This window comes from Hibiscus syriacus, unplaced genomic scaffold, assembly GCF_006381635.1.
Source record: "Hibiscus syriacus cultivar Baekdansim isolate YM2019G1 unplaced genomic scaffold, ASM638163v2 tig00110597_pilon, whole genome shotgun sequence".
Taxonomy (NCBI): domain Eukaryota; kingdom Viridiplantae; phylum Streptophyta; class Magnoliopsida; order Malvales; family Malvaceae; genus Hibiscus; species Hibiscus syriacus.
The window spans coordinates 2,270,540-2,414,718 of record NW_024062795.1 but is presented as its reverse complement, the minus strand read 5'-3'; the positions used below and the strand labels follow the sequence as shown (position 1 = coordinate 2,414,718).

The 144,179-nt window shown below is 34.3% G+C and overlaps 10 protein-coding genes, 1 non-coding gene and 3 pseudogenes across 21 annotated transcripts; 8 read left to right on the top strand and 6 right to left on the bottom strand.

The window, feature by feature from the left end:
- The first annotated feature begins 18,114 nt into the window (after positions 1-18,114).
- On the top strand, positions 18,115-18,186 carry TRNAP-UGG. Its single transcript has one exon. It is a non-coding gene; the product is annotated as a tRNA-Pro (tRNA).
- A 28,211-nt stretch (positions 18,187-46,397) lies between these two features.
- LOC120133825 lies at positions 46,398-49,132 on the bottom strand (annotated as a pseudogene).
- A 757-nt stretch (positions 49,133-49,889) lies between these two features.
- On the top strand, positions 49,890-51,821 carry LOC120134336 (protein SHORT HYPOCOTYL IN WHITE LIGHT 1-like). The gene is made up of 3 exons (XM_039150769.1): positions 49,890-50,266; positions 50,384-50,449; positions 51,505-51,821. The coding sequence occupies exons 1-3, from the start codon at positions 49,913-49,915 to the stop codon at positions 51,658-51,660; spliced, it is 576 nt and encodes a 191-aa protein (XP_039006700.1). The 5' UTR covers positions 49,890-49,912; the 3' UTR covers positions 51,661-51,821.
- A 905-nt stretch (positions 51,822-52,726) lies between these two features.
- Positions 52,727-54,944, bottom strand: LOC120133855 (annotated as a pseudogene).
- Positions 54,945-61,793: 6,849 nt separating this feature from the next.
- Positions 61,794-64,828, top strand: LOC120134722 (4-hydroxy-3-methylbut-2-enyl diphosphate reductase, chloroplastic-like). Of its 2 annotated transcripts, none has more exons than XM_039151163.1 (10): positions 61,794-62,166; positions 62,521-62,720; positions 62,885-63,064; positions 63,192-63,323; positions 63,427-63,501; positions 63,591-63,696; positions 63,787-63,881; positions 64,054-64,239; positions 64,334-64,420; positions 64,633-64,828. In XM_039151163.1, the coding sequence occupies exons 1-10, from the start codon at positions 61,902-61,904 to the stop codon at positions 64,708-64,710; spliced, it is 1,404 nt and encodes a 467-aa protein (XP_039007094.1). In that variant the 5' UTR covers positions 61,794-61,901; the 3' UTR covers positions 64,711-64,828. The 2 variants fall into 2 exon arrangements, with proteins under 2 accessions (XP_039007094.1, XP_039007093.1); XM_039151162.1 differs by having other exon boundaries at positions 61,795-62,172; positions 62,524-62,720.
- A 2,520-nt stretch (positions 64,829-67,348) lies between these two features.
- On the top strand, positions 67,349-70,669 carry LOC120134454 (probable 1-acyl-sn-glycerol-3-phosphate acyltransferase 5). 2 transcript variants are annotated; one of them, XM_039150892.1, is made up of 4 exons: positions 67,349-67,432; positions 68,165-68,889; positions 69,111-69,241; positions 69,921-70,669. In XM_039150892.1, exons 2-4 carry the CDS (start codon positions 68,327-68,329, stop codon positions 70,343-70,345), a joined length of 1,119 nt encoding a protein of 372 aa, XP_039006823.1. In that variant the 5' UTR covers positions 67,349-67,432; positions 68,165-68,326; the 3' UTR covers positions 70,346-70,669. The 2 variants fall into 2 exon arrangements, with proteins under 2 accessions (XP_039006823.1, XP_039006824.1); XM_039150893.1 differs by lacking the exon at positions 67,349-67,432 and adding an exon at positions 67,658-67,675.
- Positions 70,670-70,899: 230 nt separating this feature from the next.
- Positions 70,900-72,114, bottom strand: LOC120133853 (annotated as a pseudogene).
- Positions 72,115-77,279: 5,165 nt separating this feature from the next.
- On the bottom strand, positions 77,280-81,012 carry LOC120134453 (dolichyl-diphosphooligosaccharide--protein glycosyltransferase 48 kDa subunit-like). The gene is made up of 13 exons (XM_039150891.1): positions 80,640-81,012; positions 80,380-80,516; positions 80,168-80,293; positions 79,773-79,826; positions 79,557-79,670; positions 79,408-79,463; positions 79,255-79,296; positions 78,873-78,948; positions 78,682-78,753; positions 78,471-78,596; positions 78,267-78,371; positions 77,886-77,969; positions 77,280-77,481 (listed from the first exon to the last, which is right to left on the bottom strand). The coding sequence occupies exons 1-13, from the start codon at positions 80,911-80,913 to the stop codon at positions 77,434-77,436; spliced, it is 1,314 nt and encodes a 437-aa protein (XP_039006822.1). The 5' UTR covers positions 80,914-81,012; the 3' UTR covers positions 77,280-77,433.
- A 2,571-nt stretch (positions 81,013-83,583) lies between these two features.
- On the top strand, positions 83,584-86,051 carry LOC120134456 (NEDD8-conjugating enzyme Ubc12-like). 3 transcript variants are annotated; one of them, XM_039150897.1, is made up of 6 exons: positions 83,584-83,601; positions 84,513-84,623; positions 84,858-84,966; positions 85,320-85,398; positions 85,509-85,625; positions 85,710-86,051. In XM_039150897.1, the coding sequence occupies exons 2-6, from the start codon at positions 84,515-84,517 to the stop codon at positions 85,845-85,847; spliced, it is 552 nt and encodes a 183-aa protein (XP_039006828.1). In that variant the 5' UTR covers positions 83,584-83,601; positions 84,513-84,514; the 3' UTR covers positions 85,848-86,051. The 3 variants fall into 3 exon arrangements, with proteins under 3 accessions (XP_039006828.1, XP_039006826.1, XP_039006827.1); XM_039150895.1 differs by lacking the exon at positions 83,584-83,601 and adding an exon at positions 83,606-83,655 and having other exon boundaries at positions 84,510-84,623; XM_039150896.1 differs by lacking the exon at positions 83,584-83,601 and adding an exon at positions 83,621-83,658.
- Positions 86,052-86,407: 356 nt separating this feature from the next.
- On the bottom strand, positions 86,408-87,884 carry LOC120134455 (deSI-like protein At4g17486). Its single transcript, XM_039150894.1, has 3 exons — positions 87,622-87,884; positions 86,864-87,151; positions 86,408-86,775 (listed from the first exon to the last, which is right to left on the bottom strand). The coding sequence occupies exons 1-3, from the start codon at positions 87,818-87,820 to the stop codon at positions 86,525-86,527; spliced, it is 738 nt and encodes a 245-aa protein (XP_039006825.1). The 5' UTR covers positions 87,821-87,884; the 3' UTR covers positions 86,408-86,524.
- Positions 87,885-104,249: 16,365 nt separating this feature from the next.
- LOC120134451 lies at positions 104,250-108,607 on the top strand. 3 transcript variants are annotated; one of them, XM_039150889.1, is made up of 7 exons: positions 104,250-104,425; positions 104,539-104,592; positions 104,933-105,203; positions 105,294-105,355; positions 105,835-106,033; positions 108,008-108,094; positions 108,497-108,607. In XM_039150889.1, exons 2-6 carry the CDS (start codon positions 104,545-104,547, stop codon positions 108,022-108,024), a joined length of 597 nt encoding a protein of 198 aa, XP_039006820.1. In that variant the 5' UTR covers positions 104,250-104,425; positions 104,539-104,544; the 3' UTR covers positions 108,025-108,094; positions 108,497-108,607. The 3 variants fall into 3 exon arrangements, with proteins under 3 accessions (XP_039006820.1, XP_039006819.1, XP_039006818.1); XM_039150888.1 differs by lacking the exon at positions 108,497-108,607 and adding an exon at positions 106,127-106,229 and having other exon boundaries at positions 104,252-104,425; positions 108,008-108,093; XM_039150887.1 differs by lacking the exon at positions 108,497-108,607 and adding an exon at positions 106,127-106,225 and having other exon boundaries at positions 104,261-104,425; positions 108,008-108,079.
- Positions 108,608-109,657: 1,050 nt separating this feature from the next.
- Positions 109,658-110,628, top strand: LOC120134452. Of its 2 annotated transcripts, XR_005517169.1 has the most exons (3): positions 109,658-109,778; positions 109,874-110,430; positions 110,565-110,628. XR_005517169.1 is itself a non-coding variant. In XM_039150890.1 (2 exons), exons 1-2 carry the CDS (start codon positions 109,725-109,727, stop codon positions 110,243-110,245), a joined length of 426 nt encoding a protein of 141 aa, XP_039006821.1. In that variant the 5' UTR covers positions 109,658-109,724; the 3' UTR covers positions 110,246-110,519. The 2 variants fall into 2 exon arrangements, 1 of the variants encoding a protein (XP_039006821.1); XM_039150890.1 differs by lacking the exon at positions 110,565-110,628 and having other exon boundaries at positions 109,874-110,519.
- Positions 110,629-112,147: 1,519 nt separating this feature from the next.
- Positions 112,148-117,532, top strand: LOC120134450 (phosphoglycerate mutase-like protein 1). Of its 4 annotated transcripts, none has more exons than XM_039150883.1 (10): positions 112,148-112,317; positions 113,333-113,394; positions 113,547-113,654; positions 113,791-113,870; positions 114,828-114,990; positions 115,489-115,563; positions 115,696-115,784; positions 116,221-116,340; positions 117,022-117,066; positions 117,173-117,532. In XM_039150883.1, exons 1-10 carry the CDS (start codon positions 112,167-112,169, stop codon positions 117,276-117,278), a joined length of 999 nt encoding a protein of 332 aa, XP_039006814.1. In that variant the 5' UTR covers positions 112,148-112,166; the 3' UTR covers positions 117,279-117,532. The 4 variants fall into 4 exon arrangements, with proteins under 4 accessions (XP_039006814.1, XP_039006815.1, XP_039006816.1 ...); XM_039150885.1 differs by lacking the exon at positions 112,148-112,317 and adding an exon at positions 112,696-112,886; XM_039150884.1 differs by lacking the exons at positions 117,022-117,066; positions 117,173-117,532 and adding an exon at positions 116,388-116,693 and having other exon boundaries at positions 112,149-112,329; positions 116,221-116,357.
- Positions 117,533-117,621: 89 nt separating this feature from the next.
- On the bottom strand, positions 117,622-123,525 carry LOC120134449 (fatty acid amide hydrolase-like). The gene is made up of 20 exons (XM_039150882.1): positions 123,381-123,525; positions 123,155-123,264; positions 122,964-123,024; positions 122,533-122,723; positions 122,327-122,456; positions 122,140-122,217; positions 121,897-122,044; positions 121,672-121,784; positions 121,508-121,583; positions 121,273-121,344; positions 120,837-120,888; positions 120,208-120,288; positions 120,028-120,111; positions 119,820-119,923; positions 119,534-119,626; positions 118,702-118,770; positions 118,359-118,423; positions 118,205-118,266; positions 117,995-118,090; positions 117,622-117,894 (listed from the first exon to the last, which is right to left on the bottom strand). Exons 1-20 carry the CDS (start codon positions 123,457-123,459, stop codon positions 117,832-117,834), a joined length of 1,827 nt encoding a protein of 608 aa, XP_039006813.1. The 5' UTR covers positions 123,460-123,525; the 3' UTR covers positions 117,622-117,831.
- Between the last annotated feature and the right edge of the window lie 20,654 nt (positions 123,526-144,179).

The following is a 144,179-nucleotide window of genomic DNA, read 5'->3' as shown; positions in this document are numbered from 1 at the left end:
TTCTCTCCTTAATTCTTGCTTGACATGTTGCCGTGTGAATTCAAACAATTAAAGAAAAATCTTTGCCGACATATGCATGTGTGGTTTAGTGTACTGCCAAGCATTTCCACTTTGTTTTGTTTACTTGTGAATCTATCTTCATTTGCCACGTTGAACTTCTACACAATTCCAAGAGTTTGACTTCTAACAGGGCTTAGGTTACAGTCAGTGGGCAGACATCCCGAGATAGTGAAGTACGCATTCAGCCTCTGAATCAGACTAGCCCACAGCCACTTGCATTCATCCTGAGAGTTCTATTCCGGTAAAGTGCTATTAACTCTTCTAAACAGCGGATTCCCTTGCCGTTAGACCTGCGCTTGAAGGCGAAGTCTTTAATCTTGGCTTGAAAACAACCTATTTGGATTCAAAAGCTGCCGACCCGACTCTACATGAATAGGTTACCCAGAGCCAACCTACTCTGAATCAGCCGTTATCCGATCACGTTAGCAAATCCAGAATAACTGGATGCGAGAAAAGTCCGAGATGATGAGTTGCAGTGACCAAGACCCGCGCGGTGGCTTTGTATCCCAGACTGAGGGTTCGGTTCTCGATACGAGATTGACGTGAGGATTCTAAACCAGGTCTCGCATTGGCATAGGGTTCTCTCTCCTCTTCGGGGTTACTAGTACAGACAAAAAAAAAGGGGTCAAATCATGCGGAAACTACTTGTCGAAACGATTTTTTTTCTTTATAGGTGAGATTTTGAAAACCACATTAATTTTTAATTTACCTCTTTCAATTGATTTAATTTAAAAATAAATGCGAGTTAAAAAACCTTTCGTTTCGAGAAGAAAAAAAATTGGATTTCCTTTACGATCGAAAAAAATAAGGTTTAAAGAGTCGCCACCAATCTTTGATTAGGGTGTGATTGGGCACCCAAAAATGTTTGTTATTTTAAATAAAAAATAATTTTAATTAAAACAACAAATTAAGGTCTGCGTTACCAAAATCCGAGTTCGGGAGTCGGTTACGTGCAGGGAAGGATTAGCACCCCCACAACGCCCTAAAACGGTACCTAGTCGATTAATTAATGTCTTTGCAATGAGCTTTACAAATTCTAATTTAATTTGATTTTTGATCCCATAAAACAAAGATGTAAATTTAAAAATATTCAAAAGCACTCAAATGAATTAAATTAAAATTACCAAGTCGTTTTAGAAAGATAAAGAATGTTCGATTGTTTACAAATATCGAGATTAGATCTTAAAAGCTATAACAACCTTTTCTCGATAAATTTAAATAAACGAACATTTCCTTTTCTTTCGTTCCAAAATTTTAGGTAACAAATCAATTTTTGGTTTTACTTTTCGGGATACACTTTTAACTTAAAATTGTCATAACGGCCCTCTAATCAGTTAAGACAGGACACTCAAGACAATTTTAAATTAAAAGGGTATTACCCTTAGTCCGATTATGTAATAGGTCGAGTTATGCACGTGAGGGTATCATACAAGTTGTGCAGAAAATAATGTCATGTAATCTTGGAAGTGAGACAATTGCATACTCAAACGTACATAAACATGCAAATATGCAAGAACAAATATTACAGCTAGTTTGAAAAATCCCTATACATATCTCAGAAATTATAAATGAGTTAGCAATAAATCTACATAATTTTATACTAATTAAAATAATAAAAAGATTTGAAAAAGGGAGAAAATGCATTATATACGAACTACCATAATAAAATAATTAAATAAAGTTTTAAAAAAGGTCTAGTACGTATATACATGTAACTATACATTAAAAATTATGCACAAGATATATGCTAATATACTAATGCACACACACACACACACACACATATATATATATATATATACACTAATGCACGTATAAAAACAGCCTAATATGTATGCTAATACACTGATGGATTAAAATACAATTTAACCCAACTTCAAGTACTGTAACCAGAATAAACCCCAAACATGTATAGGATTAAAATGGAAATAATTCAAAATAGCAAACCAAATATATAAACAAACAAAAAATTAATTAGAGTACAACCAGGGACTAAAGTAAAACGCGCGTAAAATATGAAGATAAAATTAAAAGTTCAAGAAACATGGATTTTGAGGACTAAAATGAACTAAATCGGAAACATGCGTGACTACCTAGAAAATAAACTCAATCTCATAAAAATGAAATACACTGTACCCCAATTAAACTATGTCGTTTCATAAAAAAAAAACTAAATATTAAATTAAGCTCTAACCTAATAACTAAACCCCCACCTCTGCTAACTTTAACCCCCAGCGCCGTTTACCTCTTTCTCTCCTCTCTACTTCTCTTCTATTCGACAGAACAACTGCCATGGCCACCTTCACCGCTCTCTAATGACCACAAAAATTCTACAAACCCAAACACTCCTAATCGAGGAATTATAAGAGCGTTACCTTTGACTGTTGAAGACGTTCCCTCCTTCCCACGAAAGCACGAAAGCTGTTACTGCAAAGACAGGTGAGGTTTCCTTCGGATTCTTCTTTTCTGTTTGAATCTCCTTTTAAATTCTTATCTTTTTATTCGGAACTTTGCTATTACTGTTTGGGATTGTTTATTTTCGTTGACGATTTCTATTGGGATAATAGGTTTTTTATTTTTTTCATTTTGAATGGATGTAAAAACGAAAGAAACATGCTTATGGAAGCATTGGGAAAAAAAACTTAAGATTTCAAATTCTAGCCTTGTATATTCCGTGTAAAAATGAGAACGATTACACTATTTTTTTGTTACAATGAATCCCCTCAAAAATGCAATGCCCCCCTGTTCTGTGCTCTTGTCTTTTTTTTGGTTAATCCCTGGTAGCCCCCCCTCTTGATGGTGATAACTCCCCTCTTTTATTTTCTGCATGTAACCCCTTTAAACTGACCCTTTTCAGTTTTTTTAATTCCCCCAGTCATGCTCCTCTTTGTTAACTGCCTTTTCACCCTTGTTAACTCCTTCTAACCATTTTTGTTTTCCAGGCTTCAAGTAGGCTGGTTTGCTCTGCTGAGGAACATTGGACTTGAATTGGGCCTTTAACGGATTTGGGGTCGGGTTTAGCGATCTAACCCCGGACAAAAACGAGCATCTACAGCTGCCCCTCTTTGCTCGTTGTCGTGTAACGAGAATAGAGCAAAGATCAAAAGATAATTGAGTTTGTCCGGTCTTGAGAACTTCAAAAGATTAAAGCACTCTACTGTTACTTCAGGATAAATGAAACTTGAAAAATCTTCAAATGACGGGTCCGCTCCCTCTTGTTCCGGGATTAAGGAACTCGAACAATCTTCTAAAAATGGGTTCGCTCCCTATTTCTTCAGGGAGTAGAACTCGAATAATCTTCTTCTTACGGGTTCGCTCCCTCTTGCTTCAGGGGGTAGAACTCGAATAATCTTCTACTTACAGGTTCGCTCCCTCTTGTTTCAGGGAGTAGAACTCGAACAATCTTCTGCCTACGGGTTCACTCCCTCTTGCTTCAGGGGGTATAACTCGAATAATCTTCTACTTACAGGTTCGCTCCCTCTTGTTTCAGGGAGTAGAACTCGAACAATCTTCTGCCTACGGGTTCACTCCCTCTTGCTTCAGGGGGTAGAACTCGAACAATCTTCTGGTGTAATTCTGCTTCACTATTCTTCCATGAAGGCTCAACTTCGAAGGTTAATCCTGAAAATCAAACGTTTTCACCTATTAATGTATGCTTACAGATTTGAAAAACATTATACTCGAAAAATTTAAAATTTAAGAGAATCTTTGATAATTCATTTCTCTTGCGGGAGCTTGTCTCGCAACAGCTAGATATGAGAATCTTCTTAGACTCGGCTGCCATCTGAACCTCTATCTTCCTAGGACCTTGAATTGGTTAATGACTCATCGTGTGCATTTCCTTTTAATCAATTGATTCATTTCTTTGTACTCGAGAACCTTCGCTTTCCTCCCACATCTGATGATCTGATGGTTTGCTCCAACACTATTCCGAGAAGGCTTAAAATGGCCCAGAGGACTTATCATCTCACTCGAAAGACTTACAAATGACCCGAAGGATTTAATCATCATGCTCGAAAGACTTACTGATGACCCGAAAGATTTCAACATCCTGCTCGAAAGACTTACTGATGAATTTGCTTCACTACTCTTCCGTGAAGGCTTACCAGTTACCCGAAGGATTTAATCATCATGCTCGAAAGACTTACTGATGGGTTTGCTTCACTACTCTTCGGTGAAGGCTTAAAAATTACCCGAAGGATTTAATTACCATGCTCGAAAGACTTACTGATGAATTTACTTCACTACTCTTCCGTGAAGGCTTACCAGTTACCCGAAGGATTTAATCATCATGCTCGAAAGACTTACTGATGGCCCAAAGGACTTATAAATTGTGAAATTTTGAAAATCGCATTCTTTGTTTTTAAAAGTTTCATCTTCTCAAAACATCGTTTTTTCATTTTTAAATTCATGTGAAAACATCCTACCCGAAGGTTTTACAGATGGCCCGAAGGACTTATCATCTTGCTCTAAAGGCTTACAGATGACCCGAAGGATTTAAACATCAAGCTCGAAAGACTTACTGATAGCCCGACGAACTTATAAATTATGAAATTTTGAAAATCGCATTCTTCGTTTTCAAAAATTTCATCTTCTTAAAACATAATTTTCATTTTCAAATTCATGTAAAAACATCCTACCCGAAGGTTTTATGGATGGCCCGAAGGACTTATCATCTTGCTCTAAAGGCTTACAGATGGATTTGCTTCACTACTCTTCCGTGAAGGCTTAAGATGGTGCTTCACTACTCTTTGGTGAAGGCTTACAAAATGGATTTGCTTTACTACTCTTTGGTGAAGACTTGACTTTGCCCCAATCTCATGTGTACAAGTCACTTTAATCGAGTGACTCATCTCTTCATACACGAACATTTATGTTTTTCTTCTATATCTGATGGTCATCACTTCAGAGTAATACCTCTTCTGTGGATTAGACCTCTCTGTTCTTCAGGTTCTGCCACTCTAAACATGATTCACTGCGATTAAAGTTTGAATTCTCTCTTTCAACTTGTCGGGTTTTTGACAACATTGATCTTCTCTCTTCATTTGAAAATCTATCAAAGCCATGTGTTTAACTGCAAATGCAATTAAATGTAATGCATTTTCTTTTATGCAGATGATGTTCTCTTGAATGCATGAATGTCGATTTCATCTTCATTTGACTTTAAAGTGGCGAACTTAGTCTTCTTCTACTTGATCATTCCTCTCTGGGGTTTGCTTTAGATATTCGTATAACAACTCATAATTTCCAAATTGTATTTCTGAAGAGCCTTCTGATCTTCTTCTATCTTCTTATTGTCTTCATTTTTTATCTTTATTTCGGAGAAATTACTTTCTCTTTCAACTTCTTGCTATGATCAGAAATACCATTGTGTTGCCCCATTCCCGTCATTGGCTCAATTACACTTTCTGAATTGTTCTTTCAGGACTCTACCTTTGATTGATGCTTGGTTGGTTTGCTTTACAAGGTAAGCTCTGCTCAAATTCACGGTCTGTCCCTGACATTTCAAGTTGTGAGACTCATTCTCAATATCTTCTTGGTCTGAATCTTGTCATCCCAACATGATCTGGATTTCTGGTCATGCCTCAAAGTGGGTACTCTTGGGTCTCTTCGTGCCCAACATATCCTAACTTGAATGTTCTCATTCTGGTGTCACTACACAATAATGTTGAATAGCTCGAGGGCGTCTCTTTGCATTGTCACAAACACTTAAGAAGTGGTCAATTCTTCTAACAAAATGTCTTGCATTTTATGCAAGCTGTAATATGTGCCCCTTCTGAATAATGAGATCATCTTCTTCTTGATGGGTAACTGACAACGTCACAAGGAAATGTTATAAGTTTCATTATTCATTCTTCATTCATTTTGTTCTCTTGGACCATCTACTTCAAGATCGTGGAATGCTTCATGTTCTGGCATTGCTTATTCCTTTTCTCCAATAGAGACATAATGAGTCTCATAAGCTTCAAGGACCTTTCACACTTGAAACTGTCATGTTTGAAAATGTTTTTCCCTTTTCTCTTATTATAGGGATCAAAGAATGAAAGAATTTTATAAAACATTGCCTCTTAATTCAGGCTTACAATCAAATCAAATCATAAACATGAGTTCAAAGAATATCAAAAGAATCAATAACTATTTAATTTTTCAGAGTTATAACTCTTTGACAAGTGTCAAAATTGATGGGTTGGCTTGAGGTTGGCTTCCTATTTTTTAAGGTTTCGGCCAACAAACTTACATTTCTTTCTCGGTCCTTGCGAACATCACAACATGCCCCTCCTTCTGGCTTGGTATTTTAATCGGATACGGACAAAATGAAGCAACTTGTATAATCAATTACTATACTTTATAGAACACTTCTATTTCAGTTCTCTGAAATCTTCCATTTGTTCAAGCCTCGTAGACTCCTCTAACAAAGGCAGTATAGAAATATCGGTCTAAAAATGAAATTCCTGAGTGCTCGTGTGAAGTTGACTATAACAGGTTTTCCTTAACTCCCTTAGTCCATCTTTACCGAAACTCCTTATTCATAAAATTGATTTAATTTACCATTATCTGGCTAGCTGAAATCAGCTTTATTGTAATTTGCCTCTATCGGGCTAGCTGAAGGGTTCATCTCATCACAAAGTCTTTGACTTGACAATCACAGTGGAGCATACACCAAATTGCCAGGTACCCGATCATGGACATGGTTTGAATATAATCTATTCATAAAGCCAGGGCTTTCGAGTTTCCTCTATAACCAATTGCTTTAGCAGAATAGCTCAGCTTTATTGTATATATATAATATCATCACCTTTATTAGGCTAGCTAAATTATGTCCATAAAGCCGGGGCGTTTAACCAATTGCTCTAGAGGGACAGCTCAAGCTTTATTGTATACATATAATATTAAAATTTGGGTATACGGGTCCAATTTCTTAAGCTTGTCAAGAAGAACCTGTCATAGTCTAGGTGTTGTTGAAAGTCAGAAAATCTCATCGTTAGAGTTCAATTTCCAAGCAACTGACCTAAACTAGATTCACCTACTCGACTATTCCATCTGTAAAGATCATAATCATCTTTGAACGTCATCAACAGAAGTGTAATCTAGTCGGTTTTATAACATCATACACAAAAGATGCCCCATGTTGTCCGCTCCTATACATACCTGAATACCAAACCTATTGTTCATCTCCTTATGATAGAAGAAGGCTATATCGGTCCCTGCAATAGAAGGGTATAGTGTTCGATTGTATCTTCTGGATATAAGGTAAAGGTCTTTGTTTTATCAGGTTTCAACCTTGTCATCTTGTCAAAGATTTATAACTCTAATCATTTACAGAGTTTTTAATTCAGTAGGTATTCAAAGAATTTCAATTTACAAATTCGATTCAATGTTCACCATCCTCAAAGTAACATGAATTTATTTAAACATCATTATAAAAAAAACTGAGAAAGGATGAAAAACAAGTTCAAACATGATGTTGAAAATGAAATAAAGCTCAATAATGAATGAAATGATCTCTTCCTAATTAGGATGCCCCATTACCCATCTAATGTCGTGGTACTTAACTCAAACGGATGTTACATATTGTTCTTTGATGCCCCACTCAAGCTCGTCATCCACTGTTCCACCAATTCCTCTGTTAACGTCCCATTTGCCACAAGCATCTCTATCTCCTTTAATAGCGGCCTACAGTTTCCCGTAGAATGTCCCAATGTCCCCAAGTGGAAATCACAGACATTATCTTGATCATAGCTATGAGCAGAAGGGTCTGGTTGCACCTTCACTGGCCTCGGTGTGAGGTATTGACCTTCAATCAAATGGGGATACAGATCTGAGATAGGAGTTTGGAACACTTTTAAAGCATTTTTCGATCTTGAGACTTTCTTTGGACGTCTCGAGTAACCCACAACCCCTTTTCTTTTACGATTTTGAGAGATCTGGACGTAACATTCATTCACCTCACCAGTTTGTTCCTTTTGATCGGTTGGTTTTTTAGAAGTGTCTTTCAAGTTTCCTTTGCTGATTGCATCCTCAATTAACTCTCCAGCTTTCATAAGATCCTTGAAGTTATTCGTCGACTTTCCCAACATTAACTCAAAGAAAGGAGCTGGAAGAGAATCGTGAAACATATATGATATTTCTTCTTCTAACAAAGGAGGCTGAACTTGTGCTGCCACTCCTCTCCATCTTAGGGCATATTCTTTAAAGCTCTCAGTAGCTTTCATTCTTATCCTTTGAAGGTCATGACGTTTTGGGGCTAAGCCTTTAACATATTGATATTGTCCCAGAAAAGCATCAGCTAGATTGACCCATGTCTTGATCTGTTCTTTGTTCAAACGGTTATACCATACTATAGCTGGCCCAACAAGACTATCATGAAAGTAATGAATCAACATACTGTCATTATTTAGGTACCCTTGCATCTTTCTACAAAACATCTTCATATGAATTATGGGACAACTAGTGCCATCATATTTTTCAAAATTGGGCACCCTAAATTCATGTGGGATGACCAAATCAGGGACCAAACTAAGTTCTCTAGCTTCTAACTCCTTGTGAGGGGCATTAACAATCTTCATATCTTCAATGGCTTTATTCAACCACCTGAATTTATCTTCAAATTGCTCAAAATTGACGAGGCTCATCCCTAGGTCTGAGTTAGACGCTCCAGGGCAAATTATCACTCTTGATGTACCAGTCTGATGAGATTGATTTCCTTTATCCTCTATTTTCTCTTTACTAGCAGCCTGTGGTACCAGTACCTGTATCATTTGATTCGATACGCCTTGCAAAGAACCTGATGCTTGATTCCCCGTATCTTGTTGTGACCCGACTAACTGCTCTTGCAACTGATCTTGTAATCCCTTATGAGATTGTTCCATTGTTTCTATTTGCTTATTCATGACGATGAGGAAGTAGTATGAATGGATGATCTTGTTATAACTGTCACATAACCTTCCATAAATTATTTATGTGTTTTTATAATTAATGCATGTAAAATGCTTAAATAAATACATGTAATGCAAATGCAAATGCCAAATGCAAATACAAAAGGTGTCATTCCAGAGTGACCATCTTAAAATAACTTTCATTGAACACAAAGGTCTCGGTACATCAAACAAACTTTACATATAATGGACAACTTTCACTCCGAACTTTTCTATCTCCTTCAAAAGCCAATTTAATTTCCACTCATGCTCGGGGGTCGAGTTGTTAATCTGCTTTAATTCTCTTGCAAAGCCAGCTAAATCAACCCATTTTTGAGCCACATTGCTTGCTTGGGTCATAGTTTCTTTCATGACATTGTCTCTTTTCTCTATCTTGAGTGCCGATTCTCAGAGCTGTAGACACTGCTGTTGAATCTTCCTTGTAAGAAATTCATTGTGGTTATGAAGCTCTTGTATAAGATCACTGCAATCATCCACCATCTTCATCAACTTCTCGTTCTTGGCTCTAACGGCTTCAAGCTCAGCGTCATTCTCCCGCTTGTGGCGTTGATATGAAATTTCCATATTGGCAATAGACTTATTCAACATCTGATTCTCGGTCTGATATCTTCCCAAATTATCAACAACTATATTGCGTCTTTTTCTGCAATTTGTAAATCATGAGAAAACTTCTCAACTTGACCTTCGTGCATCTTGCAATTCTTTCCCAACTGTTCAACATCATTTTTAAGTTTAGTGACCCCTATTATCCACTCATCTGGGACATTTCCTATACCAACAAATTTAAAAGTTTGACTGATCCTTCGAAAATCATCTCGCATGGCTTCCATCTCTCTGCTCAATTTATTATTTTCACTTCTTAAATGACGAATCAGAGCTTCGTATTTTGGCAAACAATTTTCTTCATGGATGTCCTCACTAATACTCTTACCCTTGGTCAATTTTGGTTCAAACTCAACAGGATAATTTGTTTTCAAACTGGGTTGTCTTTTCAATTCAAATTCCAATACTCCATGATCTAGAAGAAGTTGGACTCGACGTTTGAAGGTGGAACAATTCTCAATAGAATGTCCTTGAATCCCAGCATGATATTCACAACGAACGTGGACGTCATACCAACTTGGATATGGAGGTTGCAAAGGTTTCACATAATGCGGTGCCACTTCTCGGGCTTCTAACAGTTCATCATACAATTCCTTATATGATATTGGGATGGAATCACAACGAGATCCACCTCTCAACTTGGGTTGAATTGGAGTTTCCAGATTTATTTCCCCTGATGTTGGGAATAGACTATCAAACACCAACGAGTTTGGACTGCATGTCTTCTTTTCATCCTTCTGAACTTCTATAGTTGCCACTATTTCCTTGGCATTTCCAAACAACTTGTTGATACGAATAATGATTGTGCGTGGTTTCTCATTTTGGCTAGAATCAGCAGGTTCTAAAGTAGTCCCTTGCGTATCTGACACCTCGAGATTGTTTTCATTGAATTCTTTCTTTTCTTTGTTAGAAGTCTCTCTTCCTTTAGACAAAACATCTATTCTATCCATCATCTTGGACATTTGCTCTTTTATCTCTCTTATCTCATTGTGCTCTTCGGCAGATATATGATCTTTATGTGCACAAATCTCCACTATTTTCGAAGCTTTCTCAGGATGCCATTTCTTGACTGTGTTATAGTCTGTTTGATCATGAAACCCCTTGTCCGTCATGAAAACCTTTTACTATGATGACCACTCACAAATCAACACCTTTTGAATATGTCATGATCATGCAATGTAGACAAAGAAAAAAAACAATATAGAAATAAGTTAGTACAAATGAGATAACAAAATGACAAAAAGCAACAATAATAAAATAAATAAATTAATGCTAATAAGAATGCAAATGCAAATGCACAAGGTGTTAATTCTAAAAGTGACCACCATAGAACAACCTTCATTTAGACAACAAGAATTCAGTACACCATGTAGTCAAAATATAAATGTGATTCTTCATTTCTTCATTTCCTTGAGTCGTACTCTTCATGGAATCTAACATTGAACCCAAATTTGTTGGCGTATTTTATCACCTTTGATGACGCTAGATGTCTTTAAATCGAATCGTGAGGTCTCCATGTTTACTTTCAATACGAAGTGATCTTCATGTCTTTGTGAAGGGTCTTCTTGTCCTTAGTATGATTGTATCTATCTCTTGAATCAACATCTTGGCCTTTTCCTTAGTAAAGGAAGTCTTCAATCAGCTTGGTTTCTTCATTCAAGGGATATCATTCTTCATGATCAGTCGAACATCTTTGGATCTCCCGGTTTTGACTACATGGTTGAGAATCTCTTGTCTCAATATGTCTAGCCTTCTCATTAGTCAATCACTTGTGAATTAACACCTTGTAATGACATGAAGATGTAAATGCAATAAAATCCAAATAAAATAGACATAGAACAAAAATGGGTTAGTGCACATAATATAAACAACAAAATAAGTACCATAAACATCAAATAAAACCTACCATCACATGTTGGCTACCCAATCATACTTTAGTTGATCCTACCCAACATGATATATACCCCATACTTTGTCATTCACAAAAAATCCTAACCGCATGATATCTAGTTCGCATGCTTGTTCGAGAAAAATAAACCTAACCGCATGATTTCTAGTTCGCATACATTTATTCAAAAAGCAAAATCGAATGACTCAAAAAGCTTTTCCTTGTGTACCCTCCTCACGGGACTCTTAAGGTTCGGGTTAGGCTCGACCTAAATTCAGGCTCTATGTTTACTATATGCTGGGTTCGGTTCTAAAGTAATAGGTTCTCGAATTGTCCTTGTCGGTGCCCCCTTGGGCTATCGAACCCTCAATCCTGGCCCATCACAAGCTTTAGGGGATCGAGTTCAATTTCGAGGGAACACACCTCCTTATGTCCATGCGGAGGTGATTACCATCACGAGGACCATAAGGCGTGAGCTCCAGGAGCAATCCACTATCCCATGCGGAGGTGAAAACCACACGAGGGCATAGTCTCTCACTCCTACTTAATTAGGACGGAGCGGGGTTTTAGCTCATGTCATGAAAATGCAATTGTGCAGTGTGTGAGGAAAAGCGAAAAAACACAATAAAAACACTCAAAATTTCCTAAATTCACATAATTAATCTGAAATCGTTAGCAAACAAATTAGTACAACTATTTAATTGTTAATCGAATTTAAAAAAAATCAAAATATAAACAAAACTTATTAAAAACCAAACAAGGGATCAAAAATCAAATTAAAACGAATTTGTAATTTTCAATTGCAAAGACAATTAATTAATTGACTATCGGCTTGACTCTCTAAAAAAAAATCCCCAGCAAAGTCGCCAAGCTGTCGAAACGATTTTTTTTCCTTATAGGTGAGATTTTGAAAACCACATTAATTTTTAATTTACCTCTTTCAATTGATTTAATTTAAAAACAAATGCGAGTTAAAAAACCTTTCGTTTCGAGAAGAAAAAAAAATGGATTTCCTTTACGATCGAAAAAAATACGGTTCAAAGAGTCGCCACCAATCTTTGATTAGGGTGTGATTGGGCACCCAAAAATGTTTGTTATTTTAAATAAAAAATAATTTTAATTAAAACAACAAATTAAGGTCTGCGTTACCAAAATCCGAGTTCGGGAGTCGGTTACGTGCAGGGAAGAATTAGCACCCCCACAACGCCCTAAAACGGTACCTAGTCGATTAATTAATGTCTTTGCAATGAGCTTTACAAATTCTAATTTAATTTGATTTTTGATCCCATAAAACAAAGATGTAAATTTAAAAACATTCAAAAGCACTCAAATGAATTAAATTAAAATTACCAAGTCGTTTTAGAAAGATAAAGAATGTTCGATTGTTTACAAATATCGAGATTAGATCTTAAAAGCTATAACAACCTTTTCTCGATAAATTTAAATAAACGAACATTTCCTTTTCTTTCGTTCCAAAATTTTAGGTAACAAATCAATTTTTGGTTTTACTTTTCGGGATACACTTTTAACTTAAAATGGTCATAACGGCCCTCTAATCAGTTAAGACAGGACACTCAAGACAATTTTAAATTAAAAGGGTATTACCCTTAGTCCGATTATGTAATAGGTCGAGTTATGCACGTGAGGGTATCATACAAGTTGTGCAGAAAATAATGTCATGTAATCTTGGAAGTGAGACAATTGCATACTCAAACGTACATAAACATGCAAATATGCAAGAACAAATATTACAGCTAGTTTGAAAAATCCCTATACATATCTCAGAAATTATAAATGAGTTAGCAATAAATCTACATAATTTTATACTAATTAAAATAATAAAAAGATTTGAAAAAGGGAGAAAATGCATTATATACGAACTACCATAATAAAATAATTAAATAAAGTTTTAAAAAAGGTCTAGTACGTATATACATGTAACTATACATTAAAAATTATGCACAAGATATATGCTAATATACTAATGCACATATATATATATATATATATATATATATATATATATATATATATATATATACACTAATGCACGTATAAAAACAGCCTAATATGTATGCTAATACACTGATGGATTAAAATACAATTTAACCCAACTTCAAGTACTGTAACCAGAATAAACCCCAAACATGTATAGGATTAAAATGGAAATAATTCAAAATAGCAAACCAAATATATAAACAAACAAAAAATTAATTAGACTACAACCAGGGACTAAAGTAAAACGCGCGTAAAATATGAAGATAAAATTAAAAGTTCAAGAAACATGGATTTTGAGGACTAAAATGAACTAAATCGGAAACATGCGTGACTACCTAGAAAATAAACTCAATCTCATAAAAATGAAATACACTGTACCCCAATTAAACTATGTCGTTTCATAAAAAAAAACTAAATATTAAATTAAGCTCTAACCTAATAACTAAACCCCCACCTCTGCTAACTTTAACCCCCAGCGCCGTTTACCTCTTTCTCTCCTCTCTACTTCTCTTCTATTCGACAGAACAGCTGCCATGGCCACCTTCACCGCTCTCTAATGACCACAAAAATTCTACAAACCCAAACACTCCTAATCGAGGAATTATAAGAGCGTTACCTTTGACTGTTGAAGACGTTCCCTCCTTCCCACGAAAGCACGAAAGCTGTTACTGCAAAGACAGGTGAGGTTTCCTCCGGATTCTTCTTTTCTGTTTGAATCTCCTTTTAAATTCTTATCTTTTTATTCGGAACTTTGCTATTACTGTTTGGGATTGTTTATTTTCGTTGACGATTTCTATTGGGATAATAGGTTTTTTATTTTTTCATTTTGAATGGATGTAAAAACGAAAGAAACATGCTTATGGAAGCATTGGGAAAAAAAACTTAAGATTTCAAATTCTAGCATTGTATATTCCGTGTAAAAATGAGAACGATTACACTATTTTTTTGTTACAATGAATCCCCTCAAAAATGCAATGCCCCCCTGTTCTGTGCTCTTGTCTTTTTTTTTTTGGTTAATCCCTGGTAGCCCCCCCTCTTGATGGTGATAACTCCCCTCTTTTATTTTCTGCATGTAACCCCTTTAAACTGACCCTTTTCAGTTTTTTTAATTCCCTCAGTCATGCTCCTCTTTGTTAACTGCCTTTTCACCCTTGTTAACTCCTTCTAACCATTTTTGTTTTCCAGGCTTCAAGTAGGCTGGTTTGCTCTGCTGAGGAACATTGGACTTGAATTGGGCCTTCAACGGATTTGGGGTCGGGTATAGCGATCTAACCCCGGACAAAAACGAGCATCTACACTACCGATATGAGCCGGATACTATATATATATGTATATATATATAGTATTGGCGATGCTTTTTTTTTCCCTGTCTGGTTTAAAATTTCAGAAATGATCTATTATTAATTGGAAAGGTACAAGATGGGAAATACAATCGAAAAACAATCCAAGAGGAGTCAAGATGAAAAGGACATAGCATTTCACAACAAATAATAAATTTGGAAAAATAAATAAATAAGTGTATGGAATCAGTGATGCATGCAAGAGCCAAGAGGATGCATGGCTTCAGTGAATGGGCAGGGGCGATCCCATTTGGAAGCTTCCAAATATGTACTTAAATTTGGAAATAAATAAATAGTTAATAATTAATATCTTTATTTATGGATCAAGAATATCATCTTTATCAATATGTACTTAACAATTGAATTATTCATTAACTATTTTTGTTTTATCCAAAACTTGACATATTTGATCTATGAAAATATAACTTTAAATATAATAATTAAGTTAATAAAATATCAATCGTACAAAGAATTATTGAAGTGTATAAAACTAATATACATGACAAAGCCTAAGACTTTCTCATGGATAATTGATGAACGTGGATTTCGGCAACAATGTGGAGGTAAAACAAGAGAAAATGTTGACAAAAAAATATTATGGTACATTACAGAATATCTTGCACATAGGATGTTTTGTCTTATCCAACATCTCTTTCCCTTAAAAAGGGAAAAAATGGAACTGTTTTGCAAGCAAAGACCAATATGTAGTAAGGAAATTCAACTGCATGCCAAGCACCAATTTACGGAATGCCCCTAAAATTAATTACTTATTTAGTTCTCTATAAATCAAATATATTATCCGATGGTAAGTCAACTTTATAAGTAAAACATCAGATCTGTTTGTTTCATGACAAGGTTCTTTTGCAGCAAGTTAAAAATAAATAGAATGTTGTCATTTTCCAAAATCCATTGCTGTACACTTTCTGAGTGAGGCTGCTTCTTTTGATCCAACTAGCAGGCTATACACTATGTGGGCTGGCTCTGCCCTAACTACCTTACCCTTTGGTGAAGGTGAGATTCAGATCTACAGCCTTATGCAATGAGCAAACAAGTTAAATTAAGATCGAAAGACCACGATAACCAGGTTGAAAAGTTTAGAGGAATCTATCCCAAAGCCAACTTTGAGTGCATCGCAGAGAAGTTTATGGAAGTAGATTGATATGTTTTCCAATAAGAACTCAGAAGAAGAGAGGGAAAAAATAGGCTGCATATTCTATCTTTGCAAGTGGGGAAGCTAGACACATACGGTAACCGGTCTTAGAAAAATGAAAACCTGGCTTAACCCATCAAACTAAGGAAAGAAAAAAAGTCAAATTAGCATAAATGACAAAACAAAAGGCTAACAGAAGAGACATGTGCCTTCTTCTTCCAGAGTACGTGCTCCCTCCATTTAGCCCTTCTCTTGCAGCAGTAATCCTTAAACCAATGGTGAAAACAGAAAGACTTCACAGTTTACTGCTAAAGTAGTTAGCATCCCATGCACGAATAGAAGACTATAGTATCATCCTTCAAATCCTTGTAGAGAAAGGGCTATTAGGATATGTAATTTTGTGAACAGTATGCTCCTCTATAAACAACTCCGAAGCGCCTTGCTACGTATTCCACTTGTATAAAAGCTAATAAACAGTCCAGTTCTCAAAAGACTTCATCAACAATTATAGGTAAGAGTCATTTCTAGAAGACTATAGTATCATTTCTTGTTTCTTATAGTTATATCATTATTATTTATATGAAATATTGATCAAAAGAAATCTACCTCATACACACATGGTACGAACACACATTTTAGGAGCAGGTCAAAGTACTAGAGAAGCCTCTCTTGCATTTGTCCAGGGACAACAAACAAGCAACATTTCGAAATGATAATATTCTACATATAAGTTAGTGAATGAACAAGCATTTATCAAATAAAGTAATGAAGTACGAATAAATTATCAAAATTCATGGTCCCTAACCTTACCTTTGAATCGACTCAAATATGAAAGTAAGAAGTATGAACCATCATTTCCATGCTCTACGGAAAGAGGCAATGGTGGCATCGAACTCTCACAGGGAAACAATAACAGAATCACAACAAAAGCCTGAGGCTAAAATCACAATAGCTAGGAAATTATACTAGAAGCACATCAAAAGCAAGAGAAGAAACATTAAGCAGCTCATGTGGTATTGCCAGTCGGGAGTTAATAAGACCCGATAAACTGATAAAATTACCGAACATTTTATACAAAAAAGTTGGGCATTTGGTCTAGTGGTATGATTCTTGCTTAGGGTGCGAGAAGTCTTGAGTTCAATTTTCTGAATGTCCCCAATCCCTTTTAAATGTTCCCTTATTTTCAAATATATGATCAAGAACCAAAAGTTGAGTCAACTTTAAAAGAAAAACAAAAGATTTATTTGTTTCCTAAAAAGAATCTTGTGCAGTGAGTAAAAATAAATAAATAGATTGTTTCCCTTTCCCAACGTTTATTGTTGTACCCTTAACTTATAGTCATCCAGAAAAATGAAACTTGACTACCAAAAGGGCACAAATATAACAGAATAAAGTATATTTGAAGGGCAATTTAACAAATTTTACTTTAGACGCCCAAGTATTTTCCTCCTTTTTGAGTGAGTTTCCATCTTCTCTATCTGCTAAGATCGCTTCTATTTCCTTTTTTTTTTCCTGATCCCACTACCGCGCTATACCAAGTGAGCTAGCTCAACCCCATTCCTATTCCCTATAGTGAAGGCAGGATTTAGACCTACATCCTTATGCAATAACCAAACAACTTTACCAGATAATCTAAGATCTAAAGACTATGACAACCAGCTTAAAAAGTTTATTAGGACAATAAATAGTGATTTCGTTTCTACTAACTGCTACTTGTTCATCAATTTAATTTTTAAAATATTTTGAAGTATAAATCAAAATAATATCATTTCAATGAACAAAAATAACAAAAAAGCCTATTGATTTGGCAGACAGATTCTTCACGGTTATAAGAAATTTATAAAATTTGAGAGATTCATAACATATAGATGTTTTAGCACCTAGGGGATCCATATTCTGTACCGATAACAATATACTGGGTTTAAATGTAGACAAAAGCTGTAACTTGGTGGTAATGTGATTTCTAATGCCCTTAGCATCCAATTGTAGCACGTGTATGATACAATGAATCAAATAAGAAGTGAGAGATCGGAAAATTTTGGTATTTCAAGAATGAGTCCATAGAAAGTCGATAGCAGTCCTAGGATAAAATACTTAATAAATAAAAAGTAAAGTTAGACATGTTGAGGATAAAAAATTGGGCATTTGGTCTAGTGGTATGATTCTCGCTTTGGGAGTGAGAAGTCCCGAGTTCAATTCTCGGAATGCCCCTTTTTCTCTTCACTTGATATATCCTGAAGTATTTTATAGAGAAGTGTGTACTGAAGTCAACTTTTAAGAACAAATACAGAACAATATAAAATTTATGGACTTCATCTTTATTCATTTTCTAGCTCCAGTCAGCAAAGACTTACTAAAACATAAGGAAAGGGAAGAACCACATTGTTGATTTGACATAATATCAGGGAACATTGAATCTGCTATAACCTCCCAAGTCCCAAAGAAAACGCCAGCTCATTCACTTGGAATGAACACACATTTGAGGAACAGGACATAATACAAGGAAAGCTTCTCTTGCATCTGGCCTGCAGGTCCAACAAACAAAACAGCATTTTGTGATAAACTTTCTTCATAATGGGCACATCGTCCGGCAAGCTATCTTTATATCACTTTATGTGTACCTTAAGTCTGTGACAGAGCCCACTAGCCATCTAGCAATCAATCGAGTATTTATCGACTAAAACAACAATACAAATAAAATATCCAAATTCATTGTCCATAACTCTGGTCGTTTTAAGAGGCAACAAAATTTCTACGCAACAAAATGATCTAAATCAAATCCAAGGTCCAAGTTTTAAGAGGCAATGGTGGCATTGAACATATAAAAATAGGAATTATTCATTGGGAGTTAATAGGACCCTAGAAACATATAAAAATATTAAACACTATAAACATCAAGCTGGGCGTTTAGTCTAGTGAAGTGATTCTCGCTTAGGGTGCGAGGGATCTGAGTTCAATTATCGGAATGCTCTAGCACCTATTCTTTTTGTGCTCCCTATTTTTAAATATATGATAACAGAATCAGCTGTTAAGTCAACGTTAAAAGTAAAAATATCAGATCTATTTGTTTCCTGACAAAATTCTTCAGCGGTAAGTAAAAATTAAATAGATTGCTGCCATTTTGCAAAGTTTATTTTCGTATCCTTGGCCTTATCTTATAGTCATCCAGAAAAAAGAACAGGAAAAAAATGAAAAAATTTGACTAACAAATACCACAAATAAACATAATAAATATTTTACTAAAGACTATTCATATTCCAGCAAAAAACATAGAACTAAAGGCAAATATTTCCATCCTTATGAGTATCCATCTTCTGCATCTACTAAGACTGCTTTTATTTCTTTTTTTCCCCCTTCCGGCAACATCGCATACACTTATGCAATAACCAAACAACTTCCCCAGCAGCATTAAGATCTAAAGTGTATATAACCAGCTTGAAAAAGTTTATTAGGGCATTAAATATAGATTAGATTTCTACTAGCCGCAAGTTGTTTGGCAATTTCATTTTTCAAATTAATTTGAAGTATAAATCAATATATACCAATTTCAATGAACAATAACTAAAAAACTACAGATTTATCAGCAAACTCTTCTTGGTTAAAAGAAAATTATAAAATCTGGGAGATTCATGACATATAGGAATTATATGAGACACAATCTGATAACTATAAACCTGATATAATGAGTATCCAAACGTGAACATTTGGTCTAGTGGTAAGATTCTCATTTTGGGTGCGAGAGGTCTGGAGTTCGCTTCTCGGAATACCCAAATTCCATTTTTCCTCCCATTTGGTTCATTATATTAAATACTAAAATATTTTATTGGAGGAATATGTATTGAAGTCAACTCTAAGAGCATAGTACAAAACTTAATACACTTCGGAATGATCCGTTTTCTAATAAGTCATGAAAACTAAATGAAAAAAATAAATTAAATAGGTTGTACGGATAATTTGTGCAAGCTGGCGTCGACGCCTCATATCTAGAATAATTGTCATTATAAATGAATTGCTCTCAACCTGGTGTTGGGGGTAGCCTACTATCTTACCTCCCCCTTACCCCATACATATGGAAAAAAGGGACATCCATTTATAAATGAAATGCTGTGTAATCTTTCTAGCATCAGGAAACATTAGATCTCCCATAACCTGTCAAAGAAAAGGTAGCCCATTGAAAGTTAATACCAAGTTTCACAAAACTGCTAGTAAAATTAAATATGATAAAAATCAATGGTCAAGTGGTATGATTCTCGCATAGGGTGCGAGAGGTCCCGAGTTATATGACCAGAGAACCAAGCATTGAGTCAACTCCAAAAGTGGAATAATGTAAAAGCTTAACTTGAGATCTGTTTGTTTTCTGACAAGATTCCTTTGCAATGAGTAAGAATAAATGAATTGTGCTATTTTTCAAAAGTTAATTTTTGGGCCTCTAATCTTATAGTCATAAAAAAATCCAAGATACATAAAAAAGTAAACGAACTTCCAGGTTATACTAGCTGGGGCTAGCAGTCGTATGGTGACAACATCCACTCCCTTTACCTTGTTCTGAAGGTGGGGCTCATTCCTCCATCTTTATGCAAAAAGACTTTGCCATTCAGTTTGCAATGCAGAGCCTCCGAAAGAGAAGGTTGTAGAGGCACAACATTGATTGAGCAATCACTAACTACATAATTGTCCAACAAGATCTTACTTAAACCATTCTTGCACAACATTCAATTTGGAAAAAACTAAGCATATAGCCATATAACCATCCAAATTTATCATATTCTTGAAGGAAAGAGCTAATGACTGAAAAAAAACTACTTATTTATGAGACAGACTCTTCCCGGTTAAAAGAAATTTATAAAATCTTGGAGATTCATGACATATAGATGGTTTGGCCTCTAGGGGTATCCTTAATCTGACTTGATGCTGGGGTTAAAATATAGACAAAACCTGTAACCTGGTCCTAATGCAATTTTAAAAGCCCTTAGCATTTCAATAAGGCAAACATACATTGAACCACATTAAAATTAAGAGATCAAAAACTTTGGTCCTCCAAGAATGGGACCATAGAAAAATTAATATGAGTTCTAGGATAAACAATCTGATAATTATAAACCTGATCAAATATGTATCAAAACATGGGCATTTGGTCTAGTGGTATAATTCTCGCTTTAGGTGTGAGAGGTCCCGAGTTCGATTCTCAGAATACCCCAATTCCTTTTTTCCTCCCATTTAGTTCACTATGCTACATTATACCTAAAAGATTTTATTAGAGGAGTCTGTACTCAAGTCAACTCTAAGGCATAGTACAGATCTTTGACTTTGGATTGATCAATTTTCTAATAAGTCATGAAAAACAAATTAGGCTGCATGGATAATTTTTGCAAGCTCGCCTCGTACCTGAAATGATTATCATTTGAAATAAAATGTTGTGTAATCTTTCTAGCATCAGGAAACATTAGACTTGCCATAATCTGTCAAACAAAAGATATCCCATCGAAAATTAATATAAAGTTCCACAAAACTGCTAGTAAAAATCAATATGCAGAATTAGGTGCAGTGGTATGATTCTTGCATAGGGTTAGAGAGGTCCACAGTTATATGACCATAAAACTGGGAATTAAGTCAACTCCAAAAGTGGAATAATATAGAAACTTAACTTGAGATCTGTTTGTTTTCTGACAAGATTTCTTTGCAATGAGTAAGAATAAATGAATTGTTCTATTTTTAAAAAGTTAACTTTTGGGCCTCTAATTTTATAGTCATAGAAAAATCCAAGATCCATAAAAAATAAACGAACGTCCAGGTTATACTAGCTGGGGCTAGCAGTCGTATGGTGACAACATCCACTCCCTTTACCCTGTTCTGAAGGTGGGGCTCAGTCAATATGCAATGCAGAGCCCCTGGAAGAGAAGGTTGTAGAGGCACAACATTGATTAATCAGTCACTAACTGCCTAAGTGTCCAAAAAGATCTTCCTAAAAACCATTCTTGCACAACATTCAATTCGGAAAAAACTAAACATATAGCCATATAACCATACAAATTTATCATATTCTTGAAGGAAAGAGCTAACGACTGAAAAAAACTACTTATTTATCAGACAGACTCTTCCCAGTTAAAAGAAATTTATAAAATCTTGGGAGATTCATGACATATAGATGGTTTGGCCTCTAGGGGTATCCTTATTCAGACTTGATGCTGGGGTTAAAATATAGACAAAACCTGTAATCTGGTCCTAATGCAATTTCGAAAGCTCTTAGCATTTCAATGAGGCAAACCATACATTGAACCACATTAAAATTGAGAGATCGAAAACTTTGGTCCTCCAAGAATGGGACCATAGAAAAAATAATAGGAGTTATAGAACAAGCAATCTGATAATTTTAAACCTAATCAAATATGTATCAAAACATGGGCATTTGGTCTCGTGGTATGATTATCGCTTTAGGTGCAAGAGGTCCTGAGTTCGATTCTCGAAATGCCCCAATTCATTTTTTCCTCCCATTTGGTTCACTTATGCTACATTATATCCTAAAAGATTTTATTAGAGGAATCTGTACTCAAGTCAACTAAGGCATAGTACAGATCTTTGACTTTGGATTGATCCATTTTCTAATAAGTCATGAAAAACAAATTAGGCTGCATGGATAATTTTTGCAAGCTCACCTCGTACCTGGAATGATTGTCATTTGAAATAAAATGATGTGTAATCTTTCTAGCAGCAAGAAACATTAGATCTGCCATAATCTGTCAAACAAAAGATTTCTAAGGAGTGGGATAAAGGAGGCATTGGTGGATTGTTAAGGGATGCTCAAGGGTTACAGTAGGGTTCATTTTTCGAAAGGATTGGGGGAGGACCTCTTATTCTTGCAGAGCTATTGGCTATAAAAAGAGGGCTGATGTATATTGAGGAGAAAGCTTTGGTTTCATTTCCAAGGGTCATCCTGGAATCAGATTCCCTTAATGCACTGAAATGGATTAAAAATCCGGGTGTATGTATTCATATGTTCCAGTCTTTGGTGAAAGACATTGATGCCCTAGTGGAGAGTAGAGGGGTAATTGTTAGGCATATTTTGAGAGCTGCTAATTGTGAAGCGGATAAACTAGCTAAAGAAGAAATATGATGATTATTAGAGTATTGAATTAGTTGCACAACTTTTGAGTTGGTTATTTATGCTCTGTGTTTGGTTTATAAGTTTTATGTTGTAACAGAACTTCTTAGGATGACTATATATTATTCTGGTATTAATGAATTTTTAGGCACTCTTTTCCTCCTTCCTATGTCTTTCATGTTATTGTTGTAACATGGAGGTTAAGAAGGGGGTTTTTAACGAGGCCTATCCAATTTCTATAAACAAAAGATATCCCATCGAAAATTAATACAAAGTTCCAAAAAACTACTAGTAAAAATCAATATGCAAAATTAGGTGCAGTGGTATGATTCTTGCATAGGGTTAGAGAGGTCCCAAGATATATGACCATAAAACTGGGAATTAAGTCAACTCCAAAAGTGGAATAATGTAGAAGCTTAACTTGAGATCTGTTTTTTTTCTGACAAGATTCCTTTGCAATGAGTAAGAACAAATGAATTGTGCTATTTTCCAAAAGTTAATTTTTGGGCCTCTAATCTTATAGTCATAAAAAATCCAAGATCCATAAAAAAGTAAACGAACTTCCAGGTTATACTAGCTGGGGCTAGCAGTCGTATGGTGACAACATCCACTCCCTTTACCCTGTTCTGAAGGTGGGGCTCATTCCTCCATCTTTATGCAAAAATACTTTGCCATTCAGTTTGCAATGCAGAGCCTCCGAAAGAGAAGGTTGCAGAGGCACAACATTGATTTAGCAGTCACTAACTACATAATTGTCCAACAAGATCTTACTTAAACCATTCTTGCACAATATTCAATTTGGCAAAAACTAAGCATATAGCCATATAACCATCCAAATTTATCATATTCTTGAAGGAAAGAGCTAATGACTGAAAAAATTACTTATTTATGAGACAGACTCTTCCCGGTTAAAAGAAATTTATAAAATCTTGGAGATTCATGACATATAGATGGTTTGGCCTCTATGGGTATCCTTAATCTGACTTGATGATGGGGTTAAAATATAGACAAAACCTGTAACCTGGTCCTAATGCAATTTCGAAAGCCCTTAGCATTTCAATGAGGCAAACATACATTGAACCACATTAAAATTGAGAGATCAAAAACTTTGGTCCTCTAAGAATGGGACCATAGAAAAATTAATAGGAGTTCTAGGATAAACAATCTGATAATTATAAACCTGGTCAAATATGTATCAAAACATGGGCATTTGGTTTAGTGGTATAATTCTCGCTTTAGGTGTGAGAGGTCCCTCGATTCTCAGAATGCCCCAATTCTTTTTTTCCTCCCATTTGGTTCACTATGCTACATTATATCCTAAAAGATTTTATTAGAGGAATTTGTACTCAAGTCAACTCTAAGGCATAGTACAGATCTTTGACTTTGGATTGATCCATTTTCTAATAAGTCATGAAAAACAAATTAGGCTGCATGGATAATTTTTGCAAGCTCGCCTCGTACCTGAAATGATTTTCTTTTGAAATAAAATGTTGTGTAATCTTTCTAGCATCAGGAAACATTAGACCTGCCATAATCTGTCAAACAAAAGATATCCCATCGAAAATTAATATAAAGTTCCACAAAACTGCTAGTAAAAATCAATATGCAGAATTAAGTGCAGTGGTCTGATTCTTGCACAGGGTTAGAGAGGTCCCAAGTTATATGACCATAAAACTGGGAATTAAGTCAACTCCAAAAGTAGAATAATATAGAAGCTTAACTTGAGATATGTTTGTTTTCTGACAAGATTCCTTTGCAATGAGAAAGAATAAATGAATTGTGCTATTTTCCAAAAGTTAATTTTTGGGCCTCTAATCTTATAGTCATCGAAAAATCCAAGATCCATAAAAAATAAACGAACTTCCAGGTTATACTAGCTGGGGCTAGCAGTCGTATGGTGACAACATCCACTCCCTTTACCCTGTTCTGAAGGTGGGGCTCAGTCTTCCATCTTTATGAAAAAAGACTTTGCCATTCAGTTTGCAATGGAGAGACCCCGAAAGAGAAGGTTGCAGAGGTACAACATTGATTGAGCAGTCACTAACTGCCTAATTATCCAACAAGATCTTCCTTAAGCCATTCTTGTACAACATTCAATTCGGAAAAAATTGAGCATATAGCCATATAACCATCCAAATTTATCATATTCTTGAAGGAAAGAGCTAATGGCTGAAAAAAAACTACTTATTAATCAGACAGACTCTTCCCGGTTAAAAGAAATTTATAAAATCTTGGAGATTCATGACATATAGATGGTTTGGCCTCTAGGGGTATCCTTATTCTGACTTGATGCTGGGGTTAAAATATAGACAAAACCTGTAACCTGGTCCTAATGCAATTTCGAAAGCCCTTAGCATTTCAATGAGGCAAAACATACATTGAACCACATTAAAATTGAGAGATTGAAAACTTTGGTCCTCCAAGAATGGGACCATAGAAAAATTAATAGGAGTTCTAGGACAAACAATCTGATAATTATAAACCTGATCAAATATGTATCAAAACATGAGCATTTGGTCTAGTGGTATGATTCTCGCTTTGGGTGCGAGAGGTCCCGAGTTCTATTCTCGGAATACCCCAATTCCTTTTTTCCTCCCATTTTTTTTATAGGAATTGAAGGCCTCGTTAAAAACCCCCTTCTTGATTAAAATAGCTTATAGAGAAGCTCCTTGATCAACAGAAGGAGGAAAAGAGTGCCTTAAGATTTCATTAACCAAAAGAAATTACACAAGATACAACCAGATAAACACCCGCAAAAAAACAAAAAACACCCGAAGACACCCCTAAACAACAGAACAAGCTCAGTCTAAACCATCAAATGTACTAACGCATTCTTAATTTTGGCTGAGCTGTAAACCAATCTAGCAACAGCAAAGAAGACTTAACGCCTAAACAATTCCTGGAATACAACACAAAACAGTACAACAAAATGCCTGAAACAATGAACCAAACCCCTTCTAAAGTAACTTGACTACCGCCAAATTACAAGACCTAGGAATAAGCTCCAGCAAAATTGGAGGGACTGGATCTGAAGATACTACGGAAGAACCCATTGTCCTGCCTTCCTCAATATCAACTGACTCAATCCATAGAAACCAAATTCTAACACAAAAGCCATGAGCTTCCACACTATAAGAGAACCAAAAGCTAGCTTCTAAAACACTATAACTGCCTTTCAACCACTTATTGCTCGTCTTATCCTTGGAGACCATCCAAACCTCCCATTTGATTCACTATGCAACATTATATCCTAAAAGATTTTATTAGAGGAATCTGTACTCAAGTCAACTCTAAGGCATAGTACAGATCTTTGACTTTGGATTGATCCATTTTCTAATAAGTCATGCAAAACAAATTAGGTTGCATGGATAATTTTTGCAAGCTCGCCTCGTACCTGGAATGATTGTCATTAGAAATAAAATGATGTGTAATCTTTCTAGCATCAGGAAACATTAGATCTGCCATAATCTGTCAAACAAAAGATAGCCCAACAAAAATTAATATAAAGTTCCACAAAACTGCTAGTAAAAATCAATATGCAGAATTAGGTGCAGTGGTATGATTCTTGTATAGGGTTAGAGAGGTCCCAAGTTATATGACCATAAAACTGGGAATTAAGTCAACTCCAAAAGTGGAATAATATAGAAGCTTAACTTGAGATCTGTTTGTTTTCTGACAAGATTCCTTTGCAATGAGTAAGAATAAATGAATTGTGCTATTTTCCAAGTTAATTTTTGGGCCTCTAATCTTAGTCAAAGAAATCGAGATCTGCAATAAATAATCAAACTTCCAGGCTATACTAGCTGGGGCTAGCAGTCGCATGGCCACAATATCCACTCCCTTTACCCTGTTCTGAAGGTGGGACTTGGTCCTCCATCTTTATGCAAAAAGGCTTTGTTATTCAGTTTGCAACGCAGAGCCCCCAAAAGAGAATGTTGCAGGAGCAGAACATTGATTGAGCAGTCACTAACTGCCTAATTGTCCACACCATCTCCCATAAACCATTCTTGCACAACATTCAACTCACCAACAACTAAGCATATAGCCATATAACCATCCAAATTTATCAGATTCTTGAAGAAATGAGCTAATGATTGAAATGAAATCATGTTAAAATCAAAGATTGAGTACTTCAGCTAGTAGTATAACTCCACTAGCATTCATCTAGCAAACAAGTTAGCAGATAGAATCCAATCAAAATTCAGAGGGACTTGAAGAAAAATAGATAACAAATAAAAACACATTCTATTAAACATCAATCATTGAACATGTAATCTAGTCGTATGATTCTCTATTCAAGTATGAGAGGTACTAAGTTCAACTCCCTAAATGTACCAAACCCTTTCTTTTTTCCATTTCCAAAATTTGCAACTGGAAATCAAATAATTGATCATCATAATCCGGCTTCAAGTCAACTTTAAATTAAGAGTATACTGATACAGAAATTCAAGTGTGGTCGGGTGGATGTGACTCTTTTTCTATCATAATATACAAAATCCAAGAGCTAACTTAACCCTAGGCTCGAATCGGTTGGGGAAAAAAATCAAAGAATGCTCGTGAAACACTAAAATATATATTTAGAAATTGAGAAATCATCAGTCGAAAGCATCCAATTACCTTGAGAAAAAATCACGAGAAATTAGTAAACAGTATAATAGAACAAATAAAACGAGAAGCCGTCAAGTTCCATAGCAGCAACTAATAAGCGGTTACTGGTTAGTTTATGAGGAGTTGGGTGGTCCATTTAAATGACTGGAAAATGGAGGAAGAACGAAGGGAAAGCTTTAAGTGGTTAATTTCCATGGTTTTCGCCGACAAGGAAAGGGAGTCAGGTGGAAAGAAGGAAGACTAGGCCACTTCTCCTCAAAACTCAAAATGGAGCCGCCAACACAAATCAATCAGGTTTTTGGTTTAGTCTTTTGGGTTCAAAATAATTTAATATATATTATTATAATATTAACAAACATTCCTTTGAGCGGTGAAAAGTAACCAATTCCGCCGCCATCCTCTCTCACAAATTAATTTTTAACATTTCTTTTAAATTTAATATTTAAATTAACTTTTTTTTAAATGACACTTATTTGGAATCCAAGTATTTGATATATTTGACACATTAGTCCCTAATTCAATGTATGATGATTTATTTGATTACCTGTTTATCAAATTTAATTATGATTAGATTCTAATTAAATTTTGATCTATGACATCTTTTCTCTCGCTTTTAACTAAACTGGGATAAATGTGTTACAAAAACTTTTTTTTCAAAATTAAAGGTTAGAAGTAAGAAAGAAATCTCGAAAAAACTACCATAATTTAAAATGACTAAACTAAATTAACAATTATAATAATGGAGCGATTTGTTTGATATAACACTAATAGTTTAGGAATACAATTAAAATATTTTACAATTCGAAAGTAAATTTAATCATTATTTGAAAATTATTAGTGTAATCAACTCAAGAAACATTCACCAAGAATTAACAATTATTTTATAGAAATATTGATGAGACAAAGGTAAAATTATAGTATTTAATTATAGATTTGATTTTCTAACGCATATGTATTTTATAATATCTAGATTTGGATTTACATTCATTAAAATTCCATAATCTTTATATCTACCAAATGAAATATTAGTTAAGATTTTTGCTGCATAATTGGCAAGAATGATCTATTAACTTTTTATAAGACTTGACTAAAAATCACCTATAAAACCTCGGTATAGAAACACTATAGTATAGTATCATCTCATCATCAACCACAACACGATATATATAGGATTCAATCTTATTTTATCATCAACAATGAAAAATTATTTTAATCTAATTTGTAGGTACATCAAACTCAGTAGCACAAATAGGAAGAACATGTGGTAATCTCGCGGATTGTAATGGTGTGGACTTGTGCATTTGTGATGGAGCCGGAAACTGTACGTGCCAGCCTCCAGAGGTTGCTGCTAAAGTCGTACCGGTCGTGGATGCTCAATGTAAAACAAATGCCGACTGTGCTCTTGCTTGTCGATGGGGTTGCAAACACTATAGTTGTATTTGTGACACTTGTGTTTGTCAATGTTAATAGTGCCTATTTTTTTTCAATTTCAGAAGACTCGAAATAAAATCCTTTAATATGTTTGAAAATAAATAATAAATGAAGCATAATTTTCATATTTTTTTTGCATTTTTGTCTCCTTGTAGCCCAAATGTTACGATCGAATTTAGTCATACATAATTTTAACATTTATGTTTTAGTAACGAAGGGATTTGTTTGATATAACACTAATTATTTAGGGGTACAATTAAAATATTTTTAACTTTGAAGATGAATTTAGAACATGAATAATAGTTTGGGAATTATTAGTGTAATTAACTCAATAAACATTCACCAAGAATTAGCCACTGTTTTATAAGGATATTGATGATCATAGATAAGGTGTGATATTTAATTATAAATTTGTTTTTTCATGCATCTATGTTAGAATATCAAGATTTGAATTTGCTCTTTAAAATGTCATAATCTCTATCTATACCTAATGAAATATTGAGTAAGATTTTGTTACATAATTGAAAATGATGATTCATTAACTTTTTACTGCATCATTAATGATCCCAACCAATTAAAAGAATATTTTCTATTTTCATAATTTCAAGAGTATTTTCGACATTAAAACTTGTAAAGAGTATAATCAGAAGTTAGGGATTCTGAGGTTAATTACATGACCAATTAATCACTATACTTGAAATTATTCCTTATCGGTCTTCTAATTTTCTTATACTATCCATTCAAGTCTAAAACAATTTATTAATTGTTTACCTCATTCAACACGAGTTTGACAGTAATCAACGATAATAATATCACTAATCAAGTTCATTTTTGCATTAAACAATACCCTAAAACATGCAAAAAGGTAATAATGTATTACCTTAATTTTTTAGCTACATCAATCGACCATTTAAACTTCATTTGATTGCTCTCGAACTTGAATTCGGCGTTCCACAACATCTCGGACACATGGCAAAATGAATTGCAACAGAAACGAAACTTTAATCACGAAAATCAGATCGAATTGAAAGGTAAAACACAGAAAAATAGCTTACATGTTCGAATTTGGTGAAACATACTCAAGATGTCGAAGAAAATCAGAATAGATGTTCCTGAAAAAAGTCAACGAAGGTTGGCACTCAACAGTGGCTTGGCTCAATCGGCATGGTCGGATCGATCAATGGCTCGATTAGCTTGGCCGGTTCAGTCAACATCTCAATTGACTTGGTCAGCTCAATGATTCATCCCAGTTCAATCGGTTCATGCCGGTTTCATAGGTTCTAGAAGGCTCCCTTGGCTGCGGAGAAGCCCCACGTGCAGGGGCAGCACGTGCGACAGTATGGATCGTTGAAATTTCACCAATTTTTCCAGAAATGATTTTTAAAGGCCCGAGAATCTCTTATCGGTGTTGTTTCATGATGGAGAATAGAGGAGACTCCTCATACGAAAGGTCAAAAACTTTGTTCTACTCACCCCTCCTCACGCAAACAATGACGTTAAATCTGAGGACACCAATTGACTCAAAAAATGACGAGGAACACGATGACGTTGAGGGTGTCATTCACGGACGACTGAGTGGTGACAAATCGGTGATGAAAGTTTTCTTGAAGAGATAGAAAATAAAAAATTTGAACGGAGGAGAGATAGAGAACATGAGGTTACTAAATTAATGAAGGTGAGCATGTGTTTTCCAAGTAAATGGGAGTTTTAAAATCAACTTTATATGAGAAAAAGTCAAATTATACTTTAGGTCATCAAACTTTCTCCATGTGATGAATTTGGTTCAAACTTTTAAGTAAGTTATAATTTAGTCCATATTTACTTTAGAAAAAAATTTAACCCCAACTTCAGGGCGTGACAGATATTTTTATGTTTTTAATGTCTATCTACAAACTTTTTTTTGAATAGTCTAGCTACAAACTTAATTTCCCTTAAGCAAGGCTTGAGATTCAAATCCTTATATTGTGAATAAAGCGAATTGGATTAGGAAAATTGTCCCCGTAATGAACCTCTACAATATATAATTTGAATTAGTCGATCAATAAATCATATATTGACAATTAAAAAATAAACTTTCATTGAGAATTAGCAGTTGTTTCATAAGGATACCGATGATCATAGATAAAGCAAATATATCTCATTATGAATTGATTTTCCATACATGTGTATTACATTATCTAGATTTGGATTCGCATTTATTATAATGATTTAATCGTTTTAAAAAAATCTCTATCTAATGAAATATTAGCTAAGATATTTGATGCATGATTGGCATGATGATCGGCTAACTTTTTACTTGATTTGCCTAATAAATCTTGTATAAAATCCCTAATACAAAGACACTTTTATATATCATCTCATCCTCACCCAATACACAAAATACAGAGAACTTTATTTTTCTCTATACCCTCAACACTATCTATTAAGAAATGAAGATGAGTTCTTTTGGCAGTGCTTCCCTTCTTATCATCTTCATTCTAACCTCTTGTCAATACATACATACATAGATATATGTATCGTATTTATCTATTTTACTAATTTTAATAAATTGTTTACACAAAATATTTAAATGATGAGAAAATTTTATTTAATTTAATATATAGGTGTGTCAAACTTAGTAGTATGTACTACTGACAAAGACTATCCAGTTCAGTATATGTTGCAGAAGACGACTATCATATAGAGCAAAATCGCAATTGATAATTTGAGAAAATAAAATAATGAAGATAAAAGAGACACAAAATTTACGTGGAAAACCCCTAAATAATATAAGGTAAAAAACACGGGTAATGGTAGAAGAATTTCACTATGAGAAAATAGGAATTACAACTTCTCTTGATCGACCAAGGAGAAAACAATGATAATTCTCTCTTGATAAAAAGGAGAAAACAACTCTCAAGAAACTCTCTAAATTCTCTCTAGTATTGGAAGAAACCTAAAATGCTTTGGGATGGTTTTGAAACTAAATGAGCTAGGGTATTTATAGTTGAAGCTTAAGAACTAATCTTATAAATACTCTAAAGTACAATGACTAAATATGGTGATTTACCCTTACCATATTTCAACAATTGTTGCCTAATATTCAAACAAAAAATCAGCCCTTTTAGACAATTGTCATTCGGTGCATTAATGCACCGAAATGACTTGACTTTCAACAATCTCCCACTTGAAGATTTGATTGAAAAATCATATCTTCACACCATTCTTTCTACCTTGTATCATCATGTTGCTTACGTTTCTGACGGGCCACAAGAGGATCGACATCAAGTAAATTTATCAGCATTAATCGCATTTGTCATGAAATCTGCTATGTTGTCTTTGGTATGGATCTTCTGCATATCTACCGTCACTTCTTCCACCTTTTCACGAATGAAATGGTACTGAACTCATATGTGCTTTGTCCTTGAATTAAATGTTGGATTCCTTTCTAGATGCAAGGCACTTTGACTGTCACAAAATAGAGAGACATACTCTTGATTGTGCCCAAGCTCCTCCAATAGAATCTTTATCCAAATTGCTTCTTTACTGGCTTGTGTAACTGCTACATATTCTGCCTCTGTTGTGGATGTAGCCACAACTAACTGCAATTTTGAAACCCAGCTTACAGCTCCACCAGCAACTTTGAACACATATCCTATAGTAGATTTGCTTTTATCTAAATCCCCTGCATAGTCAGAAACTACATAACCATTGATTAGTAAATTTGATTCTCCTTAACATAATGCAATATTTGAGGTCCTTTTGATGTATCTCAGGATCCTCTTTACTGTATTTCAATGCTCTTTGCCTGGATTCGCCATGTACCGACTAACCACTCCCACTACTTGTGCAATATCCAGTCTTGTGCATATCATAACGAACATTAAACTTCTCACTGCTGATGCATACGGTACTCGAGACATCTTCATCCTCTATTCTTCACTGCTAGGACTCATACTGGAGGATAATTTAAAGTTAATAGGAAGAGGGGTAGAAATTGGCTTACAATCTTGCACGTTGACAAGATATTTTTCAAGTAATGCTTTTGTGAAAGCCAAATCTTCTTATTACTTCTGTCTTAGTGAATTTGCATCCCTAGAATCTTGTTTGCTGATCCCAAGTCCTTCATTTCAAATTACCTAGCCAGTTGTTTCTTCAATTCTTCAATATGATCTTTGCTGGGTCCTTCAACCAAAATGTCATCCACATACAACAACAATATAACAAAATCGTTATCATCAGACCTCTTGAAATAAGAACAAGGGTCTGCATTAAGTCTGTTGTATCCAAGGCACATAATGAATGAATCAAATCTCTTATACCAACACCTTGGCTCCTGCTTTAGACCGTACAGAGATTTGTTCAACCTGCAAACCAAGTTCTTCTTTTCGTCTTCTTCAAAACTTTCAGGCTAGAGCATATAAATCTCTTCTTCAAGATTTCCATGAAGAAAAACTATGTAAGTTCATTGTAGCACACATTGCCAAAACTACTCGAACTGTTGTTAGTTGAACCACAGGAGAAATTTTTTTATTGAAATTAATACCTTCTTTTTGAGCATATCTTTTGACTACCAGTCTTGAACAATACCTCTCCACTTGATCGTCACTGTTTCTCTTGATTTTGAAGACCCATTTGTTACCAATTGGCTTTATCCTTGTGGTAGTGGCACAAGGTCCCATGTATTATTTTTATGAAGGGCTTCAATTTCTTCTTGCATCGCCATCATCCACAATGATGCATCTGAGCTATTTATTGACTCCTGGTATGTTGATGGCTCACCGTCATCTGTTAAAATATAGTATACAATATTTCATTCTATAACATAATCTGAGTACCAATTGGGACGTCTCTCACACGATCTGATTGACGAGTTGTTGGAGCTTCAGAACTCTCTGGTTCTTGTTCATCATGTGTTGGTTCTGCTTCAGAAGAATCTCCTTGTTCAACCTCATTTTCCACATGTATTTTTGTAGTCTCTGACTTTTCATCACTATCATCGTCTTCTTTTCTTTGTAGTTTATCTTCTACAAAGATAACATCCCTGTTGATGATCACTTTGCGGGCAGTGGGATCCCACAAGCGATGCCCCTTGACTCCTTCAGCATACCTCAAGAATTTGCATTTCCTGGATTTTGGATCCAGCTTTGAGGTTTCTTGGAAGTTGTACATTACGTACACAATACTTGCAAATACATAGAGGTTTGAATAATCAGCTGGTTTACCAGTCCACATCTCCATTGGTGTTTTTAGCTCTATTATAGTTGATGGAGCTCAATTCACTAAATAACAGGCGGTATTGATTGTTTCTGCCCATAATGATTTTTCTATGCATGTATCCCTCAACATTGCTCTTGTTCTTTTTAACAAGGTTCTGTTCATCCGCTCTGCCACTCCATTTTGTTGAGGAGTGTTCGCCACTGTGAACTGTCTTTTGATGCATTCTTTCCTGCAAAAGTCATCAAATTCTTCACTTGTGCATTCTCCTCCATTATCTGTCTGAAACACTTGATCTTATTTCCATAATCAAGTTCCACATGCGCTTTGAAGTTTTTGAAAGTCGAAAACACATCTGACTTCTTTTTAATAGGGTACACCCAAATCTCCTGGAGTAGTCATTAATAAATGAGACAAAGTATTTTGCTTCACCTACGGATGTAATTGGTGCTTGCCATACGTCAGAGTGAACCAATTCTAGAACACTTTTATCTCTAGAATTTGATGTATTGAATTTCAACCGGTGCTGCTTACTTGTTATGCAATGCTCACACAAAGTAAGTGATATTTTTGTTAAGCCTTGAAGTAGTTTTTGCTTCACAAGGACTTTCACTCCTTGTTCTGACATGTGTCCAAGTTTATGATGTCATAGCATTACAGAATCTGAACAATATGAGGCAACAGAGGCTTCTGCTTCTAGTAAAGTCTCTCCCTTCAACATGTACAAGTTTGTAACTATCTTTTCGCCTTTCAGCACTACAAGCACTCCACGGAACACCTTAATGATTACTTTCCGTGTTTCAATCTTGCTTGCATTATTATCCAACAATCCATGATAATAAATTTTTCTTCAGACCTTTCAAGTGTCGCACATCTCGAATAACTTTAATTGTTCCATCATACATCTTTAATTTGATGGTTCCCACGCTAATGATCTCTAAGGCATGATCATTGCAAATATACACAGATCTTTCTAAGACAGGTTCATAATGATGGAACCATTCTCTTCTCGAGGTCATGTGATATGTTGCTCCCGAATCAATGAGTCATATATCTGTAAATCTTTTTCTGCCTTCCACAGTGGTTGACGCTTTACAGCATAGAGCATCTCCATCATCTGAAGTGTTTGTAGTATTGCCTTGTGGATTGGAGTTTTTATTTAGACTCAAACAATCCTTCTTCAAATGACCCTTCTTTCCACAATTGTAATACTTTAAATTCTTCTTGCTCCTAGACTTTGATCTACCATGTTTGTTACTGCTGCTTTGGCCACATTCTGTTGATCTCCCTCTCATCGTTGTCAATGCTTATGCTTATTTCAGATTTACTTGTTTATCTTCCTTGTTCTTGCGCCGATTTTCTTCTTGTAGAACAGCAGCTGCAATGTCATCGAATACTAGATTGGTGGCATTATTGTTTGTCAAGTTAATGATGAGTTGATCATACGAATCAGTTAGACTTTGAAGTAAAAGTTTAACACGTTTTTGTTCTCCTATTGTACATCGTAATGATGTAAGATGAGAAAATAAGGTGTTCAGCGTATTTAAGTGCTCCGTCACCGAAGTAGATTCTGGCATACGAAGAGTGTACAATTTCTGCTAAAGGAAAATTTTATTGTGCAACGATGTGGCCTCATACAATTTGGTGAGATGATCACATATCTCCTTAGTTGTCTTCTTCTCCTCGATGCTTGACAATACCTCTCTGCTATGCTAGATGAAAGTTTGCCACAACATTCTCGTCCATTTCGATCCATTTGTTGTCATCTGTGAAATCTATAGGCCTTTAACTGATAGCTGCTAGACAACCGTCTTTCCTCAGGATAACATTTATCTTCAATTTTCACAATGAGAAATTTCTCCCATTGAATTTTTCAATATCAAATTTCATTGTCATAGCTTCTATTACGGATAGTTCCCACTATTTCACTATCGTGAATAGTTCTCTGGAACCTTCAAAGAATGGGTAATACCTACTTACTTTCTTATGTTGGAGGATCCACCTTTTGGTGACAACCACAAAGACAATAAGCAGACATTACACACTCAAATCTGGCTCTGATACCAATTGTTGCAGAAGACGGCTATCGAATAGAGCAAAATCGCAATTGATAATTTGAGAAATTAAAAAATGAAGATAAAAGAGACAAAATTTATGTGAAAAACTCCAAAATAATATAGGGTAAAAACTATGGGCAATGGTAGAATAATTTCACTATGAGAAAATAGGAATTGCAACTTCTCTTGATCGACCAAGGAGAAAACAATGATAATTCTCTCTTGATAAAAAGGAGAAAACAACTTTCAAGAAACTCTCTAAATTCTCTCTAGTAATGAAAGAAAGCTAGAATGCTTTGGGATGATTTTGAAGCTAAATGAGCTAGGGTATTTATAGTTGAGGCTTAAAGACTAATCTTATAAATACCCTAAAGTACAATGACTAAATATGGTAATTTACCCTTACCATATTTTCTAGCTTTGGGATGATTTTGAAGCTAAATGAGCTAGGGTATTTATAGTTGAGGCTTAAGGACTAATCTTATAAATACTTTAAAGTACAATGACTAAATATGGTAATTTACCCTTACCATATTTCAACAATTGCTGCCTAATATTCAACAAAAAATAAGCCTTTTTTGACAATTGACATTCGGTGCATTAATGCACCGAAATGGCTTAACTTTCAACAGTATATGTGCATTTGTGACCAAGTCGGTAACTGTAAGTGCCAAGACACAATACCTGCCGCTAAGGCGATACCAGTCGCGAATGCTCAATGTGGAGAAAATATCGATTGTGCCCTCTCTTGTCGATGGGGTTGCAAACATTATAATTGTATCCACGACACTTGTGTCCGTCAGTGTTAGTAGTGCTTGAAAATTTATTTCAATTTTAGAAGACTAGAAATAAAATCCTTCCATCTATTGGGAAAATAAATAAGAACAATAATATAAGTGAAACATGATTTTCATATTATTTTGCATATTTGGCTATTTTGTAACCTGACCTTATTGTCTTATACTATTCTACAAGTCAAATATTTGAAAAATAAATAATTTGGAAATGAAGCAACATAAAACAAACCCGATCAAATTGCAAGAATGCATATGGATTGTAGTGGATGAAAATGTATAACTTTAGATGATGTGATTGAATTGGTGATGAAATTGGGGTGAAGCATTTTTTGAGTGATATTGATTCTAAGTATTCTCGTAAAAATTATTTATAATTAAATAAGTGTTATTTTACGAAATTTCTAGGATGTTAATTATTTTTCCATCCGTAATTGTGTTCTTGAATTTAACTTTAATTTTTATAAATTAAATAATACTCTTATTTAACTAGAATCATCATTTTGATGAATCAATAATATAATAAAGATAAATGATTGATACTTTTTTAACACAATAATTATTTTATTAATATAAAAATATCATTTGAAATTGTATTACAAAGTCCTATGAGAGGGAAAAATACAAACAAAAGACTAACATATAACTAGGTCCACATGAATATATATTCCTTTTATAAGAATAATTAGTAATATGTTCTGAATATGGGGTATCATAGTGGTGGCTGTCAAAGGAAGAAGAAGTTAGATAATCACAACAGACATGGGGAGAGTCTCAAAGGTGGTCATGCTGTTCGTGAATAACTTACCACCATCTCTCCATTGGTGCGGATTACGACAAGTTTTTGGAAGACAATTCGATGTGATGGCCTCGTTTATAGATAGAAAAGTGGACAGAAAAGGAAAAAGGGTTTGGTTTTGATATTCCTTATCAAGTAAATTGACGAGGACTCAATTGTAATGCTTGGACGGAGAGTCGTGAGGACCTAATTAAAGTGTTTAGAGACTTGAAGTACCAAATTGGTGAAGTTAATTAAAGGACCAATTGGAGAGATTGGCAGCGAAAATGACGAACTGTGGAGAATTGGCATGATGGGATGATCAAACTCCTGCCTTGAGCAAAGGGTCAAAGGGATTTTGGAGGCACAATTGGGTTTTCATGGCTTTTCTTCAAGTCAATCGAATGAATCATACACAACAGCTCGAAATGTGAGATAACTTATAGATATGATTTACGGATTGAAGGTTTGAATGAATTAGATTGTGGGTTAGGAATTAGAGTATCGATCTTTTGGCTGTGGATCAATTTTGTACTTAATTGCAAGACATTGTCTATATCACGTCATCACAATCATAATAAATTGAGCTCTTGCTACTTCATTGTCTCATTAAAACTGATAAGTGACACATTGACAATTGTGGTGAAATACATACAATTGCCAATTTTCCTTTGGTCCATTTCTTCTTTTAGTTTCTCATTGGCAGGGTTTCATCATACATGGAAAGTAAGTTGTCTAGAAATAAGATAAGTCAGAGTGAATATCATATTTATATAATTGTATAAATTTAACATTCTTCATTTATTATCTTATTTTTCTATTTTTTGAAGGAATTCTTTACTTTTTTTCTAAAGTGTTTTTTAATTTAATTTATATCTAAACAAATATCTTTCCCATTTTGATTTCTTTCTTTTTAGTATATTCTTGAAACGTTTGTTTGTGTCCGTTTTTATGACACGATAAAACATATATTCAAGGGAATGTTTTGATTTTTATTTTTTCACATCTTTTGGATTTTAATATTGAATTATGTCATCTTTATTATACATTTGAGGCCATGGTTGAAGCAGAAGCTAGTATGGTTTCAGCTGTACGGCACCGCCCTCGCATTCTCAACCCAAAGAGATTTAGATAAAACAGATATATATATAGAGAGAGGCATGAAACGTAGTAGGAGGGTGTACATAAATGAACAACGCCCCCAACATGGATCCATCAACTGCATTTATTAATGGTCAATATAACAAGATTTACACCATAAGTTCATATATATCTTGGTCATTTATCTACAATAAATTATACGCATGGTGTAGTCTTTGTTCTCGAGGAGGTACTTGGATCAAGAAAATCTTATATTATATTATATATCAAAGATAATGTTCTGGTATCAAAATTAAAATACATTCTAGGTTTGGTTGGGATGCTAAGAAACTACAACTCCAATATCTTATATTTTGTAAGAATTAAAATGCAAGTGATACTAAGATAATGATTCCATAAATTAAAACATAATATGATTTTAAACTCGAATAAGACATACATGTTACACTACTGGTTTTATAAACTGGGAAACTTCTCTTACATGAATAGAAGAATCGAACACTACATATACATACATACATAGGATCCAAAGGAAATTTATGAATTAAAACTACATATATTACCAGCCAAGTGTATATAAATGATGAGATATATATGAAGAGACGCCTTCAGCTTCAAGGTTTAGTTTTCTGGGTATAGATGTAATCAGTTTGAGCTGCAAGTGTTCTTCTCATCAAGCATTCTTCTTCCACGATTCCCACGCAGCTATCCTCCAACTCCACCTTCTGATCATTTTCTTCACCAATATCATCCTGGAATAATATTTGCAGTCAAAACAAGTCCCAATTGAAACCCGAAGGTGAAAAAGATAAAGTTTTAAAACTAATTCAATGATCATGATCAGAAATTTAAATAGCTGCCTCTATGTAACAGTAATGGTGCTGCTTGGAATCGTTATTGTAGGAAAACGATACCCCTAGTAACATCGATAGCATCTGTTATGTTCCGAATCGCAATAAATATAGTGTAATCGCTTATATTAATAAAAATTAATTTTGTTGTGCGAAAAAAAGTACAGTGTAATCGAAACCGCGACCACAACCACACTTTAAATCTCTGATCATGGTATACATATATACATACCAGTTGTTGATTAGCATGTTGAACTGAAGATGCAGGCAGTGGGCGGGCAACAACGAAAGAAGATAATATGAAGAAGAAGAGGAACATGATCATGCAAAAGAAGCTGACTTTAGAACACATCTTTCTGCCTTTTTTTTCCGGATAGTGTTTGACAAATAATAAGAGATGGGTTCAATTTATAGAGATTGCCATGGTTAGAGGGCCAGCATGTAAATTTAAATATTTAAGGGGAAATGGGTAATTATGGTATAGAATATTCTCACCTGTACTTCATTAAATATAATTAAATATTAATGAAAAAAATGGGACCTTAGCAAATTTTTAATTAGTTATGAATTTATGCATTCTTCAAGTTTTTGCCAAAAATAGTTATTGAAGGTGGAATTTCTATACATAAATAAATAAATACATAGATGAACAGTCTTCATATGCAGTCTTGATATGTGCGTCTGTAATGGGGAGTAATCCATGTAAATAATTCCCTGCAAATATATAATTCCCTACATAGAAATCTCTGCATATAGACTGAAAATGTAAGACCCAGCTAAATTTAAAAAGAGGAAACATGAATAGAAATGATACACAAAAGTCAATAATAGCAAGCTACGAGAAGGAATAAATTCAAATGAGTTAATTCTTAAACTAAGGCAACACTACTCCGATACCCTAGTTCTAAGCCTTCATACATTTCAATGACAGAAACATGTATAAAGTAGAAGTCATGGAAAGTACTACAAAGACATTAAAAAGAAGACAGAGATGTTACACCCTATGGCTGTGAACCGCACTACTCAACTACCCTAGTCTTAAGTCTCCATACTTTCCTATCAGAGGTCATGTCCTCGGTAAGGGCTAATTCCTTCAAATCAGATCTCAAGCAGTCTTCCCACTTCCGTCTTGGTCGTCCTCTCCTTCTGACACCATCGACTGTAATCGACTCTACCCTCCTGACCGCATCCGACGGTTGTCGCCTAAGGACATGCCCAAACCACCGTAGTCTTCCCTCCCTATATTTTTCGGATATAGGCACCACCCCCAAGTACATCCTAATAGCAGAGTTAGGTGTCATGTCCCACAGAGTCCTACCACATGTCCATCGAAGCATTCTCATTTCTGCGGCCTTCATCCTCCTTACATGATCCTTCTTGATTGCCCAACATTCTGATCCATACAGCAGCGCTGGTCTTATTGCCATTCTATAAAATTTTCCCTTTAGTTTTAGAGGCACCTTCTTGTCACACAAAACTCCAGTAGCAGCCCTCCACTTTAGCCATCCCGCCTTTATACGGTGTGTAACGTCTTCATCTACACCCCCATCTTTATGTATCATAGACCCTAGGTACTTGAAACAATCATTTGAGGGGATAATGTGTCCTTCTATGCATACTTCTACATCTTCATCGTTTTGGTTTCCACTGAAGTTTGAACATACATAATTTGTCTTCCAAAGCAGTCTTCCAGGTAGCAAGTCTACTATTCAGCTCAGTTTTTGTTTCAGCAATTAGGACAATGTCGTCAGCGAAAAGCATACACCATGGAACACCGTCTGGTGTCGCACAATAGATGTCATCCATAATCAAGGCGAAGATGTAAGGGCTAAGAGCCGACCCCTGGTGGAGTCTGATTTCCACCGGGAATGCCTTGGTGTCACCAACTGTAGTCCTGACGGTAGTAGTAGATCTACAGTACATATCACGAATCGCCCGGATATAAGCAGTTGGGATCCGTCTCGTTTCCAAGGTCTTCCAGATCGTATCGCGGGGAACGCTATCATACGCTTTCTCAAGGTCAATGAACGCCATGTGAAGATCACTATTTTTTCCCTATATTTCTCCATAAGTCGTCGAAGTAGATGAATCGCCTCCGTAGTAGACCTGCCTGGCATAAAGCCAAATTGGTTTTCTGAAACCCTAGTAACATGTCTCAATCTAGCCTCTATTACCCTTTCCCATAGCTTCATGGTATGGCTGAGTAGTTTAATACCTCTGTAGTTGCCACAACGTTGTGGATCTCCTTTATTCTTATAGATTGGTATCACTGTAGACTCTCTCCACTCCTCTGGCATCTTGGCAGTCTCTAAAATAATATTAAAGATGTTGGTCAACCACTTAACTCCCTCTTCTCCTAGGGTCAACCACACAGTAATAGGAATTTGATCTGGACCGACAGCTTTGTCCCTCCCCATCTTTCTAAGAGCCATTTTGACTTCCTCAAACTCAATCCTACTTGTAGGGCAGTCATTTGCCGTAGTATGATGGTCGGCTGACCCATCATCGATATTATCTCTACAGGGAGAGGCACCATTATTAAATAAGTCAAAGAAGTAACTACCCCAAACCCTCTTAATATCATGATCTTTAACTAAAAGAACACTATTGTTGTCCTTAATAAACCTAATGCTACCTAGATCATTTTTCCTATTTTCCCTGGATTTTGTAAGCCTGAAGATGCCATTTTGTCCTTCCTTGGTGTCTAATCTCTTGTACATTTCCTCGTATGCTTTATCCTTTGCTTTAGCCACTGTTTTCTTGGCTTCCCTATTTGCGTCCTTGTATCTTTGTTTAGCTCTCGATCTTTCTTCGTCGTCATTGCATTGTAGAAACTCCTTGAAGCAAGTTTGTTTTCTCTTCACCTTAGTTTGGACTTCTTCGTTCCACCACCACGATTCTTTATGTTCCTTGACCTTCCCTGTCGACAACCCAAGAGTGTTTTTGCCCACATCTCTAATGGAATTTGCCATATTTTTCCATAACATATCTGCATTATTTAATTTTGTAGTTCCAAAACCTGTATTAGACAAAACCTTACTCCTAAAGTCATCAGCTGTCGCTCCATGTAAGTGCTTCCAAAGGATCCTAGGTTTATCAAGTTTATCCCTCCTATGAGTGCTCCGCCCGCGGCGTACATGGAATACCAAAACCAATAATCTGTGTTGTGATGCACATGCCTCTTCAGGGAACACCTTACAGTCAATGCAAGACCATCGATCCCGATTTCGAACCAGAATGTAGTCGATTTGGGTACAATATCCCCTGCTATGGAATGTAATCAAGTTCACATCTCTCTTTTTAAAAAATGAGTTAGTGACCACCATATCATGTGCAGTAGCAAATTCAAGCAACGTACTCCCCTCCTCGTTCCTACTACCAAAACCGAAACCCCAATGAACACCATCGTACCTGTCGGTTGCACTACCTATATGACCATTGAAGTCTCCCCCTATGAAAACTCTTTGGTCCTCTGGAATGCTCCTAAGTACATCATCTAACTGATTCCAGAAGCAACGTTTTCCCCCATCCCCTAGGACAACGTGTGGGGCGTACACTGAAAGGACATTCACCACTTCCGCTTCTATAATAACCTTAATCATCATGATCCTATCCCGGTATCTACAAACTTCAACTACATTTTCCTTGAGCCTAGAGGATACCAAGATACCCACCCCATTTCTAGCATTATCTACGCCTGAATACCACAACTTATACCCATTACACTCTCTGGCGCGAGCCCCTTTCCACCTAGTCTCCTGAATACATGCAAAATCAATTTTCCTATTACTAAGTACGTCGGTCAGCTCCAGCAGCCTAGCATTTAATGTGCCTACATTCAACGAACAAACTCTAAGTCTAGTCTCATTGGCACCACTCTGTCGAGTCCTCTCCCTATACGCCCTATGGGATCTAAAAGAAGGACATGACCTCAAGTAATCATCTATAGTCGAAGCTATGAGGAACTATGAAAACGCTAGAGAATTGAGGGGTACTAAGAAGCCTAGTTAGTTACTTAATAGGATTTTAGGACAAATTAACATTATCTTACTTAACTTTAGACCAACAACAAGAAACCAATGATTGAATTTATATCTTACTTAAATATGTAAAAGTAAAATACAGAGGTCATTATTATCTTTGTATTCAAATTCGAACATGTCAAAAAGATTTAACTAATTTAACACCCAAGATCTATAACTTTTAAAACACCAACAGAAAAATTCGAGGGCTTTAATATGGGAAGTGGTGAGATCGAATTTCAGAGTTGCAAAGGTGTAGCCAGAGATGTGGTATGGAGCCAGAGATCATGATATAAACAAGATATATATAACAACAGATAAACAAAAAGCAATAAACCACTCAAAATCCTGCAAGAAATAGTTAAGAAAATTCCAAAATATTATCTACTATGATAACCCATAACCTGCAAAATTCAAAAATCAAGATATAATAGCCAAAAAAAAAATCGATAAACAAAATAAAACGAAAAACGCTGTATACAAAAGAGCAATTAGAAACAAGAAAAAATATACTCGACTAAAGAAGCTGCAAATTGAAAAGAACATAAACTCAAAATTATATAGTTAGATGACTATAAATTTTCGATGTTACCAAAGGAGATCCGAAAAGCGAAAGTGGTATGGAGATCTGAAAAGCGAAAGTGGGATGGAGGATTTCCCAGGGAGTTAAAAACCCAAGCGTATTCGCTGTAAATCCAAACAATTTACAAAGAGATCGAAGGAAATGGATTGACTGCTACTGCCTTTGTAAACTACTACTACGGTTTAGATCTGGAATTTCTTGGAAACAGATCTGAAGAAGTTTCGCCCAGTAAATCTGGTATAAGAAATGAAACAGGTGGAATTTCTTTTTATTTCTTCTTAATTATAAAAACTTGATACATTCAGTCAGGTGTTATTGTCAGCTTGAATTAAAGTATTTTACTATCTCTTTTCTTAATTTTATTTTTATTTTATTTCATTCTCCAGAATCCGTGTTTAATTTATTCTATACAGAAAGTTTTAATCTTATTAAATCAATGTCCATTAAAGAGTTTATTTTTTTCAATAACATGCAAACCTAATCAAACGAGCCTGATAACATGATTTTAAAACATCTTATACTGGTAATAAACCATTTTTTAAAGAGGTAATTAACCATTATAAACGTGCATGCTTTATTTTTTTTTTTGGAGGAACAAATCAATTTATATATATATAAATATATCCTTAGTTCTCAATTAAGGATATTATAACAAAATCAACAAAGTTTTGAGATTGCCGTCTCTCTTTTCTCGTATTTTCTTTGCTTCAATTTCCTATTTCTACATTCAGTTGTCACATTGTTTCATGATATGATTCATCAGGTTCCTCAATTAATAATGTTTCATTTGATCTCAAATAGTAATGTTTAATTGATTTTTTTAATTATGTATATGCTATGGATATTCAAATTAAGAAGTGGGGTAGTTTAAAAGAACAAGAGGAAGCTTTTAATGGAGGTTAGTAATCAACGAGGAAAGACTAAAATATCAGAGAGGGCATAATCTGAGTCAAAATGGGGCAACTCTATTTAAGTGAGTTTAGTCACTCGAGTCTTGTATTGTTGTGATTATGATGATCATGGCTATGTAGGTAACATTTTGTTCATTGTTATTGGCTCAATACGGACGATCATTTATGTATTCAGTCTATTTGATTTTGATCATAAGTGTTTAGTATACACATTGTATCTCTCATACATTTTATCAAACACCTACATGGCATCTTCTCTCCTCGTATCCAAATCATTTTTTTCTGTCGCATCTCGCATCAACCGATACTGCTCTTGTTTATCTGGAGTGCTACCAAGCTTCAATATCACTTCTGCATCTTTGCTCTACCAAATAATTCCCAAGTTTCAAAAAAACAAAGCATAATAGAATAAGAATAAAAAACGAATTTACTACTAACATAGACATTATTGATCTCAAAGGAAACCCAAAAACTTAAACATAAGCAGCTTTGAAGGAAGAAAGGGAAATCACATGATTGCAACTATCGAGCCTATTCATGCCAATAAGTCAAGGTAAACAAAGCACCAATAAAATTTTAGAACTTTTTGGAAATCAAGAGAACATATAACTGCAAGATGAGTAGCTCACAATATAACATCATAAGGAACTCGTGGATTAACGGATTAACGGGAAATTTTAGAACTTTCAAGGGGTTAGATGAGTGGTGTATGTTGATTTTTTTTTAACTTTTTAATTGCCGTTTCCTTTTTTTATTAATGAATTAATGGGAGTTAACGGCCGAAGAACTAAAACTGAACACATCGATAACGTAAGAAACCAAAACCTTTTTTTTCGAATCAATGACTAAAATTAAACGGACTTAAGAGACCGCCGTATAGTCTACTCAATTGTCATTCTATTATAATAGCTGTTGTTTGTTCATATGATTTGGTTTTCGTTTATTCCTTCTTCTCCAGCAATAAATGACAACACTTACAACAGCATAAATATCATCAATGATCAAACAAAATCAGTCATGGTGCTTACAAGCATCAAAACTCAACAAACTGCATATTCTCTCATCTTGTTCCTTCCTTCTACCAAAACAAGACTTATTCTTATAATGCAATTACATGTACAGAAACATCTCTTTCTATTTACCTTCAAAGAAGGGATTATTTAAGCACACCAGCAACTAGGCATCATTCTGTCCTCCAAGGTTACAATGAAGTCCGGCATTCTGTCGCCCTCGAAATCGAAGTGGAAGAGGATAGGGCATGATGACACCAGGCATTAGGTCATAATCACCGCCAACTATACGAGGAACTCCAAGTGGAGCAAACATTGGATTGGGATCTCTCCACGTCGGGATGTAAAATGGTCTATCAACACGAGGATACCCTCGTAATCGCCCTTCTCCGTTTCTTCCTATTCTCGCAACATGAATGGAACATCTTCTTCCAGTTCCCCATTCCTGCTGCTCCCGACGAATTTCCAAACTCTTCTGCAAATTTCTGCTTCCACGGATCATTGTTGGAAGCCAAATACCGCATCTCCGAGCAAACACATTCCATTCTTGCAAGATCGGAACCGGGCAATGACTCCAAAATCTTGAGCTTCAACTCAGTCGGGAGACGAATTAAACATGCCGGAAGAGCCAAACCAGTCTCGGAACAAAGATCTATCAACAATGGCAATGCAAGCCCATCCTTAACAATCCTCCAAAACTCAAAAACTTCATTCTCAGGATATGAATTAAAAGACCCATCTTTCTTATCATTCTTATCACAATTTACCATGGTTATCAAAACTGGACCATAGCCGGTTCAACCGGTTGAATCGTGAACCGGTGACCTTTCTGGTCCGATTACCTCACAAAACCGGTCTAGTAATGAACCGGCTGAAAACCGGTAGAACCAACTGAAAACCGGTAAAATCGGGATGAACAGGCTGAAAACCGATTTGAACTGCCGATTCACTTTTTTTCTTTTAAAAAAAAAATTAAATCGAACGACGTCGTTTGTTCAACGAGCCAAGTCAAATTCGAGTATTGCAGAGCTCGACTCGAACTCGAAAACTTTAAAAGTAAACTCAACTCGACTCAAAAATTCACGAGCTAAAAATTATCAAGTTCAACTCAAACTCGAAATATAATATTAAAAATTGAAATCGAAAATGCTCAAACTCAAAAAAAAATTAGAAGTTCGATTGAAGCCTAAACTTTGAACTCAATTGAAGAGAAAGAATAGTTCGCTCTGTGCTCACCAAAAAGCTTCATGATTTTGAATGTTAAATTACCTCTATTATTTATAGAAGTAAGTTGTGATGCTCTTCTATGTTTCTTAACCATGTGATATTGGTTTGTTCTCATATTTTTACTTTTTAAACTTTTGGGATACTCTTCTGTGTTTCTTAGTCATGTGGGATTGTTTTTTTTTAATAAATTAAACCAAATGACATCATTTGTTATGATTTTTTTAAACCTCAATTTTATTTTTTTGATTATAGTTATATAATTATATTTATTATTTAATATATTTTACCTTAAATATTATGTTATAGTTAATTTAAATCATTTTGTTTCACTTGATTTTATAATTTTTAATTTATATATGTTATGACTTGTGATATTTTTATACCTTTTAATATTGTAAACTTAAAAAAAGTGTTACATATATATTAATATTACTTTGAATATTATGTAAAATTAAAAAAAAAATATTATTTTATATAAAATCCGATTCAACCACGATTGAACTCGGTTAAATCAGTGAACCAGTACCTTCACCGGTTCAATGTCCAATCCAATTTTAAAAACATTGCAATTTACCCACAGTAAATTCAAAGTTGGGGGAAACCTATGTTCATCTAGAGACAATTTATACAACACAGACCCCTTAACCAAAGACCCATAGACCTGAATGAATTGGCCTAAAGTTAGAAACTTCAAAACAACATAATCAGTCAAATTAGAACCGGAAGAATTATTATAATCAGCCCTCAAAAGTTCAGGCAGAGAATAACAAAGTGAGAAAGGAGAAGCGAACTCATCTGGCAAATGAAACCGATCAGTTTGCATCCCCGAAACGGGATCAATCCCCACAAAACCCGACTCCAGTAAAACCGCGTGGACCGCAATCGCCAATAGCTTGAGAATGCTTCCATTATCACCAAGCTCTTACCCCAAAACCTTCCTCAAAAAATAGGGCTCGGACAACCTTGCACCAAGGGAAAAATCATCGATATCCATAGCTTATGTTCCTTGGGTTTCTTGAGAAATTTCGGGGTCTATCAAAATGGGTTCTTGAAATTGATTCAATTCTTCGCCTGGGGTCTCTTGATTGTTGCTGGATTCCGGCATCTGATTCGGGTCTTGAGCTACGGTTGCTGATTGAGGGTCCTGAGTGGGAGAATTGGCAGAAAAAGCGTTGGGGTTGAGGGAGAAATAGATAAGGTCACCGGAGGCGACACCGATGTATTGAAGGGAAGTGTGAGGTGAAGGCGCAAGAAGCTGATCCTTAGCGTTGAGCGAAAAACAGACTGAAGATGGAGAAAGATGAGGCGGAGGCGAGGGGAGAGAGGCGAAGAGGGTTTCCTGCAGTTGTAAGAAAGAACAAGGGGATGGAAGTTGGATTCTTTGGGTTTCTTTGGATTCATAATTTCTCAGTCTCATCTTCATCTTGATCGCAAACAACGAATTGATTTCTTTGGTTTTTGAGTGTCGGAATTGATTTTCTTAGATGTTAAGCAATACAATAGAGATACATATAGGGAGAGAAGCCTGCCGCAATATTATAAAGTTGTTTAGAGTTTTAATAACTTCTTATAGGATAAAAATATTGGATAAAGTACATAAATAGTCTCTCGATTATAGGGAATTATTTTTTTGAGTTACTCGATTATTAAAAATTATAAACTGATCCTCTATGGAATTATTTTGTTGAGTCCCTCGACTATTAAAAGTTATATAATGGTCACTAAACTATTCACTATATTTCAAACTCATTCTTTTTCATTAGAAAATTGACGATAGTCTGAGTTGAATGTTAATCTGATGACTCAAGCAGCATGTTAACATCCAACTCAGACGATCGTTAATTTTTAACATAAAATGACGAGTTTGGAACATAATTAATAGTCGGATGACCATTTTATAATTTTTAATGACTAAGAGACTCAACAAAATAACTCTATATAATTAAGAGATCATTTTATAACTTTTAATAGTTGAAATATTAAAAAAATAATATCTTATAGTTCGAGACCATTTATGTACTTTATTCAAAAATATTTGGTTAAACTACACTGTTGATCTTTTTTATTATTAATCTATCTTATTTTAATCAATAATTTTTAAAAAAAATCGCTCTAATCACTTACGTTATTAATTTTTCATAATCAGCTTGTATTGAGATTTGAGTCTGTAAAGGTTCGGATTGACCAGATCAAATTTTTAAGCTTCGGTAAAAATTAATAGGTTTAGTCTAATGTGAAAACAAACGCAGCATATTCATGACTGACCGTCATGGCTTTCACCGTCACAGTGTCACCTTCATATCTGACAATCCCTCCCTGTAGCAAGCTACCTTCTTTCTTTTTCAGGAACCCTAAATCCCATTCCTTTCAACCCCTTTTTGCCTCTCGACGAAGAACCTTCAATTTCACTCAAGTGACTTATAACCTTTCGGATGGCCCGCACAATTGGAGCCGTTCGATCGCTACCGATTTCTACGATGATCTAGAAGTAGACGACGATGAAGACGATGATCGAAGTTTGGATCTGTTAGTTAAATTTGTTCAAAACGTTTTCAGAAAGATTTCTAAACGAGCAAGGAAAGTCGTTCGATCTGTTTTGCCTGTCTCCATCCCTACTAATCTGGTACACTCCTTCATTTGACAAATTCCTTTATTTCTCAATTTTTTCCATATATAATTATAATAAAAATAAAAGATTAACTCCCTTGTTGAATTCATCAAATTGTTTTCTCTAATTTAGGTGGGATTCTCTGTTAATGGTGTCCTGATACTGGCGTTGTTGTGGATTTTAAAGGCATTTCTTGAGGTAATTCATCAATTAATCCCCATTTGTTCACCAATTATGTTAATTTCTATGCAGTTTTAGATATGTTATCGATATTTTCAATCTCATTGAACTGTCAGTTCACAGCTAAGTTGATTTTCAGTTCAATAGCATGTTTACTTACAGGGTTTCAATTTGTGAATCTATAATGACGTATGTGGAAAACATTGATTTCAGTAGTGTAAAGGTTCAGTTGGCTAAAGTTGATAAACTAATTATAACGACGAAGAGGATTAGTCCAATAGACTGAAATGAAGTGCTACTGTTCAGCTGATGGTTTAAATTAACATCTGCTTGTGGAAAAACTTGTTTGTTTCGGCTGGGAATTCGATATGGTTGCTTAAATTTCAGTGCTCTGCCTTTTTGTAGCCAGTTTTCTTCCTTTGTCTTCCTTTCTATTCTTGGTTGGCCTAGTTATTGGTGCTGTTAACTTCTAATTGATCAGAATTTTGGCTTTTGATTGTATACGGGAGGGATGTATTATGAACTAAATAGCAATTTTCATTGTGGAAATTGAATACCGACAGGGGTAGCAAGAGGCATATATGATGACCTCTCTGACATCTGAGGTAATTGTAGTTTTGAAGACAAAAAAGGGCCTTTGGCCGAAAACTAAGAAGTAATGATTATGGCTTAGTATTATGCACTTCATTTCAGTTGATAAACTAAAGCCAGTTGGGGAAACAAAGTGTTCATTGCTGTAGGGCCGCTGCTGGTGTTCGTCTGCTCCTTTTTATTTGTGGTTATGTTACTTGAGATTGGATTCACCGGGAATTGATAATAGAATCCACCTTGAAATGTTACTTGGAATATGGTTATAAAACTTATCAAGCCAAGCTGTTAGGTCTTTTCTATGCATGTAATTTATACAGTAAACAAACCAATTAAATGTGCATGTGCTATGTTTACTTTCTTAACCATACAATTGTGGCCTGTGGGCATGTTTTTGCAAGGTAAACGAAACTTGATGAGTCCTGCAAACTGATTGTTCCTTCTGATCTGCCCACTCATCTTCTTCATGTTTTGATCTATAATAGGTTGTTTGCACTCTAGGAAGTGTTGTGTTTGTAAGCATCTTACTCGTACGTGGCATTTGGATCGGCATACTCTACATGCAAGAAAGCCGTGAACGAAGGATCGACGAACTCGTCGATGACCAACGCATGTGGAGTGGTACACTACCTGCCATCTGATTTCCAATTTTTAGTTGAGGACATTCGTAGAGTTAGTCTTGAATACAATTTACATACTTAAGTGCATTGTTAAGGAAATGCCAACGTTAGCCAACAATCATGTTTGCCATTGTTTTAACTTTAAAACAATATATGAAGGGATACAAATTACCAAAGAAACTATATCCGAAACTGTAATTTAAAGGAAAAAAATGAAAGATATTGAGAAACAGAGTTGAAAGGCTTTTATGTATGGAGATCCTTAACGATTACAGCAATAGCCCCAGCCGCTACAAGAACCGGTATAATCAAGCAAGGTATGGCCAAGACGTTTAACCATATCCATTTCCGGCAAAAGGGTTGAATGTTTTCTCTTGATATGTGCATTTGGATCGGGAAATACATGGTCAATGGCCAAAACGCTGCGGTGCCGAGCAGACCAGAGCATTGCCACCATGGTTGTCATATTTATAAATGTTTAAACTCAATGGACAAGATAATTATCCATTATGATATGCTTAATATATTATAAAATTAAATAAAATCGGATTAGAATCTTAAATATTAGAATTGGTGTTGGGTTCATATTTTAAACTATCAATTTCTTTTATCTGAATTCATTTTGTAGGGTTAAACATTTTAGTCAAACCCTCCACGGTTTTAATTTGAACTCATAATGGAACTAGGAGTCGCTTGACAAGGATGGCTATTTGTATTGAACTAGAAGCTCCTCTCTTTTCTTTTTTCGATTTAGTAAAGATGTGTTTACATTTTCAAAGTAAATGCTAAGGTTCAAATTTACATGAGGTGGGATGATATGAGTATCATTGATCGATTAATGGATCTCGAAGCTCCTCTCTTTTTCGATGGTCGATTCCGACATGTTGAGTACGAGATGAGTGGTGATTATAATGAAACGGCAGAGGAACAAGCTTGAAACGACAGAAAGTGGAGTAAGAAGAAACGATTGCTTGATGAATGATGGTGGAAAACAATGCACGTGATTCAAGGAAGAGAAAACAGTTCACTTAACATAAAATTTTGCGTACCATCATATAAAAAGGTAATGTGTATAAAGAAGGATGAAAGACGTTAAGAAACAGAGGTGAAAGGCTTGTATGTTTGGAGATCTCTAATAATTACTGCAGTGGAGCCAGCTGCCGCAAGAAGTGATATAATCAAGCAAACAACCGCCAAGATGTTTAACCATATCCATTTCCAGCAAAAGGGTCGGACGTTTTCTCTTGATATGTGCATTTGGATTGGGAAGTACACCGTCAACGGCCAAAACGATGCGGCGCCGAGCAGACCCAGAATGCCATTAAAGAATGGAAGAATCATCGCCACCACGGTGGTCATTATTACGTAAGCCGTTCGCCATACTAACCTGAAGGTACTGAAAGTATAATCCCCGAATAATGGGAGTTTAATTGGTCGACTTTCTTTCATGAAATTATTGTTTGGCCATCGGTTTAAGCACCAGTCTTCCACCTGCTTGAATATTGGTTGGCAGAACACCTGGAGAAAGAAAAAATAAAAAGGCGTTAAAAAAATTTTAACATTTAATTAAATCGTCATTTTAGCTTTTGTTATACTTTTTTTTTGAGTATTTTTATCCTTAATATTTTATTTAAGAGTAAAAAAATATCTAACATGTGATTAAATAATCACTTAATCTTTTTTTTTCTAGAGCATTTTGGCCCTAACGTCTATTTTACGATAAAAATGTTCAACTTTGGAATGATAATTATTTGTCAGTTAACGGTTTCTATTCAGGATGGTGTTCACTGGTGCTACCTGATAAGCTCCCACAAGATGAATGATAATGCACAGATTAGCAATGTCGATAAGCCAGTAAGGTTCATAAAAACCAAAGCCGGTTAGGAAATTGCCAGGCGCGGTGTTACCAAATGCTGCATATCCCACAACTCCACACGATACGTAGAACATGGTAGTCACCGAGACACCGATGGAGGTTGCCTTCTTCATGGATTCATTTTCTGGTGGACTTGATTTCAGCGTGTCCTGCAATTCCATGAACACGTATTTTTAAATTTCTTCGAAATAAAAAGGATCATAGAAATCATGAAACTTGCCTGTATTTCAACGAGGACAGTGGAGAAAGCATAGGCGAAGGCAATGTTGCCAATGAAGCAGTTCCAAATCTTCTGTCGGCTCGTCATATTGACTCCCACCGTCGTCCCAGTCAAGCTCTTCCTAGAATGAGACCCTCCCGCAACTTTGGCTATCGAGAGACCAAGGCCGATGCAAGAGTACGCGAACGACATAACGGCAGCCACCGCGGACAGCCACGAGAGCTCATGAAAGTTGGGAATTTGGCTTAATGCGATCTCTATAACACCGAAGATAATCATGAACATGTTGTTCTTGACATGGCAGCCTGCACCATGGCCATTCTTGTGAAAGCAACCTGATCTCTTTATCGCCCTGGTTAAATCATACACAATAATATCATATTCTTGGCATAAAAATCAAAATCAAAAAACTAAAAAAGCAGAAATCTAGCAAAAATCTTACGCCAAACTAATAGCTGAAGTGATCGAATATCCAATTGTTATCCCCACAAGATTCAATATTGTGCTATTCCACAAAACCTGTTATTGATCCCTCCTACAAGGAAACCAGAAAACTATTAGCATTGAGGTTACGTACTTGAAAGAACCTACTTTATGGTCGATTCGTCACCTAAATTAGATTTTACAGCATCCATGTAACAGCTACATCTTCTTCCGGAAACAGGATCCCTGCAGCAGTCAGTTAGCAGAATTGATGTGAACCAAGTGATGACGGAGAAGATAACGAGAGCAATGGGGCCACCTATCCACCCTAACTGAGCAATGGCCCATGAAAGAGATAACACTCCTGAACCTATAACTGCTGTTATTATATGCGCACCTGCAGTCAACCAAGTTCCTGCAAAAACAAAACAGCAATATCCACAATCTCCGTCATCAACTAAATCTATTATCCGACTGTCAAATCTATTCATCTTTAAATCCATCAATAGTTATCAATGCTAAAATTTATATCAGCTACTCTACTATCCGATGTCAAGGACATATATACCCAGACAAGCAAGGCTGAAGAGAGGATCTTTAAGCCTACACGTATTATTTATCGTCTTTTTTAATTCCTTTCGCTCATCTCTCCATATCATCGACTGCAACTCTCTATCTAATTTAGCTAAGGTGAATCACCAAAGTCGAATATAGCTTACCTGTTCTTTTAGAGCTATCATCTTCAACATTAGGAGCAATGGTAGGCTTGCCATTTTCCAATTCCATGGTATGTAATGTTTAGCTTTTCAGGAAATATAAACTTGAAATATACTATACACTTGAAATATAAACCTATTAGGAGTATTTGTTTCCTGAATAGAAAATCAATATTTTCCTTTTTTGTAATAATATCAATTATTATTATTGAAAATAAAAACCAATAATTATTATTCAATATTAATTAATTAGTTATTTCATTAAAAATGGTGAGTGGCTATAATAAATTTTTATTTTTATTTATTAATCTAATTTTAGGGTACGAAAAATAATTGTTTTGTTGATTAATCTGATTAATAGAATTACATTAACCAACCTTAAAAAATTATTCTAAAGACGATAATTAACAAAATCAAGTAATAAAAAGATCTAAATCTTATCACCTTATATAATTTTTATTTTGCATGGCAATGTTAACTGTGTTGGGTGACATAAAAGGAAGAACAAATGCCATTAATGGATTACCTTTTTTCAATAATAAATTAATCGTTTTTCTAAAAATGTAAAATAAAATAAAATTAATTAAATTTTTTCAAAAAAAAAATCGACATAAAAATATATTAATTAAGAAGGGTTGAATGTGGTAATGTGAAACGTCGTAATTATTCACAAATAATTAAATTGGTGATTTTGCTATTATAATATAATCCTTAAATTAACAATTATTCTTTTCTTCTTTCTTTTTTTTACTGAAACGAGTCTTGAGCTATAGTATGAGAATTTATAATCCTAAGTTTTTAAATTATTAAAAATTTAATTTGAAGATAAGAAGAAAAATGCAGGGCAACTCAAAAGTGTTGCTATCAACAGATTTAAGAAGCAACATTAAAAAATATTAAGAATAGTTAATTTATTTTTTACATAGCGTTAAAATTAATCCTTAAGATTGAGAGAAGAGAATGTGAAGAAAAAAATATATAAGAGATGGAAAAGACCGATATTTGACCCTTAGATCACCGCCAATAACATATAATTAAATTTAATTGATTTTAACGATTAAAAAGATTTAAAATGAAAGAAAAAATTGAATCTTATTCAAATTAGATAGGTATAACATCAAAATATATCCTTAATGTTTGTCTAAATAATCATTTTGATTGTTATTCTTTTTTTAAAGTATTTTGACTTTTAATATTTTAATTTTGGTTAAAATAATATTTTTTATAAAATTATTAATTAATTAATTAATAATCAATACTTATTGTTAAAGCAATGTTTTATATATATTTAACTCGTAACATGATATTTATCACATCAATTATTTTAATTTTGATTGATTGATGACATAATATATGTTATAACAATAAAATTATCAATCTATAAAAATGATTATGTTACCTATGTCATGACTACTAAAGTAATGACATGTCATATACTTTATAATCAATTAAGCACATGTAAAATTATTTTTGTCAATAATAACTATTGATTGATCACAAAAGTTATTGTACGACGGATTAAACATATCATCCCCAAATTGATTGGTGACCATCAGACTAGCTTTATCGCCGAGCGAAATATTCAAAAAATATTATTATTATTAATCAAGAGGTCACGCATTCTAGGGGGCTCAAGAAAGATAAATTTGGTTGGATGACTGTCAGTAGACCTTCAAAAAACTTTTGACAACCTTAAACGGGGCTTTATTCGTTAAACTCTTTTGGCGGCTTCTTTTTCGATTACTCTTGCTAACCTTATAATGAGTTGTATCTCATCTGCAATTATGCATATCCAATGAAAGGTGACTTCAGTCCAATGTTTATTCCTGAAAAAGGTATCTGCCAAGGCAATCCTTTGTCTCCCTACCTATTCATCTTGTCGATTGAGCGATTGAGTAATCTAATCACCCATGCCGTGGCTTCTAATGACTAGATTCCTTTTTTTCTTTCACGATCGGGCTCACCTCTGTCACATTTATTTTTTGTCGATGACCTTTTTTTGTATGCCAAAGCCACGCAGCAGTAAGCCTCCCTCATGGCTCGCATTCTTGAAGTCTTTGGGTTCTTTTCTGGCCATTCCGTGAATAAAAGAAAGACAAATTTATTTTTCTCCGAACACGCCTGTTGCAAAACATGCTATTAGTGATCTTCTGGGTTTTAGCCTTGTCAATGAGATAGGTACATGCTTGGGAACACCTGTGCGGCACCGTGGAACTACTTATAAGCTCCACCCTGTCATCATGGATCAGTTGCGCAAGGAACTCTTTAATTAGTCCTCTTCTAATCTTTCACTTGCGGGTAGAATCACTCCGGCGAAGGCAGTTTTACCGGCCATTCCAACCTATTTCATGTAGACGAGCTTGATTCCGATCCATGTTTGTAACAACATTGAGCAACTCATCCGACAATTTATTTGGAAATCCAAAGGAAGCGATGAAGCTTTCTCCTTAGTTAATTGGCATACTTTATGTCAACTTTATAAGCATGTCGGTTTGGGTATCCGAAAGCAATTGTTCCATAACACAACTCTAATTTGGAAGATTTGCAATGCCTTGGTTAATGATCTGGAGGCGCTTTGGGTTAAGTTGCTGTGTAAGAAATATTCAGTCTCGGAATTGGCTCCGATTTTGATCCATAGATCCTCTTGTTCTCCTCTTTGGCGATCGCTCTCAAAGACTTGGCCTCTCTTTTATTCGAACCTTTTTTGGTTTATTGGGAATGGTGTGTCCACTCTTTTATGGTACGATACTTGGGTACTGGATCTTGCCTCTCCACCTTTGGAGGCTTTCGGAACAAATTGATATTGATGATGTTGTCGTTGCTGACTTCACCGATGGCAATGGAAAATGGAACTGACAGACTTTGGTTCCCCTCATAAATGATGTTGCCATTTAGCACATAATGGGTATCCCCGTGCCAAATCCAGCACTGGGTCACGATTGTTGTCTCTGGAAGCATAGCACCCAAGGTGTTTTCACTGTTAATAGTGCTTATAATATTCTGGCTGAAGATTCTCGGAATACTCCAAATCCCATCTGGCTCCGAATTTTTCTTTGGTTGATTGTTCATTACAAAATTCTTTCGAATGTAAAGAGGTGCAAAAGAGGCATTGCTCATGATCCTTTTTGCAGTTCATGCGGGGTTCCACGGCAGAAACCAACCATAACCATCCACATTCTCCATGACTGCTCTTCGATTAAGCCTTTATGGTCTGGCCATTGCTCACCAATCCTGGTGTTTCGGATTTTTTTTAACCTGCATCTTCATGAATGGATATTGGCAAATTTATCATCTTCTCTTGAGCACGACTCGTCCCAATGCCCGCACACCTAGGTTTCACATGATAACATGAACCTAGAAGAAGTTGTTGCCAGGGATTGAACCTAAGTCACCCGCGTGATAGGCAGAATGCTAACCACTATACTACAATCACTTTGTTAGTTTGGGGAAGATGTTTTCGTCATTTAATTCTTCAAATTGACAATTCTGATGCGTTTGAGATTATAACGGCTGCCTCTTCCAGTAGCTCGATCACTCTGGTTCGGGATATTTTTTATTTGGTTAACAGAGATTGGCAAGTGGATTTTAAACTTATCCACGGAAAAGCTAATATAGTTGTTGATTCCCTGGCAAAGATCGACGTTGGCTTCAATGTTGCTATTGGGTTTTTTGACGTTTGTCTCACGACTGTTCATAAGTTTCTAGTTTACGATATTGAGGGTCCTCCCTACATTCGCTATTGTAATTTTGCCTAAACTTATCTTTTAGGCTCATTTCTATTCGAAAAAATAATAATAAATATTAATTGTTATTCAGCTAATAATTTCTATTAAAAATAATCATTTTAGTCAAAAATAAAATATCAAAGGTTAAAGTATTTTAAAAAAACTAAAAATCAAGATTATTATTTTATAAAACTGTTAAAAAGGATATTTTATCATTATACCCAACTTAAGAATTCTACTTGAAAGTAACTATATTTATGCGTTGACCTCAAGAGCCTTACTAGGAACATTAAAACTTATATGTATATATCGTTAGATTAGGGATACATAATTAATGAAAAATATGGATCTTTACATTAGGGAAAGAATTTATAAAATTTTAGGGAAGATAAAAACATATTATCAATAAAAATACCTAAAATAATTTTAAAATATAAGATAACTTAAAAATTTTAGGAGGAACGATTGTTTTCTGCTTTCCTTAATTCATCCTGATGAAGAGTCTAATTGAAACTACCATGGGAACGACGCATAGAGCGGTCATCGAAAATAATTTTTAAAAACTAAAAGATCAAAATATTCTAATTTTCTTTTAAAAAGTAAAAAAGAAAACATTCTAAAAGATTAACGGATATTTAAACCAAATCAACCAACTAAAACTTGTCATGTAGAATATTGTTATGTGTTTCTCAATTAATCAACGTTGATTATTATTCACTAACGAAAGAAAATTAAAATTTAAAAATTACTAGTGACTAAAAATATCTAAATGTGAATATGGAAAAAAATAATTTAGAACGTGATAAAGACTTTTTAGCATTTTGTAGGAAGCTAAAGCATGTTTTCCACGCAAAATTGGGTGAGGAAAAGATGACGTGACTTGCTGAATTTCCTAGCATGGAAATGGATTTATTCCAACATGAATGTAGCGCATGACTGCCCTACTTTACACATAATGTTAAATCATCAACCGACTGTCTGAAGAGGTAACAATATTTTCTTAAGTGTTATTGTTTTTCTTGTTTTTTATATTATGATTAAATTAAATTTTAATGTATGATTAAATAATTATTTTAATTTTTTTTAGATATTTTGATATTTAATATCTTATTTTGCGATAAAACATATCATGATTTAATGAAAATCGTTAATTTTTAGTTTATTAACGATACTTATTGATAATGTGATATGTCAATGTGAATTGAAATACAGATATGACATGTCCATATATGATGTCACATTAAAAAAATAATTTTAAATTAATTACAAATAATTATTTTTATTAAATCAATAGCAACCATAAGGAAAAATTTGAGAACAAATTAAATAATGACTCCAATCTCAAGTCTAATGGGAGAAAAACAAATTAAATACATGACCGTGCCAGTTTATTTTTCTAGTTATATTTTTATCAACAAGAGAAAATAACTTCAGTGACCAAAAATACCTTATAATATACGATTTTAATCAATTTTTTTTGGATTAGCCAAAATGACCAACTAAATCGCAATGCGATCGATAATTCGCAACGCGATCTCCGGTATCGCAAATCAGTTTCCAGATTCGCAACGCGAACATCGACTCTCGCAACGCGAACGTCGACTATCGCAATGCGATTTTCTAAATTCGTTGCGATAGTCCAAGTTCGCGTTGTGATTTATTTGAAGTTCGTTGCGATAATCGAAGTTCGCGTTGCGATTTATTCCAAATTCGCAACGACTGGTAGTATTGCATTTGTTTCTTAAGGATTTTTTCTAAAAAGATAGTATTCGCGCGGACGTGTCGAATACACGTATTACCACGACCACGACCACGACGACGACGGCAGCGGCGCGCGAGAGTCCCCCTTGTTCTCTATCACTCAACAAGGAAGTGAGAAAGTCAAGCCTTAAATACCATTCCCAATAGTGTTTCCAATACTATGTGGGATTGAGCATTACCAACACTTGTTCCCAATACTATGTGGGATTGAGCCTTAAATAGTGATATTATTTGTGAATTATAGTTAATGACTTTAGTATTTGTATGAAAAGTATTTGTGGTTCGTTTAGTTTTCATGCAATTCTAATTTGTTTTCAATTGATTATAATTGCACGATAACAATTTTTTTTATTCTCGCGAGTGATGCAATTTTTTTTTAATGTTTTGCTTAAAATTACAATAATCGCGATTGATTGTAGATTGACTTTTAATTATAACATATTTAATCGTATAATACTAATGTAATCGGTTGCTGATTCAATTGTTTTAAGGTGCATGATTGTTAATTGTTTCCTGAATAATCACATAGTATTGAAAACAAGTGTTGGTAATGCTCAATCCCACATTGTATTGGAAATACTATTGGGAATGGTATTTAAGGCTTGGCTTTCCGACTTCCTTGTTGAGTGATAGAAAACAAGGGGGACTCTCGCGCGCCGCCGCCGCCGCCGTCCGTCTCGTGGTCGTACATGTATTCGACACGTCCGCGCGAATACTATCTTTTTAGAGAAAATTCTTAAGAAACAAATGCAATACCACCAGTCGTTGCAATTTTAGACATCGCAACGAATTTGGAAAATCGCAACGCGAACTTGGACTATCGCAATGCGAATATGTAAATCGCAATGCGATAGTCGAAGTTCGCGTTGCGAATCTGGAAACTGATTTGCGATACCGGAGATCGCGTTGCGAATTATCGATCGCATTGTGATTTAGTTGGTCATTTTGGCAAATCCAAAAAAAATTGATTAAAATCGTATATTATAAGGCATTTTTTGTCACTGAGATTATTTTCTCCATCAACAAAACTATTTAGTTTAAACTATTTCCTCATTTTGTTTAAAAAATTATATCCTTATTCTCAATTACAAAAATAATGATGTAATAATATTTTATTTTTTAATAATTATGTGATATTATTTTGTAATAATACGTTAATACTATTATTAATTTTATAACGATTACCGATTAAAATAAATCAAAATAAAATATTAAATATGATTTATAAAATATAATTAAATTACAAAAATAAAATTATTAGAATAAATAAATGACTAAATGCAGAATATACTGACCCCGATAGAGAACCCAAAGCTAAAGATCCTTTCAAAATAAACGGCACAAATAAATCGAGAAAAATTGGGTACAAACCAGTAGACCACGAAATCCACGTGGTGCTTATGCCAAACCTTGTCCCAAAAACTAATAAAATGCGCATTGCGCACTTCGCCAAACATAACTTTTTCACTCTCTTTGCTGACCTGCGCCGGTTTCCCTCTATATTCTCTCCTTATCTATCTCTATCTCTATCTCTATCTCTAATGACGACTTCTCTGCAACTATCTCGTTTCTCCATCCGCATCGGTCCCGATCGTTTTGGCGGGATTTCCGGAGCTCTCCCTTCACGGAAACCTTTCTCGGTCAGATGTTCCGCCGATTCCGACGCTTCTTTCTCTTCCGTTGCGGTGGATACCGATAACTTCGATGCCAAGTCCTTTCGGCATAACTTGACGAGGAGCAAGAATTACAATCGGAAAGGATTCGGACACAAAGAGGAAACTCTCGAGCTCATGAATCGAGAGTATAATACTAGTAAGATTTTGTTCTTAACAACCAAATTCCGGTGGGGTTTTGCCTTTTTGGTCCTTTGTTGCGCTGAAGTTTAGATTTAGTTCTATATTTTAATTGGACATGATTTGATTCTGTACTACTAGATTCAAATTGATAATCCAGACAACCATGTATAATTAATGAACATGCTTAAAGTTGTTTTAAACAACGTTTCTGAGACTGTTATTAATAGATCAAAGTATGTAAAATTACAGTAGACGGATTAAATTCTAAATTTTAGGCAGTGGAGGGATTAAAACACAACTAGAATTAGATTTTAATTTGGATTTTGGCAAAATAATTTTATCATTTTGTTTTGGAAATTATGTTCAGGTGATATCATAAAGAAATTGAAGGAAAACGGAAACGAGTATACATGGGGAAATGTTACGGTAAAATTGGCAGAAGCATACGGTTTTTGCTGGGGTGTTGAGAGAGCTGTTCAAATTGCTTATGAAGCGAGAAAACAGTTTCCTAATGAGAAAATTTGGATTACCAATGAAATTATCCACAATCCAACTGTTAATAAGGTACTCTATAGATTTACTCTTCTCTTCCAGTGTTCTCTTTTAATAGCTTATACTTTCTAAAGTTTTAATAATAAACTCATGGACCGAACAACGGCGGCGGCGCAAGGTGTCTCGGTTCCTATTTAGTTTCTTTGCATAAATATAGTATTTTTTTTCTAATGCAGCGGTTAGAGGAGATGGAAGTTAAAAATATTCCTATCGAGGAAGGGATGAAACAATTTGATGTAGTGGATAAGGGTGATGTTGTGGTTTTACCTGCTTTTGGAGCTGCAGTTGATGAGATGTTGGTTTTGAATGACAAAAATGTGCAAATTGTTGATACCACTTGTCCTTGGGTGTCTAAGGTATCATCTTCCAGTTGATTGGTGTAGCTAATGATTGCTTCCAATTCTTTTGATTTTTGCAGCTTTTCAATGTTTGGAAACAACTGGTTTTTATTCATTTGACATATAAATGTTCTTTTCTATGTAGGTATGGAACACTGTAGAGAAGCATAAGAAAGGAGACTACACTTCGATCATTCATGGTAAATATGCTCACGAGGAGACAATCGCGACTGCATCTTTTGCTGGAACATATATTATTGTGAAGGATATGACTGAGGTATGTCCTAAAGTGACTGGCTGGTATTCTATCTTTTTGGTGATATCTTGTGATTTTTACTAAATGAAAACTGTTTGTTTCCATGATGTTTGATCAATGAAAGGCAATGTATGTTTGTGATTACATTCTTGGAGGTAAACTTTATGGATCTAGCTCCACCAAAGAAGCGTTTATGGAGGTATAGCCTTCATTTCTTATTTTCATCATATGTCAAAAATATATGTAGCATTGTGAAAAATGTTTAGATGATTATTGGCTCTTCCACAGAAATTCAAACATGCTACTTCAGAGGGGTTCGATCCTGATCGTGACCTAGTAAAACTTGGCATTGCAAACCAAACTACAATGCTTAAGGGAGAGACGGAGGAAATCGGTGAGTTGCACTTATGCACTTGCTATATGTCACCCTTTCTTTTCGCAAGGAATTACTGCTCATGACACGCATTACATTTTGGTTTAACAGGGAAGTTAGTTGAGAGGACAATGATGCAAAAATATGGAGTCGGAAATATCAATGATCACTTCATAAGCTTTAACACAATTTGTGATGCAACACAAGTAAGTCTAATGTTTGCGACAAAAGGTTTTCATTGTTATTATTATTATTTTGTGAATATATTTTTTTATTGAAAACTTCATGGTTTCTTGTATTCTTCCCCTTCACCGATTGCATACCCTTTGTTATATTGGTCACTGAATTAAAGCTGCTGATTTATCATCATTTTTGCAGGATCGACAAGATGCTATGTATAAGTTAGTGGAGGAAGATTTGGATCTTATGTTGGTGGTTGGTGGATGGAACTCAAGCAACACTTCACACCTTCAAGAAATTTCTGAGGATCGTGGGATTCCCTCATATTGGATCGACAGTGAACAGAGAATTGGTCCAGGAAACAGAATAGCTCACAAATTGAAAGTAAGTACGAACTTGTAATCTTGCGAGCCTAGAGAAAAGGGTTTTGTAATGGCGATTTTCATATTCTAATCATGCAAATGCTGTATTGTACCAGCATGGGGAGCTTGTTGAGACAGAAAACTGGTTACCAGAGGGTCATATCACTATCGGTGTTACATCTGGTGCCTCCACGCCAGATAAGGTAATTCTTTTATATTACAACTCCCCCCCCCCCCAAAAACAACACACACACACATAAATATGTGTATGTATAGATGTGTGTATATGCACATACAAGCACGCTTGTGCATACGTTTTCCATCTTTTCATCATTTGCAGTAATGGCTTCACAGCCTGCAACCGCTAATGCCGGCTTTATCGTACAATATTTGATATATGAACTGATATAAGCAGGTTGTTGAAGATGCACTCATTAAGGTGTTTGACATAAAAACGGGAGGAAGCCTTGCAAGCAGTAGCATAAATATTTAGGTTCACAGAGGTTTTGGTATTGATGGTGAATGCATAGTTAAAATGGAGGACTCTTTAGTCTTTAAGATCCGACTGTAATTTGCGTCTGCCTTCAAATCAAATGGTTAAATATTCGTAAGATATTTGAACATCTTATTTGATAAATTTATTATCAGATCTCGGGTTCGAATACCGCGTATATAGGAAAATGAGTGTTTATTAACAAATGATTAAGAGTTTTTGAACATATACTATTTGTATTCACCATATAATTATAATATATATATATATATGCGTAAAAATAAGTGTTCAAATTATATACCTAAAGTTAACTTTAAGTGCTTGTATTTTCGATATTACATTTTAGGTGTTTGTCGTTAAATTTAACCGTTAAGTTACATTTCGGATTCAAACCATCCGCTCTGGCGATCGAAGATGGTTCAGTTTTTAAATTTAATTTTGTTAAAGCCATGTTTAACTGTTTTCAATTCATAACGGGAAAAGATTCTCGTGAAATGTTGAAAAATCTTTTTGTCATGTCGATTGTTTTGCCATCATTCAATAGATGGTTGGTTGAATTTAAAAGGTTTTGATGCAAAAGAATTTAATTGATGATTTTATGTAATTTAAATGATTTGATTGGATATTGTTTTTATTAAAGGTTTAATTTTTTTTTGAAGGTTTTTACATTTTAGTTGTATTTATTTTTAAAAGAATATTAATTATATATTTATTATTATGGTTTAATTTTAAATGAAATTGAAAGACTAAAGAATGAAGTAATGATTTTAAGATCTAATGGTCGTCAACAACCATGATCAATAACGATGATAGTGAGTGATGGCTGATGGTATGAGATTTTGATTGAATTAAAAGTTAAATTAATATTTTATTTAAAATTTAAGATCAAAAATAATATTTTATTTAAAATTTAGAGATCAAATTAGTATTTTATTTAAAATTCAATGGTAAAACTAAAAATTAGATTCAGGAACTAATGATTTAGTAATTTGAAATATAATAATTGATAATGTAAGTGATAGAAAAATTCCCCCAAAATCGATGATTAAATATAAAGAAAATTGAAATGATAACTCCGATAGTTGACCCAAGTTTTAATTAAATGTTGGTTATGTTTTTAACTTAGCTTTCAATCTTTCTAGCATTCGATCAAGTCGAGTAAAAAAAGATGAGTTAAGTCTTATTTTATATTTTGAAGTTGACTTGAAATTTTTTTGAGTCAAGTAGAGTCGATTTTTTTAGTTTTTGTTTAAATTTAATTGTAAATATTTATAATATTATGAATTACTTGATTCCAATTTAAATCTTTTTTAACAAATCATATGCAATATATATATATACATATACATATTTTTTTCTTACGTGACAAAAATATATTATATAGAGTCGAGAGACTCAATTTAAATTTAAAAATTAATCTATTAATTACTAAAACTTTCAAGTTATTTGAGTTATTCTAGTTGTATTTCACAACTCGATTTGAATTTGAAATTTTTTTGAGTCGAGTCGAGTTTTTTCAAGTCGAATAAGTCGAAAAAATCGATTTTTCTAGTCTAGTCAGGTTTTGCTCACCCCTAATACAATTAAGCATTTGATCGAGTCAATAAATTTTGAGATATTCCAGTTGAATCGTATTTTATAACTCGAAGTTGATTTGAAATATTTATTATTTGAGTCGAGTTTAAGAAATTCTAGTTGAGTCGAATATGTTCGAATTTCTATACAAATTTAATTTAATTATTTATATTATTATGGTACAAATTGATTCCATTTTTTTGACTTTCTATATATATATATTTTCATATATTTTTTTTCATATTATGATGTTATTTAATATATTAAATGCAATCTAAAATTATAAAATATATTTATAATATTATATTTTGAAGAAGGTATTTGGAGGGTAAAGTATTAACCAAAATATAAAGAAGTCAATAAATTGATGAGAACATAGAATTTGCAAACAATTGTAGTAAAAAAATTAAATTGAGTAAAATGTAAAGTTAAAACACTAAATTAAATAAGATAGTATATTTTTAGTAAAAAAAATTAAAAAATTAAAGTTATATAGGTATTCTATAGTGATATATGAGCATTTGATTCAAATTTGATAAAAAACAAACTTAAAATGAAGGATTAATTAAAGAAATAAGGGAATTGTAAAAAGTTGAGGGACTAAATTAAAAAATAAAAATTTATTATCAAAATGAGAAATTTAAAATACATAGGTATTCTACTATAGTTTAGGAACATGTGGTTTAAATTTGATAAAAATAGATTTAAAATAAATGAAGAATTGAAAGAATAAGTAAATTAGTGACTAAATTATAAAATTATTAAACTATTCAGCTAAATTTGTGATTTTTCGAGTGACTCGAAATTTTAAAATTTTAATGCAATTCAAATTCAAAATTGACTCGATAATTCAATTCGACTCGAATAACTTAAATAATTCAATTCGAATAATTCAAAATTAAAGAAAAAATAATTTTTAAAGTAAAATCGAATTTTGTTCACTCGTGCTCTTTCACTGTTGAAATAGAAAGCAATAAATAGCTATAGATGGTGGCAGGACTGGTAATTTGGACTGAATTCATTGCCCATTTTGTAAACCCTTCGGCCTCTTAAGCTCCTTCTCAAATGGAGCAAAATCCTAAATTCTCCGATTTTTCCGGCAGATTCTTTTTCATTACCGTTACACTTGAACCCTAACTATATAAAGGTAACTCACTTTCCCCAATTTTTTTTCCAGATAGTTTTAATCTTTTTGTGAACTTTTAAGTAGCATTCTTTGTATGCCGATTAAATACCTCCAGATAATTTGCTGCATTTTCCTCTAAGATTTGAGTTCTTTAATTTTCCGAGCAACCAAACAGGATCCTTCAATATATTTTGCTTTATTCACTTAGATTTTAAGCAACATCTTATCCAGGCATTCAGATCCGTTCCTTTCTTAGCAAGATTAGTAACTGTTGTTCTCTCCACTTATTATTTGTTCTACGGTTAGGTAGATGATGACCTTTTGTCTTTTTGTATCTGTGTTTATTTACTCGAACATGATTTGGAGTTTTTTTAAACTAAGCTTATTCAGCTTTTTATGAGTGTAGAATCTAACGAGCTTGTATTATTTATTTATGTGGCATCGTGTAATAGAAGCCCCGTGTATGGTGAAGGATGCGATTCGAAACTAATTTGGAAAACATTATTAAATGCTTTGATAAATGTTCCTGTTTGTTTGCACTGCCTTTTGAAGTGAAGTAATAATGGCTTACTATTTTGGTTCTGAAATTAGACGTTGTATGCTAGTAGTAAGTAATCATGCTTTTCAAGGAAGAGCATGGATGTTATGTTGTGTTTTCGTCTTCATCCTTTAAATGCTGGTTGAACTTTTAATATTTTTAACTCTACTTTCGTTTTGTTTAACTTCATTATGCTTGCTTCTTGTTTTCTGCAGGGTAGATGGTGTTTTGTTTTTCGCTGTTTCTTTGAGTAATTTTTTGCATGCATTGCCTGGGGCAAGGCGTCCTGTTGATTAGTTTTTGAGTAGATGATTTCATCATAGAGAGTTTGTGCAGTTTATTTTGTTTGAAAAGGTACTAATTAGGGGTTGTAACAAATGGAAGTTTCTAGTGTAAATCATGAACTGAGGCATCGTAAATTGACCCCGCTTAGGGTGATTAGGGGTCTGATATGCTTGCTAGTGTTACTTTCAACAGCTTTTATGATGATATTGTATTGTGGCTTTTTTAGTACTGTTGTATTGAGGCTTTTCAGCGTACATTACAGTCGAAAAGTAACAGCTTTCTTCTTTAGTTCTTGGCTAGCTTTATGGCCTTTTCTATTTGAGAAAATAAACAAAACCAAAGTCATTTTTTCTGGAGATGATGTTCCTGCAAGGGAACGTGTTTTGCTTATTTGCAACCACAGAACCGAGGTTGACTGGATGTATCTGTGGGACCTTGCATTGAGGAAAGATTGCCTGGGATACATAAAGTACATACTCAAGAGCAGCTTGATGAAATTACCTGTATTTGGTTGGGCATTCCATATTTTGGAGTTCATCCCTGTGGAAAGGAAGTGGGAGGTTGATGAGGCAAACATGCGCCAGATGCTTTCAACATTCAAAGATCCTCGGGATCCTCTTTGGCTTGTAATCTTTCCTGAAGGAACAGATTTCACGTATTTTCCTTTTCTTTTAGGCTTTATGTGTCATATCCCCTTTATTGTCTCTTTTATTTTGATAACGTCCTGTTTTATTTGAACAGGACAGTGCATGGAGAAGTTTTATCACTGGTTTCCTGCTTGCAGGATTCTCCATGATTTTTATTACTAGTTTTCCTTGAGCTCTTTGTTGATGCAATTGCATTGCACTAATCCTTTAATTATGCTTTTTCTTGCAGTGATCAGAAGTGCTTAAGAAGTCAAAAATATGCATTTGAAAATGGCTTGCCCATCCTAAAGAATTTGCTGCTTCCAAAATCAAAGGGTTTTAATGCCTGCTTGGAAGATTTGAGGAGCACTTTGGATGCAGGTTGTTTTTCTTCTTTATGCCCATCTATCGGTTGCCTGTGGATTTGTCTTTTAACCTTTTACACATTGATATATCCTTGACAGAAGATTATTTATTATAAGACCCTTTTAGCCCATATTGTGGTAGGTTGTTGTAGATCAAGCTTTGACACTGGTAACAAACATGTTACTTCATCTATTTTTTCCCTGGAGTAACCAATAAGCTTTCACAATGTGGAAAGTGTTGAGCTTTTCCTATTTACGACAACACTTGCTTTCTTGTCTGGTCTAGAGCTGATCAAGATTTTTAGTTCAGACCTATCCTTTTTCTTTTTCAGATTCAAGAAATAGCAGGCTAGGTAGAGAGTTCCAAACTTTGCATGACAAAAATAAAAATTGAATTTCCAGTCTGTAATAGTGTACTTAAAAGAACACCTCTACTAGTTCTGCTTCTGTACTCAATTTCACATTTGACGTGTAAGAAACCTGGAGGATGCGTGACTTGTAGATCTATGAAACCATTAAAACTTGTTTTTGGTTTCGAAGAGGCTCCAGTAAGACTGAAACCTGAGCTTAGGATAAACTCAATTATTCTATTTTGTAATCTCTAGTATTGTTAGGAGAACACTTGCTATGAAATTTCATCTGAATAAACCCAGTTTAGTCACTTCGACAGATTTTCATGACTTATTTGTTTGCAGTTTACGATGTGACCATTGGATATAAGCATCACTGTCCATCCTTCTTGGATAATGCCTTTGGGGTTGACCCTTCCGAAGTTCATATTCACATCAGACGCATCACCCTGGATGATGTCCCGATGTCTGAAAGGGAAGTAACTGCTTGGTTAATGGATACATTCCAACTTAAGGATCAATTGCTTTCAAATTTCAAGTCCGAAGGTTATTTCCCTCCACATGGAACAGAAGCGAACCTCTCTACATTCAAGTGCCTCGTAAACGTTATGCTGGTGCTCATCTTGACTGGTGGATGCACATTTTTAACTATTTTCTCGTCCATTTGGTTTAAGATTTTCGTATCCTTATCTTCGTCCTATATGGTTTCTGCCACTTATTTCAACATCCGTCCGGAACCAATCTTCAACTTTGTCAAAACTAGTGTTTAAACCAAGTTTTTCTTCCAATTCCTTTTATCATGCAAACTTGATAGCTATTCATTCATAAGCAGCATCGAGAAGTGCTTGCCGGAAAACTTCATTCAATATGGCTTCCAGCATCACCTGAATGTGGAGGTTCATGTTGGGAGCTTAAATATCCCGTGCCACGTGGTTATACTACATGAGAAAAGAGTCACGACGGAGAATCCATCCCGTTAAAATCTCGAGTATGTTCTATTCAGATATCAATGTTGTTGTAGGGCGTTATGTACTGAAAGTATAATTTTAGGCTCGAACTTCCAATAACTGTACGGAATCTCTTGATAAAATGCTGCAAAGTTGTGCAAATGGTAAGGTCCTGCCCTTTCTTTGTTCGGAAATTTGGTATGGTAAAACTTCAATCAATAATTCACATACAGTCGATGAAACATTTTCCAAATGGGAAATAACAATATCTTACCTAAAACATACGTAGAAAAAGGAATGAAATAATACTATAGTCTTCAAATATCGAACATCATTATGTTCACTTATTGTCAAGATTGTCAGAATTAACTTGAAGCAGGTCAAATTCCCAGAAATCAAATGATTTCAGTGATTGGGATGTTTTATGATCCTTTGAAGAAGAACAGTCCTTGCTCTCCTAATATCCCGGCTACAAATATCAGCTTGTTGCCCCAAATCATCTACATTCTTCATAAACACCCCAAGCTTCTTTATGATCTCATCTATCCCAATCTTCCCTGCTTCTTGCTCTATTGTGAAATCCGTGTTCTGCAACAGGACTTCGATCTCGATTTCCAATTGATCGACGAGAACCCGGATGTTATCCAAGTCTTTAATAGCCACATATGTGCCTGCTTGCATTGAGGTAATCACTTCCTTTTGTCCCTTCAATGCATTTTCATATTACTCCACAGAGAATCAATCCATTTTCCCATCGAACCCAACGGGATCGATGTTGCAGCGGCAAGTGCGGCAGCAATCGGAGGTGCCACCACTGCAGCTGCTCCGACTGAACAAATCAACATGGCAGCAAATGTAGCAACGAATATCATACTCGATACCTTACGCCATGAATGAATGTACTTAAACTTCTTGTCGAGCTTGTTTTTCCTCAGCATCAATTTCTCCAGCATAGCTATTTGCTGCCTGTAAACAGATTGGAAGATCTGAAAGAACTCGTCAGTGAAAGGGTCGCCGGCCGCCTTGAAATTCCTCAGTTCTTCCAATGTCCTTGCGAATTTGCTCCCTCCAACCTCGCTTTCTTCCTCGAACTGTTGCAGAGCCATTAATATCAGCAATTGGCTGTCTAGGGCACGCTTCAGGCATTTCTCTAAGGCAGAGCAAAAATCAAGTGTTTGCAAGCTGTTCACGAAGTACTCCTCGACGAGCTCGAACAATTCTTGGTTCTTCCATATATCTTTCTTGCATTCCAAGATAACTTTAACAACCTCTTGGTTCATCTCTAAAAGACAACCGGTTACCTCTTTGAGTGAATCGAATGAAAGGGCTCGGACCTCGACACCTATTGCTAGTGTGTTGATGACATGATTGATTCGAGCTTGGACATTGGTGTCGAATGTATGCAACTCCTTGTCTAGCTTGCAAGCTGCTTCATAGGAACTCAATTCAGTTGTGTACTGTAAATTGCTGCTAAGATTTACAGAAGATGTCGATAACTTTTCTGTTGTTCTCTTGCTCCCATGATTTCCCGTCAGATCAGATTTAAGCAAAGAACAAAAGATTATCGAAACCCAGAGCTTGAAATCCGGTTTTCAGAAAGTTGCAATCTTTTTTTTTTCTCCTTATATCAAACAGATTATGAACAGATGAGGTGAAGAGCAGAACAAATGGATTACTTTCTCCAAATCAACACTACCAATTTAGAAGAAAAAATGCCCAGAAAAGAGAAAATCTTGAAAACCCAGATGGAAAAAGGGTATTGAAATTTTGAATGTTTATCAGAAGACAAACATTTGGAATTAAGAAGAAATAAAATGAGGGAGAAAAGTTTGGATGGGTTATCTTGGAAACAAAGGAAGCAAACAACAAAAAGCAATTAGGAAGGTGAATTGAAGATGAATACGCTTAAAAACAAGCTTAGAACCGTTAAAAGAACCAAGAGAACAAAATTAAAAGAGATTTGAGAACGGCTCGCACGCATGAGAAGTGGGGATTGAGGAGCATGGGAAACGCGGGAAGAAATGTATGTTCATTTTCTCTTTCTATCTCTAGAAAGGCCTCATCTTTTTTTTTACAGCTCTGTAAAGCCTACCATATAAAGCAAGAGAAGCTACCATGTAAAACAACAGGAGAGAATGTTGGGCCTAGGCTCCAAGATGGCAAGATTGACATGTTGAGGGTGTGCTCGGGAAGAAAGAAAGTTGAAGTCTTTTTTCTTCGGATAAAGAAAACACAAACTTTTGGTTATAAAGTCCGCCCGCCCATTATTTTCTCAAGTTACCATTCTCTAATAATAATAAATTGGTAATTTGGAGATTTTATTTCTCACTTGAACTTTTAAGTATTGTTTGGGAATCTCAATCATAAAATTTAAATTTATAATATTTTAAAGATAATGTAAATAAATAATAATATATTTAAAATATAACGCTTATGATTTCTCAATTTTTTATATAAAAAAATTCGTCATATGTATTTTTTCTTATCATTTACATAATAATTTAATTTTAAATTTTCAAATATATTTGCAAACGGAACATTGATGATTTATTTACCATGCAAAAGAGTTCATATATTATAAGTCTTCAATTGACTTAATGAAGATTTAACTTTTTTTTTCTATGTACATATTTGGTTTTTTTGGTGAAGCTGTATCCTACACGATTACTCAAAATAGTTGGAAAATTTTGAAGTAAGCTTAAAACTTCACTTGAACCGTTAGGCTTAATGTAAAATTAAGTATCCAAATTATACCTAAAGTTAACTTTAGGTGTCTAAAAAATTTTCATTAAAAATAGGTGTCTAACGTTTTTAATTGTCTGTCATTAAATTCGCCCGTTAATTGAAATGTTAGACACATATTTTTAATAAAAGATATTTTAAACTCTTAAAATTAAATTTAAATATAATTTAAACATTTATTTTTATATTAAGCGAAACTTTAACGAAGAAAGGAGAGAGAAATATTTACCCTTTTGGTTGCTTTGCCTAGTTGATACCTCCAAAAGAGCGACATTTGTCAATCAAAGCAACTTTGGAATTTGCTTTGTAAGACTCAAAACTTGCATTTTGTAACTATCCCAATCTCTCGAGCTTGCGATTAAAACTTGCTTTCCAAGAAACAAAAACTCAATCCTCTCTCTTTTTGATTAAAAAATGTTATATATGCAATATTTTACATAGCTTAATATATATATATCTGATAGATTTAGACCTGATTCAATTTGATAAAATTAAATCTTTTATAAAACTTAAATTTTCAGAGTTTCGCCAGTTAAATTGACAGTAAAGTTTTACCAGTAAAATTAACATCAACAACGAAAAACTTAGAAAATTAAGATTTATTGAGAGGAGCTTAAAATCTTTATTTTTTTTTAAATTTAATATTTTTATTTTTATCACGTCATCTTTCTATTGATTGAAAACACCCCATATAAATTTTAAAATTTAGACATTTAAGGTTGAAATTGAAAATTTGATACATTTTTAAGGGCTATCCTTGTTATTATACTTAAAGTAAATTAATAGTTTTTAAAATAATATGTCGCATGTAAATTTATGATTGGTTCATATACACTGGCAAATCTGTGCACGCATGATGGTGACCATGTGTCCATTATGAAATTCGAATTTTTTCGATAATTACATATTTTATTAATTGTGCTCATCCTAAAAAAACTTTTGTGTATTTAAAAATTTCCAGAAGACCACTCCCTCGATCCATCCATATATGCTAATAAAAAATGATTAATAAAATTTCCCACTCCATACCGACATTTTGCACCTCCAATGTTTGCCCGTGATCCATATAATGCCATTTAGTAACGCCAATTTACCAACTCTTAAAATGTAACGACAGCCTTATACCATGTTCTCCACTTCCCCTAAATAATCAATCCCACTTATATATATACATTATTATTTTATACAGTTAAAAACAATTTATTTCACAAATAAATTTTAAGAAAACTATAATTGTTGATTGTAATAATATGTGATGTGTCGGCCGTAAACGGTTCATTTGTTTTGATTTAAATGGAGTATCATAATTGGTAGTGTTTTTGGTAATGGGAGTCAAAAGGATCGGTTGGAACTTGAAAAGAAATGTAATGAAGAATATGAATGTTCAGAAGATTTGACCACCCTTTTCGATTTTGCACGAAGATTTATATATTGACTTTTATTATGTGCATGTGTCTGACAATATCATAATTGTTATTCGTAGATATACAAAGCAAGCAAATAAATACAATCAATTGAAAATAGATTTGACCTACAAGAGCTACAATAGTTTAGTAAAAAAAATGCGATCGATTGGAAAAAATGGATCTCATAAGACCCTAATTAATAAAATGATTCCTTCAAAGGCTTTGATAGGAAAATTTGTATTTTTTAAAGGAATATCTTCGGAAATATAACAATGGTACGCATAGAAGTATCTTCGAAGATATAATAATAATGTATCTCTTTCATGTATTTTTCAAATAGCAATTAAAGAAACGGTGTGGTAATGTTTAATTTGCAGAGTTTGATTCCGTAAGGCAACTCTCCTAAGTCATAGTTTCCTATATAAGGGGCTCAACCTTGTGTTTCTCTCACAAGAGTCATTTCAAGCAATTAGAAGTGTATTTGTTTGAGATCAAAAGATATGGAGGGACATGCTAAGCTTATGGTTGTGACAATGGTGATAGTAGCATTAGCCTTTGGGTCCGGTCCCATAGTCACTAATGGTCAGAAAGTTTGAGCAAAGGGGATTTCGAGGCATGCCAGACGAGTGTGAACGCTGCAGATCCCAATCCTCTGCCGCCTTCGGCTGTGTGTTGCAAGGCTTTAGACAATGCCGACTTCAAATGCCTTTGTTTCTTCAAGAACTCCAAGTGGATGACGGAGTATAAAGTCGATTTCAATCGAGCTAAGGAGCTTCCCGGGAAGTGCAACTTGGGGAAATCTTTCCCTTGCTAGATGTGTGAAATAGAAGAAAATCTTGTGTTGAACGCTGATTTGATTATTTCTTTTGTTTTTGGTTTAGTTGTCATTTGTGTTTGTGTTTAAGTTTGAGATGTTTTAATAAGAAATATGTTATGAAAATTGATTGAGGTTAGAAAACAAGTAAGTATGATCTTATATTAGAGATGTGAAATTTAGAATTCATATTAGATATTTAGGAGTACGAAATTAGAGTATCATTTAAAAAAATAAAAAAAAAACCTAAATTGTATGAAAAATTAAAATGTTTAAAAAATATGATCGCATTCCAACACCCATCAATCCATACATGGATGGGTGTATGTCTTTGCATAATGGAAATTTGCGAATGTTGTAAATAAGAGGAAGGCGTTATCCAAGCCTCTCTCCATTCACTCTGAAAATAGTAAGTTATGTTTAATTTTGACTTTACACATTATTAATGTAATGAGAAAGAATATTGGATCTCAACTCACCATTAATAAATTTAATGTGACTTTGAATTAACTCACGGGTTGACATGCTTGTTAACCTTTTTTTTTGTTGAATAAAACATGTAGAATTAATGCATTAACCATTAATAGCATCAGACATGATACAGTGGGGACATTCATAATAAAAGAACAAAGGGTTGCGGGATGAGGAAAAAGGCCAACTTCCAGTAGGCACAGCCGTGCAGAAACCTTTAAATATAAAAGCAAAATAATTAAATTCAGATTTACAAAACTAAAAATAATCAGTGAACAAAATTTTCAATTAATTTCATGATTGAGTTATGATGTTAACAAACTCTTTAATATATCATTTGAAAATTAATCATTAAAAGTAATTTTCAAAACTTTTTTTTCCTGAATTAACCTTAAGTTTACGATTCTTACATTTCAAAGAATTGTATTTACTAAAATCATGTTAACCCCATGATGTGCTCCTAAAGAAATTTGTTCTGATCAATAGCAAAGTGAGTTATGTTGAGGATTAACTTGTAAAATTTATTGAAGGATGGTAAGCTGATGGGCTGTGGACAGGTTCAGAGTTAAATATTAAAGAAGAAAGTTCGATTATGGAAGAAAAAGAAAAAAAGTGGAGATGAAGAAGATAACATATTAATATGTCATCAACTTTTTTAACCGCAATGAATATATTGAAAGCAAATTAAAAGTTCAATTTATCTTAAATCATATTAATTTTGTTAATGTTAGTGAAATAAAATATGTATGTAAAAATTATAAATATTATTCCACAATGAATGTGAGTGAAATGGTAAAAAAATATTGTATATATAAAAAAATTTAACCGACAGTTCGATTTGTGGACAAGTTTTAATTTTTTTTTTTATTTAGAGATTATATAAAAATATGAAAATAAAAATAAAAATATCATTATAATAATAATTTAATAATTAACCGAACACTAAACTCAATTAAGAGTTTAATTATTAATATAAATATTAATATTTCATTTCCTTTATTTATAAATATCACTGGTGAGCTGATAAGCAAATTTTATATGAACTTATAAGTTCTATATTCAATTCTCAAATGTTTTATTTAAAATTTATATTAAAAAAGAATATTTCAATAATCTATCAAATGAACTGACATCCAGTCATACAAACTCAGTCAGCCATTTCTATATTGCCTGTATATATATATATATATATGTATACACACACACACATTATGTGCGGAAATTTTGTTACGTTTTCATTATGATAAGCGTGTGAAAAAGAAAGTAGGGGAAACAGGTAGCAATCTGCAAAGCCAATTAATCTAAAGACCACTCAACATCATAATGCATCAAGAGATTGTCGGGATCTGATTTTAATCATTGAAACTAAAGCTGAAAGTCGGTCATTATCATTCTACCAAAACATTTATGGCAACCCGTGTTGGCTGCAAAATTGTAATTCAACAGTACCAGGTAGCATGGTGGGGGATGCTTATAATCTACTTGTTGTACAGATGGACAAATGAGAAGATGAAGAATCCTGCCATCTGCATCACAAACCCCATATCAAAAGTTAATACATCACACTAGGGAATCACATTATGGTAGTGTTTGGGTAATGATGACGGCGTTATCTTGTTTAAACAACTCGGACGAGACACTTTGCCAATTCTTTCAAAGGATTACTTCTGTAGAACCTCTAGTCTAAACCATTCGTTCTTAACTAGATGAATGACGCAGCTTATAACTCTTAAAAGTCATATAATTCATACTCATGTTTGACACTTAAATTCAACACATTTTCAGATAGGATATAGAAGTATTATCCTCCAAATTTATGTAAGAAAGTCAAAAAAATTGACCATATACAAGCAAACAAATATCCATATTCTATACTCATCTTTGAGTCTGGCTAACATAGAAGATAGAAAGGAGAGCATGAGAGTCATACCGTAGAAAATGCAGCACCATAGTAGGGATTAGCAGTTGGTATGAATCTTTCATATTCATTGTGTCTATATGGCCTGACTGGAATCTGCAATGTAATTCAGTGTTTTAGTAATTTCAACATGAAAATCCAAAACAGCGTTCGCAAACAAAAAACTCCATGAGATGTAATAAACCCCAAAAGCAATTACAAAAACAGTACAAGTTAGATAAAAACAACTACGCATAAATCAATATCAGTCACTGTCCTATACAGATCTTTTGTGAACTTCAACTTCTATTACAGGTTGCTTCCAAAAAATAAACTAAAAAAATTCAGATAAACTAGTAAGAGAATTAGGTGTCAAGAGGGAAAGTGTATTCAGAATCATAAGAAACAAAATACCTGCTTTGCAAGGGATAAGCTTGTATATCCAAGCTTTTGGTACTCAACCTTAAACTGGAAAACACCATAAACATCCGGGACCTTAAATGATGCGGAATAGAGACCCTGCAGTACAATAATGGACCAGTGGTTTTATTGGATGACTTCATATTAAAAGCAAGCTGATATCACAAACATTATAAGATCAAGAGACATATAACAAACCTTTTTATCATTTGATAAAGTTTTCAAAACATAGGGGCTCATCATGTAAAACTGGACTTGGACATCATCAGCAACATATGGCTCCCACCTTTTCCCGGACCACTCATAGATCTCCACAGAGTATACCTTCACCAAACACAGCCATTTCTTTTCAGGTAAATTTCTGCAAAATGGAATTTGCATTAAAAGTCATACAAGGTGGAAGAATTACCAACTCATCATTAATCCTGTACAAAGCAGGTTCATCTGTTTCTCCAATTTTGTGGTGTTTTACATTAACAGCCTAAAAATCAAAAAAGGAGTTCAATCAACACCATACATATACGTGAAAAAAAGGGAAGTGGATGTCAAAAAATTAGGTTGTAAAACAAGAATCATAACAAAGTTGATCAATATGCCTACCTTAAGATGACCTCTTTCATGGAAAACCCATTTGCTAATTTCGGTCAAAAATTGCTCATTACCTGATTTCTCATGTCTGCCATTAAAAAGAACATTTCTCATAAGAACGTCAGATAAACAACAAGTGTGTCCTTAAATAAAAGTACAAAGGCATAAATTTGATCATAAACTTGGAAATGCATCTGGTTCAATCCTCAAAGAATAATAAGATACATATAAAAGACAAAGGTTAAACATGGACTTTCTTATGATGGTTTCAGAGCCTAAAAACCTGTTTTAGTTGTTTCCTTCTGTTTATAGAGAATCAATTGTTGCAGACTTGTTTAACAAGTCCCAAGTCTTATGTTGAAAGGGTAGTTTAAAGAGTTACAGATTCACTCACTTGGTGGTGCTCCCGACCTTCTGCACGCCAGATTTAAAAAATCTAAAAATATTTTAAGAGTCCATCAAGAAACACAACATGTTATATAGTTCAAAATCAAAAGAAACAAATTCATCAAGGAAGCTTAGTTAAAAAAGTTAATATACCACATACCGGTTGCTGAACATACTCAGCGAACCACAAATCAGAATTCGTGCATTGTTCCTTGCCTACAAAAGGAAATAAAAAAAATTAAGATGAAAAGGATAGAGATTCATGATCCAGATGTGCAGAAGATATATGAACAGTCGTCACTAACATACCTGGATAACTGAGACTAAGGAGATTGCGGAACCCATCAATGATGGTGGTGCTAACAGCTTGGACTTGGGATTAGCCGAATAGGCAGATGGAGAAGCTGAGAGAACCTTGAACACCTAAACATAGTGCCAAAGTTAAGGTGACAGGAAAAGAAGGTTGCGGTCAATAATAAAATGATTATTTTAAAAAATCTTTGAAACCAGATGCAAGCAGATTACCAAGCTATTGACAGGATTCAGTGAATGACCAATGCCCTGGAAAAGTACAGGAGCCTGTGGCAAAAATTATTAATACTATTGTCACTGTAATCAGAACCACTGCATAATATAAAATGAGCTTCAAACAATATACATAGGAATTAAAAATAAACAAATATATGTGTGTGTGTGTGCGCGGGCGCACATAAAACAAATAATTGAAGGTCGTAAGTAGGCAAGCAACTCCCAAACATCAATTCAGTATAAAAGTCTTAGCAAATAACAACCTCAAAAGGAATTCGAATGTACTATTTTATCATGATCGAAACAACCTGAAATTAGTATATTAATGCTTGGACAACCATAGATATCCTACTGAGGGGAGAAAGATTGAAAGTGCAGGCATTAAAACTTACGTTAATTTTCTTGTTTCCTAAAATCACATCAGACTTAATAAAATCATCAGAGGCAATCAAAGTATGATCTCCTTCTGTTTCGGAAACTGCATAGCCAGTGTGATCAATAACCATGGCCGAAGGGTCCTACGAACAAGGAAGGTTCAATACACAATCAAGTGATGCAATAAAATGTCTGAAGCATCAAATCAGAGAATATAAACGCATCTGACCTCATCGAAATCAACTCCACATTCGGTGGCAACTTCCCTAATCAAATCAGAAGCAGTAACATCCGCCGCAATCATCAAATCATGACCGGAATCAACAAAATTGATAATGGCAGCAACATCAATAGATCCTCCGAATCCTAATTAAAACAAGACAAATTAATCACAACTTCAAACAAAAACACATTAAAAGAAGGAAACGGAAAGTATTCATTTAAAAACAATTAAAATATTTGGGGGGGATCAAATGTGAGATAACTCACGTTCAACGGAGGGGCAGAATAGTATCAAGGCATCGTAGAGATACTGGCCGTAGCGTTGTAAGGCAAGCTTGGGATCGTCGGAGAGTTTGAAGTCGAGGTCAAAGCCGCGAGATCTGAGGGAGTTGAAGTAGGAGGAGTGAGACGATTTGACAGCAAAGTCATCGAGGAGGACCAGAACTCGGCGAGCGGTAGGTGTTTCAAGAGAGAAAGAATTGCATAGAAATGGAAGGAGGATCAAGATGGAAGTCACAAAAATAACCCAAAATTTTCCCATTTTTGGGATTAGGGTTCTAGTGTGAATTGAAATGACTGAGATTTGGGAGATTTGGGTATCTACTATCACTGGTATTCGATTATTCCGCTTAGCCGGCTCTGTGCTTTTCCCCAAGTCTACGTAGAGATGGCCACACCTCGAGTTGGGTTGGGTTTATGACCAATTCAGCCCGATTCAAAAAATATATACTTCTCATTGGAATCTGTTTCGATTAAAAATATATATATTTTTCATATGATCCAAGAAATATATACCTTCCTCCTGAATTCGATCTAACCCAGATTTTGGAGTTAAACCTAACCCTCAACTCATTATAATCTATAATATTTACTATTAGAGCAATATAAAATTAAAATATATATAGTCTACTTCCTGCTTCTCCACCTTCCTCTTCGTTGAGGTTTGAAAAAAGTTACTTCATCATCAATAAATCAAAGGAATTTCAAAAATATAAGTTATTTATAAATTTTAAAAGAAAAATATCTAGACATAAGCATGATGACCAAAATAAAAGCAAATCAAAAGTTTATTGAGTAATTTATATATATATAAAACCCCGTAAGACGAAAGTTGAGTAATGCAATTTGAATATAACAATTGTATAGAGACCTTTCTTAGAGAGTGGAGCAATATATTTTTGTTTGGACTCCATTAAATGGATAATGGTGGAGATTGGAGAATAAGAAACTGAAGCGTTCAATAATAGATTCGTAAAGTTTAAGATGTTTTTCACTTAAGCAAAAATTAGATTTGTGTTAAAGAGGGCGAAACGAATTTAATGGAAAATACTGGGACTTATCGGTCATTTTTAATGACATTATTGGTGATCGTTCGTGATGAATAGTGATTGAAATATAAGGAAATTGAAAAAAGAGAGAAAATAAGTAAAAAAAAAAAAAGAGGTTTTATATGGGTCCAAAACAACGTTATTTTAGTGTAAATTTAACTTTTTCAAGAAGAAGTCATTTTTATGTTGCCCGTCATGTCACAATGTTGTAACTATTTAATGAAATAGTGATCAAAATAGAAAGTAATTTAAAATTTTAGTGAAAATTTTGAAATATCTTAAAATTTAATGACCAAACAAAAGTAAAAGAAATTTTGAGTGATACATTTCACGTTTAAACATGATAGAGAGGCCAAAACCAGAAATTAGGGTAGAGTTGGGGGAGGGGGCAAACATACTCTTATATGGTAGTTCCCTATTGGTACATAGAATTGGAAAAATAAATAAATTAGTAAGTATTTTAATATCGTTTAAGCATGTCTTAAATTTGAGTAATTGTATATGCAGAAAATTCTCCACTCATTCACTGAAGCGATGTGTGCTACCTGGGTCGGTCAGGATTAATCAACGCGAAGTTTTGGGAATCGAGAGGACAACCAAAAAAATAAAAAGAAAGTGAGGAGCAAAGAATCAAGTAGAGATGGTAGAGTTGGATTTTTTGTCAACGCGATCTAACTCGAAAATATATATCCTTCATCTTAATATGATTTGATTCGATCTTAAAAATATATAAGTGTTTGGCTAACAACTGATAGCTAATAGCTGATTACATAAGCTAATTTGATAAACTGATTTGATTAGCTGATTATTTTTACAAGAAATTAAAAATTCCTTAAGAAAATTAGTGAATATTTTTAATATATTTTTTAAACTTAACATTTACAAATATTAACGTATTGATACATACTATTAACCTGTATAAAATATCAACACTACATTTATTTTTTACTTTCATGTTTTACTATATTTTTTAACTAAAATATATTTGAAAATCTATAACTAAAAAATAGAATAATAAAATAAATTTCACTAAATCATCATTATACGTTGCATAAAATTCATTGTTACGTAAGTTCTTAAAATTCATTGTTACACAAATTCATTAAAAATAAATTCAAATTACATAAATATTTAAGAAAGATATACGTATCTAAACAAGTATAAGCAAAAACGAATATTTAAGAAATAATGAGGTTTTATGGTAAGGATGTAATTATGAAAATAATAAGGTTAAATATATCATTTAACATCTTATTTTACAATCAATTCTTTAAAACCGTTGAATTTTTCAATATTTTCATTTTCAGTTTATTTTGTACAATTAACTATTTCAAAAAGATGTTTAACAAGTACTAAAAATAAAGGGATTGATTATTAATCAGTTATTTATACTTAAATAAACTAAAATCTTTTCAAAAAGTTATTTATCAAATATCCCTGTAATCTCCGTTCAACATGACCTGAACAACATATATTTCTCTACCTGAACTCAATTGAACCTAAAATTTTAGAATATAAATCTAACTCAACATAAAATAAGGAATTAATTATAAAAAAATTATAAAGAGACGAAATATCATAATAATTATCTATAAATTTATATAAAAAATTATTCTATTATCTTCGATTTGAGTCAGATAGAAGGTTTTTCATATTCCATCTGATATTGACCTCTCCTTGTATAAACTTGAACCAAACTCGACTCCAGCCTAATTTTTTATAAAAAAAATTATTCTAGCAGATTAAACTAGGTCAAAATCAATCAATTTCGAGTTAAATTATATCTATGTGATCCAGAAGCCCATTTTCTTTGTCGACGGCGAACTGAAAACGTACGTCGATGACAGCAATTGACCTAAAACAGACAAAAATAATTTTCAATCCTTGTATTTTCACCAGCTGTGAGATTTCTTGTTCTTATTTGCTGCAGAAAGCATTCCTTGTATTTTCACCTGGTAAAACGATCAACCCAATCCTCATTTCAGTCTTTTGTATGCGGATTCAATGAGTTTTTTTTTAACAGGATAATTTTTTACCTTGTTTGTGTTGCTAATGTTCATTGGATTTTGATGATTATCACCGTAGAACTTGGGTTTTTTTGGGTTACCTTCCTGTTGGATCATGTTCAAAATTAAGGAAAAACTTTCTTTTGATTTTCCATTTTTGTGTCTATATAGGTATTGTGTGATATTATAGTGAGATTCAATGTTAATTGGGTTTTAAAAAGATTGAAGCTTTTTTCTGACTGTTTATTGCTTTCTTATTTGTGTGTGATCAGCTTACCACATTTTGGGGGGGGGGGCAAATTCAACCTTCTTGGATTTCTAATCTTCTCATACAGTCTTCAAAGTTCTTTTTTTTAAGCTGATTGTTGTGCATCTTATTCAGACTTAAGGTGGGTATCCAATGTATGTGTATGCCCTACATGGAAATGCTTAATTTTTTCTGTACCATATCCTTGTCCAGAGATATTCGAAAAAACGAGGAGTCCATGAAACATTGTATATCTTAGAGGTTGCCAGTGTTGACCAATTGTTTCAGTAGCATTGCTTTTCTTCTTTAGGGAAATAAATTTCTTGAAGATTTTTAATTGCTGACATTTTGCTTGGTTAGATATCAGTTTATTCTTCTCTAAGCAGTTACCTTATAGTCTTTGAGACTTAGATGTCCACTTTTGTAATAATTTCTGGATTGCCAAGATATTATGTGAACTTTTACGATAATGTTTTTAACATGTTTTATCTTATATAAGAGTGCATTAGATGTGTCTGTAAACTTCCATTGTCGTTCATATTTTGTCCTAATTTAGGAGAAATGATCAACCTATTCAAGGTCAAGGAAAAACAGAGGGCAACTGTAGAAAATGCCAATGGGAAGGCACCGGTAAAGAAGCAAAGTATTGGGGAATTACGTGTTCATAAATGTTTATTTAGTTACATCTTGATAATTTGAATGTTTAGTGACTTTTTGAGATTAGATCATTACTTCTTGAATGAATTTTCGACTTGTTATAATGATAAATGGTTTTTCGACTTGAATGAATCTTCTTCTTCTTCTTCTTCTTCTTTCTAAGGTTATACTCCTGTAATATAACCTCGGCTACCATAAGTTGCCTTTTAGAGTTTGTATTATGACTTTTGTGTTCCTTATTTTATAGATATCAGCGAACTGAATCTGCCAGAAACATGTAGCATATCATTTCCCAGCGGAAAAGATGACTTGATGAACTTCGAGGTTACCGTTCAGCCTGATGAAGGCTTTTATCTGTAAGTGATCTTATGCTTTGACATGATCTCCATAATTTGTTCAAATTTCAACTGCTATAGCTGACATTCTTTCTTCCAAACTTCTGTTTTTTTTTCATTATGGCATTTAACACTATTTGTCAATGGGCTTCGCAATCCAATGCACAAGTGTACCATGCATTAAACTTAGGTGCTTCAAATTGCATATAGGTGCCATACAACCTGAAATTTGATTTTCTATGAGCTTAATATTTCTGAACCTTCCATAAAACAAAAGCAAAATAGGTTCCGAACCAAGCTACTTGTCGGTTATTTTCGTCCTTGATATTCTAGTCTTTCTCGTTTGCAAGTGCTTATTTGGTTTCTGGTCATAGAGGTGGAAAATTTGTATTCACTTTCCAAGTTTCTCCCATCTACCCTCATGAGGCACCCAAGGTGAAATGCAAGACAAAGGTACACTACGCTAGCAATAGCATGTCTTCCACCATAACACTGTCACATTCCTATAGTGATATGCTTAGCAAAATGGTAAGTCAGTTCTAAACAGTATATCTCGCTTGCACGTGTACCATCCCAACATTGATTTGGAAGGAAATGTTTGCCTCAATATTCTAAGAGAAGACTGGAAACCTGTTCTGAACATAAATACCATAATATATGGATTGTTTCATGTCTACAGGGTATTGATTTTTTTCCTTCACTAGTGGTTTTTCTACTTGGCCAGTTCGGTTTAAATCGAGTTTATGATCTCGTCATTCATGCAGCAACCGAACTATGAGGATCCCCTCAATCACGATGCTGCATCCGTTTTGAGAGACAACCCGAAACTGTTCGAATCCAATGTGAGAAGAGCAATGGTTGGTGGACATGTCGGTCAAACATTCTTTCCGCGGTGTTTGTAGCTGCAACTTGCAATAGCGAGCAGAATGGTGCAACAGCAGTATATTTGGTCATAACTTGTAAGACTCTACCTGCTGTTATGATACGTATCGTCTGGACTTTGTGAGCATACTTGGAGATGTTTGTGTGCTTATGTAACAGTATAATGTATTGGTGAAATTGGCTGGGGGATTCATAGTTATTATTTTATTATTTTTATTCGAGTGGAAACAAGTTCGGGGATGTAGAACTTGAGACATTTTTATCAATGCATCTATTTATTTCATCTTTGCAAGCAAATATATGTGCTTTATCCTCTAACCTTTCTCCTCTTTGCGTGTTCTGTTCTATTCGATACCTCATTCAGTTTCGAGTTTAGAGCTGCTAAACAGTACACCTGTGGCCGGCGTAGGGCTTGTCCATGTCTTTGGTCAAAGGCAATTAATAAGATATCTAATAAGAACATGAAGAGAGCTCAATGCACCCGTAGAACAATGTAACCATGCAATGAATTTGATGGTTCACAAACTTTGCATGTCAACATCAGTTACACCAGAATCAATCAGACACAATGTAGCCATTAACATCAACAACAAGCGCGGGTTAAAGAAAGATGGAAGAAAATATTGAAACCCTGCACTTCTTACAGTTAACAGTATGGATTTTGGCCCTTCAAGTGACTATGACGATCTCTGATGCTTCAAAACTTTTGAGGGGGACGATCTGAGCAGCTTTTAGATCGCTTTAGTTCCCATGGTGGTAGACAGCCTTTATAGTGAGAGTGTAAAAAGAGTGACGACATCGATACTTCCCTATGAGGGATCGAGATTGATGATAAGCAGCTGAAGGCACTTCTTAGCCTCTTCTTTTCGTTATCAGCTTGGAAATTGGGGTCATGGCGCACTGCAGTAGCTTTAAGTGCCTCCGGAAGTATGCAGTTGCATGATGAACCTACAAAGAGGATAAATGGACATTTAAAAGCCGACTTCCGATTAGGGGTGTGTAAAATATCCGATAAATGTTGACCGAAAAGAAATACCAATTCTTGCAAGTCGATTCACCCATTTTGGCATCTGTTTCCCAGTCAGCTTGTAACATATATCCTCACAGAAATGGTTACAGTTCTTAAAAATCAAGTGGTATGTATCACCATTGTAGCTTGCAGATTGCCGTTCCATGAACTCTCGTAGCCGAACTGGATCCAAGCATGTCGTCCCCATGGAAATCGTCTTCCTAAACTTGAAGCCGGGGCACCGTCGAGGTTCAACCTCGAACACACCGCTGGTCGGGTAATCATGAGCTCCGAAGGCATACTCCACACCATGAACTGTAAGCATGCATGTGGATAATAAGAAATCAATTGCAATATACTCGGAATATTTTTTTTTTTGGATAAATAAAATTTTATTACCCAAATAAGCAATGTCTGCTACAAAACAATTACCAATCACAGAGAAGAATTACAGATAATATACAAAAGAGCGATCATTTAATAAATACCCCCAAGAAGTACAGAGGTTGGAGTTTACATAGTCAATTCTGTTAATGGTTTTTCCCCTAAGCTTGATTCCAACATAATCTTTGATGCTGTTGAGAAGATCATCGACAGTTTTGGAGCATCATCATTCATGAGAATTCAATTCCGCATACACAAAAAAATCCAAACAAGTGACATAGTGTACCTAATGATTCAAACCGAAAAACTCGAACTCGAAACAACTTGAATCTGACATAATTCAAACTCGAAACAACTATATACTTAATTTTCATAAAAATGAACGAAGAAACTAATCTAACCTTCAACTCCGGAGTGAAAGATACCAAAACCAGCCCAATAAACATAGCCATTAGCATTTGTCAAGTCATACACATTCAGGTAAACCGGAGCATCGCCGGAACTGCATCCGGCCGACTTTACTTTCAGGAACATGCAAAAGTGAGTGGTCGGGTTCCCTCGGAGACGAAGAGCCGACTGACTGCCACGCTTTTGTTGCATAACGAAACAAATCAAAAACTGCAAAAATAAGATGAGAGAATGAGCCAAAACACACGTAATAAGAAAAAACCTCCAAATTAAGACGATTAAAGGGCCAAAATGCAGAGGTTGTGCCTACGACCCTCTGAAAACCCGCACATTTGGTTCTGTTTTCTGCTTTTTGTTTGGTTTTGTGTCTGTTGTTTCTTTTTCCTGACAAAAATGAAAGCTGGAGCTCCAGTACAGAAACAAGCTGTCCTTTCTTGGAACACTGATTGAGGAAAATAAATTTATTTAATACATATTAAAACTATAAATTTTATTAAATATATAATATTATACAAAAAATAACTTTTTTCCTTGTTTATATATTAAATTTTGGATTAAACTAAAATAAAAATTTTAAATATATAATTATATTAAAATTTATATCAATAATTCATATATGATATTATATTTAATCCATTTGTACTTTTAATACTTGTCTCAAAAAGTAAAAGAAAGAAAGAGAAGGACAGGTGCGCTGATTGACTCACTTTAGAGCTTAGACCATATAAAATAGGGTAAACAAAACGTTTAGTACCTTAACTATCACATTTATTTAGTTTTGGCCATCCAACTATATTTTGATTCAAAAGTAACCTAATATTTAGTTTGATTTCATTTTAGTCACTTAATGTTAAAAAAATAACAAAACTACTGATGTGATATTTTTTTCAATGACGATGTGGCATTATCTTATAGTAACACATCAGTATCATCGTTAATTTTCTAATAGGAGGTGACCAAAATAAAACCAAGTTAAATGTTAAGTATGATTTTAAAAATAGAGCTAAATTATCAAATGAATAGTTTATCTTAAAAATAAATAAATAAATAAATAATTATTTGTTTATTTCTTAAACTGTGAGTTAACTGTTCCTCCTGTTTTGAGTCGCTATAATATTTTTTTTTTATTTTTCCTTTTTTATTTTACCAAAAAGAGAAAGAAACTAAATTACACTTTAGATTAGGATTAACATATGTTAGCGTGAGTTAAACGATATCAGTAATTAAAAATTATTGTTATTTTTTATATCTCAGGTTCAAATATAATGTATTTATAAATATGAATGTTTAATATCAAATATTTGAGATTCTTTAAATAAATAATATATTATATTTATCTCATATTAATCAAATAAAAACATCTCTTATAATTTTTTGCATAGTTAATAAATCAATTAATAATATATTATTATAAAATTTTAAATTAAAATTTTAACTTTTGAAGTTGTATCTTTATTATCATTTTTATATCTTATTTTCCCATTTAATTTAATCAATTTTTTTACAGAAAATATATAATTTCATTTCATTCTTTAGTTATAAGAAAAAAAATTACGTGACACTTCAAGAACATGCTACTTAGAGTACCATATAACATATATTAAATTCAAAATATTTAAAAAAAAATTACTCTTCATAAAGTTTTTAAAAAGTACAAAAATGTTTTCTAAAAATTTGGTTTTTAAAATCCCCTATTTTGGATTTTAAATATATTTTTATGCTTGTTCTTAAATTTTATATTTTTATATATTATGTTCTATATGACACTATATGGAACGTTTCTAAAGTGCCACATGTCTTAGACTACCACATGTCATATAATATATATTAAACTCAAAAATAAAATAAAAAATCTTTAAAAATATAAAAAAAACCTTTTTTAAAAACTAGTTTTTCACATATTCCCCATTCTTTTTATTTTTAAAAATTATTCATATTTTGTTTAACTTTTATAAATTTTTTAACTTTAATACAAATTAAGTGTCGTATTATATAATACTTTGACGACGGCAAAATCGATGGAATAATGCAACAGGAAAAAAATTAATGGAATAATGCAGTTTATGATTTATTTTCTTATTTGGGGTGATTGTTACAGTGATACACGAGGTCGTCGCCTGTTCCGAACGACCAATATAGGTCGCTATGTGCTCCGAACGACCTCCATAGGTCGCACAATGCGTCTTCGGCTAAAATTCTAATTACCGATATAAGTAATCGTTGTTCGGAGTACATAACGACCAATGTAAGTCGTTTGGCATACATGATGACCTATGGAAAACTGTAGCATTCACCCAAGATGGACAAATAATCCTTCGACTATATTATCTGAACAAAATTTGTCTTTCAACTTATTATTCCACAGATTTTACCCTCTGATGACACATTCTTAAAATGGCATGATTTTATTATAATAAAACAACGAAGTGAGATAACATACTTTAGAATTAAAATATTATTAAATATTTTTTAATTTAATTTTAATTATATATCATCTTCTAATTCATTAATAATACATCAAATATTATCTCGCCCTTTATATTACAATGTTTTCATTTATCAAAAGAGACAAAGCATGTATTAATATTCATATTTTATTGTAATTTAAGTTAGGGGTGAGCAAAACTCGTATTGACTTGAAAAATCGATTTTTTTCTTAATTTAGAGTTATTCGAGTCAACTCAAATTATCAATTCGATTTTTGAGTTGAAATTTAAAAATTTCAGTTACTCGAAAAATCAAAAATGTGATTGCCTATTTTGACAGTTTTGCGATTTAGTTCATGATTTCATTATTCCTTCAATTCCTCTTTCATTTTAAGTCTTTTTTTTAACCAAATTTAAATCACATGCTCCTAAACTATAGTAAAATACATATGTGCTTTCAATTCATCTTTTTTATAATAGTTTTTTAATTTTTCAATTTAGTCCCTCAAATTTTCATAAATTTCTTATTTCTTCAATTCAAACTTCATTCTAATTCATTAATAATACATCAAATATTATCTCTCCCTTTATATTACAGTGTTTTCATTTATCAAAAGAGACAAAGCATGTATTAATATTCATATTTTATTGTAATTTAAGTTAGGGGTGAGCAAAACTCGTATCGACTTGAAAAATTAAATTTTTTTCCTAATTTTGAGTTATTCGAGTCAACTCAAATTATCAATTCGATTTTTGAGTTGAAATTTAAAAATTTCAAGTTACTCGAAAAATAAAAAATGTGATTGCCTATTTTGACAGTTTTGCGATTTAGTTACCGATTTCATTATTCCTTCAATTCCTCCTTCATTTTAAGTCCGTTTTTAACCAAATTTGAATCACATGCTCCTAAACTATAGTAAAATACATATGTGCTTTCAATTCATCTTTTTGATAATAGTTTTTAAATTTTTCAATTTAATCCCTCAATTTTTTATGATTTTCTTATTTATTCAATTCAAACTTCATTCTAATTCATTAATAATACATCAAATATTATCTAACCCTTTATATTACAGTGTTTTCATTTATCAAAAGAGACAAAGCATGTATTAATATTCATATTTTATTGTAATTTAAGTTAGGGGTGAGCAAAACTCGTATCAACTTAAAAAATCGCTTTTTTCCCCTAATTTTGAGTTATTCGAGTCAACTCAAATTATCAATTCGATTTTTGAGTTGAAATTTAAAAATTTCCAGTTACTCGAAAAATAAAAAATGTGATTGCCTATTTTGACAATTTTGCGATTTAGTTATCGATTTCATTATTCCTTCAATTCCTCCTTCATTTTAAGTCCGTTTTTAACCAAATTTGAATCACATGCTCCTAAACTATAGTAAAATACATATGTGCTTTCAATTCATCTTTTTGATAATAGTTTTTTAATTTTTCAATTTAATCCCTCATTTCTTCATGATTTTCTTATTTCTTCAATTTAACCTTCAATTTAAGTCCATTTTTTTACCAAATTTGAACCACATACTCCTATACGACTATATAATACATATGTAACTTAAATTTCTATTTTTTTTACTAAAAATATACTCTTTTTATTTAGTCCATTAATTTTGCATTTTACTTAATTTTTTCTTTTGACTGCAATTCTTTTTTCTCATAAGTTTCTGGACTCTTTTATTCTCGTCAATATTTTACCTTCAAAATATATTCTTTAAAATATAATATTGTAAATATATTTTATAATTTTATATTGTATTTGATATATTAAATAACATTATAATGTGACAAGAATATGAACCAGTATATATATATATATATATATCTTATATGGTTAGAGAAAATCAAAAATCAAAATCAATCCTTATCATAATACTATAAAATAATTATAAAAAAATTGTATAGAAACTCAAAAATCAAAATCAATCCTTATCATAATGCTATAAAATAATTATAAAAAAATTGTATAGAAACTCAAATAACTTAACTTGAAAAAAATTTTAAGTTAAGTTCGAGTTACAAAATACAACTCATCAACTCAAATTTTTTTTTACTTTACTCGACTTCTCACCCCTAATTTAAGTTCAGGTTACTAATCATGATGATTTTTTTATATAAACAGAAAAAGTCAATTTCATTAAAAAGAATAAAATATTTAAAATTATAATAAAAAAATATAATCATAAGTGTAATCTAAGCATATAATAAAACATTTTCTATAAATATTTACATAGAATACTAATCATTTGTAATCACATAAAAATCATACAAAAATAAATTAAGAATATATAAAAAAATTTAAATAAAATATAAATATGAACATATCTATTATATCGATAAATGAATTAGATCAGAAATAGTATTTTTATTGTTTTCAACCATTATTATTATAGGAAATGATCATGTGCGGCAGCCTTAATATACGGTTAAAAAAGACGCTACCAGTTTTGTTATTATTTAAATAATAAAATTGGTAAACAAAAATACCGAAAACATTATTATTTCTAATGGTGTTGTTATTTTTCTACCGATTTTATTATTATTTGACACTTTATTAGAAATGTTAAAAAATATTGATGTTTTAGATAGAAATAATAATATTTTAAATATTTTTTTATTGATATTATTTGAATAATAATAAAACCGATAATACTTTTTTTAATTATGTATTAAAGGTGTCTCACCTTATAACTTCCCCTATTATTATCCTACCAAAGAATCAGAATTTGCTGTTTCCACCTGCACACTCAAGCTATGGGTCCGTTTTACTCCAAAAGATTTTACAATTTTATTATAATAATAATAATAATATCTGAATCTTATAAGCAGTATAGCTCTCATCCAAATATTTTTGTAAAATGTATAAACAGTGATTAATATTATAGTGATACAAAATTTATATATACTTTTTTATAAAATATGAGTTTGATCTTTAAAAGTGTAATTTCTAATTGTTTATTTAAAAATTATATAAAACATAAATTATTATTATACTAATTTTAATTTTAATTTAAAATAAGAATAATTTAATAATTAATTAAATTGGTATTTTATTATCTTATGATATTGAATTCAATCAAAATATCAACTACTAGTATATATATACATTTTTTTAATAAAAATATACATAAATTTCTATTAACTTGTAATTTTTTATTTTTATTAATATTATAATTAAAGGTTCAAATTAAATATTTATTATTGTGTTAACGTGTTATATAATCCTTTTGTTCAAATATGAGTGTCCAAAACGTTAAATTAACAAGATTAGTGCTTATTTTATAATATTTTATAGGGTAAATATAAATTTTAATACATAACTTTGGTATTTATGTAGAATGTGGTATTTAATTTTTGTATGTAATTAGGCACTTAACTTATTTAATGGTACATTTAGGTACCCAATATTATTTTTTTTGATGCAGTTAGTTACCTAATCTTTGTTGAGTGCAACTAGATTAGGACAATAAAAGAGACGAGGCATATAACAAGTTATTCGAGATCGATTCATTTAAAATTTTGTTAACACTAGAATCGAATGAGATCGACTTGAGTTCTTAACGAACCAAAAAGAGCTACTTGATACCTGACTCGAAAAGTTTACGAGCAACTCAAAAGATTAACATGTTAAATTTTTATTTTTTTAAAACTAAATTATTAATATATTAACATTTATGTGTGTGTTTTTTAAAATACAATATAAGGTTTTCATGTACTTAAGATTTAGGTTCGAGTTCGAGTTTGAGCTTCAATTGAGCTAAGTTTAGAATGTTTCGAGTTCAAGTTTTTTTAATCTCAAGTTGAGCTTCAATTTTTAGTTTTGAGTTGAACTTAAAAATTTTAAGCTCACGAGCTTTCGAGCCAAGTCAAGCTTTCATTTTTTATTTCGAATTCGAGTCGAGCTTGATAATTTTAAGCTCGCGAGCTTTAAGTCGAGTTGAGCCTAAATTTAGAGTTTTTGAGTCAGTTAGAGCTCAAGAATACTCAAACTCAACTCGTTTTGTTTACAACCCTAAATTAAATAGCCAACTTTTTTCAAAATAACACGTGTTTATACTTAGAATTTTAATTACTAAATTTTGAATGTGTAAACACATATCGTCCCTTTAACTAAAAGAAGTTAAAATTATAAATGATATTAACTACCTAATTGCAGGATTTTTTTTAAAAGATCTAAACCTAAATTCACGCACATATGCACATTATATTGTTTGAAACTAGATCATTAAGAGAAAATAAAATTCTTTTAATTAATGAGATCATTCCAAAAATTAAATTACATAAAAAAAACTTGAATATTTAAATATATAAAAATATAAAGTACCTAATCATACCATTAAAAAAGTTATATCACTTTACACATAAATATCAAAATTAGGTATTAAAAAGAGAAAATAACCTCAGTGACCAAAAATCCCATATAATATACGATTTTAACCAACTTTTTCCGGATTTGCCAAAATGACCAACAAAATCGCAATGCGATCGCTAATTCGCAACGCGATCTCCATTATCGCAAATTCGCGTTGCATTTTCGCAATGCGATAGTTGGAAATCGCGTTGCGATGGTCTACAGTACCGTTGCGATTTTCCCAATTCGCAATTCGAATAAGTAAATCGCAACGCGAATTGGGAAAATCGCAATGCGATACTGACTATCGCAATGCGATACTTACTATCGCAATGCGATAATACAAAATCGCAACGAGATACTGACTTTCGCAACGCGATTCTGACTTTCGCAACGCGATTTACATAGCGCCATTCGTATTAACGTGTATTTTTTTTTTCAAATTCCAAACACGAATTTTTTCTTAATAAATCGAAAACTGAACCGTCCACAGTAATCGCAACTCATAACCTCAAACCCAAAAACACAACACTCAGTCCCATCTCCATCTCTCACTCTCTACGGCGAAATCCGTCCCCATCTCCGAAGATTTCCGTCCCCATCGCCGGCGAAATCCCTCACAACCATTCACAGTCAAAAATCCCTCACAATCATTCAGAAATGGAAAATCAACCTCCGAGGGTTAGTTTTTTTTTTTTATTTTGAAATTTTTGCATTATTTTAGGTTTTTCATATTGAGATTGATGATAAGTTTACTGGTAATTTCAATAATAGATTAACCATTTCACTTAGATTTCTTATTAAATTCATTCGATTGCTGCCAATACTGCTAAACTGTTTAGCCTGTGAAGTTAGTATTTGTCTTTTGGTTGAAGTAATGCAGAAGAAGAATAGTTTCGAGAATGAAAATCGCAACGCGAAAATAACTATCGCAACGAGATAATCGCAACGCGAAATAAAAATCGCAACGCGAAACCAAAATCGCATTGCGATTTTCATTTCGCGTTGCGATTTTCATTTCGCGTTGCGATTTTTATTTCGCGGTTGCGATTTTCATTTCGCGTTGCGATTGTCTGGTCGCGATAGTCATTTCGCGTTGCGATTCTCTCGTTGCGATAGTCATTTCCGCGTTGCGATTCTCATTATCTCGTTGCGATTTTCATTTCAACCAAAAGACAAAAACAGTGTTGCAAATTTTAGTTTCAAGAATAAACTACTATTTATGTTTATTGTTTTGTTTTTGGTATATCTTGACAGTGTAATTTTTGGTATATCTAACTTGGTATGTTTATTGTTTTTTTGTAGAAATTTTTTTCGGCTTCATTGACATTAAGGAATAAAGTTAGCCTAGCCACTACAATTGCTTCGAAGCTTTCACCTGCACAAAGAAAATTGTTTGAAGAAACCTGCTTCGGGCCATGGCTGAGAGTACAACATCCGGGTGGAGATGCTAGTTTGACCCATTTGTGGCTTCAGACCATGACTAGCGATCTACCCGACAGTATACAACGTGGTGAGGAAGAGATATGGTTTCATTTTCCACCGGCGTATACTTGTTTTGGGCGGAAGGAGTTCTGCTTAATCACTGGTCTACGATTCGGACACGATGATGTAGGCCGGTACACTCGTCATATCACCCGCCCATCATGGTTATCCAGGGTTTTTCCTGATGAGTCAATAGAGAAGCCGAACTTACACGTCGACGACATGAAGAAATTGTTTAATAAGAAATATGGTTTTACTCGGATGAATGACGTCGATGTTGTCCGAGTATGCCTTCTACTACTTTTGTATGCCGGCTTTTTAGGCAGAGAGGCCATACAACCTATTCCTCAGGAGCTAATATTATTGGTAGAGGACCTAAATGCATGGAATCTGTTTCCGTGGGGTTCGTATATATGGAAAGCTACCTGGACTAAGTTGTCGTCTGCCTTTGATGACCGCAAAAGTTTGCGGGGCGATGGGTCGAAATACACTTTGTCAGGCTTTGTTTGGGCCTTTAAGGTAAGAATTTCTATATAATGTTTTCAAAATTATAATTAATTATTTAACAATTACTAATATTTGTTATTATATTGTTTGTAGATTTGGATATTCGAGGCTTTTCCCAGCATGCGGACATATGCATTAAAATCCTCAGATGATATTCCTAGGGCTATTTCCTGGAAGAGGAAACGTATGTTGGATTGGGAAGACTTAATACCATATGCGACAATAAATAATGTAAGTTAACACAAATACTATCATATATAAACAAGTTATTAATAGTAGACGTTTAACTTTGTTTTAGTTTTTATATTTTTAGGAGGCCAACACTCCATTAATGAGACTGACACCCACGGAGGCTGAGCTTGCCACTGATTGGTGGCAAGCTAGTCAGCGTTTTTTTGATGGCACGAATGATGAGCAGCCTCCACTTCCTCCACTTCGAGAGCCATCACCTCACCCAGAGCCATCACCTGATCGACCCGACTATACACCTCTACAACGAGAGCCATCACCTTTCTCGTCACATCATTGAGTCTCTTCTCCACCATCACCTCATGATAGGCGACCGACAAAGATGCCACGACTTCTATCTCCCTGTTCTCCACCTCCACGGGATGAGTCAAGGGAGTTACGTGATGAGGTCAATGCCTTGCGTGAGGAGATCGGTACTCTACGCGATAACGATGGTGCATGGCGTGTGGAGGTGTCTACTTTACGTGGTGAGGTTGCCGCTCTACGTGAGATGGTAGTATCGTTGCAGAATGAGGTTCATACTCTACGCAACGAGGTAAGCTTAAGATTTTCCATATTTAACTTGATGATAAATTTACTCGTAATTTCACTTAAATTAACCATTTCACTTAGATTGCTTAGTAAATTTATTCGGTTGCTGCCAAAACTGCTAAACTTTTTACTTTAACACTGTGAAGTTAGTATTTGTCTTTGTTTTGTCTTTTGGTTGAAAGTTTGAAATATATTTATCTTTGTTTTCACTGTTTAAATATCATGTCTGTTTATTTACTGATATTTGTATTTTTATTTAGCGGACCGATAAGGTGGATGCTTTACGTCGGGTTTTTCTTGCACGACAGAGTTCACGCATCAGACGGCGTGCACGTGCTATTAAGTCTCCGTATACCCCAATAGTGCGAAGACACCGCAAGAAGAAGCCCGACTCACCTATCATCCCTCAAGAGTCCACTCCTATCGTTGAAGAGGCCCCTATCATTCCTCGAGAGTCCCCTCCCACCGTTCAAGAGGCCACTGTCATCGTTGAAGAGGTCCCTCCCACCATTCAAGAGCCCGATTCACATGGCGTCATATGTAGGATTCTTGAGAAACCCTCTGACGTGCCGGACATGATGGATTCAAGTTGGCTCTCGTATGAGTTACCGGCTTGGTTTCTTTTCTTGTAGTACCACTGTTGAATAGAGGCTCGAAAAAACTCCAATAACATAGTAATGGGTAATTTCCGGGAATGACGACTTAGAGCGTTAATTGATTCTGCACTATTAGACGTCATGAAACCATATCTTGCTCCAAGTTGATGTACTCTTGACCATCTTTCAAACCCGACATCTTCTAGTGTTTGAGCACACTGAGGCAAAACACGTCTTAAACAGTTTATATGCTTATTGAAATCCACTTCCCAATAAGCCTTTACAGCCTTCCAGTATGTCCATTTGTGCTTTTTTATACCAGCATACATTGATTTTAGATTTCTATACAAATGAACACCACAAAGTCCATGAAAAGCATTTGGGAAACACCTTCTAACAGCGTTGTCAATTGAGTTTGCCCTATCGGATATGATTGTCAGATTGCTAATAGGACCTATGCAATCCCTAAGATGCCCCATAAACCATGTCCATGAATCAGAGGTTTCAGATTTGCCAACCCCGTAAGCTATTGGCAATATCCCATTGTTAGCATCCATGGCTACTGCTAATAAGTTTACTCCAAGGTATCGACCTTTCAAATGTGCTCCGTCAACTATAATAACTGGGCGCATGCAAGTAATAAACGAACGAATCTACAAAATAATATACACAAGAAATATAATCATTTAAATGTGAAATGCATGTAACTAACAGAAATGAGTCAACAGAATTATATTGATTTACTAACCGCAGCACCAATGGCGATAAACAGCAACTCAAAGCGTCCATCTCTATCTGTTTTGATATGAGTTACCGACCCAGGATTTTTCAGCTTTAAATTGTGACAATAAGCCGGCAGTTGGGCAAACGATGCTTCTGGCGACCCCCTCAACAATTCCAAGGCATAACATTTGGCTCTCCAAGCTTGAGAATATGATATACTAATCTTGAACCGAGCATTCATGTCAGTCATAATTTCATGTCCCCGATATACCCTGCCATTCAAAAACATTAACTCAGCCAGAAAACCACCCAACACCTTTTTGTTTGCCTGTCTATGGTAAGGAAAAACTTGGGTTCTTGAACATGTATGTTTATCAATAAAAGTCCTAACTTGAAACATTGCGCAATCATTTATCCTCTTTGCAATCATACGCCACGTACAGTTTTTGTCAATCGTACACCTTGTTTCGAAACGATCTTTGCTTGATTTGTTAACTTTTAGTTGATAGCCATCTTCCACACATTTCGTATACAAAGCTATCTTCAAGTCTTCCTTTGTATCAAAACAATCATCTTTCTTGATACGAATAACTTTTGTGTAACAATCAACTGCTTTCTTTGCCAACTCTTCTTCCGGTAACTGAAGTAATTATGGCATATTCCAGTTATACTCCCGTGGCATTTTCTTTTCTTCGGGGACTTTTTCTTCTTCTTTTTCTTCTTCAGGATTATATGAATTACTGAATGGATGTTCAACATGTTCATTCACAATCGTAACTTCCTCCTCATTATCATCAACAACATCTTCCTCGGCAACGGGTGTTTCATCATCAAAATTCGGGTATTGACCAATATCAAAATCATTACACGCAGGGTCTGTTTCTTCTTCTGAAACATCATCAAAATCCGTGTATTGACCAATATCAAAGTCCGGGTATTGACCAAGATCAAATTTCGAATACTGACTAGTACTCACAATTTTTTCTCTTGGCTCATCATCGTCTAATTGGTCAATACGAAAACCGGAATTTGGTGCTGAAAGTTGATTTGGATTTGGATTAGAGAAAGGCTGTGGGTTTTGAGACCCACTTAGTTGATTACTACCCGCTACTGACCCAACAATACTACTTCTAGGTTCAACAACATACAATGTAACATCATCACTTGAAACATTAATGTAAGCAATGAATCGTTCAACATCTTCATTGTCGGTTAACAAATAAACTTTACCATTTCTCTGATAAGATAGCCTAAATTCACTTAGGGGCTCTAAATTCAATTTCTTTGAAACACATAACATTAGGGTTTCATAAGTTAACTTCTTTAATGACAGTTTTAGTTGAAGATTCATGGGTAAAGGCATATATTGTAAAACACCATGAACATTCTCCCATGACCCTCCAAAACACAAATCTATCCAAACATGATCAACATTAGATGATTTCATGGTTGTAACTAAACAAACGAGAAGCGAAACTAAGACCTGTTTCCGGATGGGGAAGGATGTCGTTGGATATTGGAACGGATGTCGCCGGAGAGAGTGATAGATGGAGATGGAATGAGTTGCGATTTAGGGATTTAGGTTATGAGTTGTTGCTGCTGCGTATATATATACACAAAAAATTTGGCTTGCGAAACTAAAACCTGTTGCGAACTTTGAAACTCGCATTGCGATTCTGTATTATCTCGTTGCGAAATTCAGAATCGCGTTGCGAAAGGCAATCATTTAACCATCGCAATGCGAAATGCAAATCGCAACGATAGAATCGCAATGCGAAATGAAAAAGGCAACGAGGATTAACATGCATAAACTTTTAACAATTATTATTGAATTCTAGGTACTTAACCAAACATTTTCAAACCAAAAGGAGTATATATGTTAACAAAACTTGCATTATGTGTATTTTATGTGTGCACTTTTAACATTTTCAGTTAGGCATGTATTAGTAACTTGAGTTTGAACATTGCTATGATCTGTTCAGTTGTCATCACTTATTAGACATTCATTTGACTATCGCAACGCGAAAATGGCTATCGCAACGCGAAAATGGTTATCGCAACGAGAAAATCGCAATGCGAAATGAAAATCGCATTGCGATTTTCTCGTTGCGATTTTCATTTCGCATTGCGATTTTCATTTCGCATTGCGATTTTCTCGTTGCGATAGCCATTTCGCGTTGCGATTTGGGCCTCTTGAACGATTGGAGGGGACTCTTGAGGGATGACCGGTGAGTCGGGCTTCTTCTTGCGGAGTCTTCGCACCATTGGGGTGAACGGAGACGTAATAGCACGTCCACACCGTCTGATGCGTGAACTCCGTCGTGCAAGGAAAACCCGACGTAAAGCATCCACCTTATCGGGCCGCTAAAAAAATTAATACATAAATCAGTAAATAAACAGACATGATATTAAACAAAGACAAATATGTTTCAAACTAGCATTGTATTCACCCAAATCATTATTCTATCATAGTTCACAAAATGCTCAGATAACATTCCAGAAGTAAGCACTTATATAAACATTTAAAAGGACAACATATATAAACATTCCAAAAGAAGAATAGTTTACTTTCGGAACACGAAACTTAAAATCGCAACGCGAAATGACTATCGCAACGCGGAAATGGCTATCACAATGCGAAATGAAAATCGCAACGACAAAATCGCAACGCGAAATGAAATCGCAACGCGAAACACAAATCGCATTGCGATTTTCATTTCGCGTTGCGATTTCATTTCGCATTGCGATTTTGTCGTTGCGATTTTCATTTCGCATTGCGATAGCCATTTCCGCGTTGCGATAGTCATTTTCGTGTTGCGAAATAAAACTATTATTCTTCTGCAAATTGAAACTTGAATGGATTGCATTACTTCAACCAAAAGACAAAACCAAAAACAAATACTAACAAAAACAATTTAGCAGTATTGGCAGCAACCGAATGAATTACGAGTATGAAAAATCTTAAACTTACCTCGTTGCGTAGAGTATGAACCTCATTCTGCAGCGATGCTACCATCTCACGTAGAGCGGCTACCTCACCGCGTAATGTAGACACCTCAACACGCCATGCACCATCGTCTTTGCGTAAAGTACCGACCTCCTCACGCAAGGCATTGACCTCATCACGTAACTCCCCTAACTCATCCCGTTGAGGTGGAGGTGGAGAACAGGGAGATAAACGTCGTGGCATCTTTGCCGGTCGCCTATCTTGCGGTAATGGTGGAGAAGAGGCTCGATGATGTGACAGAATAGGTGATGGCTGGCTGTCGTTGTGGAGGTGTATAGCCGGGTCGATCAGATGATGGCTCTGGGTGAAGTGATAGCTCTGGGCGAGGTGATGGCTCCCGAAGTGGAGGCTGCTCATCAACCGTTCCATCAAAAAAACGCTTACTAGCTTGCCACCAATCAGTGGCAAGCTCAGCTTCCGTGGGTGTCAGCCTCTGTAGAGGAGTGTTGGCCTCCTAACAATATAAAAGCTCAAACAAAGTTAAACGTGTACTAGTAATAACTTGTTTATAAACATATGGTAGTATTTATGTTAACTTACATTATTTATTGTCGTATACCGTAGTAAATCTTCCCATTGCAAGGTCCGTTTCCTCTTCCAGGAAATAGCCCTGGGAATATCATTTGAAGTTTTTATTGCATATGTCTTCATGGCGGGAAAGGCCTCAAATATCCAAATCTACAAACAATATAATAACAAACATTAGTAATTGTTAAATAATTACTTATAATTTTGGAAACATCATATAAAAATTCTTACCTTAAAGGCCCAAATAAAGCCTGTCAAAGTGTATTTGGAACCATCGCCATGCAAACTTTTTCGATCATCCAAGGCAGACGATAACTTATTCCATGTAGCTTTCCATAAATACGAGCCCCACGGAAACAGGTTCCACGCATTTAGGTCTTCTACCAATTTGATTAGATCATTTGGAATAGGTTGTCTGGCCTCTCTGCCTAAAAAGCCGGCATGCAAAAGAATTAGAAGGCATACTCGGACAACGTCGACGTCATCCATCCGAGTAAAACCATCTTTATTATTCAAAAATCTTGTCAGGTCTTCTACGTGTAGACTCGGCCTCTCCAGCTCAGGAAAAACCCGGGATAGCCATGATGGGCGGGTAATGTGTCTAGTGTACCGACCTACATCATCGTGTCCGAAGCGTAGACCGGTGATTAAGCAAAACTCCTCCCGCCCAAAACACGTATACGCCGGTGGAAAATCAAACCATATCTCTTCATCACGACGTTGTATAGTCTCTGGTAGATCGCTAGTCATGGTTTGAAGAAACAGGTGTGTCAACATCGCATCTCCACCGGGATGTTGTACTTTCAGCCATGGCCCGAAGCATGTATCCTCAAACATTTTTCTTTGTGCAGGTGAAAGCTTCGACGCAATTGTTTTGGCCAGGCTGACTTTATTTCTCAAGGTCAATTGAGCCGAATAAAAGTTCTACAAAAACAATAAACATACTAAATTAGATATACCAAAAACTACACTGTGAAGATATACCAAAAACAATAATAAACATAAATAGTAGTAGTTTATTCTTCAAACTTAAATATGCAACACTGTGAATTTCGTATTTGTCTTTGTTTTTTGGTTGAAGTAATGCAATTCATTCAAGTTTCAATTTGCAGAAGAAGAATAGTTTCTGAAAATGAAAATCGCAACACGAAAATGACTATCGCAACGAGAGAATCGCAACGCGAAACTAAAATCGCGTTGCGATTTGCATTTCGCGTTGCGATTCTTGGTTGATTTAATAAGCAATCTAAGTGAAATGGTTAATCTATTATTGAAATTACCAGTAAACTTATCATCAATTTCAATATGAAAAACCTAATAATAATGCAAAAATTTCAAAAAGAAAATAATTAAAAAAACTAACCCTCGTTGGTTGATTTGGTTGATTTTCCATTTCTGATTGTGAGGGTGGCTCTGAGAGATGGAGATAGACGGATTTCGTCGGAGATGGGGACGGATTTCGTCGGAGATGGGTGAGAGAGTGAGAGATGGAGATGAGACTGAGTTGTGATTTTAGGTTTTAGGTTATGAGTTGCGATTACGGGATATACTGTGGACAGTTCAGTGTTCCAATATATTAATATTCATGTTTGGAATTTAAAAATAAAATACTTGGCCAGGATACTAATGGCGCTTTGAAAATCGCATTGCGATTATGTATTATCGCGTTGCGAAAGTCAGTATCGCGTTGCGAAAGTAAGTATCTCGTTGCGATTTTTTATTATCGCATTGCGATAGTCAGTATCGCATTGCGATAGTCAGTATCGCATTGCGATTTTCCCAATTCGCGTTGCGATTTACTTATTTGCATTGCGATTTTCCCAATTCGCGTTGCGATTTATTTATTCGCATTGCGAATTGGGAAAATCGCAACGGTACTGTAGACCATCGCAACGCGATTTTCAACTATCGCATTGCGAAAATGCAACGCGAATTTGCGATAATGGAGATCACGTTGCGAATTAGCGATCGCATTGCGATTTTGTTGGTCATTTTGGCAAATCCGGAAAAAGTTGATTAAAATCGTATATTATATGAGATTTTTGGTCACTGAGATTATTTTCTCTATTAAAAATTATATTTATCCTATTTTATAATTAGATGAGAAAAATAAAAACTTAAGTTGATCAATGGAGGTTTCCCCCAAAAAAAATCGCAAAAACGGTGTTTTACTTTCAGTTCACTCATTCACAAGTTCTCTTCACTAGTCACGTTTTGAAGATGCTTCCTCTCTACTCCCCTTCCTCTTTTCAATCTCCAAAAAGTTAGCTTTTTACCTGTTGGTTTTGCTTTTAGGGTTGTCCAAATCTCCAATTCCTTTTGCCCGAAGGTAAAAGCTCGTATTTAGCTAACCCCCACTGCCCCGTTGCTTATGTTTAAATGTAAGAGGCTCGATTGCACTTTCTCAAGCTATTTTCATAAGCAATTCCTAACAACAAATTTATGTTTTTTAATCACTAATTGGTTTTCTTTGTTTTCTTTTCTTTGCTCTCAGAAATCAATGGATTTCTCAAGGCAAAAGCGGATGTTGCAATTCTGGATTGATAAAGTACGTGATTAACGATGTTGGGTTTTTTTTAATAATCTTTTTACTAGCATTACTATTTTATTTTCAGTGAATAGTTGATATAGAAAAGAGTACGTATGGATTATCGAATACCCATACTTCCTAATAGTTCAAACTTCAACGCTTTGATTTGTATTTTTTTGTTGTATATACATTAACTGTATATTCCTTTTTTTTTCTTGTGTAATGGTCAACAATTGGCTTTGAAGCATACTAGGGATGAATTCCCTGTCTATTATCATGGTTTTGTGCTGAGTGAATTTTATGTCCTTGAGTTATATTAGATTTTATATTTTCATTTTGAGTTTAAGGTTTTTTGCAGATTGGAAATATTCTACTTCGATTATCGTGGCATCTAGTACATGCTATTATCTACTTATTCTACTTTACGATGGACATGGTGCATGCGCTTGAAAGCCATCTTATCTCTCGGGGATTACTGAGGAAATACAAGTCCCTCCATATATCCAAGATAAACTATCTGGCAATTGTGATGGAAAGTGAAGATGCTTCCCGAACTTCAAATGTTATTCAGCTTTTGCAATGGGTGGTAGCTCTTGGTATCAACCATATTTGCCTTTATGATAATGAAGGTGAGATTTCTGGATTCTCACCATTGTTAGATTGATCAGGTGAAGATGTGTCCGCATTTTGTAGTTTCTGGTGCCATTTTTATGTTTTAGGAATACTGAAGAAGTCAAAAGACTTTATCTTGAACAAATTCGATGGTGCAATATTGTTTCAGGTACTATCCTCTCTGCTCATGGTCAGATCAAGAGTTTTTCATAGTTCACTATGACTTGTTGACAATATATTCTATATAAATTGGATAAAATGGCTGATCATTTGGAAACCTAACTGTCATGTGGTGCAGCATCGAATTGATCTTTCATAATAAGGTTCTTTATGGTACTACGCTACCAAAATATTGTAGCTGAAGATTAACTTTACAGTCTGCAAACCTTAAAACTCCTATTAACAGTATGATGCAATTTTGGAAGATTTATACTGGTTTTGTCCTTGACTGCTTCTTGTACTTTTTGGACTATTATTTGATTTCTTTCTCATAACCTTAGTTTAAGAAGCTTACTTCATGCAACATATGTATTGCCTGGCTCCTATTATGTATCTTGTCATTGGATTATTCTGCGACATATATTGATTCAAATGGAATGTTTCCAAAAGTTCTAAACTACTAGCAAAATTTTGATCTATTTTATGCAGGATACTCATGAAGATAAAATGCTACTAAACCAACCATGTAAGACTCTGGAATTTGTATCATTTTCTGATGGGAAAGAAGCGGTCGCAAGAGCAGCCAATGTACTTCTTATGAAGTATATAAAATCAGGTGCCACTGGCTCAAACCTGGGAGAACAAATCTTCAGGGAATCTCAAATGAGCGAGGCACTCAAAACTGTTGGTTTGTGTTACTTTTGTGATCTATTTGGTAGTTATTGCAACCAGTTTTGTTTGCTCTGTTAATTTGACGTTTGGTAATCTTCTTTTCTATTAGGCAGTGGAGGGCCAGAACCTGATCTAATATTTTAATATATGGACCTGCTAGGTGCCACTTAGGTTTCCCTGCCTGGAGAATGCGATATACTGAGATTCATTGAGTATTATCGAGTCTTGACCTAAATTCTTTGGAATCAAGGAAAGTACCTTGTTGTTTTCTTATCTGCCAAAGATGCTTAGTTGGGACTTTGACTGACGAAAGAATTTACAACTTTCTAGATGGTCTATTCTTCAGTACACCATTTTTTATTGAAGGGAAAAAAGAAGGAAAAAGGAAAAAAAAATGAAGAAAAGTAGATCTGGAGGATATTGTTTTTTTCTTCACACACCAAGGGATAATTCTACGTAGCTTCCTGTTTTGTTTTTTGTTTGTGATTTTAAGGGAAAAGTAACGATAAACACCAATGAACTTTGTAAAAGCTCTATTCAGTTTATTGTTTCTGTTAAATTTTTGGCATTTTTTTTCTTTCCTATGCATGATCAGTTGTCTTAGAAGTATTTATTTGCTTCTTGCCCTGCGGATGTAGTGTCTGTGTAGATTCTACTTTGTTAAGAGCTGAAAGTTACTGTAATTGCATAACTTTATACCCTTTTTTTTATAAAATAAATCCTTCTTTCATGCATTCTACTTTGTTAAGAAGTTGGCATGTTACGTTTGATGAAAACATTTTTCCGGTGAGCAAAAGACTTGGGCTATACCTTTTCCTGTTGAAGCTAGCAATTCAAATCAGCAATATGGTGAGTGTGATATGCTTAATGATGATGGTCTCCACAAGTTGCATCATGGTTCTGGTCAAGATTTTAGCAGTGGTGCAATTAGTGTTGCATCTGATGGTGATGGAAGATGTGTCACAATGGAAACTTGGACAGAATCTACTAGTATAAACATTGAGCAGTAAACAGCAAGACAGGGGGAACAGGTGGCTTCGGGTACTGGGTAGCGTAAAGATGTGCAAAGTAGTCCTCTAGTGCCCTATACGAATCAACAACAAAGTGCTCAAAATGATGAGATGATCACTGGGGAACCCAACATTCAATCCAATGTTGTGCCTATTGAAGGGTCAATTGTTGTAAAATATTAGGCCAACAATACTCACTGCATGCTCATACGTAGTAAGGCAGGGATTTTCAAATCTAAAATCTACAATACCTTGTTTCATGAAACTCCTATCACTATGCAGGATGCTTTAGAGCATAAGCATTGGTGAGTTGCTGTGGAGTCTGAGATGATGTTACTTGATAATAACACGAGGAAATTGGTGACGTTACCTTTCGATCAGAAGGTTATCAGTTGCAAATGGCTGTTTCAGATCAAATATAAGTCTAATGGTTCTGTTGATCGATTTAAAGCGAGACTTGTGGCAAAAGGTTTTTCTCAAGTTCCAGGGTTCCAGGGTGTGATTTTGTAGACACGTTCAGTCCAGTAGTTAATTTCTTTACTATAAGTGTGTTGCTGTCTGATGTTACTTCTCGTGGGTGACAGGTTAGGCAAGTTGACGTGAACAACGGTTTTCTCAAAAGAGACTTGCAGGAAGAAGTCTATATGAAACAATCGGAAGGGTTTGAACATGTTGATCCTAATGGTGAACAACTTGTGTGTAAGCTTCAAAAGCGTTGTATGGTCTTCGACAAGCTCCATGAACAGTTTATTGTTTCTGTTAAATTTTTGGCATTTTTCTTTCTTTCCTATGCATGAACAGTTGTCTTAGAAGTATTTATTTGCTTCTTGTCCTGCGGATGTAGTGTCTGTAGATTCTACTTTGTTAAGAGCTGAAAGTTACCGTAATTGCATAACTTTAGTCCCATTTTTGTGCGAATAAATCCTTCTTCACGCATTCTACAGTTCTACTTTGTTAAGAGCTGAAAGTATTTTCTACAGACATATGGGACCCTTGAAGTCTATGAAATATGGGTCGCTAATTAAGGCAATTTACAGATTCACAACGGTGCGGCAAAACTATGGTAAGCAGTTTACCATTTGATTTGCACTCTCTGTTTGCTCCAAGTACAGATATGGAAGTGAAAATGTGAAAAGAGTAAAAAGAAAAAGAAAAAACGAAACCAAAATGTTTTTTACAGTAAAAGAATGGAACTGATAAAGAAAGTCTATTTTTGTGTAAAGCTTCAAGTGTGTTTCTCTCTGTTCTAGCATAATCTGCCTTACAGTTTATACTGCTCAACAACTACCCTAAATGTCCATTTATTTATTTAATAACTGAGCTATTCAAATCAATCTAATGATAGAATTTTGTTTTCATGAGACTAGTGAGTTGTTCTTCATGTTTCTGGCAAATTAAGTTTGTGCTAAAGAAGTTGACATATGCATGAAGGTGAATCTGATACGAATTTTTCATCTTCCAACAGGTAGATGAGGTGGTGCAATGGGAGATCATGTTCCTGGATCAGTTGAATTACATACTATATATGGAATAAATGCTACAGTTTGAAGTTTATAAATTAATGGCTGATAATCTCCCGGACAGAACAACTCTGTAGCCATGGGTGTTTGTTAATTAGAAACAATATTAACTCTTTTATTATGTGTAGATCACCAAATCCGGTGATGATATGGCAAACAACCAGTTGACATGGCATGGAGAACTGTGTACTTGAGATAAAGTCTAATGAGTTTTGAAAGAGTTATCGTAAAATCTAGGATGTTTTCACCCTTCAATTCACTTCCTAAATCACCAAAAACTGCAGGATTAAAGTCTACTTGATGAATTTTACCAAACATCAGCAACCTCAAGTGCAAGTGAACCCTAAACGCCACAAACAGTAAGTGGAGTTGTTACCAAGTTTTTTAAACATAAAGCAAAATTGAATTTTGGAAGGAGGATGACTAAAACTTAGATTTCAACTATTGAATAACGGCAACTATGTATAATGTAAAATTTTATGTTATGGACGAATTTCTAAAATTTTAAGAAGATATAAATTTATAAAATATTTAAGTGAGACTGGAAATAAATTATCAATAGAAAATATAAAAATAATCTAAAATCTATAATAATTTGAAATTTTTAGAAGGGGAGACGGTCTCCACCTCCTCTTTGGATCCATCTCTAATTATCAGTATGGATCAGTTCGATGTTGCAAAAATTTTGCTAGTATTAACATGTAATTTTACCCTTTTTTTACCGAATCAGAGTCCATTACCTAGCCGAGGCAGCCGCCTGTAGGCTGGTATTGACAATTATTGTGAATTTGTATTATTGATGATCCATCCCCCAACCACTATCCATTCTAAGCTCCATAAATGAATGTTTTGACCATCAACAACTACAAGTGATAGGGTACAGTGGATGCTATCTGTTGAATTTATAAAATTATAGAAATTATAAATAGTTTTCAAAATTTTATAAAGTCATAAAAACTCTTAATTGGATTGTTTAAATATTTATTTTGGTGGTTAAAAATTCTACTCTTTAGGTCAGGATTAAAATTTCAAAGGACTAAAAGTGCCTAACTTAGAATATAAAGACTAAATAAACCACAACAAAGGCTTTTCCTTTTGCCTATAAAAAGGAAGGCATCAAAGCCCTTCCAAAGCTAAAACAAACTTTTAAAAGGGAAAGCAAGCAAGCAAGAAGAAGATGAATCTTTCATATTCCTATTTGGTTCTTTCTTTTCAACTTCTACTTTTGATGGTATAGTCTGCAGTTCCTTTTCTTTCAACCATTTTTTATAACTCTCTTTTACGTCTAATTAAGTCTAATCTTAACTATTTTAAATCTGTATACAGTGTGGACATGAGATATATGCTGTGAAGGATTTGAGGGAAAATCAAGGGGATGTTTATCATGCCACGGGAGATGCCGTGAAAGAGTTTTCTCAACTTGTCAAGGAACTTGAGGATAAATATTCTAATGTTGCTGCTTGGAGATCTTCTGTCGATAAAAATCCCGAATTATCCTCTCAACTTGTCAAAGAACTCGAGGATGAATATGCTAATGTTGCTGCTTGGAGATCTTCTGTCGAAATCAATCCTGACTTGCCTTCTCAACTTGTCAAGAAATTGGAGGATAAATATTCTAATGTTGCTGCTTGGAGATCTTCTGCCGAAATAAACCCTGATTTATCTTCTCAACTTACTAAAGAGTTTGAAGATATCTAATGCTGTTAATTGGAGATCATCGATCGATAAAAAACGTGAATCGTCTTCTCAACTTGTTAAAGAGCTCGAAGATAAATATTCTGATCTTTCTGTCTTGAAATCTTACCTGGAAAAAGGTTCTGAACCATCTTCTCAACGTGCTAAGGGATTGGAAGCTATATATTCCATAATTAGGAACGTCTAAGGTAACATAGATGGAGCTTGAGAACAGGGTTTGACAAAAAATGGGAAGTAATATTATGCTTAATAAACTACCTCTCCAAATCTTGTAAGCAACCTAATTATTATGCTATATATTCCATAATTAGGAACGTCTAAGGTAACATAGATGGAGCTTGAGAACAGGGTTTGACAAAAAATGGGAAGTAATATTATGCTTAATATTATGCTAATTATTATAATATGTTGTCGCGCTGCTTCATCCATTAATTAAACGTGCATCGTCTTCTGGAAATTTAGCCATCATGTATGTTGATTTGTATCCTTCAATGTATCAGACTGGGTTATCCTTCTATTGTATTTCAGTTCATTATACTTTTTATCATTTACTTTTTCATATATTAATCATTACCATACACACACACACACACATATATATATATATATATATGAATAGAATCTACCTATACAATATATAAATCACAGTATCATACATTTGTAAATTTCGACGCATATCTCATCTATATCAGCCTTTTACGATACTTTCTTTCATTAACTTACGGATTTTTTTTCTTTGCATCACCAATCTTATGGTGATGGATGGCACCATCGATTGAACAGACAATTCAATTTAGAGATTCAAGTTCTCTTTAACAAAGTGGTCAAAAGATCTACATCCAAAGCATACCATGGTTCTCTTTTAGCATTTAAAGGTAACATTTTAAATCAGAACCATGAGATCTGAAGGTGTAGGATGCCCCCATCGGGCCACCGAAATGACCTCCATGTTCAAAAACCTTTAAAATTTTAGTCCAATATATTTAAAACTCTTTAACTTATTCACATTGGTAGTATTAAAACAAAATTGTCAAAAATGTTTATGCAAAACATGATCCTGAATATGACGCATTATAAATCAAAATTAAAATAATAATAATAAAGATTATAAAACGGAATACTAACAAAGTCCTATGAATACATATGCCTACTAATGTAAATTAGAAATTGTACTCTAAAAGAAGGTGTTGAAAATCCCTGAACGATGACGCTCCTTAGAGATGAATGTAATCAACAAATTGCGAACAAAAAATCCAAACACTAAACTTTGCAAGCTTAGTGACACACTTCTACTCTATTATATTTTATGCAATTCATAAATATAAGCGTGCAATAAAAGCATAGATATAGAGATCTAAGTCTAAACATGTATCATCACCACTTGAGATATCATACTTACTAATATTCATTGGCATACCTCGTGCGAGTATAATCAATTACAAAGCTAGTCTATGACTCTAGGACTTATTCACACAATCATATCAACAACAATAAGTTACATGTTATAACCTATCAATTATAGTTTTGTAATTTAGTCCATACAATTATAAATTTACAATTTTACAATTTAGTCCCTACAAGCCTCAACCTACCTTAAATTCAAAATTTTAAAAAATACCTCTATTGAATCAAATCAAATCAAAAACCATCTATTTCATTTTTTTTACCATTCCCACACACATTTCCTAAACTTTATAGCTAATTTATACTAATCAATTACGTTTAACAACTCATAAAGGTCATCCACTTGATTTACCCTTTGGCCTTTGTTTTACAAATTGATTTACACTAATATCTATTTTTAAAACATTTTTATTAAAAAAATCAAACAAACAAAAACTTAATAAATTAAGGGATATTAAATTGAAGTAGTGTGACTTGAGATTACACACAAGATTACATAAAGCTACGGAATAGCAGCACCATGTCTACTGGAGTAAACTCCAGTCATTTTCTTCCACGTCATCAACCCATTTCTCCAACTTTTGTCTCTTCTTCTTCATCCATTATTGTTTACAATAAGATCCCAGTCAGAGTCAGTCAACGTCTTCACCTTCTCTCGCTATTCCGATCTGGTCAGTTCATAGATCCCTTGAATCCTATTAATTTTCCTTCTTTTTAATGCTTGCTAGCTTGATTGATGCCTTTTGATTTCCTTTATGCAGCTTTAAGTTCAGATTAGCACCCAAAAGTCTGGACTTTTTTATGGGTTTCCATTTTGGGTTTTATCATATTTTGTTTTTTGTTTCATTTTCTTGTTTGATTAAGTGTGGGTTTTTTTCTATTTATTCCATGGATTATGCCTGACGCTGCAGATTTTATGACTTTTTAAGAAATAAAAACAAAATTTTGTTGTGGATTTGTTGGAAATCCGTGATTTTTCTTCTGAAAGTCACGAACTTGAAGTAGCTTATTTGATTTTGGAATTATTAAGTTTTCATTGAACTTATTAGAAGATGGGATCTCGAGTTTTTAACTATTTTGGTTCTGTTTTGCTGTCTTTTTATGATATTCATAATAATAGGAAAATCTTAGAAATTGGAAGTTCTTTTTGACAAAGTATAATTATAAAAACATGCATATAAGGTTGCCAATAGGACGCTTCAAAGCTAGATTTGACGTTGTGTTTTCAAACTTGGTTATTGTAAGACATTAATTGAGATTCAATTGAGAGCCCCTAGTATGGTGGTATTGGTGGTCATCATTGTTAACTCTTGTTTTCATGGTTCATTACATGGGTTTCTGCCGTACACCATACATCATCGTTGAGCTACTTCTGCTTTTAAACTTGCTTGAATTTTTTGCTTATTGTTCCTGAATGTATCTGTTTGTTGACATTGACTATGTGCAGTTTTGAAATTCTTCTTATTGGTTCTTCTTGTCTTGACAACATGGGTGTCTGCCTTAAACCATACATCACTGTGGTGTTAGTTTTGCTTTTTGCACGTGTTTTCTCGCTGACGTTATTGTACTATTGATGCATGCAGTTCTGAAATCCTTGTTATGATTGAACTTCTTAAGGCATTCGATTTTCTTTTATGCTCTTTGCTCGCCGTATATTCAAGTTATAACTTATGTTATTGGTTGCAGATATGGATACCAGTGCTGGCCCAAGCTTGTACCCTTTGCACCGCTGCAAAACTCTTCACTTGGTATTAAATTTATTTTTCCTTTTCATGTGTTATGTCCACTGCAGATTTGAAGCTGCTATATATTTGGTTTGAAGGATATTCAAGATTCCCTTCTTTCTTGGCTTTTGCTCGCAAAAACAAGGAATTGAGGTCTTATAAAACAATACATCCAGGTGAGGCATGCTCAGGGGATCCACAATGTAGATGGGGATAAGAACTATAAAGCATACATGTCACCAGAATATTTTGATGCACAAATTACTCCTCTCGGCTGGAAACAGGTAAGTAGCAGTCATTGTGTTATCATATATGTCCTTGTGCACGTTTTGAATCTATTTTCATTCAAGTCATGCTCTTATTGATAATCCAAAACATACTCATGAGAAGAGTTCTATATGAAGCCTTGTAACTTTGCAGGTGGATAATTTGCGCAAGCATGTCCATGAAAGTGGCCTCACTAAGAGGATTGATTTAGTGATTGCATCCCCTTTGCTAAGGTAATGGAGCCAGGATTTCATACTCTTTTCAAGAATCTTTCCTTGATTAATTCTTCTTATGCCCTTCATGTTATTGTTGTAACATGGAGGTTAAGAAGGGGGTTTTTAACGAGGCCTATCCAATTTCTATAAAAAAAAAATTAATTCTTCTTATGCCGTCTTTTGAATTTAGTAATCCAATGGGCATGAAGTTGAACCTATATGAATGCAGGTTTCTTGTTCGCTAAATTCTTGAATTTATTTTGGCTAAAGAGCGGGAAGCGTAGGAATCTAATCTAGATACTGCACTTTCTCTTCTTTGAGCCGAAGTTGTTTGCACAAATTTTATGTTTTGAGCATTAAATCATGTTGCCTAACGACTTCATAACTTTATGTATCAACCCATTTATAATTGGTAGCTGATGCTCAATAGTTTTACAGAACATTTCCTTATAAGATAATTGCTTCTTCTAAGGTTCTACCTAATCATCTTTAACTTTTTGAATGGAACTTTCATTATGTGAAACAGAATGCGAAAGGAGTAATGCTAATGACTCCATTGAGTTTCATATTAAGATCTAGAGCTAATCTGTGTGATTGGGGCACAAAACTTGATTCCTTATTCTGTTGTAAATCTTTTCAACTGAGTACGTTGTTGGAATTATTACTGCCAGTACTTGTGACTAGTTTATTCATTTAGTCCAAGTCATTTGATCTTCAATGAAGCTGTTTCTTTTTGTTCTGGAAAAGATGTTAGTCTGCTATAAGTTGTTTCAACTAGGCTCCAAAGTTATTTTTCAGAATTTGAATTGGTGAAGGCTTAGTTTGGTAAAGCTCCATATTGATTTAGTGAAGATATTGTATTGTGTAGAATCATAATTAAGCGTTGGTGTTCTTTGAAGTTTAAATTTGGTTTATAAAACACATGATTAAATCATCAGGCATGCATTAATTGACTATGGTCGTGGTATGTTATAGGACATTGCAAACAGCTGTTGGGGTTTTTGGTGGTGAAGGTTATACGGATAGGATGGATGTAGTGCCACTTATGGTGGCAAATGCAGGAAATAGTGGGCGAGCTGCAATTTCAAGTCTAAACTGCCCGCCAATCGTTGCAGTAGAACTTTGTCGAGAACATTTGGTTAGTCTCATTTCACATTTTTGCAGAAACGGTTCCCTCTCAATGTATTGTTTTTGGATACCGTATTCGGTTAATGGATAGCCTTATGAACGCTTGCATAGAGTCCCAGACTCCCATTTTCTCAATTTATTGAGATGTGTTTGACATATTTGGATATAGTATGATACTCCAAATATATGAAAAGCATAAAAAAAATTATCTTACCTATGTTGTATAGACACAGACATTCCCCATATTAGACACTCATTCTGTGTCTGGATAACCCAGGCAAAGTTTAGCATCTATCGATGAATTGTTCTTATCAGCTTTTCAGGGTCTTGATTCTCATTCTGTACTAGGTGTTTGACTGCCCGAGTTTATTTTTGTGATATCTCTTGATGGTAGTCTGTTTCAGGGTTCATTTTTATATTCTCTCTTTATGCTTTGACCTACTAAAATTAGTTTCTTTGCTTCTATATACTGAGGCTTAATCTCTTATATTATTTTTTTCTTTTGCAGGGAGTCCATCCTTGTGATAAGAGAAGAAATATCAGTGACTATCAGTTTCTTTTTCCTGCAGTTGATTTCTCTCTGGCAAGTGATTTGATCTCTAAGATGCCCCTGAAATGGGGTACTGTTTCAAGTTTTGATATCCAAACCAAATGTGGTTAGATGCTTGGTCATTTTTAAAGGTGTACGTTGAATGTCTTTTGAACTGATATTCAGATAGAAAGTGATGAGGACATGTGGTGGAAGGCTGACATTAGGGAGACAAAAGAGGAACTCACGGCCAGGGGGTTGAAGTTCCTGAACTGGTGCATACCTTATATTATTCTTCATTTATTATATCTCTCCTTTAATATTTAGATCATTGTAAACGTGTGTAAGAAGACCCTAATTGGATGGTATATAGAAACTACATCTTACTTGGGGCCATTTGAAATCATTGTAGATTTCTGAATAGCATAATCAGAATTGATCATATTTTGGAAGGCAAGGATAACTTAAACCAAACAATGACTGTTCCATTATATCTTGATTTCTTGCAACTGAAGTTTCTGATATTGCTTTTTCAAGTACTGTCCTAGGAAATCTTTCTAATTGACCCATCTTCTGTTTTATTTGATTTACTCTTTTGTGAAATGTATAACTTTTAACAAAGTTCTTTGAATTTCTTATATCTTTTCATGTCTTTTGAGGAGACAAGTGAAAAGGTACAATGATCAAGTTAATGTTTCATTTGCTTCACAGGTTGTGGACACGGAAAGAGAAGGAGATAGCTATTGTTACCCATAGTGGGTTCTTGTTTCATACGTTAAGTGCACTTGGAAATGACTGTCACCCATTGGTGAAGAAAGAAATCTGCAAACAGTAAGTATGCTTAAGTGCCTTTCACTTTAGCTGGCCAATCCTGTGAATCTAGGTTTTTTTTTCCCTTTCAGTAATGACTACTACTTTGCTAGTTTCTGTTCCACTCGATGCAATTCATCTGCATCAAATCTTTTCAGCTGCCATATAATGCAACTTTTCATTTAATACACTTCACAATTGTTACATATATATGGCTCGGAAAGATTAAGCAAGGTTTATAGTACTTATGGCTGCATGTTGTCGTGCTTATTACCTGCTTCTTACGCCTCTCTTTTCATTGCACAGCTACTAGCTTTTGACCGGGAAAAAGAAACATCTTGGATCTAGTCAAGTTTGATGCATGAATTCCCGCATCATAAACTAGTTTTTATACTTCTATTTGTTTGACTTATTTTGGTTATACTCAAAAGTTTTGTAAGGCGGTAAAAGTTTCTTGATCAAAAGGTATCTTCAAACAAGAGTGGAGGGTTGTTCTAACAATACAGAAAGTGCATAATGATTTTTAGTGAATAAAAAGGATAATTATAATCAAACATGGTTAACTTTTGTCTAAATTTATTCGAAAATGCTTCCTTCAAATGATGATAAAAAAGAGCCTTAAATATGAATCCTGCCGACTAGAATTAAGTGAATGTGTTACGTTTCTCAAAAAGAAATAACACTTCTCCCTTGTACTCGCAGCTTTGCAAATTGTGAGCTTCGTTCTATGGTCATTGTTGACAGAAGGTAAGCTAATGTAAAACGCAAACATTTTGCTATTTCAGCATGTATTAAACTTATGACTGCTCGATTTTGGCTTGTTCATGCTCTTATCGACTCTTTTTCTCTCTAGTATGGTTGGATTTGACCCTTCGACAACTAATTATCCTGGAAAGATTCCATCAGGATTGGATCTCCCAAGTGATGTTGTCGATGAGAAGGCTGAAGAAAGGAGTTGATACATTTCTGTCTAAACATTATGTTTCATGCTTGTGATTTAGCAATACCATTGTCAGAAACTCATAATTAGGTATGGCTTATTCTACTACATTATTTCAAGATTCGCTTCCGATGGTGATTTTGGCATGTGGATGAGGAAATTCAACATCGTACTTAAGATACAATGGATTGTAAGAAATTTGTTAAGAACCTGCTGTTGGAATTCCTATGGTTTGCAAAGAAGGGAGGTTACAGGGCCCTCTAGTCTCAACCATCTTTATGTTATACTCTAAAATTTCAATATGGACACTCTTATCAGTTCTACCTTTATCTTTTATCAGATAACTAATCGTAAAACCGAAGTCGATAACACTAGGCAGGTCTCAGAAAAGTACTAGAATCAGATACATCAGTTTTCTCGAAGTATGGCTCATCAGTATGATAACAGATAGCTTATTCAACCATATATTAAGAAACATTGCTTTTGGATAAATAATCATATATTAGATTCTTGAAGAGCTAGAGGGCTTGCTATAAAATGTAGTCCGTGCATCTTGGAGCTGTAAGCAGCTTCTATTTGATATTTAAAATGTCATAGAAGGATGCAGGTTTCTTCCTGGATTTAGCACAAAGTTCCTGCAAACATTAGATGATTGTTTTAAGTGATGCATCACTTCATACAGTCATACAGAGTTGAGGATATCTTGCTTGAAAGCAATATAAAATTCGTTTGTACCTCGATTGCAGAAGCCAAACGTAAAATTGTAGCTTCACCCCATGGACGGCCGATTAGTTGCAAGCCTATTGGAAGGCCTTGTTTGTCATAACCAACCTGAAACCGGCATGATGAGAATTCATAGCAGAATGTTGAAGCACCCTTGTCTCTAGTTGATTGTTTATAGTGAATATTTACATGCCAATGAGGAAAGAAATGCAGATCACTTACAGGGACGGTAATGGCCGGAAGACCGAGTAGATTACCAGCAAGAATGAACCGCATGAGATAACCTGAAACAGAGTGAACCATGCATCAGAAAATGGTGAAACTAGAATATGCAAGAGTAAATGAACAAGTTTCTCGGTATAATGAGATGACAAACCTGTAACCTGCATATCTGTCTCTCCATCTTTCAAAGCACTAGGTGGTATTTTTGGTGCTGTCATGCTGTGGTGCAAAAAAAAAAGAAAAAAAAAAGGCATGACCATCTAGTGCAAAGATTTTTCATTTGGAAATTCTAGTGTAAATAATGCGTGGGAGTAAGGAAATCATTTCTAAGAAACAGAGCTTGGATTCCTTAAGCGTGCACAAAAAATGGAATCTGGCAAATTTTCACAGTGTCCCATCTTTTCTACTGACTCAGTAATGTTAAACTCTTGAAAGAAAATGCTTGAATCAATTCATTAACAGAAGTTGTTGCAACTGGTAATGCTAAACATACATACCCAGTAGTTGGGGTCACTATGACATCAGCCTTCTTGAAGATCTCCATGTGATGGTGCATTATCCTTCGTCTGAAAGGCCAAAACAAGTCGGACGCATTATAAAGCGGAACCAGAGTTCAAATATCCCAAATATCATTAATATATGTTTTTGCTAATAAAGTGAAAGGTCTTCCCCCTGTAAAGATCAGGAAAAAATATTTTCCCATCTGTTGGATCACTTTCTTTTTTAATTTATTTATTTAATTTTTGAGAAGTTTACAATCCATTTAACAGATGGGTAGTTTATGGAGGGGTGATATCAAAGAATATTTCTAACGTTTGATTAAATAATTATTTTGGTCTCAACGTTTTATTTTAGGATAAATTAATCCCTAGTTGGATGGTAACCATTAGTTTACTAATGTTCAACACATTTTGCTGACGTAGAAAGTTGTGTCAAAAGTGATGGTGTGACACGTGTTATATGTCAAAACTGATGATATGGCACATCTCACATGTTCAATGTGATGATATGCCACATGCCACATTCTAAAGTGATGACATGTCACTGCCATCACTTTCGACACATGGCATGTGTCATGTCCTCACTTTGGACACGTAGGATTTATCATCTCAACCACATGCATTGACCGTTAGTCAACTAACAGTCTTCATCCAATCAAAAATTATTTTGTTCAGAAACGAAACGTTGAGGCCAAAGTGCTTGAAAAAAAAAGAACTAAAGTAACTATTTTATTAAACATTAGGGATGAATTTGAACATTATGCATTATATATAGATCACAAGATAAAGCAGCATATTTGTAAGTCAAGCCATTGCCATTCAGCCTTACCTAAGACATTGAGCAGCAACATAGTCTGATGCAGTGAATGATCGGAAAAATGCCATACTAGTACGAGTATCATATGTTAATTTCACCCCTTTCCTACAGAATTTAGAAAGGAAATGAGGCCGTTATCTGCCAAACATCCAAAATACTTTCATAGAACACAGAGCTTAACTAAGTTGGTTTATGCCGCCATCCTTTCATTAAGTTTGGAATTCGAATCCCAATATTTGCAACTCTTTCTTTATCCTCGTTTTAGCTAGTTAGATATGGTAAAAGCAAAGAACCATACCCATCTTCACAATCCGGATTTAACGAGCACAGTGTTTCTGATCCAATTGAAACAATATGAGCAGTGCGCATCTCATTTAGTTCTGGTATTACTATCTCTATTGTCTTCAAACATAACAACATCAGTTTCATATTAACATAAATATGTTAATGCTAAAGTTGAAGAAAATGGGAATTGGGAGCAAGAATAACAGGTGAAACCAACTTACTTCACATCCATGGTTTTTGGACAAAAGGTGAAGAACATCTTCACAAACACTCGAGATATCATTTGAATGTACATCATTAAACCACTGTAGGAGAAAACTATATACTGAGAAATATTTCTTAAAGAAAATATAGAATATTTACTTAAAACAATGTATTTTCCAGAGAACAAGGGGAACTACCTCTGTATACTTCCCCAGTCGCAATGATCCCAAAGTGGTTGCATTCTCAAGTGATGACAAATCTGGAAAACAAGGGGGAGGCTACAAAAATACCAGTACAATAATGATTAAATAATGTAGATGCAAACAACATAAAGTGCAGTGCAGTCATATGTTGCTCAAACTTGGATGAAATTGGGTACATGTATGTGTCCAACACGGATATATTCAATTTGTTTCTGTTTTTTTCCTGTTTTGAGGAGTTTTTAGAGGGTTAAACCCTTGCACATGTCTAGATATGCAGCAAAATGTACTGCAAGAAAGATTAAAAGTAGAAAAGTAAATGAGTGAAGCTACTTGAGCAACTTGGGTATGATAACTAAAGCTCAACTGAGCTCGAAATGAAGCTTTGAGACTCGAGTTTTCAAATCGAGCCAGCTCAAGCCTGGCACTGGATTGACACAATTGCACCCTTACGTGCAAGAGTGATTATCTTAATTCAAATAGATACTTAAAAAGACTATATGGTTCCATAAAATGAAAAAGTGTACATGGTCCGCAGAAAACTTTATAGAATTTAAGGAACAGCATTTAGCACAGGTAAATATATCAAAAGTTTGGACAAATATTAATAAGGTTCTCGAGGTTACCGGTCTGAAACAGATTCTGTCCTGTGGAGAAGAACCCAAAATTGCTGCATACCTGAAAAACCTCAGTAGAGTTAGCAAGATTAAGAAAACACAACTTTACCAATATTTATTAACTATGTTTCTTGGACTCAAGTGTGATTTCGTGTATATGTTCGACTAGAAATGTTTAACTTTTTTTTTTCAAACTTTTTCATGTATTTGGAGGGTCTTTGGAAGATCATACATCCGTAACTATGTCTAGATATGCGTCAGGTGTAGGTGCTGAACATGAATTTTTCAAGAAAAATGAAGAATTAGAGTAGCATATCTTCACACCATTACCAGAAAGTTCAACCTCTTCGTTTACCAAAAATGCAAATTATAAATGGTCTAACTGCTTAGAAATTACATCAAAATGTTACTAAATTACTGTAATTCAAAAGTGCCTGAGTTTTACACTAGTATGACATCCTCCACCGTTGAGGCTATTGGTCCAATGATTTCCACGGTCCCAGAATCACATAACGACCTGTGGAGACAAAAAAAAAATTAAAAAATTAAAAAATGGGCCCCGGTCATCTTAAAAAAGGTTTTCTTGAACTTCATAGAAATTGTCTTTACAATTGCCATGATAACCAACAAAGTATTCAGAAAACATAAACCAGAATGCAGCCTATAGAACAAGACCTTACCCTTCCATGCTCGTCCGCCCATAAGTCGTTTTCAAGCCCACAACACCGCAAAGGGATGAAGGAATACGTACAGAACCTGCCCTTTTTTATGGTTAAGCATCTAACATCAGTATATTGTAAATGAAATAAACAAGATTCCAACTAAGGTAATAAAATTTTTCAACCTCCACCATCTGTTCCAAGGGCAGCAGAACATAATCCAGAAGCTACAATTGCTGCTGGACCGGAGGAGGATCCACCAGTATATCTTTCCATTGCATGAGGGTTTCTGGCTGTTCTGTACCTCAATATTTTGTTAAGTTAAAAAATTAAGATCAGTTCCTTAAATTGATATGGTTTGCCATATCTAAATATGCATCTTTTTTATATCTGCTGGACAACAAATATACCCATAGATTGGATTGTTTCCAGTTGTGCCCATGCCTAACTCATGCATGTTGGCCTTCCCGATAATAATAACACCGCAGCTCCGTGCTCTCGAAACACAAACTGCATCCTTTTCAACAGAGTGAACCTCGTGCATCCATGATGTTGCACCTATTGTTGAAAACAAAAATTCCAATCTATCTTCTTTGCAACGACCAAGAAATTTTCTAGGAACGCTACTTAAAATAAGTGGTGAGCTTAGTTACCCTTAGATGGATGAGGATAGCAGTCTATATCATCCTTGATTGCCATGAAAATCCCATCCAAGATTGACAAAGGATTTCCTGCATGATTCACACCCACAGCTCTTTTTCAGTTGTTCTGATATATAGAAGAACTTTGTTAACGATAATATGTGGATTAAGAGTATTAAATAGCTTCATGAACAAATACCTTCCTCGAACCTTTTTGTCGAAGCTGCAGCTTGCTTCCTTATGTCCTCAGCATCGAATGAAATCAACAACGGTGTTGGGGGCTTATGATAGTTACACTCTTCAATTACTGAAATGATCTTTTCTGCAACCTATAAAACCAAAAGTGGAATTTTCTTTTTAAGAAATAGAGTGGAAGCAACTCTCTGGTGTTTAATGTTGACTTACCATGGAAGGTGTCACAATTGTAGACCGATAAGCATGAGCATAGTCACGAATCTTCCAGTACCGGAACGATGGAAGCAAATCCCCGCTCCAGCAACTAGGTGGATCATAATGAGGAAGACACTTTAAGGCCGATTCAACTCGATCCTCAGGTTTTCGTTCTTCATCCGTGGTGACAACGGAAGGTTCTGCATCTGGTTTGATATGCGCAAATGATCATTTGGTCTTCTGAACTCTGAATTACCACAAATTACTGATATGTTTCTTCCTCAGTTCAGATTTCTCATTCTCAAACTCATCAAAATAACCAAAACAAACATATTACCAATACAAACATGCCAATTGCCATCTTGGAGCATCCAATTTCAAAACTTGTGAACAACAAATTGACCAATTATGACATGATAAAATGCAAAACTATAGAGAAACTAAACCTTGAGGAGGGAATTCAGGTTTAAACATGGGTGCTTCTGGTATCACAGTGTTCTGCAACATCTGCAAAATACCGACAAAAAGAGAACATAAAAATCACCATTGAATTCTCTGGAGAGTACCTATAATTCGAACTGATGAGTAATATAAAAAAGGCACACAAACAAACAGAAAGAGGGCAAAGAAAATGGACCTCGACCATTTTGTTCTGCTTTTTCAAGAAAGACATGATCGAAGAACCTATAACCGGAGCTTCAGCCATCCTCACAAACAGCTTCAGCATCAAACCCGTTAAATGAGGAGCTGCAAAGCACCCAAAACTAAAAATTGTCAAATTCTAAGCCAAAGGATTCAGATAATTCAAATATCCATGAAGAAAAAGACGTTCAGACATTTATACAAATCGTGAAAACTGATACCTTTGATCACTTCAGGCTCGTACTTGACGGTCGACAAGTCCAGTTTCTCGACCGGCACCATAACCTTCTTGTTCCCCATCTCTGCTAATGAAGCTTCGACTTACATATGAGAGCGGTGAATTATATATAAGCTATTTTGGGTGAGTTTGAAGAAGTCTTTAATGGCGTTGACTAGCAAGGTGATGGTCTGGGTGTCTACAAAGCGAGAAATATTCGATGAACCGTCATTTTTACGTATTTTATGTATTAATTAAATGACAACGACATATTATAGCAATTCATTAATTATCGGCTAGATGTAAAAATATTGTCGAATTCGTTAAAAAAAACCGTCTGCCGCCATAAATTTTCTTCAAGTTTCTCTAGAATAAAATCCTTTAAATTTTTAAAAATCTCTTAAAAAATTATAAATTTCAAAAACATAAAATCTTAATATTCATAATCCCTAAAATTGATCTATCACAGTCAAGTTAACCACCCTCGTCCAAAAATTACAAACATTTTAAACTATAAATCTCTAAATTTCTTCAAACGCTATTTAAATAGATGATTCATTGATTCGATTTAAATGATGATAGGGTTTGAGGGATTAATGATAATAAGGGGGTGATTAATTCAACGATACAAAATCATCAATAATAAAGAATCAATGAGTAATTTGAAGTTTGAGGATTTAAGAATTTTAGTATGGTTATTTTGTAACTTTTAATAGTTGAGAGATTTAATAAAATATCGCTATATAGTTAGCGAATCATCTTATAACTTTTAACATAGAATCTTATAACTTTTAACATAGAAAACTCGACAAAATCTATAATTAGGAGAGTATTTGTATATTTTATCCTAAATTTTTTAAATTTTATAAGTATTTCAAGGAGGGAATTTGACTAACAATCCTTACTCAAATTTTCGCCTTAGGTTTTTTAAAATTACTTAGTCTGAATTCATTTAATACATGCAATTTAAAATATTATTTAATATCCGCATTGTACATTTTTAATTTGTTATATTGTTTTTCTTCTTTTATAATTATCTTTTAACTCATATAATTCTAAAAATTATTTTTAATTCATTTTTAATTGTTGTTATTCATAGAGGACCTGGGTTCGAGCACTATAGATGTCAGGAGTGTGAGCGTTCAATGTCGAGAGGTTGAGAGTTATCTTTGAACATATATTGTCTTGTACTTACCCCAGATTAATTAAAAAATATTTATTCAAACAAAATAAACACAAATATTAATAGTCTACAACGGTGCATTTTAAAAGATTAATATTTTAAAAAATCTTCAAAATTTTAAATTATTTTATCCAAATACACCTTTAAATTTTTTACACTTTCATGATATTTTTCTCTTTCATGTGTAATTTACTTTTATTTTAATTTTTCTCTTCAATCTTTTGTTCTACCCTTATAATAACAAAATGATTTGATTAATGATATTTTTATAATTCAATTAAAACATTAAAATATGAAAAAAAATAAAATTTGATCTATAAATTCAGAACAATTAACCTTAAAATAAATATCTTATGATTTTGTCATATTTTATTAGTCAATATCAATGTGAAAATGTTATAAGTTAAAATTCCAATCTCATCCAAATGAACAATTTAAAAGCCATCAAATATAATATGTCAAAGTGGAGATAATTTTAAAGTATAAATGATATCTATGATACTCCGTCAACCATATACAAAAAGACAACTTAATGTATATATATAAAACAAACGAGAGTAAACTACCTATTTGATCATTCATCTATTATTTAATTTTTATTTTGGTCATTTAATTATCATTTTTTAAAAATATACATAATATTACATTTTATTCTTGTTTTGATAATTCGTTATAAAAATATTAATAATAATACTAAAATATCGTCATTAGATAATATTACATTAGTATTCAAAAATAATTTTAAAATGTTCTACGAAAAAGTGAGTAATAGGTGAATGATCAAATAGTTGGTTCACCCAATAAACCATAGCTGATAACTTGTATTATTGGGTCAGCAGCAGTGAATATAAAGCAGTTGGGAAACAAAAATGTCAGGAAATAAAAGTTGTACGTTGAAGTGGTTGGAAACGTTGGTGGGAGAGTTGAGACATCACATTATCGACAAGGTAAGATAAGTGGGGGCGATAAATTAAAAGAACATATTATAAATTATTTAAATTTGATTTAGTTAAATGTTGGTTAATATTTGATTTAAATTTTTAATGAGTCGTAATAAATTATTTGATATTTAATTCGAAATGTTTGTGAGTAACTAAAAAAAATTAATAAAATGTTAAATTTTAAAATTAAATTGTAGTAACATTAACATTTATATGTTGTTGCTTTTTTAACTACACCATAAAAATTTTATGTATTTAAAGTTTAAGTTTGAACTCGAGTTCAAGTTTAAAGCAAGCTTGAGTTCGAGCTTTTTTAACCAAGTTGAGTATGAGAATATTTCAAGTTCATGTATTTTCAAACTCGAGTTAAATTTCATTTCTTTATTTCGAGTTGAACTTGATAATTTTAAACTTATTAACTTTCAAATTAAACTCAAATTTAAACTTTTTGAATCGAATCAAAATCATCAATACTAAAGTTCATGTAACCCCCTAGACCCGGCCTATGCGTTTCGACTAAGTCTAGTGGATCACATTATGATTATTAAATACATTTTTCGAAACCGTTATTCCATCAATATAAAATCACATTATAAATAACCTGAAATTATAAACAAATTATACTATCAAAATCCAAGTCGTAAATATAGTACCAATACATAATAATGTAATTTAAAACATGTCTTCAAATTCAATATCACAATAAACCGAGCAGTATTAGCAAAAGAGTTATCATTATAAAATCCGATATTTTAAAATAAGGTCCATGTCACCAAAATAAAGTCAACTTGCCAGATAAAAACATTACAATCTGATTTACTTCAAGAGATATGTTGATCCTCCAAGTGCTCGAACCAAGGTATCTAACCAACAGTATCTGAAAGGGGAAAACATTTTCAAAAGGTGAGCTAGGCTCAGTGTGTCCCAACATTTCCATAAAATCACAATAGGTACAAATCATAGTCCAGTAATCTCACAAATTCGTAAAAGAGTTTAACTTTTTGAAAATCATAGTTTAAACCCTTTTCCGGTACACCATCAGTAGTTCCCAAAATTATTTTCCATATAGCTTACTTTATGCACATAGCAAAAAGAAAGCCGACTTAAGGATAGGCTCTGAAGCTTGTATCCTTAAGCCCAAGTCAATAAGTCCATATAGCTTACCCTAAGCACACAGCAAAGGAAAGCCGACCTAATGAAACATCTTGAGGCCCTCAAGAGTCACATTAGGCCCAGTTAGCTTGATCAGAGCTATTCCATCGTAATTCAATTCCAAAATTCAATTGCACCGTGACACAAATTCCATAAATCCAAAAACATGGTAATCATATACCAGTTCAAAACAAAAATTAGATAGCAGCCATATTCCATAAATTGTCACATTAAATTGGTGCATCAATAAAACAATAACCAATGAATTCGGTGTACCACATATTAAAACCAATAAAACAGTTCAGTAATAAGTAGGGAACGCACCTCGACAATAGATTCAAATAACAAATCTACTGATTGCTGGTTTCACCACGCTCTGCTATAGTTTTCGAACGGGTGAATACTGGTACACGTGGTTTAACTGATCTAGAAGAGCTGGGTCGAGCTGTCGAACGATCCGGAGAGTCTCTTGTACCTTCAAACAATAATATTTATCAGTCCCAAATCCTATTTAATTGTTCAAAGCTAAACTTCTTAAGTATATAAGCATTTTTCGGGTTTGACTATCAATTTGAGGTATTTCGAGTCTGAATTTGGCCAAACGGATTGCGGAATCGGAATCAGGGCGTCGAAAAACATAAAGTATGACTTTTCAAAAATTCAAATTCTTGGTCAAAGTCAACCACTTTGACTGTAGATTTGGAGACCTTCGGATTCGAATTTTACAAAACGGACCACGGAAACGGATTCGGCACGTCGAAAACTATCAGGATAGGTATACTTGGAAAAGATTAACGGTCGTTAAATGCTCGGTCAAAGCCATTTTAAGTTTTGGTCAAAGAAAGTCAACGGTCAACGGTCAACGGTCGGGTCGAGTCGGATCAACGGTCGGGTCGGGTCGGGTCAACGGTCGGGTCGGGTCAGACCAGTCAAACCGATTCAGACCGGTTAAACCGGTTTCCAGCAGCCACTCGCCCTGCGGCGGCGCGTGTGGCGTCCTCCGGGGCCCTAAAAATCCCGGAAAAATTTCTAAAAATTATTTTGAGCGATTTCGAGATACTTACAACGATCGGTTCAAATTTTTGAACGGCGGAGAGCTCGATTTCAAATCGGCCGAATCTTTGACTGCACCACCTCCTCACGCGCCGCCGTCTACGGCGGACAAGGTTGACACCGGTGAACTCGGAACGGCACAAGGAACACGATGGTGCGGGAGGTGTCGTAAATGGAGCAACGATCAGCGGTGAATTTAAGATTTCCTCGGCGATAGAGCTAACAAAACCGTCGCTACTTTGACTGGAAATTCCCGACGTTTGGCCGCGTTTCGCTTCAATTAATTTGAAGGATTTGTTCCTCGCTCGATGATGAACACAACGGTAGTTTTAAAACGATGATCGGAATTTGGACGGCGTCGGAATCGGAGTTGGAAACTGCGTATGGGAAAGGAAAATTGGGAGCATTTTGGTTCTGAAAATCAGAACCAAATGTACGCTTATAATCAAAGCTGCCGACAGTTTTAGGGTAAATTCAAGGCTTGGTTTTTGGATTTCCTTCACTTCTAAAATGGCCTATAAACTCTCATAAATTTTGATTTAGTCACCAACAATTTACCAATTTTCACAATTAACCTCCAATTTCAATTTAATATTATTTTGTAAATATTCGGGTTGTTACAATTCTCCCCCTCTACAAGGAAATTTCGTCCTCGAAATTTACCTTATGAGAATAGTTGAGGAAACTGAGCCTCCATTGACTCCGATGTCTCCCAAGTAGCTTCTGAGGGGCCTCGATTACTCCACTGAACTTTGACCATTGGAATTCGTCTATTCCGAAGAACTCGTTCATCTCTCTCCAAGATCTGAATGGGCTCCTCTTCATATGACAAATCAGGTCTCAACTCTACTTCTTCAACCTGAATAATGTGACCTGGATCTGGACGGTATCTCCTCAACATTGATACATGAAAGACATCATGAATACGACTTAGCTCAGAAGGCAACTCAAGCTGATATGCAACAGGTCCTACTCTCTTCAAGATACGAAATGGTCCAATAAATCTTGGACTCAATTTACCCTTACGCCCGAATCTCAATACTTTCTTCCAGGGTGAAACTTTCAAAAAGACTCGATCTCCTACTTCAAACTGTATATCCTTCCTTCTTTGATCTGCATAAGATTTCTGCCTATCAAATGCCTCTTTCAGACGGTCACGGATTAATCTGACTGTGTCCTCCGTCTCTCGCACTAACTCAGGTCCCAACGTTTTCCTATCACGCAACTCAGTCCAACAGATCGGAGTGCGACATTTACGCCCATAGAGCGCTTCATAGGGTGCCATACGAATGTTGGTCTGATAACTGTTATTGTAAGCAAATTCAGCCAACGGCAAAAAGTTCTCCCAACTACCATGAAAATCGATTACGCAACCCCGCAACATATCCTCCAGAATCTGAATTACTCTCTCAGATTGACCATCAGTTTGTGGATGAAAGGATGTACTATAATCCAATCTTGTTCCCAAAGCCGTATGTAACGCCTTCCAAAATCTCGAAGTAAATCTCGGATCTCGATCAGAAATAATAGACAATGGAACACCATGCAATCTGATAATCTCTGAAATATACAATCTTGCCAGCTTATCCAAAGTATAATTTACTCGCACAGGAATGAAGTGAGATGACTTTGTAAGTCTGTCAACAATCACCCAAACTGAATCTTTTTTCGAAGGAGTCATAGGCAAGCCAGTAACAAAATCCATAGTAATACGCTCCCATTTCCATTCAGGAATCTTGATAGGCTGTAACAAACCTGATGGATGTTGATGTTCTGCCTTAACTTGCTGACAAGTCAAACACCTAGCCACAAAGTCAGATATGTCTTTCTTCATACCAATCCAATAATACCTCTCTCTCAAATTTTGGTACATCTTATCTCCTCCGGGGTGCATAGCATATGGACTACTATGAGCCTCAGTAAGGATAGTCTGCCTCAACTCAGCATCATCAGGCACACAATATCTACCTTTAAAGCATAAAACTTCATCCTGATCAATTGCGTAATCTGAGTTTGTCCCCTGCTCTACTTGCTCAAAGATGGAAAGCAAGGAGCTATCAAGGGGTTGCTTAGCTTTGATATCATCAACCAAGGTCTGCTTAACTTGCAATTCTGCTAACAAAGTGCCATCGTCATATAAATTCATCTTGGCCATTAAAGACCTCAACTCCGATACCGTCTTTCGACTCAAAGCATCTGCTACAATGTTAGCTTTACCAGGGTGGTAATCAATCACGCAATCATAATCCTTTAGAAGCTCTAACCAGCGACGCTGTCTCAAATTAAGTTCCTTCTGGGTCAGAAGATACTTTAAGCTCTTATGATCTGTGAAAATGTAACACTTCTCTCCATAAAGATAGTGTCTCCAAATCTTCAAGGCAAAAATTACTGCTGCCAACTCTAAATCATGAGTAGGATAGTTACTCTCATGCGGCCGCAGCTGACGGGATGCATAAGCCACCACCTTACTTTCCTGCATTAAAACACAACCAAGTCCTGAATGTGAAGCATCACTATACACTGTAAAATCCTTCCCGGACTCTGGTTGAATCAACACCGGTGCTTGAGTCAAAACCGCCTTTAATTTCTCAAAGCTCTCCTGTTGTGCCTCGCCCCAGTCAAACAGCACATTCTTCCTTAACAACTTTGTCAAAGGAGAAGCAATGATCGAGAAGCCCTCAACAAAACGTCGATAATAACCAACCAAGCCCAAGAAACTGCGGATTTCAGATACGTTCTTAGGTCGTTTCCAATTCATAATAGCCTCTATCTTGCTGGGATCCACCTGAACACCTCGCGCAGAAATAATATGCCCCAGAAATGACACTTCTTGAAGCCAAAATTCACACTTGCTTAGTTTGGCATATAGACGATGCTCTCTCAAAGTCCGCAGAACGATCTTCAAATGCTCGTCATGCTCTGCCTCAGTACGAGAATAGATCAGAATATCGTCAATGAAAACCACCACAAATTGATCCAAATATGGTCGGAACACCCGATTCATCAAATCCATAAAAGCTGCAGGAGCGTTCGTCAAACCAAAAGGCATCACTAAAAATTCATAATGACCATATCTAGTGCGAATGGTTGTTTTTGCAACATCAGATCCTTTAACTTTCAATTGATAATACCCCGAACGAAGATCAATCTTAGAGAATACAGTAGCTCCTCGCAATTGATCAAATAAGTCATCAATCCTGGGTAATGGGTATTTATTCTTGACCGTCATCTTGTTCAATTTCCGATAGTCAATACATAATCTTAGCGACCCATCCTTCTTTTTCACGAATAGAACTGGAGCTCCCCATGGTGAAGTACTATGTTGGATAAATCCTCGATCGAATAATTCTTGCAATTGGACTTTCAACTCCTTAAGTTCCTTTGGAGCCATACGATAAGGTGCCATAGAAATAGGTGAAGATCCCGGATAAGTCTCAATCTCGAACTCTACCTCTCTATCAGGAGGTAACCCAGGCAACTCCTCCGGAAAAACATCAGGAAACTCGCTAACTGTACGAATCTCCTCGATCGTGGACAATGCACCTTTGGTGTTCAAAATACAAGCAATGAATGTCTCATATCCCTTCCGGATCATATGATCAATTTCCATCGCTGAAACTATATTGGAGAGATAACCACGCCGTTCACCAATTAACACAACAGTCCGACCATCTGAAGTCTTCAGAGTAGCCCGCTTGTATTCGCAATCCAGCTTTACCTTGTGTTTATTCAACCAATCCATTCCAAGAATTAGATCGAACTCCCCTAAAGGAAGTTCCATAAGATCAGCGAGAAAAATTTCTCCCTGAACCTCGAGAGGACAACGCCGAAATACTTTATTCACTAATACCGCTTGTCCTACTGGACTTGTAACTGTAATAGTATTTTCAGTGTTCTCGATCGGAATCTGAAGGTTTCGAGATACTGAGCTCGATACATAGGAGTGAGTGGAGCCATTGTCCAATAATGCAAAGTATGGGGTAGAATTAATAGTAAATGTACCTGCATTAACCTCAGGCTCATCTCTGTCATCACGACGTCTAGTTGCATAAACTAAAGCTGACTGTCTAGCCTCAGAAGCTGTTGGCCCTCTATTTTACTGAGGTCGGGCTCTACTGTCTGTCCTGGACGCTGATCCTCGAGTCTTTCCTTGACTACGATCTCTAATTGGGGTATGTACTGTAGTCTGCAAACGTACAGGAGTTTGGGTAGTGGTATGCTCAAACGAAACTAACTGAGGACAATCCCTCCGATAATGACCACTAGATCCACACTGATAGCAAAGACCCATCTTCTTACGACACTCTCCTGAGTGCTGTTTACCACAATACTCACAAAGGGGCCCATTATAATACGACGAGGAACCGCCTCGACTGACAGCTAAAGGTGAGGATACTGCAGGCCTGAAACGTGTATTGCTTCTCTGAGGGGCTGAAGTACGAGTCCTCTTTCCGGACTGTGCTGATGACTCCATCGGGCCTGAAAATTTCTTAGATCGATCTTGATCAACACGCTCTCTACCAGAAGCTAAAACCTCCACCTCTTCCGCATCTTTGGCTCTGCCCACCAGCACATTAAATATCTCATCCTGATGGGTTACAACTTGCCTACGCAGCTCGTATCTGAGTCCAATGGCAAATTTACGACATCGATCTCTCTCCGTAGGTACCATACTGAATCCATACTTCAGCAACTTCAGGAACTCGATCTCATATTCAGAAACAGTCATGTCTCCCTGAACCAGATCTTGAAACTGTTGTCGTCTCTGAGCTAAGTAGCGCTCTCCCAGAAAATGGCTCCGAAAGCGATCCTTAAAGAAATTCCAGGTCAAACGATCGGTAGGAACACTACTGGTCACTGACTCCCACCAAGTGTAGGCATTGCCATCTAACATTGCCACAACACCCTGATATCTCTTAGTTGAGTCCAAACCCAACTGATCCATGCGTCTCTCTGTATCCTGGAGCCAATCTTCAGCTTCAGTAGGAGCTCCACCTATTTGTCCCCCAAAAGTTCTAACTCCATTGGCAATCAAAGTCTGCGAAATAGGAACCTCAGCTACAACACCAGTAGCTCTGACTGCTCCCTGTATTAACTGCAGAAATTGTCTACCAAAATTCTCATCCAAAGCAACTCTGGTAGACTCTGACTCAATATCGGTCGCTTCTATTATCGGTGTAGTCATGCCAATACCAGCGGCAGGAAGCAGATCCGTTGGGGTCGTATGAGCATGATCACCTATCGGAGGTGGGGGATCTACCCGTATCTCATCGATCGGATCTGCGAATCTAGCCACTCGACCTCGTCCACGGCTAGTTCGACGACCACGTCTAGCACTCATTTTGATGGATCTCAAGTTTACTACAGAAGATAAACTTAGGGTTAGATAAGCACTTGGAGTCTCAAACATAGTTAAAATCTTAATAACTTTGTGACATGGCCTTAGTAACTCGTTTTGTAAATATTTCAAAACCGTATTTTCAATGTGGACTCATACACAGTCCGAGGGTTAAAAACCAAAAGCTCTGATACCAATAAATGTAACCCCCTAGACCCGGCCTATGCGTTTCGACTAAGTCTAGTGGATCACATTATGATTATTAAATACATTTTTCGAAACCGTTATTCCATCAATATAAAATCACATTATAAATAACTTGAAATTATAAACAAATTATACTATCAAAATCCAACTCGTAAATATAGTACCAATAAATAATAATGTAATTTAAAACATGTCTTCAGATTCAATATCACAATAAACCGAGAAGTATTAGCAAAAGAGTTATCATTATAAAATCCGATATTTTAAAATAAGGTCCATGTCACCAAAATAAAGTCAACTTGCCAGATAAAAACATTACAATCTGATTTACTTCAAGAGATATGTTGATCCTCCAAGTGCTCGAACCAAGGTATCTAACCAACAGTATCTGAAAGGGGAAAACATTTTCAAAAGGTGAGCTAGGCTCAGTGTGTCCCAACATTTCCATAAAATCACAATAGGTACAAATCATAGTCCAATAATCTCACAAATTCGTAAAAGAGATTAACTTTTTGAAAATCATAGTTTAAACCCTTTTCCGGTACACCATCAGTAGTTCCCAAAATTATTTTCCATATAGCTTACTTTATGCACATAGCAAAAAGAAAGCCGACTTAAGGATAGGCTCTGAAGCTTGTATCCTTAAGCCCAAGTCAATAAGTCCATATAGCTTACCCTAAGCACACAGCAAAGGAAAGCCGACCTAATGAAACATCTTGGGGCCCTCAAGAGTCACATTAGGCCCAGTTAGCTTGATCAGAGCTATTCCATCGTAATTCAATTCCAAAATTCAATTGCACCGTGACACAAATTCCATAAATCCAAAAACATGGTAATCATATACCAGTTCAAAACAAAAATTAGATAGCAGTCATATTCCATAAATTGTCACATTAAATTGGTGCATCAATAAAACAATAACCAATGAATTCGGTGTACCACATATTAAAACCAATAAAACAGTTCAGTAATAAGTAGGGAACGCACCTCGACAATAGATTCAAATAACAAATCTACTGATTGCTGGTTTCACCACGCTCTGCTATAGTTTTCGAACGGGTGAATACTGGTACACGTGGTTTAACTGATCTAGAAGAGCTGGGTCGAGCTGTCGAACGATCCGGAGAGTCTCTTGTACCTTCAAACAATAATATTTATCAGTCCCAAATCCTATTTAATTGTTCAAAGCTAAACTTCTTAAGTATATAAGCATTTTTCGGGTTTGACTATCAATTTGAGGTATTTCGAGTCTGAATTTGGCCAAACGGATTGCGGAATCGGAATCAGGGCGTCGAAAAACATAAAGTATGACTTTTCAAAAATTCAAATTCTTGGTCAAAGTCAACCACTTTGACTGTAGATTTGGAGACCTTCGGATTCGAATTTGACAAAACGGACCACGGAAACGGATTCGGCACGTCGAAAACTATCAGGATAGGTATACTCAGAAAAGATTAACGGTCGTTAAATGCTCGGTCAAAGCCATTTTAAGTTTTGGTCAAAGAAAGTAACGGTCAACGGTCGGGTCGGGTCAACGGTCGGGTCGGGTCAGACCGGTCAAACCGATTCAGACCGGTCAAACTGGTTCGAACCGGTTGAAACCGGTCAGAACCGGTTGAAAACCGGTTAAACCGGTTAAACCGGTTTCCAGCAGCCACTCGCCCTGCGACGGCGCGTGTGGCGCGTGAGGCGTCCTCCGGGGCCCTAAAAATCCCGGAAAAATTTCTAAAAATTATTTTGAGCGATTTCGAGATACTTACAACGATCGGTTCAAATTTTTGAACGGCGGAGAGCTCGATTTCAAATCGGCCGAATCTTTGACTGCACCACCTCCTCACGCGCCGCCGTCTACGGCGGACAAGGTTGACACCGGTGAACTCGGAACGGCACAAGGAACACGATGGTGCGGGAGGTGTCGTAAACGGAGCAACGATCAGCGGTGAATTTAAGATTTCCTCGGCGATAGAGCTAACAAAACCGTCGCTACTTTGACTGGAAATTCCCGACGTTTGGCCGCGTTTCGCTTCAATTAATTTGAAGGATTTGTTCCTCGCTCGATGATGAACACAACGGTGGTTTTAAAACGATGATCGGAATTTGGACGTCGTCGGAATCGGAGTTGGAAACTGCGTATGGGAAAGGAAAATTGGGAGCATTTTAGTTCTGAAAATCAGAACCAAATGTACGCTTATAATCAAAGCTGCCGACAGTTTTAGGGTAAATTCAAGGCTTGGTCCTTGGATTTCCTTCACTTCTAAAATGGCCTATAAACTCTCATAAATTTTGATTTAGTCACCAACAATTTACCAATTTTCACAATTAACCTCCAATTGCAATTTAATATTATTTTGTAAATATTCGGGTTGTTACAGTTCATGACGTCTCATTTATAATCTTAAATATAACATATTTTTATATGATTTTTTTCATACGTAAATATATTATATTTGTCTGGCAGGCTGTTTTCGTCTTTGGACCCAACATTGTTACAGTTTGAAACCCATGACCACTTGCAAACGTAACAATGATAACAGATTGTAAATGGAATTTGGGTTTGGTCGGGCCCTGACCGTGTGTCAATTATCTACATAATTTCCTCCTTTTCTTGGCTAAAACTCGGGATTCTCTGGAGTAAACTACAAGGGTGACCACTCAACTATTGTCCCCTTTTATTTTAATTAACGATGTTTTGATTCGTCAATCAAACCATCTAACTATTTAAATTGTTCAATCAAACCACATGCACTTAAAATCCATCAATTTCGATTTTGTTTAACCGACGACAACACCAGTTTTGATACTAGTTGTCGATTGTTGATTCTCTTATCTTTTTATTTCTTTTTAATTTTTTAATGACAATAATTTACCATTGTGACATGTTTTTCTCTGTTTTTCTCGGTCGTTTGATTGTTCTTTTTATTTTATGTTTTCTCAGGGTTGGATTTGACAAAGTTACGACTGATCAAGATGACGCTTATTTATAATCTTGTTGATCTTTCATGCTATGGACCCTCAGATTGAATTTCGATACGCGATTCTGCGTTCGTGGATAGTTCCTTACGACGCTCGACTCTGATTTACGGTTCTCGATGGTCTTTCAATAGCTTAATCCCTTTTTGTAGTTCATTTGTCGATATAGCCAGATTTATTTGTATTTATTTTTTGTTTAAGTCTTTAGGTTGTGTTTTTTACCTTTTTCATGCATGATCCTTATATAATCTAAAGTTGCTAGTTTTAATGTTAATAGGAAAATGTCCACATTATATATTTAATTTCGATGATAATTGTAAACTCTTATTGTTTTAACCCGAAAAGAATATTAAGCATTTAACAAATTTGTTACAATGAGTTATTCAAAAATTTAAAATTTTAAGGGTTTGTCTTAGTTTTCTTTCTTTTTTTCGACAGTTCTCTCCTTTTTCTTTATTTTTGTGACCGACGTCCTGACGATGACACCAACTTTGATGTTGGTTGCCAACTGCTGATATTTATTATTTTTCTTTTATTTTATTATAGCGTATCTTTACTTTTTTTCTTGTTTTAAATTTTAAATAACTCTTCTTTATAGCACGCTTTCTTATGTCTTTGTGGCACGTTTTCGGTTATTTGACTATTATTTTCGTTTATTAATTTTTTCATGGTTGGATTTGACATCGTCGCGACTGATCAAGATTATACTTATTTGTTTTCATGCTAATATTCCCTGCTTTGGACCATCGTATTGGATTTGAATACGTGATTAGCGTTCGTGGTTAGCTTTTTCATATCGTTTGAATCTGATTTGTGGTTTTTATAAGTGATATTTCAATAGTTTGATATCTTTTTCGTTTGTTTTCCAATGCAATTAGATTATCTACCTTTTGTTTGAGTCTATTTGGTTAAATTTGTTAACTTTTTTCTTATATAGTCCTTGTGTGATATTAAATGACTGATGTTATTGTATTAATGATTATAGAAAAATATCTTTATTGTGCATTTAGTTTACAATTGTATATTGTGATTTTAATAACTTTCTATTTTTAATAAAACTAGTGGTTTGTATCAAAAGAGTATTAAACATTTCAACATAGTTGAACTCGTGTCCTCTATAAATTTACAACAGGCATCAGGCTAATTGAACTAATACTCTCTTTATTATTAAAATCATCAATTATTATTTTTTTATGATTATTTTTCTCAAAACTTTATTGCTTTATTATTATTTAAAATTTATTACTAATAAAAAATTAAAAACATATATACTGTGAAAACATTAAATTAAATCATTTTCAAATATATTTATTTGATCGAAGTTTAACTATTTAAAATGATTATGATTATATTTTTTAAAAATAGCATAAAAAATTTATAAGTGGAATATAATTTTAATGGAGGAGGAAATACATAATAAATTAATATTATTTTTTAATAGTCCATGGTGATTATAAGATAATATATATTCTGAATTTTCTTAATCAATTGACAATGCGGACATACCTTATTAATGCATCTGCTTGAATCAAAGAATCTTAAAAATAGCAACATTTTCTTTTTGTTGTAACCGCCCTTCGGGTGGATCCAGAATCGGGTTTCGACTTAATTTGATGTGTTGGAGCCGCCACCGATCATGTTAAATTAGGTTGATCGGACACCTTTGTAATACCCCAAAAATTTAGATAATGACCAAAATGAAATTTTTGAATGTTTGATGTCAAAGTAGAAAATTGGGAAAATTTTGAGGAATTAAGTGATAATTTCTTAAAAGGAATTTATTCCATAAATAGATAGTTTACTCTTGAGAGTGGGGTTTTATAGAAATCATATTTTTGGATTTGAAATTTTAGTAAAGAAAAATTTGAAAGGGTTAAAGCCAATAAGGAATCGGTAATTCAGATCGAATTGGAATTTTACGAAAATTTGAAGGATGTTATAAAATGGTTGGAAATATTATTTTAATATTTTAGATCAGAGAAATTTGGTTTGAAAATGTGCAATTTTTCAGATTTAACCGAAACTATGGAATTTAGTGACTAAAATGAAATTTTTGAAAATTGCATGGGAAATTTTGTAAATCAAAGTCAAATTAATTCATCTTTGACTTTGAAATATGATAAGGATGAGGTGTCCTGGTTTTATGTTGAATAGAAAGATTCATTAAGGGTGATTTTGTCTTATTTCAATTAAATGAATATTTTATCTATTTATAGTGGAATTTAATGTAAATTAAGATGAGATGTTCCCAACATTTCATCCAACTTGCTCATCTTCTTCTCCAAGCTGCGTGGGTTTCTTCAAAGGTGAGAGAAAGATTCAATTCAATTGTTAAGCAATTTCATTTGGATTTTGAGTATGCCGTAAAATAGAAATTGTTATAAGCGAAAAACACTATCCTTTGATACCAATATTGCATGATCATCTTGTTGGTATTTAAAGATCCCAAATTTTACAGTTTGTGTTCATATAAGGGATCATGAAATTGATGATGAATCTTGATGTTTGTGAGGCAGTAGATTCATATTCAAGCATGTATGATGATTAGAACATGTTTAATCTTTCTAAAACTTGTTCTTTAAGTTTCGGCTATGGATTGTTTAAGCGAGAAAAATTATGGAAAAAATATATAAGAGTTGAAAATGATGAAGGAAGTATTTTACAAGCCTTAGAAAAATCAGGGACCATTTTGTAATTTTTGAAAAGTTGGAGAAACAATTCAACAAGTTTGGAAAAGTTGTAAATGGTTGTATAATTGTTTAATAGTTGATGTACTATGCTAGAAAATGTTGTTTTGGAATTGAAATGAGTGTTAGATGTGAAATATGACTATTTTGGAAGTTTGAAAAGATTTGTGATTTAAGTACAACATTTGCATAGTTGAGGTACTTAAATGTAATTATGCTTTTGTAAGCATTTGAATGGAAAAAATGTCAATGCTGAAATTATTGGTATTAAGAGTCTAAGTGATAAAATGGTGAAAGACCATTTTGTGTAAATTGAAAAAGTTGGTTCCAATGTTAAAAGGAATTATTAAGAGTTAAGTATTTTGGTAGATAATGAGTTTCAAATATATTATGGAGTTATTTTTTGATATGTCTATGTTAGTACAATACTAACATATGTATCATTATGAATTTGTGATTTATACAGATCATAATTGATTTGCGATTGAAGCAAGTCAAATATAAAAAGGGATTATTGTGGACAATAGTGAGGCACATATTTTGAAAGATATAAAGTGTCAAGGTGAGTGCAATACATGCATGACATTATACATGGATGTTTTATACATCATCAGGAAGACTTGTGATAAGTCGACCTTGTTTATATCAGCATGATATTATGTCATATTTTTATAAATTAACATGACATTGATATGTCAAAGTATGAAATTATAATGCATTGATTATAGAAAATGTGATATTTTACCATGAATGTTTTCAAGTATGAATTGCCCAATGTTAAATATTGATAATATACTTTGCCATGGATGGATCAAATAAAATAGACTGTATGCCCAAGTAAGTCATTGAGGGACATGGTATAGTTGGCATGCCATAGAGTCCAGCAGCAGTCTGCATATTTGGGAATACACTAAAGGATACCTAGTGTATATGGTGGGCACGACCTTATGTGTCATATTCGGGACTGTACTTAAGGATACCTAGTACAGATGGTGGACACGACCTTATGTGTCATACTCGGGTTAGCATTACGTTGCATGTATTTAACTCGTGTACCCAAGGTCCTCAGGGTGTTATATTGGACTATTATCTATGGTTTATGGTATACAGGTAAAATAAGCTTACGAGCTTATGGAACAAATGGTAAGTATATTGGTAAAATAAGCTTACGAGCTTATGGTACAAAAGGTAAGTATATTGGTAAAATAAGCTTACGAGCTTATGAGATAAATGGTAAGAGATTTTATATTATTTTTCTCATGGTAAAATATTGGATATGTTGGTAACATGATTTTATGGCATTTTGATTTTTAACATTGAAATTCATGCATGAGTTGTATTGTACTGTTTATTGTTTTAATTGTCTCACTAAGTATATACTTAGCGTGTGATGATTTTCACGCGTATGTAAAAAGCCAGTAGTGGAAAAGAGTTCAAAACGACATAAAGAATCGAGGAGTATATTTCAATATCAGTAAGACATCCTATGATGTAATGTTGACTTTATTAGTGGCATGTACTTATTAATGTTCTATTTGTTTTGATGAACAAATTTGGAAACAAAATGGTAACTTTATAATGATGAAAGATTAAGTTTTTATGAGTTTTATATATTTTACAAAAATTACTGTAGCAGTGCATCGATACACACTTTAAATTCGATGGTTTTGTGCATCGGTACACTGTTCACGTTACTGTAGCAATGCATCGGTACATTGTTCACTGTACTATTCATAAAAAAACTTTTGCCTTAAATTTGTTATAACGAATCATAATTCATATGATATGATATTTTGATAATATCATTTACCATTTTAAGAAAATAAATTTTAAATCACTTTTGAATTGGAAAATGGTTTTATAAATTCTGGTGACATCTATAATCTGTATAGGTATAATTATACAGGTTATGGGTGTTACAACCTTAACTAACCATTTATCTAATCTACGATTTACCAAAAATTAGTTGGATTCGAGAGTCGATTATAGTTAAGGAATGATTAGCACCCTTGTACTACCCTTTCGGTACCAATTTGATTTCTCGGTTGTTTGTCGAAATTACAATTTAAAAATTTGATCCGAATTATTTACCTTTGATCAATTTAAAATTGCCTAAAAAAGTAAAATTAATGTTAAACAAGATAAAATAAAAGAAAAGAAAAAAGTCAAGGTATTAAATTAAAAAAAACTTTAGGGAGGATTAAATTGAAAATAATTTAAAAATTAGGGTTCAAATTGATGCTAAATGAGAGCTGCAAGGAAAAAAAAGTTAGGGGTTCAATTTGCAAAATATAAGAAATATAAACAGGGATTAAATTGAATTAATTCAAAATTCAATGGTAAAATTACAACAGGTGACCAAAATGAATTACGCATCAAAACTACAAGGACTGCGGAAATAATTTAACTATTTGGTAATTACACAAATGCCATCCCTATAAATTGCCCTTAAAACCAAAAAAATCATTTTTCACCCATCTCTAAAAAAACTCTCCCCCTCTCTCAAATATTCTCTCAACTCAACCCCAATCGGCCAAGTGTCGGCCACCCGTCGGTGACCACCTACTGCCCAGACCGCCGCTCCGGCCGAAAAAAACCTAAACTACCCAAAACGTTTTCCTTAACACCCCAAAGCCGAAACTAGCCCCCCCAAATGCCCAAAAAAAGCTTCAATCGGCGTAGATCTAAAAAGGTTTCGTGTTTACCTTTGTTCGACGATGACCTTCCGAATTCTGACGGCCTCCCTCATTTCTGAACCGAGATCGAAGCTTCATTTTTATGCTTTTTGGCTTTCGAGAATGCTTTTGTTATATTTCGATTGCTTTTTTCTTGTACGATGCTTCATTTTTTGTTGTATTTCAATGGTTTTTTCTTGGTGTTTCGATACTTTTTTGGTGTGTATTGCTTCGTTTTTCTAGGAGGTTTTTGTGGTTTCTGTTGTATATTGCTTGGGTTTTTCTCTATGTCCTATTCGATGGCTTGTTGTATATATATAGCCCCTAATGGGGCTATTTTCGATTGCAATGATATGGTGCAGTCCCGATTTGCACGTTCGATTGTGGCCGATTTTTTGGCGTTTGTTGTTGAAAAATTGGGGGAAATATTCCCCCTTTTTTGCTTATGTTTTGCTTCAACTCGGTATGTTTCTTCCGAGAATCCCGGTCGGTTGGCGACCTTACTAGCGCGTGACCTCTACGCTTGCCACCACCAGCTGCTTGATCTCTCTCGTGTGGTGCCTATGTTATTTTAGGGTTTATAAAACCCTAACCCTCTATTGCGCCAGGCAAATGAGTTTCCTTTGCTAGGCTCGACAGCTTGCCCACTGGGTTTGGTGGGATTGTTGATGGGCTTCCGGACTTGGACCTTACCTTTGGACTCCCTAGTTGGATCGAATTTGAACCTAAAATAATAAATTAATACAAATATAATAATATTGTAATAAATATATATATATATATAATATAATAAATAATAATAATATATAAATAATATTATATACTATATATAAAGTAATATATAATATAAATATATATATATACTATAGTATATAATACATAACTAATATAATATATAATAAATATATACTATAATAATAATATAATATATATACTATACTATAATATTAATATAATATACAATATATTATAATATATATAATACATACTATATAATATATATATACTATAATACACTATATATACTATATACTATATAACTCATATTATATAATAATATATAAAAAAATATAATATTATATAATAATCTCGAACGAAAATAGTTATCTACATTTTTACTATTGAGTTTATTTGATGGGTATAATAAAATAATGTCATTAATTAAGCAGTGATAAGCAATGAATGAATATTCACGTAATCATGACCCACATAAAGTTTAACTAAATTAAAGCAAAAAATAATGTACTAATTTGCTTGAGAAATATTATAATAATAATTTTACATATAAAAAAATGAAACTATTTCGTACCAAAAAAAAAAAGAAAGAAAAGGAAAACTATTGGTTTATGAGAGCAGAATCTGAATTCTGAACAAATGTTAGAACCCACTTCCAGAAAACTACGGATGGAAAAAGGAAAAGCAACGAGCTTTGCCTTGCTTGTCGCCACGCATGCCTTTACGGTATTTCTATAAAGATTTCCAATCAACTAAGTTAATGCTCAAAGAGACAGCATCATAATATTTGTCTAAAACTATATTATATTATATTACTCTATGTATGCTTATATATACATATTGTCGTTGATGTGAAAGCACTACTGTTTATGTATATAGTCTCTTCCTTGATCCAATTCGTTTGCTTCTCTTTTGTCATGCATGAAGCAGACCTGCCATGGTTGTCTGCTTTAATCTCAAACCAGGTTTCCTTTTTTTTTGAGGAATTCTGTGTGCTCTGCGGTGGGTTTTCTTTCTGGTTTAGATCTTCCAAAGCAAAGCAGCAAGAGGAGAGAGTTTTTAGCAGAAATCATCGGAGTGAATTTGCAGGTGTTATGATGGAGATGGAGCTTTATATAATAGAGATGAAGACGAAAAGAAGGGCTAGATTGTGACATGTTTATGTGATTGTTGAGCTATCAACAACAAAGGTGCAGATAACGTGGATTGACCCACTGATCACGATAAAGGACTAACATCCAATCATATATATATATATATATATATATATATATACAGGAAGACTTGTTGAAGATCCAAGACACACCATTCAATCATTTTAGACAGTAGAAATGGCCTTTGATGGCTCGCCACTTAGCAGTAGGTGGCTCCAACAACAATGGATGACCCTAAATCTCTTACAATTCAAGCAAATTTGTGACGACAAACCCCCCATCCCCACCCCACATAAAACTATCTTTTTTTCAGCAATTTAATGTACAATTAAAAGCTTGATGCCATAAACATAACGCATCGACCAACAAAAGGTCATTGTTGAACCATGGAATAAGAAACACAAGATGGTGTGATTAGAGTCCATAGGGATCCTGATGGTAGTCATATATGGTTCATTCTTTTTGGATTAGACCAAGAATTATAATTGATTGAGCGAATGGAGAGAGAAAAGAAAAAGAAAAAAGAACATGATGAATAGTAGATGTGGGATTAAAGATTCCCCCCTTAAGTTTTGTTTGTGCCCTAAATAGTAGGATGAATATTGTTGATCTTAAGATTGATGGTTATTGATAGGTTGATAAGGGGATAGATCTAACTATCAAATAGTACATTTAATTGGTAATAGGAGTGACATCGTTCATGTCGAG

Bases quoted from the DNA above. Each gene is read 5' to 3' on its own strand.
- LOC120134453 (XM_039150891.1), bottom strand. From the start codon at position 80,913: ATGGGAAAATTTTGGGTTATTTTTGTGACTTCCATCTTGATCCTCCTT. The intron at 79,671-79,772 runs GTAATCTGCTTG...CACTATGTTTAG, and splicing joins TGAATCCTGTCAATAGCTTG to GTGTTCAAGGTTCTCTCAGC. The intron at 77,482-77,885 runs GTATGACTCTCA...TTTGTGATGCAG, and splicing joins ATGGTGCTGCATTTTCTACG to ATGGCAGGATTCTTCATCTT.
- LOC120134451 (XM_039150888.1), top strand. From the start codon at position 104,545: ATGGATTTCTCAAGGCAAAAGCGGATGTTGCAATTCTGGATTGATAAA. The intron at 104,593-104,932 runs GTACGTGATTAA...GGTTTTTTGCAG, and splicing joins TGCAATTCTGGATTGATAAA to ATTGGAAATATTCTACTTCG. The intron at 105,204-105,293 runs GTGAGATTTCTG...TTTATGTTTTAG, and splicing joins TTGCCTTTATGATAATGAAG to GAATACTGAAGAAGTCAAAA.
- LOC120134449 (XM_039150882.1), bottom strand. From the start codon at position 123,459: ATGGGGAACAAGAAGGTTATGGTGCCGGTCGAGAAACTGGACTTGTCG. The intron at 120,112-120,207 runs GTAGTTCCCCTT...TTTCTCCTACAG, and splicing joins GACTGGGGAAGTATACAGAG to TGGTTTAATGATGTACATTC. The intron at 117,895-117,994 runs GTACAAACGAAT...TAATGTTTGCAG, and splicing joins GTTTGGCTTCTGCAATCGAG to GAACTTTGTGCTAAATCCAG.
- LOC120134456 (XM_039150897.1), top strand. From the start codon at position 84,515: ATGATCAACCTATTCAAGGTCAAGGAAAAACAGAGGGCAACTGTAGAA. The intron at 84,624-84,857 runs GTTTATTTAGTT...CTTATTTTATAG, and splicing joins GGAATTACGTGTTCATAAAT to ATATCAGCGAACTGAATCTG. The intron at 84,967-85,319 runs GTAAGTGATCTT...TTCTGGTCATAG, and splicing joins CCTGATGAAGGCTTTTATCT to AGGTGGAAAATTTGTATTCA.
- LOC120134722 (XM_039151162.1), top strand. From the start codon at position 61,902: ATGACGACTTCTCTGCAACTATCTCGTTTCTCCATCCGCATCGGTCCC. The intron at 62,721-62,884 runs GTACTCTATAGA...TTTCTAATGCAG, and splicing joins ACAATCCAACTGTTAATAAG to CGGTTAGAGGAGATGGAAGT. The intron at 63,065-63,191 runs GTATCATCTTCC...TTTTCTATGTAG, and splicing joins CTTGTCCTTGGGTGTCTAAG to GTATGGAACACTGTAGAGAA.
- LOC120134455 (XM_039150894.1), bottom strand. From the start codon at position 87,820: ATGCAACAAAAGCGTGGCAGTCAGTCGGCTCTTCGTCTCCGAGGGAAC. The intron at 87,152-87,621 runs GTTAGATTAGTT...GCATGCTTACAG, and splicing joins CTTTCACTCCGGAGTTGAAG to TTCATGGTGTGGAGTATGCC. The intron at 86,776-86,863 runs GTATTTCTTTTC...TCCTCTTTGTAG, and splicing joins GAATCGACTTGCAAGAATTG to GTTCATCATGCAACTGCATA.
- LOC120134452 (XM_039150890.1), top strand. From the start codon at position 109,725: ATGAATCTTTCATATTCCTATTTGGTTCTTTCTTTTCAACTTCTACTT. The intron at 109,779-109,873 runs GTATAGTCTGCA...ATCTGTATACAG, and splicing joins TTCAACTTCTACTTTTGATG to TGTGGACATGAGATATATGC.
- LOC120134336 (XM_039150769.1), top strand. From the start codon at position 49,913: ATGGCTTTCACCGTCACAGTGTCACCTTCATATCTGACAATCCCTCCC. The intron at 50,267-50,383 runs GTACACTCCTTC...TCTCTAATTTAG, and splicing joins TCTCCATCCCTACTAATCTG to GTGGGATTCTCTGTTAATGG. The intron at 50,450-51,504 runs GTAATTCATCAA...GATCTATAATAG, and splicing joins TTTTAAAGGCATTTCTTGAG to GTTGTTTGCACTCTAGGAAG.
- LOC120134450 (XM_039150883.1), top strand. From the start codon at position 112,167: ATGTCTACTGGAGTAAACTCCAGTCATTTTCTTCCACGTCATCAACCC. The intron at 113,871-114,827 runs GTAATGGAGCCA...GGTATGTTATAG, and splicing joins ATTGCATCCCCTTTGCTAAG to GACATTGCAAACAGCTGTTG. The intron at 114,991-115,488 runs GTTAGTCTCATT...TTTCTTTTGCAG, and splicing joins AACTTTGTCGAGAACATTTG to GGAGTCCATCCTTGTGATAA.
- LOC120134454 (XM_039150892.1), top strand. From the start codon at position 68,327: ATGGAAGTTTCTAGTGTAAATCATGAACTGAGGCATCGTAAATTGACC. The intron at 68,890-69,110 runs GTATTTTCCTTT...TTTTTCTTGCAG, and splicing joins CCTGAAGGAACAGATTTCAC to TGATCAGAAGTGCTTAAGAA. The intron at 69,242-69,920 runs GTTGTTTTTCTT...ATTTGTTTGCAG, and splicing joins GAGGAGCACTTTGGATGCAG to TTTACGATGTGACCATTGGA.